The 144,179-nt window shown below is 42.3% G+C and overlaps 2 protein-coding genes across 2 annotated transcripts; one reads left to right on the top strand and one right to left on the bottom strand.

Moving 5' to 3' along the window:
• Nucleotides 1-10,687: 10,687 nt before the first annotated feature.
• Nucleotides 10,688-65,137, bottom strand: htr7c (5-hydroxytryptamine (serotonin) receptor 7c). Its single transcript, XM_036599043.1, has 3 exons — nt 64,788-65,137; nt 12,513-12,851; nt 10,688-11,111 (listed from the first exon to the last, which is right to left on the bottom strand). Exons 1-3 carry the CDS (start codon nt 65,135-65,137, stop codon nt 10,688-10,690), a joined length of 1,113 nt encoding a protein of 370 aa, XP_036454936.1.
• A 16,836-nt stretch (nt 65,138-81,973) lies between these two features.
• Nucleotides 81,974-142,789, top strand: piwil2 (piwi-like RNA-mediated gene silencing 2). The gene is made up of 24 exons (XM_036599059.1): nt 81,974-82,201; nt 82,903-83,985; nt 84,633-84,884; nt 85,043-85,139; nt 87,036-87,141; nt 93,513-93,728; nt 96,541-96,651; nt 96,932-97,049; nt 100,636-100,760; nt 109,671-109,751; nt 111,635-111,748; nt 112,989-113,177; nt 115,836-115,920; nt 118,522-118,614; nt 120,478-120,618; nt 122,063-122,176; nt 124,261-124,449; nt 125,729-125,830; nt 132,544-132,660; nt 134,283-134,371; nt 136,346-136,451; nt 138,422-138,675; nt 140,877-140,984; nt 142,633-142,789. Exons 1-24 carry the CDS (start codon nt 81,974-81,976, stop codon nt 142,787-142,789), a joined length of 4,275 nt encoding a protein of 1,424 aa, XP_036454952.1.
• The last annotated feature ends 1,390 nt before the right edge of the window (nt 142,790-144,179 follow it).

Here is a 144,179-nt window from a genome sequence, read left to right as displayed (position 1 = left end):
TCTCTAAGTGCCCATCAACCCGCAGCCCGCGCGCCGGGAGAAGCCATTTCTGCCTCATAACTTCTGAATAAAATATCTCTCTGTGAGCCGAGAGAGGAATAAAAAAGACTTTTTGGGTCACGCTCCTCGTTCCTCGCCTCTGAGACGCGCAGATCTTCTCCTCTCTCTTACCGTCCCGCTCATTGTTATTAGCGTTTAAATCTCCCACTCATGAATTGTTAATTGATGAAGGAGCTGAAATTTTTTTGCATTTACTTTCTAGATCTTCTTTGTAGTTGAGGCCGACCGGAGAGACTAAAATCCTCCTTCCTCATTTATTCATCACACATCCGGTTCATGATAGCATCACTTCATTCACCCAGAGCAGGGGGTGCAACCCAAATGTTAAGAAGAGCCATTTTGTCCTTTCAACAAAAATCAAACCACCTTAAGAGCCTCAACATTTCATGTCCATTTTACCATCTTGGCTGTAAATCTGTCTCAGTGTGTTCTGATGAACTAGAATGGGTTAAAAATATAACATAAACTGAAGCTCAGACTCACTTTACTCTGCTTTAAGCTTCAGCTCAGCTACAGCTTTTCTCGCATCTCCAGCAGGAAACTTTTCCTCAAAAGTAGAACAGTTTCTTGTAAAACGTCTCTCAACGTTCGACTTTTTACGAGGCTGAAGTCGCTTCTCATTCACCAGATTCAATTTCCTGCTCCACCTTAAATGGGAGAATTCGAATGAGAGGCTGGTGAATGAGAAGCTAATTTCTTATAAAATGTCTCTCAGTGTTCGACATTTTGCAAAGCTGAAGTCGCTTCTCGTTCTGCAGCTTCTTGTTCAAAGTCACGAAGATGAAGATGAAGGTCAAGTCAGGTTCTTGTTTGAATTTTTCTGTTCCACCATAAATGGTGACACAGTTGGATTCTGGTGCCTCAGGCACCATTTAAGGTGGAACGGGACAATTCGAACTGACATCATCTTCGTCTTCAGCTTTGTGACTTTTCAGTGTTTTGTCAGTTTCTCACTGCAGATTAAACGTATCAGGAAACCAGCTGGAGTGATTATAAACACAAATAAGTCCATCGTCTCTAAATTATCGATGTTCATCTTAAATCTCTCTCTTTGCCATTTCGTTAGCTACTAGCTGGGCGAGACTGTGGTCTGTGTTGCTATGGTGACCAGCAGTCTGCGCTGATCTTCAGGGTTAAAGGGTGAATTAGCAGTTCTACATTAACTCCAGAGTTTAAGACCATTTACTGTTAAACTGTGTTGAACGATCAGCAGAGCTTTATTTTACTGTAAAGGAGGATTATTTTATTTGTAGCTACTAATCTATTTCTGATTCTGGGCGAGTGAGTAAGCGAGACTTTGCTTGATGGCTTTATAACAGGTGCATAAACATTGAATAGCTTATTTAAAGGCCCAGCACTGTATTCCTCCTACTTCCAAAAAATGATATATTAGCAGAAAGTGTGTGATTTATCTTCATATTTCTGCTCCTGTCCAACATTCACTGGGCACTGTAGAGCACATAAAATTACCTCTACCTGTTTATTTGTTTGTATACTGCCCCCTAGCCGCTGTTTAGGAATTACACTTTATTTGTCATGATCTTAGAAGTCACAGACGACAGTAACTGATTGTAGCCAATCATAAGCCACCTTATGTTGCATATTGATGAACTGTGAAGTCAGCTGACCCTCCCAGTCTTCACACACTGCATCGCTGGATTGGAGTAACGTTATAGCTACACTAAAGAATGTGCTGTAGATGGTTCTATATAGAACCTTTTCGAAAAGGGTTCTATATAGCACATAAGTGTTCTTCTGTTGTTACAGTGTCAAGCTTGCAACAATAGAAGAACCCTTTTTGGTGCTATATAGAACCATTTTTTTTAAAAAATCGTCTACAGCACATTCTTAAGAAACCTTTAATCATGCAAAAGGTTTTTTGAGTGTTCGTGGTTTTTACAGAACCATTTACTTCACTAAAGAACCCTTGAAGAACCATCTTTTTTAGGAACGCCTTGCCCAGATTTTCCCATTTTACCTTAAATGGTGCAGCAGTTACATTCTGATACTGCACCGTTTAAGGTGGAACGAGAAAATTCAAACGAGAAGCTGGTGAGTAAGAAGAACTTCAGCTTTGTGTCAGCAACACAGTTGAACTGCAAAACCTTTAATTAGCTAACAAACAGAAATCTGGCCGTAAACAGCCCCACTGAGGAGCTGCTCTGAGGATTTTCAGGGTCTTGTTCTAATTTTGTGAGGCCGAGGTGATGTGAGCCTGTGTCAGACTGAATAACCAGGGAGTTACATTTGACGCAGATGTCGTCGATTAATCCGCTGGGATCCACGCCCACACAGCAAAATGGTAAAAGGCAAAAGAGAAAGAAGGAAATAATTTGTCATTTTTGAGGAAAATTTGTAAATAAAATTGTTTGTGGAAATATATTTTTTTCACAAATTCTAGGGCACAACTGTGCAGGACCTTTAGCCTGTTAACTGTGGCCCCATTTTCTCCTGAAGTTACACACCCAAATTAAAAGGGGGCGCTGTTCTCACATACTTTGGGCTTCAGTCATGATTTTGGTCTTATTTGAATGGAAACACTGAAGTTTTTCCCTGGTGGTTGCTAGGGTGTTGCTAGGTGATGTCCCATGTGGTTGCTAGGGTGTTGCTAAGTGATTACTATGGTGTCTTTTGTGGTTGCTAGGAGGTCAGTGTGGTATCCCAAATGGTTGCTAGGGTGTTGTAAGATGGTTGCTGTGGTATCCCGGATGGTTCCTAAGGTTTTGATTGGTGTGTGGTTGCAAGGTGGTTGCTATTGTATTCCAGTTATAAACTCAGACTGACTGTTTTATTGCTGTTACTGTTTTAATGATATAATCATTAAGATTTTGAATTGAGGTCAGATTGGGCAGGAGAATTCCTCAGGCTGAAGGACAGGAGAAGGAGAGGATGAGGTCAGAGGTTGTGTGTTATCCAGGTACCGTATGCGCAGAGATGTTTGAACAGCAGATGGTTGAACAGGTTCTGGTGGATAATGAAGAACCGCTCGAACTGAAAGTAGCAGTTCAGTAAAAAAGCAGCAGTGATTTTCTGATGATATTGTGGATGTCGTCAGTACCTAAAGGGCCCATACGCTGCATTATTCATGCGTTTTACTGTTTTCTCTGAGGGTCACTTATCAAGGTTTGGGTGGTTTTATGAACCAAAAACCATCATAATTCACTTTTACCTGATCATTTTCCAGCCTCTCTTTATTCCTCACAAGAACAGGCTGTTTTTGTTACTGCGCCTTTAAAACTGACATATGTAAATGAGCTCTGTTCTGATTGGCTGCTCTGTATTGTGTCTTATTTAAAAAAGCAGCCTGTGCTAAAACACTCCTTATAACTTCAGTGTGAATGGACCAAATTTGGACCAATAGAAATGGATTAAAATGACTTGGAATTAAATCATTAAAGTTAACGTGAAAGTTAAAGTAAAGGGGGCGCTGTTCCCACACACTCTGTTCTACAGTGATGATGCTGGTCTCATTTAAACACTCTCAGTTTATCAGAATAACTGTCTGAGTTAGTGACTCAGAGTAACAGAGTCTAGAACGGAGGAGTTCATTTCCTCCTGACTCAGATCTCTAAACTGATCTCTGACTCTTGCCGTGTTATCAGACCTCATGTTTTGGATGATGGTGTCTCTGTGGAGGCGGAGAGGCTCTGAAGGTGACGACACTCAGGTCTGATAGTGTTTGATCGTTCAGTGCTGATGATGTGAAGGAGACGATCGTCACTGCTGTGAGTAACGGATCATAGAACGGTTTGTGGGAATTGAATCCTGAGATCCTTTCTAGCGCTGTATTACAGCGACGCACTGCCGGACGATCTGACACATAAAAGCTAAAGTATTGTTAGGATGTTGCTATGGCATACCAGGTGGTTGCTAAGGCGTTGCTATGGCATCCCAGGTGGTTGCTAAGCTGTTGCTGTGGTTGCTAAGGCGTTGCTATGGCATCTCAGGTGGTTGCTAGGCTGTTGCTATGGCATCCCAGGTGGTCATTAAGGTGTTGCTCGGCTGTTGTCAGAGTATCCCAGGTGGTTGCTAGTCTGTTGCTATGGTGTCCCAGGTGGTTGCTAAGGTGTCACTATGTTACTCCAGGTGTTACTAGGCCATTACTGTGGAATCTCAGGTGGCCGCTAGGCTGTTGCTTTGGTATCCCAGGGGGTTGCTATGGTGTTGCTCTGACATCGCAGGTGGTTGCTAGGCTGTTGCTATAGTATCGCAGGTGGTTGCTAAGGTGTTGCTTGGACAGTGGTATAACTTGGATCACAAAAAGCAGAAAATACTGAACCAACTTCTAAGACCGAACTTTGGAGGTGAGTCTGCAGATTTTTTGAGGAACTGAAAGTGAGTCTCCTGATAAGAATGGAAGCTGGAGTAAAAGTAAAAATTGACTCACTGACTCTCTGACTCTGAGATTGGATTTAGTTGTTCCGTAATTTTCTTACTTAAAATCGGTTTTGATCTGAAATTAAATGAAGGGGAGTCTGTAACATTTGCACAATAGTGTGTGTGTATTAAAAATTAAAATAACATTAAAAATGTAGGATATGGGCTCTTTAATATCCTATTGAATACCCATATAGAGTTTTCATCCATCGGCGTCCTTTTACTGCAGTACCCAGCATGCACTGTGCAAATGCATCATACTAGCTAATATACAGCTGTGATATTCAACTTCGTAAGAGTAATGTTAGCCAGATAGTGGGGACATCTGCACTTTCATATCTGCTCTAAAGCGCTTTTAGTTTTTTAAAAGCCCCTCCCACCTTCAAGTTACATCATCAGAAGGGAGTTTTCTGGAAAATCTCACTCTAGAGACACAGCAGCGCCTCCCTATTACAGAAGGAGATGTTTACCACAGATGTAGTTAAGAGAAGGGTACATTTTTAAAATTTTGACCAAATTGTTCCCACGACCCAGAAGGATAAGCGGATAAAGTGTGTGAGTGTGTGTGTGTGTGTGTGTGTGTGTGTGTGACCAAATTATTCCTTTAAGCTGGCCTTATAACCTCCCTTACGTAGAAAAAATGCCTTATAACAGTGTTATAAATAGAAAAGATGTCTGTAACTTTAGTATAAGGGCCTTAATGTCAATATAATGTCATTTATTTCATTAAACATCTTACATCATGTTGCAAATATGGAGATAAACTGTGTATCTACTCAAGCATTGCTTTGCTCAGTGTTTATAAATGTGTTACAAAGCCCCTATTTAGGCAGCCTTCGAATAGTTTGTTTGAGGTCATGTAGCACAAACAATGGTTAAGAAATACTCATAGTACATTTCATATGCAGTATTTTATATAAAAATAACAGAGAGAGGTAGAGAAAGCACACATTTCTTGGCTGATCAAATAAATCACAGATGTAACTGATACACAAAGAATATATACAGCAGCTCTGACACCTTTAAACACCGCAGAGTGAACTGTCTGCCCACATCCTGCTAACACAGCTTTACCTGCACCTTCACACAGTTTCCCCAACAAACACCCCTCACACCCGCACGCCAATAAAACACTCACGGCCACAAACACCCCTCACACCCGCACGCCAATAAAACACACACGGCCACAAACACCCCTCACACCCGCACGCCAATAAAACACACACGGCCACAAACACCCCTCACACCCGCACGCTAATAAAACACACACGGCCACAAACACCCCTCACACCCACACTCATAAAACACTCACGGCCACAAACACCCCTCACACCCGCACTCCATAAAACACACACGGCCACAAACACCCCTCACACCCACACTCATAAAACACTCACGGCCACAAACACCCCTCACACCCGCACTCATAAAACACTCACGGCCACAAACGCCCCTCACACCCACACTCATAAAACACTCACGGCCACAAACGCCCCTCACACCCACACTCATAAAACACTCACGGCCACAAACGCCCCTCACACCCACACTCATAAAACACTCACGGCCACAAACACCCCTCACACCCACACTCATAAAACACTCACGGCCACAAACACCCCTCACACCCGCACGCCAATAAAACACTCACGGCCACAAACGCCCCTCACACCCACACGCCAATAAAACACACACGGCCACAAACACCCCTCACACCCACACTCATAAAACACACACGGCCACAAACACCCCTCACACCCACACTCATAAAACACTCACGGCCACAAACACCCCTCACACCCACACTCATAAAACACTCACGGCCACAAACACCCCTCACACCCACACTCATAAAACACTCACGGCCACAAACACCCCTCACACACCCGCACGCCAATAAAACACTCACGGCCACAAACGCCCCTCACACCCACGTGCCAATAAAACACACACGGCCACAAACACCCCTCACACCCACACGCCAATAAAACACACACGGCCACAAACACCCCTCACACCCACACTCATAAAACACACACGGCCACAAACGCCCCTCACACCCACACGCCAATAAAACACACACGGCCACAAACGCCCCTCACACCCACACTCATAAACACTCACGGCCACAAACGCCCCTCACACCCACATGCCAATAAAACACACACGGCCACAAACGCCCCTCACACCCACACGCCAATAAAACACACACGGCCACAAACACCCCTCACACCCACACTCATAAAACACACACGGCCACAAACGCCCCTCACACCCACACGCCAATAAAACACACACGGCCACAAACGCCCCTCACACCCACACTCATAAAACACTCACGGCCACAAACGCCCCTCACACCCACATGCCAATAAAACACACACGGCCACAAACACCCCTCACACCCACACGCCAATAAAACACACACGGCCACAAACACCCCTCACACCCGCACTCATAAAACACACACGGCCACAAACACCCCTCACACCCACACGCCAATACAACACAGCGCCCTGCATGTATCCCTCCACCATGAATGGAGTTTAAGTTCTCTAAACTATCATAAAACAGTGTCTCAGTCATCAGGCAGTGAATTCATAACCATTTCATGTAGGAACTTTCTGTGAGGGAGCTTTTAGAGGTGGACGTCTGGTTCCTATCACCACCACTGTGAACAGTTCTGACTCGGTAAGTTTATCTAGAACGGAGTGTTTCACACCAAACCACTCTGAATGACTCTTTTTACAGCTTAACCAAATGATTATGCAGGAATTTTGAAAAATTAGAGGAATTCACCCTTAAATTAATTTTTAAATCTGTACCATGTTTTTTTTTTTTAATAGAAGAGGTAATATTTCATTATGATTTGAGTTTGATGGAAAGTTATTGGTGTGTTTTTGTATTTCTGTCATGATTTTGTAATTTTTGACATCAAAACAAAGAAGTGCAAAGCCACACCTGTCCTCACAGAACACTATTCAAATGTAATTCATTATGTGATGAGTGGAATAATTGTGTAATGATATTTGAACAGAACAGTAAGGCGTCAGTAATGACTCTACACTTCTGTTTGTGTGGTTCTGTAATGTGGTAAAGATGGTTTTGAGACAGTGAGTCTGGAAACTGACTGTTTAATCCTCACGATAAACATGTTGTGGTTAAATCATATCCTACTCCTCTAAATAGAAACAGCTTCTGAGAAGAAACACCCCCTTGCGCTTCCTCTAATTGGCCACTTTAACAGAAACACCCACCTTGTGTTTCCACTCACTGGCCACTTTATTAGAAACACCCACCTTGCACTTCCACTCCTGGCCACTTTACTAGAAACACCTACCTTGTGCTTCCACTAACTGGCCACTTTACTAGAAACACCTACCTTGTGCTTCCACTAACTGGCCACTTTACTAGAAACACCTACCTTGTACTTCCACTAACTGGCCACTTTACTAGAAACACCTACCTTGTACTTCCACTAACTGGCCACTTTATTAGAAACACCTACCTTGTGCTTCCACTAACTGGCCACTTTACTAGAAACACCTACCTTGTGCTTCCACTAACTGGCCACTTTACTAGAAACACCTACCTTGTGCTTCCACTAACTGGCCACTTTACTAGAAACACCTACCTTGTGCTTCCACTAACTGGCCACTTTATTAGAAACACCCACCTTGCGCTTCTACTAACTGGCCACTTTATTAGAAACACCCACCTTGTGCTTCCACTAACTGGCCACTTTATTAAAAGCTTCCACTCACTGGCCACTTTACTAGAAACACCCACCTTGTGCTTCCACTAACTGGCCACTTTATTAGAAACACCCACCTTGCGCTTCTACTAACTGGCCACTTTATTAGAAACACCCACCTTGTGCTTCCACTAACTGGCCACTTTACTAGAAACACCTACCTTGTGCTTCCACTAACTGGCCACTTTATTAAAAGCTTTCACTAACTGGCCACTTTACTAGAAACACCCACCTTGTGCTTCCACTAACTGGCCACTTTATTAGAAGCTTCCACTCACTGGCCACTTTATTAGAAACGCCCACTTTGTGCTTCCACTAACTGGCCACTTTATTAGAAACACCCACTTTGTGCTTCCACTAACTGGCCACTTTATTGGAAACACCTACCTTGTGCTTCCACTCACTGGCCACTTTATTAGAAACACCCACCTTGTGTTTCCACTAACTGGAGCACTTCTAATAAAGTAACCAGTGAGTGGACGTACAAGGGGTGTTTCCAATAAAGTGGCCAGTTAGTGGACATATGACAGTGTTTCTGATAAAGTGGCCTGTAATTGTATGAAGCTGTTCCTCAGACCTGTTTCACTACAAATGATCAGAGTTAAAAGTGGGCAAAGGCCAAAAACAAGCCAGTTTCTTTGTAAGTAATAATAATAATAAACGACTGAAAGTCCAGGTGTCTGTGATGACAGTGTGAGAGAGCTAACGGCTTCTCCAGGACGCAAGTGTGATCTTTTGGTGATGAAGGACATTAAAAAGCTCTCTGCACAGTGAAACAGAAATCCCACTGTGAGCTTCATGCACAGTTCACTGGTCACTCATGACAAAGACTTTTAACATCTTCCTCCGTCATTATCTGGCAGTTTTAATGGTGAGGAAAGTCGTCTCTGGATTCCGAAACTGGGACAATGCAGTTTTCAGTTTCTGCGGTTCTGTTAAGCTCTTTGCCTCTGTAAGCTGTTCAGACGTCTGCAGTAAGCAAATCGTAACAAAACACTTCCGTTAAATATTATACAGAAAAGCACTGAAGATACCAAAGTTTCATGAAGGTGGTTTGAAACTGTGACAGTAAACATCATGATGGTAAATTAAGTTTTGACAATTTACAGTGTGTTGCCGTCCATACGGACTGTTTCTCCTCCATAAAGTCCCATAGAAAACAGAAATATGTTGAAAATACATTACAATACATTTTGTTTTATATTGACAGTATATTCTGACTTATTCTGCAGCCAAACAAAGCCAGACTGCAGATGACAACAGGAGTCCCTTGTCATCACTCGAGGGTTCCAATTCCTCAAATTATCATTAATTAGCGCGTCTGTCATCGTCTACGGCTCAAGAACCGCACAAAGGCGTTAAGCGTGTCTTTCTCGCTTGTCAGATCTGTCCAGAAAGCAGGCGGGATCAGGGCGAAGCGTCCGCACAGAGCCTGTCGAGTTCAATACTCCATCAAAAGCCCGACGGCCGCTCCTCGCCACCAGCTCCTAAAATAGCCGGCTGAGTCACTGTAAAAGGCAAGGTGAGCGTCCCGTCTCTCTCCACGCCCCCACACTGGAGCCCCCCCAACCCCCAACCTCCCTCACCGATTTCCAATATTAGTCAGCGCAGACCACAAAGCCTTACAGCAACAATTATCCACCAGCCCTTACGGTTCCCATCTGGGGACTCAGTCAGCAGACACTCAGACACGGGCTAAACATCTGCTTTCAAGTCCAGAAAAAAACATTCCAGTTTCACCAAAAGAAGAAGAAATAAAGCCATCTGGAGTCCCAGGACGGATCTCCCTAAAGCTTTCTGAAAGAAAATAATGAAAATGTCGTTAAAAGGTGGTTAAGCATCCAAAAACAAGGCCTGCCTGAATTACAGTCACTAAAAAATAAAGCAAAACAAAAAAATTGGGGTCTAAAAACTTAAAACGTCTTAAAATGTGAGATACTGACGAAAAAGAAAACAAAAATTAATTTCACACTAAAACAGTTGGTCGTCCAAAACAGAGTTTTAGAAAAAGAAAATGAAACTTTAGGGTTCAAGTAAAAAATAAAAAAATAAAATTATAGTTACTAAAAGAAGGAAATTTACGGTCCAAAAAGGCTCATCCAAATCAGAACGGATAAAAACACCTGGGGTCCCGGAATGGCAGAATGGGTCGTCCAGTAAGACTTTCTTTAAAGCTCTTTTAGAATCCAAACATGGCTTTTCCAAATCAGAAGAAAATGGCTTGGAGCACAAAAACAGGTTTACACTCAAAATCAGATTCTAGACACAAAGAAAAAAGTGTCGAAAAATGACTTGTTCAAAACATTTCTGAAAAAAAAAAGAATTCTAAGGTCAAAAAATGGCTTTGTCCAAATCAGGTATCCAAAAAAAATTAAAAAAGGTAAAAATGAAAAGGTCACTAAGGGTCCAAAAATGGCTGGTCAGCTCAGAGCTGTCTGAAATAAAACAGAAGGCGGCTGTAAAGGTCCAAAACTGGACTCTGGACGTCCCTCGTTCCTAAACCTTCAGGGCCTCGTGCACGCCGACGGCGGAGAGGCGGCGGTTGATGTTGCGGTAGCGGCACCGCAGCAGGTCCCTGTAGGTGGAGCGAAGGTCCCGGTTGAAGAAGGCGTAAATGAAGGGGTTGACGAGCGAGTTAGCGTAGCCGAACCACAGCAGCATCCGCTCCAGCCAGATGGGGATGCAGCTGCACTCCACGCCGCAGATGAAGGGCCTGGCAGTGGACAGGATGAAGAAGGGCAGCCAGCAGATGGAGAAGACCCCCACGATCACGCCGAGGGTGGTGGCCGCCTTCTGCTCCCGCTTGAAGATGGACATGTTTTGGCGTTCGGGGCTGAGGAGCCGAGAAAGAGCCGCGCATTCCTCCGCCACTCCGGCGCCGTGGTGCTGAGGCTTCAGACCCTGCATCCTCACCGCCTCGCTAGGAAAAACGACAAAGGGACAACAGAGTCCACTGATCTTAACTCACAGCTCTTCGTCACACTTTCAATTTAGAAAAAATGTCATTATTCCCAGAGACAGTTACAGAATTCTAGCCTTGTATCTTCAGTCGTTTCTGAGATATTGAGGCTTTTTATATTAAAAAAAATAATGTTTGCAGTGGAAAAAGATAATTTTAACACATCACACATTATAACTTTTGAATGATATTAGATGCATGAAATGTTCAGGAATTATTCTTAGATTTAAGGTCTATTTAACTACCCGAAACGGAAGATCCAGAGATGCATGTTTTTGTTTTATTGCAAAATGCAGAGGAAATATATATATATATATGCTTTGGCTTTGGTGCAAATATGTCCCTCAAGATCTCCACACTATTTTTTAAAATTAGTTTAAAACTAAATTAAACAATTTCATTTTTGGTACATTTCCTCTTGAGCAAATTTGCTCTTTTTAATATTATATATTATTATATCTGACAGTGCAATATGCATCATGAATCTTAAACCTTTATTACTAAGACAAATATAATACAGTTACATATAATATAATGGGTTATATAGTAATATAAACCATTTTTACCAACATTTCAAAAATCTGAGGGCAAAATCCAGTAAATATTTTTATTTTCTGGAGCCACAAAATGTTTCATTTGTAATACGTAAACTCCCAGTTTCTTCTGCCATCACTCTGCAGTAGTCTTTAGATGGTGTGCAGTACCCTTTAGACAGTGTGTGGTAGCCTTTAGACAGTGTGTGGTAGCCTTTAGACAGTGTGCGCTAGCTTTTAGATGGCTGCAGTAGTTTTTAGATGGTGTGTGGTAGCCTTTAGACAGTGTGTGGTAGCCTTTAGACAGTGTGAGGTAGCCCTTAGACAGTGTGTGGTAGCTTTTAGATGGCTGCAGTAGTCTTTGGTTGGTGTGCGGTAGTACTTAGACAGTGTGTGGTAGCTTTTAGATGGCTGCAGTAGTCTTTGGTTGGTGTGCGGTAGTACTTAGACAGTGTGTGGTAGCTTTTAGATGGCTGCAGTAGTCTTGAAGCAGTGTGAGGCAGCCCTTAGATAGTGTGTGGTAGCTTTTAGACGGCTGCAGTAGTCTTTCTGTTGCCTTTGCTGGTCTAAACAGATTAGAACCTCTGACCCCTGAACTACACTGCCCTCTGGTGGAGGAAAGACTTCAGATAGTATGAGAATGTATTACATTAGAGAGAAGCTAAATTGTTAATTGAAAAAATTCTAATTTACTATTCAATATTTTAACTTTAATGAACATTCGAAACGTTTAATTTCTGACACACAATAAAAACATGCTTTGTTAACTTTAATTCTCCACCTTGACTTTTCCTATATTTGAATATGATTTACTTTAACCTAGTAATACTTTTTACAGTGGAGCTCGCTGGCAGGAGGGTCCAAGCTGCGAACGATGCTGGTGAAGCGGTGTTTGGCTCCGCTCTTGCGAGCAGCCTTGAAGATCTTGTAGTACATGAAGAGCATGACGAGCATGGGGATGTAGAAGGCCACGGCGGTGGAGTAGATGGTGTAGCTGAAGTCCTGGCTGATCAGACACACTCCCTCCGTGTTGATGTTCTTCGCCCAGCCGCAGAACGGAGGCAGCGTGATGGAGGCCGACACCAGCCACACCCCGAAGATCATCTTGGCCATCAGCTGCCCGTTCTGACGGGCAGGGTAGGTCAGCGGCCGCGTGATGCCGAGATACCTACAAAAAAAACAGCAGCTTGGTGAGAGATTTATTCACTGGGGGTCGGGGCTAAACTGCAGTGGAATTAATGGGCGGGGCTAAACTGCTGTAGGCTGAGTGGGCGGGGCTAAACTGCTGTAGGCTGAATAACTACAGAATTCAGATCATTCAGTCCACACTTACAGACTTTGTATCTTCTTTCTGTTCCTGTAGCTGATACTGAATTAGGAAAACAAGCTTTTATGTTTGCCGCTCCATCTGACTGAAATGAGCTTCAAACGGACTTAAAGCTTCAAGAACTTGTACTGTTGGCTTCCCTCAGGTCCACTCTACAGTTTATCTGTTTATCTGTAGTTTTAAATGTGAAAAACCAAAAACATCCCAGTTGGCTCCTCATGAAACTGCTTGAGAGAAAGCCAAGAGTAGGCAAAGCAGTAACAAGGCATAGACAGGCTACTGAAGAATGTAAGGTAGAAGATAGCATGGAGGTGTTTCTAATAAAGTGGCCAGATAGTGGAAGAACAAGGTGGGTGTTTCTAATAAAGTGGCCAGTGAGTGGAAGCACAAGGTGGGTGTTTCTAATAAAGTGGCCAGTGAGTGGAAGCACAAGACAGTGTTTCTAATAAAGTGGCCAGTTAGAGGAAGAACAAGGGGGATGTTTCTAATAAAGTGGCCAGTTTGTGGAAGCACAAGGTGGGTGTTTCTAATAAAGTGGCCAGTGAGTGGAAGCACAAGGTGTTTCTAATAAAGTGGCCAGTCAGTGTTTGGCAGCATTGGTAATATCTAATCACCATTAAAATGGGCAAAAGTTATGAATGAGTCTGTTTTTCTATACAGAAAATAATCATTAAAAAGGCTAAAAATAGAGTTAGCAGGTTTTCTCATGGCAGCAACAACAAACTGATGGCATATCCAGGACAGAGTGGTGATGGTGTCTGCTGGTGATGAATGACGTTAAAAGCTCTTTGCACAGCGAAACAGAAATGCCAGTGAGAGGCAGCTGGGTGAACGACGTGAGCGAGGATATGAAAGCGAGGTGCAGGTGGGCGAACTGGGACTGAGCGGCGTTTTCAACACATTATCTCAACAATAGAGGAAAACAACTGTGTCGGAGTTAAGATTCCAGGTTAGGACTCAGCAGAAGAGGGTACTACAGCTAGGTGTGAGATGACTAACAGCACTGCTGAAAATAGACGGACTCTGAGTGGGCTGTTCTTCACACAGTTGATCGACTACAATTTAAAAAAATAGCATTTCATTTGGAACAAATACCAGCTATATCTGCATAGAGCTTCCAAGAACGCCTTAACCCTTACAGGTTCAGAGATGAGACTGGCAATTAAATACATAATTAATCATATTCACATGTACTTTGCGTTTTGTATGGACAGTTATGAGTCTGCACTTCGTTGTATGTGTACATATATATAATGGCCAAAAGTATGGGGACACCTGACCATCACACTTATATGAGTTTGTTGGACGTCCCATTCTAAATCCAGGGGCATTAATATGGAGTTGGTCCCCTTTGCAGCTCTAACAGCTTCCACTCTTCTGGGAAGCTTCTACAAGATGTTGGAGAGTCTGTGGTAATTTTTGTCCGTTCATCCAGAAGAGCATTTGTGAGGTCAGACACTGATGTTGGACGAGAGGGCCTGGCTCACAATCTCCGTTGCAGTTCATCCCAAAGCTGTTCAGAGTGGTTGAGGTCAGAGCTCTGTGAGGGCCACTGGAGTTCCAGGAAAGGCTCTTCCCCAAACTGCTGACACAAAGCTGGAAGCAGATAACTGTGTAAAATGTCTTTGTGCTGCAGCATCAACATCACCCTTCACTGGAACTGAGAACCCAAACCCTGAAAAACAGCCCCGCCCATCATCCCTCCTCCACCAAACTTTACTGTTGGCTCTGCATTTCGATAGGTAAAGTTCTCCTGACATCCACCAAACCCAGATTCATCATCAGACTGACAGATAGAGAAGCTGATTCATCACTCCAGAGAACACGGTTCCACTGATCCAGAGTCCAGTGATGGTGCTTTACACCACTCCAGCCGACACTTGGCATTGGGCATAGTGAACTTAGGCCTGCGTGCAGCTGCTCAGAAATGGAAACCTATTTCATGAAGCTTCTGACGCTCAGTTCTTGTGCTGATGTTGCTTCTAGAGGCAGTTTGGAGCTCTGTAGTGATGATTCAACAGAGGATAGGTGCACTGTGTGCTTCAGCACTCAGGTCTACCACTTCGTGGCTGAGCTGCTTATGCTTCCATATCACAATAATAGCACTTACGGTTGTCTAGGGCAGATCTAGCCAGGCAAATTTCACCAATTGATTTGTGGCAGAGGCAGCATCCTATGACAGTGTAACAGCTTTAATGATGGGTGGAGGAAAGACGCTGGGGACAGGTGTGAAGACGGAGAGCTTTCTTTTTATTATTATTTATACACAACGCAAAACACTCAGCCTTTCAGCCCACAAAGTAAGACAAGACGCTCGCTGGGACTTCTCAGTCCTTTCTTTTCTTTTCTTTCTTTCTTTCTGGTTCAGCTCAGCTCAGCTCTCACGCCTTCATAGGTCTCCTTCTCTCTCTGGGCTCTGCCACCTACTGAAGGAAGAGATGGCTATAAGTAGGCTGGCAGAAATAAGGCACAGGTGAACAACGTCAGCTACTTAGCCCCTCTGTTTCAGCCAGACCGGCTTCTCCGTCCCACATTCAATGCTCGGCCACGCCCCCTTCTCCACAGACAGTTTAAAGCCACATTTAAAGTCACTGAGCTCTTCAGTGCCACCCATTGTTCCAGTGTGTGTCTATGGGGATTGCATGGGTATGCGCTTGATTTTGTACACCTGTTACTACTGGGTGTGGCTGAAACACCTGAACTCAATAATTAAGAGGGGTGTCCACATACTTTTGGCTATACAGTGTAAGTGTGGGCAAAGTTGGCAAATACAAAGGTGTTTATAAATGTTTATGTAGGTCAGTGTCAGTTGCTGTAACAAGACTACATGCACAACAGTAGCCAGTTTTCCATCCAGCTGTTAAGCGAATAACTGAAGCGTCATAAAAAATATGCAAATTAGACACAATTTCAATCAGAAACTCTCTGAAACCCTTCGGAGAAGTACAGGAAGAGTTTAGAGGGAAAACATTGATGTTGAGCAGCTTCTCGTCACTGTCGTGTTTAGTTTTATGGCTGTATTTCACAGCGCTGAGTGCGGAGAGAGAACACACTGGAAACGTCCATTAATCACCTGCAGCACCTTCTCTCTGTTTACCCTGTAATATCAGCGTGATGTGTTTCTCTTTGATAAGATAAAGACACGTTTTAATTTCTTCGTCAGTCGACTGGTTCCTGCTGCCTTCTGTCAGTGTTTCAGGACTACGACCACAAAAACAGAAACACCTGAGTTTATTCTATTTGCATTTCTATTATTTACTCAAGAAAATGTGTTTTCATTGTAATTTATTACATTTTTTTATTATCTGCAAAAATGTGTGTTATGCTTTTATGGAGATTTTGACAATTTTATTTGATAAACTGCAAAAAATTATGTCTTGGCAGGTGAAATTCTAATAAATCTGGTTAATATATCTAACATTTTTCATGTTGAGATTATTGTAAGCTTGTTAGAAGATTATATATTTCTATATATATTTCTGTTTTAAGTGATTCTATTAAGTCAGTTTATTCCACGACATTGGCAGATAATTTTGCTTGTAGTAAGAAATTTTGCTTAAAACAAGCCAAATTATCTGCTAACATAGTGAGATAATTTGACTTACTAAAAACACTTAACAAGTCCAAAATGTCCACAAATAAGTGAAATAATCTTAATATAAGCCTACAAGAACCTCAGTTTAAGAAATATTAGATATATCATCTAGATTTAGATTTAGTTTTTTCTTATTTGATTTGTCAGAATATGCATAAACATACATGCAGGGAAACTTACCGAGTAAATTTTACTTTCCACACAGTTTCTGTACGTGTTTCAATGAGAAATGATGAAACAATGAAAAAAGAGATGTTTCACATTGTGTATGTCATTGAGGAACAGATTTACAATGCTTTAAAGAGCAATTTTCCAAAATTCTCTGCATAATTAAACGGTTAAGATGTAAACAGAGCGGTTCAGAGCGGTTCAGAGTGGTTTGGTGTGAAACGCTCTGTTCTAGATAAACTTACTGAGTCAGAACTGTTCACAGTGGTGGTGATAGGAACCAGACGTCCACCTCTAAAAGCTCCCTCACAGAAAGTTCCTACAGTAAATGGTTATGAATTCACTGCCTGATGACTGAGACACTGTTTTATGATAGTTTAGAGAACTTAAACTCCATTCATGGTGGAGGGATACATGCAGGGCGCTGTGAGGCAAAATAGTCCCCAAAGAAAACTTATTATTCCAGATTTTCCACTATTTTCCATCATCAACATTCCATATAGACTCAGAAGACTCGTGTAGGTTCACTGGTGGTTCTGGATAGTAAATAAAATGTCTATATTTGTGTTGTAGTCATGGCGACCCCTGGTTCCCATCACCACCACTGTAAAGAAATCTGAACCATTTCACACCAAACCACTCTGAATCTCTCTGTTCAGATCTCAGCCACTCAGTTATTACTTAAGTCTTGATGTTGGTGAAATCGCTCTCTGCTGATTAAACCGTATAGAAAGAGACGGAATCCTATATAAATAAATATATATAAATCCTGCTTTTTTAAAGGCGAGTTATAGGCGCTTTTTTTTTGTGGTCCTGATGTTATGTTGTGCCATGTTGCCATGGCAACCAGCCCTGATGCTGATTGTAGGGGATATGGAACTCGATCTGTCTGCTGCAATCCTATTCTCTCTCTCTCTCTCTCTCTCTCTCTCTCTCTCTCTCTCTCTCTCTCTCTCTCTTTATTCTCTCACTTTTCTCTTTTCTCTCTTTCTCTCTCTCTCTCGCTCAGGCAGTTCACGCTACTCTTTCAGTGAAGTGCCTCTTATCCAGCACCCCCCCCCCACTCCCCCCCCCCGCCGTCTGCAGCATCTCTTTTGCACCAGTGTGTGCGACTGAAGAAGCTGTATTTATTTATTTTGTGTGTGTGTGGATGTGCTAATGCGTTTGTGTTTGTGAGAGACAGCGAGGCAGACTCAGAATTGAGTGAGAGAGAGCGTTTGTGTGGCTTGTCCTACTTTACAGCTAACCAGATTCATAAAGAGCTCGCAGTGAGAGAGAGTCCAGCTGCTTCTGCCCAGAGCTCCTCCAAACACAGCCTGAGATTAGCATGTTTTTAGAAAGTCACGCACAGATTTAGAATAAACTCGTTAATGAGGTCAATTTGTGACCATTTTACAGCCTCAGAATTGACTGTTTTTGTTACTGTGCCTTTAAAATTGATACATGCAAATAAGCTCATTCTGATTGGCAGCTCAGGCTGAAACACTCTTTATAATGTAAACTTAAACAGCTGTAGGCTGAATGGGTGGGGCTAAACTGCTGTAGGCTGAATGGGCGTGGCTAAAGTGCTGTAGTCTGAATGGGTGGGGCTGAACTGCTGTAGACTGAATGGGTGTGGCTAAAGTGCTGTAGTCTGAATGGGTGGGGCTAAACTGCTGTAGTCTGAATGGGCGTGGCTAAACTGCTGTAGTCTGAATGGGTGGGGCTAAACTGCTGTAGTCTGAATGGGCGTGGCTAAACTGCTGTAGCTGAATGGATGGAGCTAAACTGCTGTAGCTGAATGGGTGGGGCTAAACTGCTGTAGGCTGAATGGGTGGGGCTAATCTGCTGTAGCTGAATGAGTGGGGTTAAACTGCTGTAGGCTGAATGGGTGTGGCTAAACTGCTGTAGGCTGAATGGGCGGGGCTAAACCGCTGTAGAGTGAATGGGTGTGGCTAAAGTGCTGTAGACTGAATGGGTGGAGCTAAACTACCGTAAGATTTCTTATGTTCTTCAGATCTTCTCTTGGTCTAAAAGCGTGATTGGTTGACTCCTAATTATGTTGGTAGTTAATCTATGGTGTAAGGCCTTCAGTTCAGCTCCTGAAGCCCTCACCAATGGGAGAGCTCGCTTGGCTGTGTCTACTGAGGTGCTATGGAGAGAACAATCCTGATTGGATAATTTTCTGTTGGGCATTTTAAAGTTTGAACCTTTTTATTTCCAACCAAGACGTAAGAGTGAAATAAAGTATTATTACAATACAGAGTTTAAATACGTGATTCAATAAAAATGAACTACAAAGACGTTTTACAGACTCAGTATCAAAGTAAAGGCCCAGGCGTGGCTTTGATGCTCTCTCCACAGAAACTGTAGCGTAATCATTTTCCTAACACTGTGGATCAGCGGCGGGAGAGTGACTGTTTTTGACTGTAATAACTGGAAAGTGGTTATGATCTACATATTTTCTCTCGCTATCGTGTATCGTGGTTTGCCATTTTGTGAATCACCCGGCAATTCTCTTGTCGTCCTCGCTCTCGAGGCAGTGCAGAGTGCGGTTATGAAGCGTGAGTGTTTTCCTAAAGCACACGTTTCCTCATGCATGGAAAAATCCCTCTGAGCCTCTTTCCTGCCTCTCAGCCGTCCAGCCCACCGCAGCTGAACATTTGCTGAGTGAAACGCTTTGAATAAGAATTTTAGCGTTTAGTTTGTATACAGATACACAGTGGGGTGAAATAACCTTGGTCTCGGGGCAACGATACGAGTATCCAAGCTTCGCCCACAGATACGTTCTTTTGTAGCTACTGCTGTGAGGTTGGACGAGCTTTACGAAACTCTGGTAGAAAGGCTTAAAAAGATGCTTCAAATCAAAAAAGGCGCAGCTCCAAAAGTCAGTATGTACATTTACACAGTCGACCTAATATTAAATAACACTTTTCCCTGATTCTCTGATTTGTCTTTATTTATCCTGTTTCATAGTCGCTCTGCATCTGTAAAACAGCTCGTCACAAACCAATTTTCAACATTTGAGAAAACATTTTAATAAAAACAGTATTTTAAAGACGTTTAACTGAGGAATTTGTATAAAACAGATTCATGTTTACTTTTTATATCATTAACGTTATACTATATTTAAAAATATGTATTTTATTTAAAAAATTGTGGTCACTGGTGTTTTCCGGACTCTTATTTTACATTTTATCACAGTATTTTCAGCTCTATTAAACTGCTTCTTTGGGTCGAGGCTCAGAGAGGAAGCAGCTCAAGGCCTGAGAAGGCGAGTCAGACTCGCTCACTATATTCATTAATTTATTAATAATGTTGTTTATCAGGCAGCTCATAACTTCTGTGTGTCAGTGGTGTTGTGTGCTTTAAGTGCTGGGTAATTAAAATAATGCCAAATATCATTTTTATTACTGATTTTAAACACACAAGCTCACCCGACCACCAACGAGTCAGCCAGTTTATAGAATCCTCAGTTTTAACCAGAATGAACTGGAGACACCGTTACTGGAGTTACACCATATTCATACAACACCAGTGACTGTAAACTATGTTTGGAAATTAGCTCTCCTTTCTGCATGTATGATAATAGGAGATGTTAATGGACATATTAAGATTATTTAGTTTTGGGATGAAAAAGTGATTTTTAAAAAAAAATATATCCAACTGAATTCCCACTCTAAATGAGAATGACCCAGGAGTCATTCCATAACTGAGTCAGTTATTCATTCAGCTATGAGACTGTAGAACAGACTCAGTTTATATCACAATACCTACATTTAGAGTCAGTTATTCATTCAGCCTAATGAGAAACTGTAGAACAGACTCAGTTTATATCACAATACCTACATTTAGAGTCAGTTATTCATTCAGCCTAATGAGAAACTGTAGAACAGACTCAGTTTATATCACAATACCTACATTTAGAGTCAGTTATTCATTCAGCCTAATGAGAAACTGTAGAACAGACTCAGTTTATATCACAATACCTACATTTAGAGTCGGTTATTCATTCAGCCTAATGAGAAACTGTAGAACAGACTCAGTTTATATCACAATACCTACATTTAGAGTCAGTTATTCATTCAGCCTAATGAGAAACTGTAGAACAGACTCAGTTTATATCACAATACCTACATTTAGAGTCGGTTATTCATTCAGCCTAATGAGAAACTGTAGAACAGACTCAGTTTATATCATTTAGAGTCAGTAAGTCGCTCAGAGTGAGGGCTAATAAACTAGACAGATGAGCTACAGTTTAACTGTAAACCTACAGTGTGCACCTATATCGTTTCTAATAAAGTGGCCACCCAGTGTATGTATATTAATATAAGCAGTATCTGATATTGAAGCGTGGGGGTCATTTGTGTCCCTAGAGGAAGAAACAGCTCTGAAAATAGATAAACAGCTCAAGTACATGAGAGATTTCTGATACAGTGACGGAACTGAAATGACCAAAATTATTTTTGTCCAAGGAAGCTGCCCGAAGAGGTCTCTCTCTCTCTCTCTCTCTCTCCTTCCCCCCTTCTCTCTCTCCCTCCCCTTCCCCCTGTCTCTCTGTCTGTCTCTCTCTCTCTCTCCTTCCCCCTCTCTCTCTTTCCCTGCCTCCCTCTCTCTCTCTTTCTCTGCCTCCCTCTCTCTCTCTCTCTCTTTCTCTGCCTCCCTCTCTCTCTCTCTCTCTTTCTCTGCCTCCCTCTCTCTCTCTCTCTCTCTCTCTCTCCTTCCCCCTCTCTCTCTACTCTCTCTCTCTCTCTCTCTCTCTCTCTCTCTCCCCCCCCATGTTTACTCTGTGTATATACAGACTGTAGAGCTCTAATGGAGAGTGAAGTAAACTCTATTTTTGTCGGTGTAAAACGTTTTCTGTGCTATAAAATCTCCGTCCGTTGTTCTTCATGAGTCCAGGGGGAAACACACTGAAGTGCACTGGATGTTAAACATTTACACGCATCTGTCTTTATTTTGAAATGTCGCTGTTCCTGTTTAATAGGCCATTTTCACGAGAAACAGAAGTGTGTAAACGCTGGGTAAAACAATTTCGGACGGTTCCTGACCTCAGAAAGGTGTGTCACTTTATCAGAGTTGCCATGACTAAAATTCGAGGACGTGTCCAGAACTGTTGGAGAACCAAACACACAACAATGTGGGAGTCCAGACTAAATAAAGGACATAAACGATTCATGGAAAAAAAACCCTTTACAGCTATCAGAGCACAGTAACGTCAGCTACGTCTACAGAGAGATGAATCAGTGGAGGTGAAAATAACTATAACCAAAACGCCAGATTAGCCATGTTAGCTGGAGATGCTGAAACAGTTCACTAACAATAAACTAAAAGCTAAAGCGGCAAAAAATCTAAACACACATGCCAGCAGGGGGCGCTCCGGGTCATCAGGGCCACTGTAGACATTTTATTTGCATTTATAAGCAGCCAGTTCATTTCCTGATATGTTTAATCTGCATCGAGAAACTGTCAAAGACTAAGAAGTTGCAAAGCTGAGGTCAGCTTCTTGTTTGAATTTTCCCGTTCCACCTTAAATGGTGCAGCAGTTACATTCTGGGGGCTCAGGCACCATTTAAGGTGGAACCACCGGCTCCAGTGAACGATCATCTTCTCCCGCCGAGCTCTCACTCTCTCAGATACCGACAGCTTTAGAGGAGGAAATGAAAACTGTTCCTCTGAAAGCGGCTGAAGCAGCAACTTTACAGCACCAACTGCACATTAACGTCAGTCAGCAGCGCTGAAACACAGACACAGAGGGTCTTTAACTCCGTATGACAGTTTATTCCTTTATTAACTGCTCAAACTCATTTCTCCTCTGATCATCATCAGCTGACAAACCCCTGAAACTGGGATGAGTGAAATATGACTGGCGTTTATGAAGCAAACAGCCCAAAACTTTACTAAACTCAACCTGGTTCTGTGTAAACACGTTTCCTAGAACTAGATTGATCAATTAGATTTCATAGTTTATATGACAAAAATATACGAATGTGAATAACTGCAAATAGCTGTGATTAACAAAACAATATGGTTATTTGTGAATAAAAAGAATGTTATTAAATATTAAATGTTATTAAATACATGAAACAATGTGATTAACATGATTAACTTAACAAAACAGTGCAGTAAATTGTGAATAACTGCACAGATTAATGTGATTAATGGAGATAAAACAAAATATTGTGATTTATTGTGATTACACACTGTGTTTTAATAAAATACTCCGCAGTGATCTGCTGCAGACCTGGTGTTTTAGTGTGTTTTAGTGATTTCTCTCCGATTCACGTCGTGCCTAACACCCCTTAACTGTGGGGAAATCACAAAATCATCATGATGTAAAGGCGTTAATGTGATTAGTATCTAATCAGTTGCTTTAAAGAAGCTCTAAGGAGATCTGTAAAACTCAACTCTCTCTCTATCGCTCTCTCTCTCCCTCTCTCTCTCTCTCTCGCTCTCTCTCTCTCTTGCTCTCTCTCTCTCTCTCTCTCTCTCTCTCTCTCTCTCTCTCTCTCTCTCTCTCTCTCTCTCTCTCATTACTGATGGCTCACTGCAGTCTCTCTTTATTTGTTTATCTGTCCTGTAGGCAGTTTTCTCTGATCAATATCTATCTATCCCTTCGAAGCTCCATCTTTCCTCTGTGCCGTCCATCTGCTTCTCTTCTCAGTTCGCCTGTCAATTACTTCTCCATCGTTCTCCTCATCAGAGTCAGAATCAGAATCCAGCTTTATTGGCCAGGTTTGCTGACACATACAAGGAATTTGGTTTTGGTTACAGGAGCTCACAGTGCACAATATCAGACAGACATTTACATGTAGTGAATAAAATAAATATAAAATAGAATAAAATACAAAAAAAAAAATAAAACATGCATTCCTACCATCACTCGCTCACACACACACACACACACACACACACACTCTCACACACACACACACACACACACACACACACACACACACACACAGTCATACCTGTAACTCTTTTTTAAGTAATAGTTATAAGTAAAATTTAATTCATTAACTAAATGAAATGGTGAATAATCGTGATTACACAGTGTGATTATTAGAGTTAACGTCATAAAATAGGGTGATTAATCGTGATTCACTACAACAATGTTAGATTTGTGATTAACCTTTCAAAGTAATGTAGTTGTTCAAGATCAACTCAAGACAGTGAGATTAACCCAATTAATCCACAAAATAACGTGATTATTATGATTAACTGACTGGTGGAATTTTTTCACTGAATGTTCACTTTAAACATCTTTTTAAGCTTTGATGACTTACTGCCCACCACCACTGCAGGTAAGGGGTAAAAGAGGGAAAGTGTAGAAAAGACGAATTCACCTTAAACGAGTCGCGTTTCACTCTCGCGTTAACAGACCCTGCGTCATCCGAAACACCTCGAGGGTCCTGAAGTCTGACCTCCTCCAACGTTCGGCCTTTCCACCATCCCCCCATCTCTCTCCCTCTCTCTCTCTCTATAGCTCTGTCTGTCTCTCTCTCTGACATCACGGCTCTTTCAGTCCACTGAGTTTGTCCGATTATAAGTCCAGTCTGACATAAAAATACATCAATAACAGTCAAAGTGAAAATCACTGCCGGCCCTGCGGGGCTGCAGAGACCCTCACCAGCAGAAAACCCATTTAAGCGTACTTTTCAAACATGTGTTTAATATGAGAAGTACACACTTTTAATGTTTACACTTTCAACATATTAAGAGTTTTTATTTTCAGAACATGTAACAACTTAAGTTTATTTTAATCGTAATTACGCCATGACTGAGTATATATTAAATGCATTGAGTGATTTTGAATGCCTTTTTAAGAGGCTTTAAGTATTTAATTTGTAAACGTAACTCATTACACTTGGAGTATATCTTAAATAGACTACTGGATGTACTTACTGAGCTCTACTGCAACTAAAATGCGTTTAAATCCATATTTAATATTACTAAGTACACAAAGACATCAGCAAATAAAGCAATTAAGTGTACTTTTATAAAACATAAGTATACACCTTAATATATTATTAGCAATAACTAAACATGACATATATATACTTAAGTCATATTTAAGTAATGTTGGTCAACATCTTCTGTCCCTATAAACTCCGCTCTTAAATATAAACCCTTGTCTGCACTGATAACCATATTCAACCAAAATGTAGCGTAAATTCATCTAAAACATGTTAAGTTATTCCTTTAAAATATTCTTCTACATAAAGCAAACGTTGATGACGAGCATAATTTAAAACGTTACTTTAAAAATCTGTTTAGTAAAGTTTAGTATTCTCTATTTACTTCGATACTGTTGATGAACTTAAGTGAGCTTCTTTTTGCAAAAGGAGGAGAAATAATCTGCATTAAAACCAGGCAGTAGTTCAGACTCACCTGAGTTATCATGTTTCAAATCTCTAAAGACATTTTAATCTGAAGATTTTGAAATGATTCTTCCGCATTTTTCAATCTGATCTCTGTTTGCTGAGCCTGCAGTGTACGGTCAGTTTCCCTGGACAAGAATTTAAATCATTTCAGAAACATACTTAAAATAGAAAAGTGCTGAATCAGCTGCTTGTATTATAAGTGTTTTAAATTACATTTCTTTAAATGCTTGAAATTTTGTCTCTTATACACGTAATAAAAGGCTGAAGTTTCTCCATTTTTGTCATTTTTCAGTTTTGACGTAAAGTGAAAATGCCTGTTGCTCTTTACATTGTATGTAAATTTAATGATGAATGGACAAAAGAATTGTTTCAGAATGACTTGGAGAAAAGTCTGGTTCCATTGACTTACATTAAAGGTACATTAGGTTTTTCCTTTTCCTGTAAATTTGTCACTTTGAAGATACAAAGTTTTGCTCCGACAGCAGCGACATGCATTTATTACACAAACAAGTTGTTTATATAGGTAGGTAGTGAAGTGGTGTGCTGGTCATTCCTCACCTGTCTGGTCACATCATGGATCCATTTTTAAAAATCGAGCACAAATATTTATTTAATTTGTGCAACTATGCAACAGTTCAAATCTGTGTTCCAAATCGTTCTTTAGTCATTCATTTTTAAATTTCTCTCACGAGGCTCTAAATCACATCTGGAATATGTTCTGTTTCAATATTTAACAGCTTATAGAGTCACTGAGCTGAAATATGAACTGGGTTAAAAAAGCAGCACTAAGAACAAAATTTCACATTAAATCAACTGTTTTCAGCCTCAGAACAGGTTCGTTTAATCAAGGATGGACTCTTTCAGATGGTGAAATATTTCATCTTTAAATGTTTCTGAACTTTCAGTCAGTTTTTTAAAAATTGTTGATGCTAAATTTAGATTTGTAGTTCTTCTATGTTTCTGCCAAACCTATGAATTATTATTGTTCATACAGCTTTCACAGCGTGAGCCCAAAATCCATTTTATAGCATTTTCTCAAAAAGAATTACATTTATTTCAAACTTCTACTGAATAAGAATACGAAAATGTCTGATTGCAGAATAAAACAGTATAAATAGTCAAACTGTAAATATAGAAATAAAATAACCTTCATAAAGCTCCAGAAAGTCTGTATCCTTTTTTAGAGAGAAACATTCTTCTGTGTCTTGTTGCTGGAGGAACGATTACAGACTAAATCTCCTGCAGCATTTTTAAACATTATAAAGACATAAATGTTCTAATTTCATAAAGAAGTCTAAAGAGCTTTTTGAAACAATTTAGGGTCAAACATTTTGCTGGTTTATAGTGCTATAAAATGTTATAGATTCAAATATTGCATGCAGAAATAAATAAATGAATATAAATATTTGATAGGAATACTACATAAAACCTAAATTTTGAAAAATATGGCAAATTTTTGAAAACTGAATTTGATTACATTCCAAAGATAAAACATTATACAATCTAATATAGAACCTACATAAACCCATAACCTGTCAAGTGAATATATTAACATGAAACTAGTTTGTTTACAGTGAAATGTTATTTTTGTCATATTTAATTAATATTTCAGCTCAGTTCAGTCACTCTGTAAACAGCTACTCAATATAAACTCAACATTTAGGATACATTTAAAAACCTGATGGAGAAACTTTGAAAACGCATAACTTAAATATTAATTAGAGTACAGGTTTGAAATTTTGCACGGTTGCACAAATAAAATTGAGGATTTTATTTGATTTTTTTTATGACATGACCAGACAGACCCCAGTTGATTTGCCAGATTATGACCCCACAGTGGAACTGATGCCTGTGTATGAATTTATTTCCAAAACAAACATTTTAAAAATCTACATGCACTGTAAAAAGTGGCTGGTCAGATCTACCTGTCATAACGAGCAACTGAAGTAGTTTTATTCTACTTTAAAAATTACATTGAATTGTTCATTCAAAGTATTTATTTAGGTAGAATAAAACTAGTTAATCTACTTTTTAACACTAATTTCTTTAGGTAGATCTGGCGAGACTTTTACAGTGTATATGAAAGAACCTAAAATAGAAGATGGTTTGGATTTGTTTGTTTTTTTGCTCACTGTATAACTTTAAGTGTTGTTAAAGAGTTTATTGTAAAATGTGAGAAACAGTAAAATGCATAAAGTCTGTGTGTCCAGACTTCTGACTGCTGCTGTGTATGTGAGTAAAAGCAGATGTCAGCCCTGCTGTCTGTAATAAATTACAGTTCATTAAGTTGGAGTGTTGTTCTGAGCTCCACTGTGGACTCAGTGCTGGCGGGAGAGCAGCTATTATCAACCGCCGACGCTAATTGCGGAGTTGGCGCTCAGATACTCGTGTCACGCTAAAGCGGGGGTGAAGTTGTAAAAGGTTCAGGTCCAGACAGAACGGTTTAACGGAATTCAGCCAGGTTCTGCGAATAGACTTGATCATGAGGTTTGTGACACTGTACGACACACTGTTGTCTGTAAGGTACGAAATACAGGGGGTCCTAATGAACCTCTGTGGCCCCCAAAATGTCTCAATCAAAATTGTGGAGGGGAAATAAACGTATGATGATGTTATGCTGTCCATTAGAGAGAAACAGGCACTCAAATCCAGATTCAGTGAAGCTCACTGTTTTTCTGCTTCCCCCACAGTCAGCTTCTGTCTCTGGTGATCTTAACTAACTAGAGCTGCAGCACTGCTCTGCCTCAGGGTGGCGCTGTAGCAGACCGGTTCACCCAGTTGGTCCTTCATAGCCTAGAAACTGTAACTCTGCCCTGATTCCTCTGAAAAACTTTACAATGAGCTGCAGCAGATCTGTAAATCTGAAAACTCGCCCAGTTTCCCAAGAGTTTGGAGTGAAGAGTGACTGTTCCTCATTTCTCACACTGAAGACAGAAGAGGAGACGAGGAAGATCTCAGTTACTGTGAGGTAGAGCGCAGAACCGCACTAGAACAGAGACTCTACAGAAGAGGAGACGAGGAAGATCTCAGTTACTGTGAGGAAGAGCGCAGAACCGCACTAGAACAGAGACTCTACAGAAGAGGAGACGAGGAAGATCTCAGTTACTGTGAGGAGGAGCGCAGAACCGCACTAGAACAGAGACTCTACAGAAGAGGAGACGAGGAAGATCTCAGTTACTGTGAGGAGGAGCCAAAGTTTTCTGGGGGTTTTTCACACAGTTTATCTGTAAGCATGGACTAAATCACACTAGTATGGCTAAAAGTCTGAATTAGCAGTCTGAATTGTAGAGTTGGAACTTTTCATTTAAAGATTGTTTATATATGATTTAGTGATCGTTCTACGTTATTTAGGCTGTTCATTAATTTGCGGTATTTCTCTTCATGCATGCTTTGTCCCACTCCCGCCTGCAGGGGGCTGCGTACCTGCCCACTCAACACTGAAAACTGATGTGGTGGGGGAATCCAGCGAGTCACTGCCATGATGTGGGGGGCATTAGTGGGTAACCTGCACATCTGTGAAGGCACCATAAATGCCGAACACAGTTTAGAGCAACATGTCGCTGTTGTCAGAACAAAACCTCGCATCTCCATTTTTGGCGTTTTCAGTTTTTTTTAAATAATTTGAAAATGCCTGTCGCCCTTTACGTTGTGTGTAAATTTCATGATGAATGGGCTTAGGAAAATGACCCAAAATGACTTGGGAAAAGTCTGGTTCCATTGACTTACATTAAAAGTAAAGTAGGTTTTTTCCTTCTACTGTAAAGTTACCATTTTGGAGATACGAGGTTTTCTTCTGACAACAGCGACATGCTGCCTTTCAGATGACGTCTTTTTCAAGGACGTCCATGTCTATTTCAACACGACACCAAGAAACAACTGCACGTTACAGTAGCACGGCTGCGTAATCAGAGAGTGTGTGGGTGCTAGACTGACCGGCCTGCAGTCCAGAACTGTCTCCACTGAAAATGTGCGACACATTATGAAGCGCAATATACGACAGTGGAGACTCTGAACTGTTGAACAGCTTAAGTGTTACATCATCAGGCAGCATATTGACAAACTCGATCTGGTTCCTATCACCACCACTGTGAACACTTCTGACTCTAGGTTCTGATTCTGTTTTATTTTGCTATGACCTGAACTGGCCATTGTTTATTGAAAAATATACGAAAATTGCAACAGCAAAATAGGCACTGGATACTTGAACTATTCAAAGATGATTTTAAATAAAAATAAGTTGTTTTATATCAAACAATAGGCTGCATTGTCCACAGATGACTGTTAAACATGTGTAACGTCCCCAGGAGGTAGCTTTTTTAAAACCACCTTCTCGCTTGAACTGGACATCAGGCATCTTTTATTTTTGTGTAACAGCTGGACAATAGAACGGGGTCAGAGCGCACATTATGTTGCAGTACATACTGGGGGTAATTAAATCTAACGCCTGACCTGAACGGGTTCTCCAGGTTCTCCTCTGTACTGAAGGGAAATCTGGGATTCGGCTTCAGTCAGATGAACAGAGCACTATCATTCATACATCACTGACCTAATCTCAGCTTCATGAATGAATTCAGCTCACTGACGCCGCTGAGCACACGGCTGACCTCAGTGGAGGTTAGACGACTGACCGCTGATGACCTCGGCCAAAGTGTAAACATAATAAATATAAAGAATTTAAACTAATAGAAATGTTCATTTTAAATAGGGCTACATTGAAGTGCCATTATATTTGAGCACTGGTCGTGTTTGATAAGCTTGTTTTTTCAGCTCCATAGCTTTGCATGCCTGTCTTTGAACAGTTAGCATGCTAACTGGTGGGGTATAAGCTACTTGTTAGCTGCATTAGCCTCGTAGCTACAGTGCTAAAGCTAAAGAACACCAAACATGGCTTGGCTGACGGACTACTTTGGGTTAAGAGGGGTGAAATTGATTCGTCAATGAACTATCGCTTTAATGTCTTCTTACAGCAGACATACCAGTCTCTCCTCAATGGGGGGGGCAGCTCGGTCAGTGACCTTTAAATAGCCTCATCTATTAAAAAACCTCCTGACTGTGTAAAGCGCTGAAGTGGCTAATTGCTCTCTCAGATGTTCTATTGAGCTCTATTGACTCTGCTTAATAAACACATCAATAGCTCTCCATTAGCGACGGAGCCGCTAATTAAACCGGTATTCGTCATGTCTTCATTCGAGTACCAGCTGTCAGTCTCAGTTTACTGGATGATAAAAGGGCATATGGTGGACGGACCAGCTCTCAGTACAGTGACCTATTAACAGGGTCATTAAGTCCCAGAGTCTGAGTGGTTTATTATTAACGTCATCCCAGCGCCAGTCACTCAGGCAGCCCCCCCCCCAGATCTGAGTCTTTATCCCCTAACTGTGACTGTCAAAGCTAATGATTACACTACACCCATTACCAGTTACACTAAACCCATTTCCAGTTACACTAAACCCATTTCCATAATTACACTACACCATTTCCATAGTTACACTAAACCCATTTCCATGGTTACACTAAACCCATATATTTCATATTTATGCTACATCTGTGTCCGTGTTTGCACCTATTTCCACACTAGGTCAGTTCCCCTGAAACAGAAGCCATTCTTGCTGCTGACTGTAGTGAGATGCTGTAGTGGACAGTGTGATGGACACAGCAGAACAGCGATTTTGGTTGTTTATGGTTAAACTGCTTGTTCGGTCCTGGACTGACTTTACCGTCCCAGAAGCCTCTCTTTTGGTTTGTTATGATAAAGAACGGGTGATAAGCTGGACCCAGCATGACGGTCTCTGCGTTTTCCCGCTCTCACACACCTGATCCAGCTCCTGCAGGGTCTGGTCATTAGCAGGTGAGTGGAATCAGGCGTGTGTTACATCATCAAAAACACTCCACATCCCTGGAGTTTACAGCCCAAACCAACGAGCTTCTGCAAACTAACACCCGAAATAACCTCAGCTTTCAGTGGTTTAAACCAGGTTTACTTTTACTCTACAGGTTTTACTGCTTTTATTGTGTTTCTGTACATTTTAATTTAATTCTAATCAGTCAGCTTTGATCTAGTTCTGTTTGCCTTCAATTCACACGTTTTATTGCTTCTTTTGATTTATTTTTTAAATTATTTTTCAGTCAACTTCTATTCATTATCATCTTACTGGTCATCTACATTTTTTCTCGCATTGTATTTTTCCACTTATGATATTTGAGTGGTTATATGTACCAAAAAAGTCATGGTCCATTTTTATATGACTTTGTCCTTTAGAACAGTTTGTCTTTGTTGCTGCACCTTTAAAATGTAAGTATGTAAATGAGCTCTGCTCTGATTGGCTGTCCTCATTCCAAAAGCAGTCTGTTCTGAAACACTCTTTAAAGCGTAAGTGTGAATAGGGGGGCTAATCGGCTGTAGGATGACCAGGTGGGTATATGCAGAGTGTGAAATGCAGGGGCTCCTGGGGGGTTAGATGACCTCTTGGATCCCCTGAATGTGAAAAATAAAATCCAGGGGGTTCCTGAAAATAAACTCACTGTGACATAATGCTCTGTTAGAGAAAACAGACTCAAATACAGAGTCAGTGACTCACTGTTTATCTGCTTCACCCACAATCAGCTTCTGTCTTGAGGAGGATTTCACTGCAGGATGGAAAATCGGCGGGCCAAAGCTCCAAATGGGAGGGGCGTAACTCAGAGTGCTCTGCTATTGGTTGTTGAGAGGTTCGTTGTGTCACGCATCCCTTGGGCTCAGAGGCCTCTAGAGACTCCATTTCCCAGAATCCCCAGGGGGATCACATGATTTGCAGCCCTCCATCTTGCTCCAATCAGCGCTCTCTGTCTCCTGAATACTGACCTGTTACACCTGTCCTCGTATGATTAGATTAGTATAAAGCCCAGGCTTTTAGTCTAAATCAGTGTGAGGTATCGCTACTTGTTACAGGTCAAGTCAAGGGAGACAGATAGTTAGTTCAGCACCAACATTCCCAGATTACCGTAGGACAGATCTGCACCTTTTTCCAACAGGAAAACTAATTAACTAATTAACCAAAAGCTCGACTAAACAGGTAAGTTTTTAGCCTAGACTTAAAGATGGAGGCTGTGTCTGAGTCCCGAACACAGACTGGTAGGCTATTCCAAAGCTGGGGGGCTTTGTATGAAAAGGCTCCTCCCCCTGACGTAACTTTATTTATTCTGGGTACTAATAATGAGCAGCACCTTGTGATCTAAGTGGGCGTGTCGGTTGATAATAGGAAATATGGTCACTGAAGTACTGAGGAACAAGGCCATTCAGAGCTTTATACGTCAGCAGAAGAATTTCGTACTCAATGCGGAATTTAACTGGCAACCAATGTAAGGTACACAAAATTGGGCTAATGTGGTCAGATTTCCTGGTTTTGGTCAGAACTCTGGCTGCAGCGTTCTGGACTAACTGAAGCTTGTTGAGGTTTTGGCTGGAACAGCCAGAAAGCAGAGCGTTACAGTAATCTAACCTGGACGTGATGAAGGCGTGAACTAACGTTTCTGCATCCTGTAGTGACAGTGCATTTCTTAATTTAGCGATGTTACGCAGGTGGAGGAAAGCTATTCTGGTAATATTGGTAATGTGCTCATCGAAGGCCAGACTGGGATCAATCGTGACACCAAGGCTTTTTACAGATGTGCCTGGTGCAATTGAGAAACTATGGAGATTAAGAGTAAACGTAGGCAGATTATCCCTAGCAGCTTTTGGACCCAGAAGAAGAACTTCGGTTTTGTCTGAGTTTAGTAAGAGGAAGTTACTTGACATCCATTCTTTAATGTCTTTTACACAGTCCTCCATCTTATTAAGTTCAGTTTTGTCCTCTGGTTTAGCTGAAATATACAGGAGCTACTGAGCGTTATTATTCTGATTTTTGTGATTTTTCCGGTTGTGACTCTGTTTTGCTATTTTGACTTTTGCCCTTCTTGCCTCTGCTCTTTGGACATTGTTTGCCAGGTTATGTTTGTCTTTTTGTGTCTCTTGTCTTTGTTGGATTTGACCTTTGCCTGTTCTTTGACCACGTTATTGGTTTATGACTCAAACATTAAAGCCTCACTCTCTTTTCTTAACCGCGAACATCTGAGTTATTCTGCCACGTTACACGTTGTGATTTCAGTGACGCTGTTTCCTGCTGGCTGGTTTTATTATGAATATGTTGCTGATAAATATTTTTTTTTATCTTTTGTGCATTAAATAAACTCTATTATTCTAATATTTTATACTAATTTTATACTACCACTGTTTGCTCTCTGGTGTGGTCCAGAGGAGGATGGGTTCCCCTTTTGAGTCTTGGTTCCTCTCAGTGTTTCTTCCTCTTTGCTCTTAGGGAGTTTTTCATGCCACTGTCACCATTGGTGACGCTCATGGGGGCTCAGACCCGGATTTTTCTGTAAAGCTCAGATGAAACACAGTCAGTTAATTAGTACAGATGGGGGTCTGAGTGTTGTGTTTTTGGCCAATGAATGTCAGAGGTGCCAATATTTACTTATATTTCCATGTATTTATTAGAAACAAACAACTGTTTTCATATTATTTCATTAAGTTTATCATTTAGCCTCAGTCAACAAAGGGCTCATGAGATGTTCATCGTGCCACCCGACCTCTCACCCAGACGAGTTTTTAATTTTTTAACATTAAACATAAAGATCATTTTTACATCAGAAAAATGCTGCAATTTCAGGCGTGATGATGTATATAAAACTATTTATATTGCGGTTTCAGGTCACGTCTGAGTTTAGTTGAGTTATTCTGTTCTGCTCTAATTTAGCCTTTTCGTTATGGGGACTCTTTATTTTTTAGACAGTTAAATGAGCTGCTTGCTTATTTCCGGTACCGCCGTCTGTTTTCGCACATGCTCAGACTGAGAGAAATGAAAGAAATCAGAGTAAGAGTTTACAGCACTGAGAGATCTGATTACTGAGCTAAAATCCAGCCTCTTTATCAGATTTCTTAATCAGATTTCTAGACCTTACTTCGATCTAAGAAATCAGAGTGTGCTGTTTACGTGACTACTGCAGAAACACACTCAAGGAGATTTTAATAATCGCAATCAAATGGACACCTCATTTAAAGAGCTGTGCACCTCTGATCTACAATTTAATGAAAAAGAAAGAAAAATTCAGTTAAGATCATGTTATCAAGTCCCAAACTGAACTTAACCAGAAGCTGATTTCAGCTTCATATCACTGAAGAATTAGGGGCAGGTGATAATAAATAATTGCCCCCCTCTTTGAAGATCATATGATTCCCTAAATGTAACTAAAGCCCAGCAGTGAGGAGCTGAACTTTATTTTTGGAGAGCCAAGGCTGACAGTGAGAGCTAGCCTAGCCTGAGGACGGTGTTTTTTCCCTTTTCTGTGCGCTGTGCTGTTCTGAGTTTAATAAAGTCGTTACGGGTCAACATTTCGATCTCTCCGAGTTTCTCCTCCCACCCTACACCACGATATTGAAGGGTAAATGTTTCAAAGCATCGACAAGCTCTGTGTTTTAAAGTTGAACACAAAACATCATAAAGAGAGCTGGACCCGCTATATTTAACTCTGTTTGCATACATTTTACACCACTGTCTTTGGTGTTCTTAACTAGAGCCGCAGCTCTGCTCTGCCTCAGGGTGGCGCTGTAGCAGACTGGCTCACCAAGTTGGTCCTTCATAGCCTAGAAACTAACTCTGCCCGGATTCCTCTGAAAAACTTTACAATGAGCTGCAGCAGATCTGTAAATCTGAAAACTCGCCCAGTTTCCCAAGAGTTTGGAGTGAAGAGTGACTGTTCCTCATTTCTCACACTGAAGACAGAAGAGGAGACGAGGAAGATCTCAGTTACTGTGAGGAAGAGCGCAGAACCGCACTAGAACAGAGACTCTACAGAAGAGGAGACGAGGAAGATCTCAGTTACTGTGAGGAAGAGCGCAGAACCACACTAGAACAGAGACTCTACAGAAGAGGAGACGAGGAAGATCTCAGTTACTGTGAGGAAGAGCGCAGAACCGCACTAGAACAGAGACTCTACAGAAGAGGAGACGAGGAAGATCTCAGTTACTGTGAGGAAGAGCGCAGAACCACACTAGAACAGAGACTCTACAGAAGAACAGCTGATAAACAAACATTTACTGACACTGAAGCATCAGCGCCGCTATGGAGAGAGAGACAGCAGACAGACACAGGACCCCTGAATACCAGGGGGGATTTCACACTGTGTATATGTAAACGTGTTGTTAGTGACATCACAAAACAGTGAATTCAAAACGTCCTGTTTTTGCAGTTCTGTTTCTGTGTATGTGAAACTTTAACATATATAATTATATGTTTTACTCTGTGTTTGCATATAAAGCACTGTGGATTGCAAATTGTATTATTGTTGTTGTTGTTATTATTATTATTATTATTATTATTATTATTATTACTATTATTGTAGCGAGACTAATAAAATCATTTTCAGTTGGACTGTGGTCAGTCCATTAGCTCAACATGCATTATCAATGCATTTTACAGTAAACATGCTTTTTTTTTGTAAAATGATGGTCAGAAAGTCATTCTTTAAATAGACATTAGTATTTATATCACTGGTATCTTCACTGTTTATACTTACAAAAAGAACCACTTTAAAGCACCAAACATGAACATTTTCAGTTTTATTTATTAGATGTTTTTCCAGTGACGAGCGCCGCTGAAACATGGCTCAACAATATTCCCTGGAGCTTTACATGCAGCTCTAATCCTGGCAGGAAACACATGCGGATTCCAGAGCTCATATCTATGTAAATTCAAATATGTCTCTGCACTGAATCTCTCCAGCCTTGATTTACAATAATAGCACATAATGAAAGGACGCATGAACATTCTGAGCTACCATCAACTCACACTGCTGCTCTCTGAACAGAAACCGTATGGATTCTGACAGGATGGAAAAAAAAATATATATATATATATATATATATAATATAATATATATATATATATATCTGAAACGCTTACGTGAGCTACGAGCTCTCGGTCTCCCTGAGTGGAATATCAACAGTATTATTAGAAAAAATGCTGAACAAATGAAATGTCATTTATGCTCCATAGGGTGATGGATAGATTTAATGGATTTCAGGCTTTTCAGTGCCCCGAAGATCCATCACCTTTATCAAGTAGGGGTATTATTTAAAGCAGCCTGTGTCTTGGAAAACTGAATTTTTCTCACATTTTAGAAATGAAAGAGACATTTTAAAACTCTGCCCAGTCCATATTGTTTTTGTGATGTCACAGAAACCAACTCATTTACATATATCCCATAGCCTACAGCAGTTTAGCCCCGCCCATTCACAGGAGGGTTTCAGCCTAGGCTGCTTTCTGAACAAGAGCAGCCATCAGTCTTAGTCCTCGTTCACATGTATCCAAATATTTTTCAAAACATAGAAATCTACGTCCACTTCAACGGCATTTTTCAAAATCTGTCAGTCCACATGAGAACGCAGAAACAACTCGACATACAGCCAGCCCAGCAGGGGGCACTAATAGATAATGTCTCAGAATGCTTGATGGTGAATAAAGTGCAAAGCTGAAGCGGGGAGTGAAGCTGACTGGCAGACCTCTGTATTTTAGCACCTCAAACAGATTCAAAGTTCGATTCCTACCAGAAAATAAAAGCTCATAGAAGCAAAAACAAGCTATTATAAATATAAGCGTAAGAGTTTACATACACTGATAAATCTGATTACTGAGCTAAAATCCAGCCTCTTTATCAGATTTTAATTTTTACCCGATTTTCTCCCCAATTTAGTCGTCTCCAATTCCACCCGCTAGTTAGGACTCCCCCAATCACACGATGCTATCAGCGCTAGGAGGGTGAAGGCTAACACAGGCTTCCTCCGAGACCTGTGAAACCAACCACCGCTTCTTTTCGAGCTGCCGCTCACGCAACGTCATTGGACAGCCGAACGCACTCGGAGGAAAGCGCCAACCGCCAGATCTGTTACGTCAGCTAACAGACGCCTGCGCTGACTAGCATCGCGCTGAGTGATGGGGGGAGAAGGAGGGGCCATCCTACCCACCCAGAGAGAGCGAGGCCAATTGTGCTCTCTCGGACTCCCGGCTACGGACGGCTGTAGCATCACCAGGGATCAAACTCGCGATGATAGGGCCAACGCTTAGACGGTTGCGCCACTCGGGAGCCCCTTTATCAGATTTCTTAATCAGATTTCTAGACCTTACTTCAATCTAAGAAATCAGAGTGTGTTGTGTACATGACTACTGCAGAAATCCGATTATGATCAGATTACTGAGTGCATGTAAACACACTCAAGGAGATTTTAATAATCGCAATCAAATGGACACCTCATTTAAAGAGCTGTGCACCTCTGTACTACAATTTAATGAAAGAAAGAAAAATTCAGTTGAGATCATGTTATCAAGTCCCAAACTGAACACAACCAGAAGCTGATTTCAGCTTCATATCACTGAAGAATTAGGGGTGGGTGATGATAAATACTGCCCTGCGATGGACTGGCGACCTGTCCTGGGTGTATCCTGCCTTCCGCCCGATGACAGCTGGGATAGGCTTCAGCACCCCACCGTGACCCAGAAGGATAAGCGGTTTAGATGATGTGTGATAATAAATAATTGCCCCCCTCTTTGAAGATCATATGATGCCCTAAATGTAACTAAAGCCCAGCAGTGAGGAGCTGAACTTTACCCACCTCTGCTGGGGCCACGTGCTGAACTCCACACTTCATGAAGAAGGAGAGAGAGTCGAGAAACAGCCAAAGAGGAGAAGATCTGAAGAACCAAGATTGAGAAAGAAGTTCCTAGATCAGATGAGGGAGTTTCAGCGGTGGAGAGACCCCGAGAGCTGACGAGGCTGAACGTGGTTTCCAAACCACATTTTCCAGCTCCACCTTAAATCGTGTTGTTCACCTTGGCAATGCACACTCATTATTTTGGGAACCGGAGCTTCTGAAGAAGCACTGAAGGAAGGGTGTGTTTGTTTTGCTGTTGAGTTCAAATATCAGCAATCGTTCTGCAGAATCATATACTGCACCTTTAATAAATAAAAGCTTTTAGTGTCCGGGTGGACGAAAGGCCAACTCACAGAAAAATAATGACGTGTTGAAAACTGTCCACTGTAAAAAATATTTGGTGTCTTAACTCAAAATAGTAAATAACCATGCTGCCTTAAAATGATGAGTTCATGAAATGTAAAACAGATTATTGTTCTGTTAAATTCTATTAGGAATTCAGTGAATTCAACATGGGCGGCTCTCCCAGCTGCTCCACGCTGAGAAGTCTTAATCTACAGCTGAGCGTCTGAGCTGAGAGAGTCTTTGTGCCTGATTTCCTGTCTTCCCTGGTTTTTGGCTCTGAGCTGCCTCTCTTTGTTTTTATCCTGTCTGCCTCGTGTTTTGGCTTTAATGCTGTGTGTTGGATTTGTCCCTGTGGTCGTTAAAGCCGTTCTGCATCTGCGTCCAGTCTCGATCTCAGAGCTGACAGAGTTTGGAAAATCAATTATGGCCCAAAAAGACAAACCACTGTAAACAAATGTTAGGATAAAAAAATGATGGACACTTTAATATAGTAAAAAAGAATATTCCCCCAGATATCTCTCCTTCAGCACACTCTGAAAACAAGATGGTTCTTGAATGGTTCTGTAGTAAAGAAAATAGTTCTATATAGAACCATGAACACCCAAAAACCATTTGCATGCTTAAATAGTTCTTTAGATTGATGGAGAATGTGTTGTATATGATTCTATATAGCACCGAAAAGGGAACCATATACAACACACTCTCCAACGATCTGAGAAACCATGCAGAGAACCATTTAAGGACACAAATGGCTCTTTGAGTGTTTATGGTTCTATATAGAACCACTGGGCCTCGTTCACCAACCGTTCTTATAAGGAAATTTCTTCTTACGCAGTTTTGATGAAGACTCTGACTCACCAGTTCTCAGGTAAGAACAGAATCTACACTCAAGAGCACAAAGGGGAGAACAGTTCTGTTCTTTCGCTTTAAGAACCCGTCATGAATCTGTCGTAGACTTTTTTTTAGGATCTTTCTAAAGAAAAAAACTTAAGCCTGGATAATTGGGCCAATTTTAGGGGCCGATTTGTTTCTCCTGACAATCGCAAAAGGTCTCTCGATATCAGGGTGACCTTAAACGATGATGTTCCCAGATGATCCTGTGTTGTAGAGCGTCTATAATCCACTCTTTACTCCTCTGATCTGCTCCCAGTCCAGCTGGGGCCCAGATTGTGAATCATTAATATCAAATATGATCAATATTCACGACTCCTGTAGTTTGGGATGGATGCTGATTCTCTGGTGTGAAACGCGATGTTTACCTCATGTATGCATGTATATATATACGTATTCACCTCAGGCTCGCAGTGCAGTATGTTTGAGCCCTGCTGACCCCTTATTTTCAGCCATGCCTTCATCCACATTTTCCACTTTTCATGGCTTTTTTCCATGAACACACACCACCAGCACAGCAACAGCCTCACTGTCATCCACCATATTTGTTTTGTAAGTTTGTACTGTGCCTTCAACATGGTGGTGGTAGTATGAGGGAAGACTCTGGGGGGACTATGAGGGGGAGAACTCTGAGAACTTGGGCTTCTGCCTGTAGCTAGAAGGCCGGACCCCCTCATAGCTGTAGTAGGACTGATGCAGGACTGTTACTGTTACTGCGCAGACAGTTACTGTACAAGTTTACTCTGCATACTTTTACATATGCTGCTCTCACAGTACAAACAACCTACATTTACATTCTCTCTACTCACTCTGTATATATTATATTTATACTGTATATATTTATATATGTATATGTATACTCTCCCATGACCCTGAAGGATAAGCGGGTTAGAAAATGTGTATTTATACTCACATATCCATATTTTTTACCACTCTACCGTCCCTCTGCACTTCATACAAATACAACTGTATTTTGCATTTAGATGCTAACTGCATGTCATTGGCTGTGTACCTGAACTCTGTACCTGAACTCTGTACCTGAACTCTGCACAACGACAAAGTTAAATCTTATCTAATCTAATTAGTACAACAGCGTTTTAGGGCCACTGTTAATAAAAATTAAAATAGTAGACTTCGAGAATAAAGTTATAATATTTCAATATGACATAATTCGAATAAAGTTGTAATATTTTGAGATTAAAAAGTTATTTTAAAAATAGTCATAATATTTCGATAATAAAGTCGTAGAATTACGACATTGAAGTGTGATATTACCAGGAAAAGCCACAGTATAGTGGCCAAAGCGTTTGCGAAAGGAAAGTAGCACCTCCCCATGCTAAAATGAGGGACGTTGAGGAGTTGGTAGATTTATGTTTGTATCGATTCACCCATAAAGAAACACTCAGTCTCCCTGTCTCTCTGCACATCAGCACCAGCCTGTTATTAGTATAAGAACCGGCTGAAACTGCTGAGCAGGAAACTGTGTTTATCTAGAATAAAGAGCCCGACGGACTCGGAGGAAACTGTCTGTCTGTGTTGTTGAAGGAGAATCTCAGGCAGGGTCGTCTACACGGCTATCGGGGCTCCATCTCCCCCCATTCAAAGAGGGCATGAAGTTCTTGAAGGAGCGGAACTCCGGCGTGCTCGGTGTCTTTGTCCTCGCCAGTACAGCAACCGAGACCCCAGCGTGTTCTGGCAGCCCCCCTACAGTTAGCCCACTTTATCCTCCAAATATCGCGAGTTTATTCCTGTAACTTTACGACTACTTTATCCTACAAAATATGACTTTTTCTCTGAATATCATGACTTCATTCTCAAAGTCTGTTATTTTTTATCTTTTTTAACAGTGGCCCTAAAATGCCATTGTAAACTAGTGACTAACATCAGGAAAACATTGGTGAATGAGGCCCATGTTTACCAAAGATTCCTTTTTTAAGAGTGTAGCTGTTTTTAAGAGTGTAACTAAATGAAGGAATATGTCACACATCCCACTCACACACTTAAACACTCGCTTAAAGCACATCTTCCTCTGCTCTCTCTCTCTCTCTGTCTTTCTGTGTCTCTCTCTCTCTCAGCTGTTCACTCAGGATGCACTACTCCACATATGTGTGATATGTCAGCGCTGCGAGCTGTAATTGAGAGAGAGACAGAAACGCTGGCTGCAGCACACACTTCACTACTTCACTCAGGCTGCGTCCTGAACCACATTAGCACAGATCTGTCACACTTGTCCGATTAGCTTCTCCAGCCTTTCGGCTCCAATCTTAACACGGCTCGACAAATTAGAAGCAGTCGTAATTTGGCAGCTTGCTTTAGTGGAGCTTTCACAGATAAATCCTCATAATCATGTAAAACCTTTCACTTCTCCTGCTGCTAACAAGCTGCTGCAGGATCAACACAGCAGCTCAGTTTGGAAATGTAGGACCACAAAAACTCACCTTAAATACCGATTATTGGTTTAATAGCAGGTTAAAATCATGACCTTCATTATGTAGCTTCAACAAGCTAAATCACTTAAGCTTATGTTATACTGGTAGCATTGCTAACATCACTAGCACTCATCCTGTTACTGCCGCTAGTTTCATTTTCCTAGCCGGCAGCTGTTGGAACAGAATTCCTCCAAATCCGGAAGCGGCAGATTGGAAATATCACTCCTGTCCTTTTTGCCAGCATGAAGCTGACTTTCCAGAAAGCCTTTTTGCGAATACCTTCGCTCACACGTTTCTAAATACCAAAGAACACTTTGAAATCATATTAATCTGCCTGTGTTTGCAAAGTAATCGCATTCTTTTTAAATATCACTCCAAATTATTTATATATTTTTATATGTTAAGGTTCAGCCAATTTTTGGCTGCAGTCGGGTTCAGACTGGATTTTGTGGGCTACAGTCGGTTCAGACGGAATTTTGTGGGCTACAGTCGATTCAGACGGAATTTTGTGGGCTACAGTCGGCTCAGACGGAATTTTGTGGGCTACAGTCGGCTCAGACGGAATTTTGTGGGCTACAGTCGGCTCAGACGGAATTTTGTGGGGCTACAGTCGGCTCAGACGGAATTTTGTGGGGCCACAGTCGGTTCAGACGGAATTTTGTGGGGCCACAGTCGGCTCAGACGGAATTTTGTGGGGCCACAGTCGGCTCAGACGGAATTTTGTGGGGCTACAGTCGGTTCAGACGGAATTTTGTGGGGCTACAGTCGGTTCAGACGGGATTTTGTGAGCTACAGTCGGTTCAGACGGGATTTTGTGAGCTACAGTCGGTTCAGACGGAATTTTGTGGGCTACAGTCGGTTCAGACGGAATTTTGTGGGGCTACAGTCGGTTCAGACGGAATTTTGTGGGGCTACATTTGGTTCAGACGGAATTTTGTGGGCTACAGTCGGGTTCAGACTGGATTTTGTGGGCTACAGTCGGTTCAGACTGGATTTTGTGGGGCTACATTTGGTTCAGACGGAATTTTGTGGGCTACAGTCGGGTTCAGACGGAATTTTGTGGGCTACAGTCGGTTCAGGCTGAATTTTGTGGGACTACAGTCGGTTCAGACGGAATTTTGTGGGCTACAGTCGGTTCAGACGGAATTTTGTGGGACTACAGTCGGTTCAGACGGAATTTTGTGGGCTACAGTCGGTTCAGATTGAATTTTGTGGGCTACAGTCTGATTCGGACAGTGCCCACCCTGGCCCACCCTCTTCAATCTAGTCCTGCTTTGTTCTGTGGTGGTGTTTCAGTTGTGACTTATTTCCGACTACATTACATCAAATCCTGAACGTAAACAGCGCCGCATTACCCATCAGTGGAGAGTGAAGTGTGTAACTCTGCTTTTACACTCTGCTTGTTTCATACTTGCATGTCTTTTCATTTGGTCTGATGAAATGTTTGGCTTGTTTATCATCAAAGAGAGATCTCTTTGTATTGTCCCTTTGATCTAGGCCATTGATTGTCTCTGATGAATAACACGTTCATGATTGACACACTTTTATAATGATTTAAAAGGGAAACTAAATTTATGCATAAAAGTTTCTTATGCAGATTTTTGCAACACAGCATTTCAGGTATTGAGATTTTTTTCCGCTAAAGTTTGTTAACATTCATAAATTATATTTTTTTAATTTTTCGATTCTGGATGGAAATTCAAGACTTTACTCAAATTCCTTGTTGATTTTCTAGGAGTAAATTAATAAACATCCTCTACAGACACATTCCTGCACAGTTTAATACACACTTACTGCTTATTTACTGAATTTAACACACAGGAAAAAATGTATTGAGGGTTTTTTTTTATGTAACCTTCAGAAAATAAAAACAAAAACCTTTGAAAACTGTGAACGAACATGCAGACCACCAGTATAAAGGGTCCTTATACGTTATACGCCTATCAATCCTCCACTCAGGAGGTCCTTGAAGCGCCACATTTTAATCTAAAGGGCCACATGTGGTGACCCCCAAGTCACGGATGAGCACCACCGCCCGGGTCACGAACATCTCCACAGAACAAATGAGGAAAATCTCATACGCGCTTTTGCCCCCATACAAGGACAACGAGCTGCACCGCAGAACCGTTATACGTTCTCTCAGGATGCGCAGACAGACGCTTCAGGGATAAAAGCGGTGGGAGCGCCAGGAGAGACGCGTCCGTCTCATAACACACACAATTACGCCTGTCTGTTCAGGTCAAGAGGAACCACAGCGCTAAAGAATCCGGCAGCAAGAGCAGACCTTTAATGAGGAGAGAGAGACAGAGGGAGAGGGAGACAGAGAGAGGAAGATGGGGAGAGAAGAGAGAGGAAGATGGGGGAGAGAGAGGGGGGAAAGATAGAAGAGAGAGAGAAAGAGTGAAAGAGAGAGGAGAGAAGAGAGAGGAAGATGGGGAGAGACTGAGGGAGGAAAAGAGATGGGGAGAGAGGGGTGAGAAGAGAGGGGGGGATAGAGGAAGAGAGATAGGAAGTAGAGAGGAAGACAGGGAGAGGGGGAGAGAGAGGGGTGAGAAAAGAGATGGGGGAGAGAGAGAGGAAGAGAGATAGGAAGTAGAGAGGGAGAGAGGGGGTGAGGAGAGAGAGGGGGAAAGATAGAGAATGAGAGAGAGAGAGAGAGAGAGAGAGGGGAGAGAGACAAAGAGAGATAGGAAGTAGAGAGGGAGAGAGAGTAAGATGGGGAGAGAGGGGGAAAGATAGAGAGGGAGAGAGAGGAAGATGGGGAGAGAGAGAGAGGTGGGGGGAGAGATAGAGGAAGAGAGATGGGAAGAGAAGAGAGAGAGGTGGGGAGAGAGATAGAGGAAGAGAGATAGGAAGTAGAGAGGGAGAGAGAGTAAGATGGGGAGAGAGGGGGAAAGATAGAGAACGAGAGAGAGGAAGATGGGGAGAGAGAGAGAGGTGGGGGGAGAGATAGAGGAAGAGAGATGGGAAGAGAAGAGAGAGAGGGGAAGATAGAGAAAGAGAAATAGGAGAGAGAGAGAGGAGACATAGAGGAAGAGAGAGAGGAAGATGGGGAGAGAGAGGTGGGGGAGAGGGAAGAGAGAGAGGGGGAAGATAGAGAAAGAGAGACAGGAGAGAGAGGAAGACAGCATGAGTGGGCGGGGCTAAACTGCTGCAAATGTAAATGTGTTGGTTTTGACATCACAAAAACAATGGATTGAAAGCAGGCGGTCTGGTTTGTGTATACGGACCGTACGGCCCGGGAGTGAGCTGTGCGCTTTGAGCATTTTTAAGCCCTGTTACTTTAAATATCGGGAACACTTTGTTCCTTTCCGTGTTACGGCCCTGTAGGATAACATATTTGTGTGCCTGTCCTATAAAAAGGGCTTTCACACCGGGACGGACCCCCTGAAGGATGCACACGTGCAGCAGCAGCTCCACGTCTCACCGCTGCATTCATTTATTTATAAACAAAAGGAGAGGACGAGAGAGGAGGTGGAAAAGAGCTGATGAAATGTTTTTCAGGTGAGTAACACAGTGAGAGTAATGCAGGTGCAGGTTAGGCTGCATTTCTGCACGCGTGTGCAGACCAACACCGTCCCCACAGACCTTACAGGCCTGAAATGATGAGTGTGCAGGAGAGAGAACATTATTAAACCCTTTACTGTACTGGTACAGCTCCATTTTATTATACGGCATGTTTGTGCATCAGATCGTCCGGCAGTGCGTCGCTGTAATACAGCGCTAGAAAGGATCTCAGGATTCGATTCCCACAAACCGTTCTATGATCCGTTACTCACAGCAGTGACGATCGTCTCCTTCACATCATCAGCACTGAACGATCAAACACTATCAGACCTGAGTGTCGTCACCTTCAGAGCCTCTCCGCCTCCACAGAGACACCATCATCCAAAACATGAGGTCTGATAACACGGCAAGAGTCAGAGATCAGTCTAGAGATCTGAGTCAGGAGGAAATGAACTCCGTTCTAGACTCTGTTACTCTGAGTCACTAACTCAGACAGTTATTCTGATAAACTGAGAGTCCTTTTAAATGAGACCAGCATCATCACTGTAGAACAGAGTATGTGGGAACAGCGCCCCCTTTACTTTAACTTTCACGTTAACTTTAATGATTTAATTCCAAGTCATTTTAATCCATTTCTATTGGTCCAAATTTGGTCCATTCACACTGAAGTTATAAGGATTGTTTTAGCACAGCCTGCTTTTTTAAATAAGACACAATACAGGGCAGCCAATCAGAACACAGCTCATTTACATATGTCAGTTTTAAAGGCGCAGTAACAAAAACAGCCTGTTTTATTGTGAGGAATAAAGAGAGGCTGGAAAATGATCAGGTAAAAGTGAATTATGATGGTTTTTGGTTCATAAAACCACCCAAACCTTGATAAGTGACCCTCAGAGAAAACAGTAAAACGCATGAATAATGCAGCGTATGGGCCCTTTAGGTACTGACGACATCCATAATATCGTCAGAAAATCTTTTCATCATGGAATTTATAACGATAACAGTAAAATATGGTCATATTTGGAGACGTTCTGTCCTTTTTTACAGTTTATAAGGTTTATATTCAGTGAACTGTAAAGTGTGTTTAGGTCAGAATTCACTGTTCCTTTTGTACTGAACTGCAACTTTCAGGTCGAGCGATTCTTCATTATCCACCAGAACCTGTTCATACATCTGCTGTTCAAACATCTCTGTGCATACGGTACCTGGATAACACACGACCTCTGACCTCATTCTCTCCTCCTCCTGTCCTTCAGCCTGAGGAATTCTCCTGCCCAATCTGACCTCAATTCAAAATCTCAATGATTATATCATTAAAACAGTAACAGCAATAAAACTGTCACTCGCATACTAAAGCAACCACACAGCAACATCCTAGCAACCACCTGGAATACGAAAGCAACTACCTAGCAACACCACAGCAACCATCTGTAATACCATACCAACCTTATAGCAACATCTTAGCAACCACTGGGAACACTGTAGTGACTATCAGAGATATCACAGCAACCACCTAGCAACACCCTAGTAACCATCTTGAAAGCTATAGCAACCATCTAGTGACACCTTAGCAATCACCCTGTAACACCCTAGCAAACATCTGGTATACCATAGCAACCACTTAGCAACACCAAAGCAACCACCTGGGATACCAAAGCAATCACATAGCAACAACCTAGCAACCACCTGGAATGCTATAGCAACCACTTAGCAACCATCTGGGATACCACAGCAACCATCTAGTGACAGACACTTTAGTAACCCCCTAGAACACCAAAGCAACCACCTGGGATACGATAGCAATCACATAGCAACACTCTAGCAACCACCAAGAATACCACAGCAACCACCTAGCAAAACCCTAATAACCATCTGGGAACCCATAGCAACCATCTAGTGACACCTTAGCAATGACCTGGAACACCATAGAAACCACCTAGTAACACCCTGGCAATTATCTGGAATACTGTAGCAACCGTCTAGCATCCAACTGGGATAACACAGTAACTATCTACCGACACTTTAGCAACCACCTGGAACACCAAAGAAACCGCCTAGCAACACCCTGGGATTCCATACCAACCATCTAGTGACACCATAGCAACCACTTAGCAACACCCTAGCAACCATCTGGCATACCACAGCAACCATCTAGTGACACCTTAGCAAACCCCTGGAACACCATAGCAACCACCTAGTAACATCCTAGCAATCATCTGGCATGCCATAGCAACCATCTAGCAACACCCAAGCAACTACCTGGAATACCATAGCAACCACCTAACAACCACCTGGAACACCATAGAAACCACCTGGCAGCTATGTGGGATACCATATCCACCATCTAGCAACACTTTAGCAACCACCTCGCAACACCCTAGTAACCATCTGGGAAGCCATAGCAACCATCTAGTGACACCTAAGCAACCACCTGGGACACTATAGCAATCATCTGGAAAGCCACAGCAACCATCTTGTGACACCAAAGCAACTACCTAGGATACCACAGCAATCTCATAGCAACCACCTAGCAATCATCTGGGATACCACAGTAACTATCTAGTGACACCCTAGCAAACACCTGGAACATCCTCGCAACCATGTGGAGTACCGTAGCAACCATGTGGGATATCATAGCAACCATCTAGTGACACCCTAGCAACCACCCAGCCACAGGAATCAGCAGCTGGTGTAAAACTCATTTTCAGCAGTTCACCCTGTGTGCAGTGGGTCACTTTCCTGCTAAATGAGCTTCACTAAAATTCTGATCCCCTGAAAAGTCTCCAGTCATAAATCATAATCATAATAAAACATCTCTCCTCCTTACAGGCAGCGATGCGGCGTCTACTGGACGTTCAGAATCTGCACTTTCCACACAGTTTCCCCCGTTTCAGTCAGAGATAATAAACACAGCGTAAGAGGGGGCGGCCGGCCGGACCCCGCGGGGTTAAACCGTTAATATTGCTGTGACCGCTTCCATTAGCGGCTCTGCTCGCTGCGTTGCCGGACAGCCGTGCGTTCGGTCAGACAAATCATTCTTAATCATCGCTCCCCCACCTGGAGATGACCTCCGGGGACCCCCGGGATGGTTGCCGCATCCTCTGGGGCATCTTAAAGGGAGCTCGTTTGCATGCGGCCGCATTTTTAATGGCAGGCAAAACCACACTTACGATGAAAACGCGCTCCTCATGCAGCTCGCAGTTTATTAGCAGGTGTTAAAAAAGAGGCAGTTTTTGGTCAGTTTCGAATTATTCATGCCATCATCATAAATAATTCATGCCAGAACCTGAGAGGTGGAGGAGATTATAGAGTTATGGAGCTCCTGCGCCGTAAAATAAATAAATAAATATATAAACTCAGTTTTTTTGCATGCAGTGTTGGAGACAGGAAGAGACAGATCCGCATTAAAATTGCAAATGAAACGAGCACATGGTCCTGGAATTTACGGGTGAGGACAGACCGAGGAAGCCTGTGGCTAAAGCAGGACGCCTCCGGATTTCGGCTGCTTTTCTCCAGACTCTGCTAATGTACCGGCCCCCATCAGCGCTCAGAACCGGGTCAGAACTGAGCTCCAGTACCTTTATGCCTTTATACTCATCATCCAACATCAGCACCTCACCTCACTAATGCTCCTGTGGCTGAATGCAGTCAAATCTTCACAGCAATGTTCCAACACTTTCGTTTACAGTGCATGAAGTTCTAGATATTAAAGCAGAACTTTGTACTATTTGCTGTTAAAACTGAAATTAGTGTCATTACTGAGTGAGGAGAATATAAACAGGCTGAAATATGCTGATCTGCTGCTCTGAGTCGCCTGTAAAGCCTGAAATAATCATTTAAAGTCAGAGGTGTCGAGTTTTTCACGCCACGTCGTACGTCTTTAAGTATCAACGTCACACAGACTCTAAAAGAAGGTCCGGCTCGATGTTTCGGCCTCAAATGACCTCAGATTCAACATCATACTGATAAGAATCTGATGACTATAGTAGATAATTCACCCACATCCTCAGAGACGCTCCTTCACCAAGTTTAGACCGAGTTCTCTCTGAATTCTCTTTCAGCCTCGCAAAAGTCAGATTCTTCCGCTTTTGGGGGTCCGAAGCTCAACCAACATTACAAAATGTTTGTCTGCTTGTTGCGTGCAATTACACATTCTCACCAGAGAGGGCTCCAAATCCCCAAATCCTACATAGTGTTGCTTTATTTGTGTGGAACAAACTGTAAAGTACTTGCTAATTATTCTGGGTAACATGATGGTGAGCTTCAAGACTAAATCACGCTGACACGCCCAACACGTTCTAGATATTAACTAAGTGTGTGGAACTTTACAGGACTAGATAATTATTCTGGGTGAAATGATGGTAGGCTCCAAGGTAGGTTAACTAAGTTACACTGAAATGCCCAACGGGTTCTAGATCTAGAACTTCTTAACTCTGAAATCTGATCTGGTTTAGTCTCCATGACGACTTCTGTTAGGACTGAATTAACCACAGCAACCATCTATTAACACCACAGCAACCACCTGAGATATCGTAGCAATCATGTAGCAACACCCGAGCAACCACCTGAAATACCAAAGCAACCACCTAGCAATCATCTGTGATACCATAGCAACCATTTTGCTACACCCCAGCAACCACCTGGAAAACCATAGCAACCACCTCCAACCACCCTAACCTGGAGTTATTTCCACTGTACATTTTGTAACATGTGATTAATATAACCTGGGATTATTTCTACGGTTTGTTTTAAAGCACATGATTAATGTAACCTGGGATTATTCCTATGGTTTGCTTTTTTAGCACGGGATTAATGTAACCTGGGATTATTCCTACGGTTTGTTTCTACAGGTTTATGGCACAAGATTAACCTGAGCTACATCAGCCTCGTAGCTCCAGTTCTAAAGCTGTCAGAGCCCAGACGTGTGCTGGCTGATGGACTCAGTTTTGGGGTGGGGGGTCAAACAGGGGGATTAGATTGATCATGTTAACGTGAGCAGTGTGTGGGTGAAGGAGGGGTCATCATCACACAGACGTCAGTCATGCTGTAGTTGCGGTGCTGACAGCGCTGATGTGTGTGTGTTTTGTCAGTGTATCTGAGCGTTTGCTGCCCGGAGCGGCGCTGACCTCCAGCTGACTTTGACCCGTCAGTCTTCGGGCCGAGTCTGACGGCGGAGTCGAGCGAGACGCTCCGACATCACAGCTCAGCTCGGCCTTAAACACGCTTTAATTCCCCACCGCGCTGGAGACGGAGAATTCCCTCTCCTCACATCTGCTCAGCGTTCCCTCCTGAGAGCTAATCCCAAACAATGTAGCCCACCGCCGGAATACGGCCGCGTCCGTCTGTCTGTCAGCACACATATAAATAATTCAGCAGATAGATTAATTTATCAAAACAGCTTTGATTAACACAGAGAGGCCCAGATCAGCTTTCACTCAGGAGCCCTTCATCAGACAGAGAGAGAGAGAGAGAGAGCAGAGATAGAGCGACAGAGAGAGAGAACAGAGAGAGAGAATAGAGAGAAGAGAGAGAGAGAGAACAGAGACAGAGAATAGAGAGAAGAGAGAGAGAGAACAGAGAGAGAGAATAGAGAGAGAGAGGGAGGAAGGGAGAGAGATCAATGAAAAGAAAACTGATTGTGAGGAGAAAGAAAGAAAGAAAGAAACAAAGAAAGAAAGACAAAATGGAGAAGAGGGTGGCGGAAACAGTGGGGAAAAAAGAAAGGGAAAGAGAGAGAGAGAGGAGAGAAAAAGATAAAGAGTGGAGATAGAAATAAGAAACTAAACAAGACAGATAAAAAGAAAGAAAGAAATGTAAAAGAGAAAAAGAGATTCAACAGAGTGGTGCAGATCAAGACAAAGAGAAAAGGGAGAGAGAGAGTAAAGGATAGAGAGGGAATAAAAGATAGAGGGAATAAAGGAGAGAGAGAGAGAATAAAGGAGAGAGGGAATAAGGGATAGAGAGGGAATAAAGGATAGAGAGAATAAAGGAGAGAGAGAGAGAGAATAAAGGAGAGAAAGGGAATAGAGGAGAGAGAGAGAGAATAAAGGATAGGGAATAAAGGAGAGAGAGAATAAAGGAGGAAGGGAATAAAGGAAAGAGAGAGAGAATAAAGTAGAGAGAGAGGGAATAAAAGAGAGGGATTAAAGGAGAGAGAGGGAATAAAGGAGAGAGAGAGAGAGAATAAAGGAGAGAGAGGGAATAAAGGAGAGAGAGAGAATAAAAGGAGAGAAAGAGAATAAAGGATAGAGAGGGAATAAAGGAGAGAAGGAATAAAAGAGAGAGAGAGAGAATAAAGGAGAGAGGGAATAAAGGAGAGAGAGAGGGAATAAAGGAGAGTGAGAATAAAGGAGAGAGAGGGAATACAGGAGAGAGAGGGAATAAAGGAGAGAGAATAAAGGAGAGAGAGAATAAAGGAGAGAGGGAATAAAGGAGAGAGAATAAAGGAGAGAGGGAATAAAGGAGAGTGAGAATAAAGGAGAGAGAGGGAATAAAGGAGAGAGAATAAAGGAGAGAGAGAATAAAGGAGAGAGGGAATAAAGGAGAGAGAGGGAATAAAGGAGAGAGAGGGAATAAAGGAGAGAGAGAATAAAGGAGAGAGAGGGAATAAAGGAGAGAGAGGGAATAAAGGAGAGAGAGAATAAAGGAGAGAGAGGGAATAAAGTAGAGAGAGAATAAAGGAGAGAGAGAATAAAGGAGAGAGGGAATAAAGGAGAGAGAGAATAAAGGAGAGAGAGGGAATAAAGGAGAGAGAGAATAAAGGAGAGAGAGGGAATAAAGTAGAGAGAGAATAAAGGAGAGAGAGAATAAAGGAGAGAGAGGGAATAAAGTAGAGAGAGAATAAAGGAGAGAGAGAATAAAGGAGAGAGGGAATAAAGGAGAGAGAGAGGAAATAAGGTAGAGAGAGAATAAAGGAGAGAGGGAATAAAGGAGAGAGAGAATAAAGGAGAGAGGGAATAAAGGAGAGAGAGAATAAAGGAGAGAGAGGGAATAAAGGAGAGAGGGAATAAAGGAGAGAGGAATAAGGAGAGAGAATAAAGGAGAGAGAGGGAATAAAGGAGAGAGAGAATAAAGGAGAGAGGGAATAAAGGAGAGAGTAAAGTCAGCGGCGCTGTGCAGATCGATGTCTGTGCGCGAGAGTGGAAACCCTGCAGCTCTCGTTTCTCCAGTAAAGGTCGCGGATGTCACACCGACTGCGCTTTCACCTGCATTTGTTTATTTAATCACCAGAACCAGAACCTTCCCTCCGGACTCGCTCTACGCCCTCCGCTTTACAGGGGAACCCCACCCACTTTACTAAATCCCCCACAAAATTAAACGATCAAGATGACAGAGCCAATCAGAGTCGTTCAGAGTGGTTTGGTGTGAAACGCTCCGTTCTAGATAAACTTACTGAGTCAGAACTGTTCACAGTGGTGGTGATAGGAACCAGACGTCCACCTCTAAAAGCTCCCTCACAGAAAGTTCCTACATGAAATGGTTATGAATTCACTGCCTGATGACTGAGACACTGTTTTATGATAGTTTAGAGAACTTAAACTCCATTCATGGTGGAGGGATACATGCAGGGCGCTGTGAGGCAAAATAGTCCCCAAAGAAAACTTATTATTTCAGATTTTCCACTATTTTCCATCATCAACATTCATATAAACTCAGAAGACTCGTGTAGGTTCACTGGTGGTTCTGGATAGTAAATAAAATGTCTATATTTGTGTTGTAGTCATGGCGACCCCTGGTTCCTATCACCACCACTGTAAGACATCTGAACCTTTTCACACCAAACCGCTCTGAATCTCTCTGATTTGTTTGATTTTGAACATTTTGGTGGAGTTCCCCTTTTATGTCTGATTTTGTTGCTGTCAGTACGCTCTTAGAAAAGATGGTTCTTCCAGGATTCTATAGTAAAGACGATAGCTCTATATAGAACCATGAACACTCAAAGAACCATTTGCATGCGTAAAGGGTTCTCTGCAGTCTGAATCGGTTCATCAGATTGATGCAGAATATGTTGGTTCTACATAGCACCAAAAAGGGTTCTGCAATTGTGACAATAGAAGAACCCTTTTTGGTGCTATGTAGAACCAACACATTCTCCATCACTCTGAAGAACGAATGCACCATGCAAAGAACCCTTTAATCATGCAGACGGCTCTTTGAGTGAAAGATGGTTCTTTAAGAGTTCTTTAGTAAAAATGATGGTTGTATATAGAACCGTGAACACTTGAACCATTTGCATGAATAAAGGGTTCTCTGCATGGTGAAATGGTTCTTCAGACTGATGGAGAATGTGTTGGTTCTATATAGCACCAAAAAGGGCTCTGCTATTGTTACAAGCTTGACATCATAACAATAGCAGAAACCTTTTTGCATGCAAAGGGTTCTTTGAGTGTTCATGGTTCTATGTAGAACCTCTGTCTTTACTAAAGAACCCTTGAAGAACCATCATTTTTAAGTTTTATATGTTCTGTGTTTTGGTGCTGGACGTCACAGCAGCGACCAGCAGCCTCTCAGTGGTGTTTGTGATTCAGAAGCTTTAAATATTTGAATTCAGTAGTTTTTCTGGCCTGTTTCTCGCTTGATTGCACCGAAATCCAGAGTGGACCGGGCGGTTCTGCCGCCTGTACGTGCTTTTCTCCTTTTTCCTTTGTTGCCTTCTGAAGCGAAGGCTTTTACAGCGCCGCGATCACGACCCACAAGTCGTGATATTTCAAGTGTTACGCACTTTTTTTCTTTCTCAGCTTTTTTGTGCTTCCGTCTTTTTTCCTTGCTTTTAATGTCATTCCTCTATAAAAAACAGCACGACTGCATAATGACTCGGCACGGCCTTGTTTCAGACCTGAAGGCTCCCACTCGGCACCAGCGTTTGAGGAGCGCTGAACGACTGTCACCTGTTTTTACCTGCTTCTGTTTTTATGCTTTGCCTTTTATGCAGTCGGACAAAGGAAACGAATAAGAGAGAAGTGCTGAACATGATCTGCTTTATAATAACGGGCTCAAACAGGAGCCCTGCGTCTTTAATCAGGCCTGATTTTTTGGTCCAAACCTGAGAACTTTGTTTTTCAAAAACAGCCCAAACCACACCAGCAAGGAGAATTCCACCAATTTAAAAAAAACTCTGGGCTATTTGAGAGAGGTTTGACATGAAATGGAATTTAAAAACATGTTTTAGGCCAAAATCTTCTCTAAACTATCATAAAACAGTGTCTCAGTCATCAGGCAGTGAATTCATAACCATTTCATGTAGGAACTTTCTGTGAGGGAGCTTTTAGAGGTGGACGTCTGGTTCCTATCACCACCACTGTGAACAGTTCTGACTCAGTAAGTTTATCTAGAACGGAGAGTTTCACACCAAACCACTCTGAATGACTCTGATTACATCTTAACCACTTAATTATGCAGAAAATTTTTAATTTTCACTTTAACCTCTTTCTGCAGTGCCCCCTAGTGGCCGTTCTGCTGGCGACTCCATTTACATAATGAAATTAAATATGTTGTTCCCCGTAACTCTGTTATGAGATGAACTAGGAAACTGCTGCCTCTGTGTGTGAAATCTTGTGGAGCTGCTAGTGAGCAATGACGAGTTAAACGGGAGGGGTGAGACCCCTGTGAAAAACTATTCACACCTCTCCACAAAGACGGCCGTGCTGAGATAAAACAGACAACTGCAGCTTTATTCATATCAAACAATCCTCTTACAACTCGCACAGTAAAAAACAGCTTTAAACACAAAAAATGACACTTTTACAAATGTTGAAAACATATAAATTTCCATCAAAGCACCTTCCGTCAACATTAAAAAAATCGAAATATTAAAAATGTAAAAGAAGTGGTTTATCTCTTTGGTCCAGTTCTTGAGCATCTTTTGACTGGTACTGTATGTAAACAGGGTGCGCTTTGAAGGAATAAATAACAGTTCATTTGTCCTTATGCCAGCGATGCCCACTGCCACTTTCTTCATTGATTCAATACATTTGTATTCACAGTTGTGAAACCCACTGGTGTTCAGATAAAGAGCTGCTGCCCCGAGGCTTTAAGAAATCAAGCCTTCGGGATGATTAAAAACACATTTAGCTTCACAAGAACAAATTCACTGATTACAAGTGTGACCTCTGGTTCATTTTTCCTCTTTTTTTGGGGGATTTTTCCCCAATTTAGTCATTTTTAATTCCACCCACTAGTTAGGACCCCCCATCCCCTGACCCCCAACAAAAAAACACACACGATACCACCAGCTCTAGGAGGGCGAAGGCCAACACAGGTTTCCTCTGAGTTCTGTGAAGCTCCACCACATCTGTTCAAACTGTTTCTAATGCAGCTGAATGCATACTAACAGACGCCTGCGCTGACTATCATCGCACTGAGTGATGGGGGGAGATGGGGGGCCATCCTGCCCACCCAGAGACAGCGAGGACAACTGTGCTCTCTTGGACTCCTGGACAGGGGAGGCTGTAGCATCACCAGGGATCGAACGCGCGATCTCCTGATGACAGAGACAACACTTAGACGGTTCCACCAATCGGGAGCCCCATTTTTCCTCTTAAGGTCAGTTTATCTGTGTTGAATCTTCACTGTAGGTGTAAGTATCTACCTACACCATAGCCTAACGTGCACCTCCACAGAAAGGAACATGGATCAAGTTGAGGAGAGATTAACCGACTAACTGCTCTGCTTTCACAAGTATACACAATAAAAACTTATTTCAGCAAGAGCAAAGTGGGCCGATGGTGTTGGAGACAGCCGAAATTAAACCTGTTGTAGTGTTTTAAGCTGTGGCCTGCTAGGCTAAGCTAACCCGAGTGTACCTGGCTTCCCACCGCAGTACAGGCTCAGTTTGAGCGAACTGATGCTTAAGAAACACCCGTTTAGAGGATAAAGACTCAAAAACTTACATGTTGAATGGCGCTGACGTGACGATGCAGAGCGATGCAGACACACCAAAGCGCAGGTATAAACACTCACAACGACGAGGCTTCAGCGTAGCCTTCGACGCAGAAACACAAATCGGCCTATAGACCCAGTCAGCAGGAATGACCACACTGGGGCTGCCTCTTATACTCTATAATGAGCCATGCTAATGCTAATGCTAATCCCAGGTGCCCTGAGAGAGACTCCATGCTTACTGAACACCTCAATTAATCAAAAGAAGAATCTGCAGAGCTCAAAATCCCCAAAGGTGAGGAGCACATTTGATGTTCTATATCTAAATTTCACAGATCATTCGCTATGAAATGGAATCGGGCTGCAGCTGAGACAACCCCCCCAAACCCCAACCCCCCCAACCAAAAACCAACAGCAGCTTCTTTTATAAGATTCTGAGACGAAAATCTCGTTAAACTTGCTGGAATTTGGTCAGGTTCATAAGGCGGCTGATGCAGTGCTGCCTGAAAAATATAGTCTTCTTTTGGAGCCTTAATGCATCAATTATGTTCTGATGATTGAATTAAATGGCTGTAAACAGACTGTAATCAGACTTCTATCCTAAAATTCATTCATCATATAATTCATATGCAGGAAAAAATGATGTGAGGCAAAAACACAGATTTCCCACTATTTTCCATCATCAACATTCCATATAAGCTCAGAAGACTCGTGTAGGTTCTCTGGTGGTTCTGGATAGTAAATAAAATGTCTATATCTGTGTTGTAGTCATGGCGACCCCTGGTTCCTATCACCACCACTGTAAAGACATCTGAACCATTTCACACCAAATCGCTCTGAATCTCTCTGATTACACCTCACACACTGAATTATGGGGGGATTTTGAGAAATTTGTGGAATTCCCTTTAAAAAAACACGAAGTACTCTATATAAACCATATGACAGTGTAAACGTTTTAAATTCCCTATTAAAGATGAACAGAAAATCACTCTGTAGAACTGAAAGGCTGTGCTTGCGCTTTTATTTATTCGGTATCAGCCGCTCATCCTCACTAATTTAAATCCAAGTCATGAATGGTGGTGTTTTTAATTCAGACAGGACGCGTCTGAAGAGGCTCTTAAAGACGTGGAAGAGCTCTAGAAATCAAAGCATTTATTGTGTTAGTTAAACACGATTGAGACTGAGGAGCAGCGGAGTGGCAGCAGTGATGAGGATAAGAGTACGAGCAGCAGTGGACGCAGATGAAGCAGTGACAGAAGGAGGAGAAGAAGAAAAGTAAAAGAAAGGTAAAGGGTAAAACAGCGGGGAAGGGGTAAGAGTGACGGGCAAAACAGTTAAAGGGGTAAAAGCAGGTGAAAAGAATGAAAGGGGTAAAAGAAGTGGCAGCAACATCCAACTGTAGCCCACGAAATTCAGCCTGAACCGACTGTAGCCCACAAATTCAGTCTGAACCGACTGTAGCCCACAAAATTCAGTCTGAACCGACTGTAGCCCACAAAATTCAGCCTGAACCGACTGTAGCCCACAAAATTCAGTCTGAACCGACTGTAGCCCACAAAATTCAGCCTGAACCGACTGTAGCCCACAAAATTCAGTCTGAACCGACTGTAGCCCCACAAAATTCAGTCTGAACTCGACTGTAGCCCACAAAATTCAGCCTGAACCGACTGTAGCCCACAAAATTCAGTCTGAACCGACTGTAGCCCCACAAAATTCCGTCTGAACCGACTGTAGCCCACAAAATTCAGCCTGAACCGACTGTAGCCCACAAAATTCAGTCTGAACCGACTGTAGCCCCACAAAATTCCGTCTGAACCGACTGTAGCCCACAAAATTCAGTCTGAACTCGACTGTAGCCCACAAAATTCAGTCTGAACCGACTGTAGCCCACAAAATTCAGTCTGAACTCGACTGTAGCCCACAAAATTCAGCCTGAACCGACTGTAGCCCACAAAATTCTGTCTGAACCGACTGTAGCCCACAAAATTCAGTCTGAACCGACTGTAGCCCACAAAATTCAGTCTGAACCGACTGTAGCCCACAAAATTCAGTCTGAACCGACTGTAGCCCCACAAAATTCCGTCTGAACCGACTGTAGCCCACAAAACTCAGTCTGAACCGACTGTAGCCCACAAAATTCTGTCTGAACCGACTGTAGCCCCACAAAATTCAGTCTGAACCGACTGTAGCCCCACAAAATTCAGTCTGAACTCGACTGTAGCCCACAAAATTCAGCCTGAACCGACTGTAGCCCACAAAATTCTGTCTGAACCGACTGTAGCCCACAAAACTCAGTCTGAACCGACTGTAGCCCACAAAATTCAGTCTGAACCGACTGTAGCCCCACAAAATTCAGTCTGAACCGACTGTAGCCCCACAAAATTCAGTCTGAACCGACTGTAGCCCACAAAATTCAGTCTGAACCGACTGTAGCCCACAAAATTCAGTCTGAACCGACTGTAGCCCACAAAACTCAGTCTGAACCGACTGTAGCCCACAAAATTCAGTCTGAACCGACTGTAGCCCACAAAATTCCGTCTGAATCGACTGTAGCCCCACAAAATTCAGTCTGAACCGACTGTAGCCCACAAAACTCAGTCTGAACCGACTGTAGCCCACAAAATTCAGCCTGAACCGACTGTAGCCCACAAAATTCTGTCTGAACCGACTGTAGCCCACAAAACTCAGTCTGAACCGACTGTAGCCCACAAAATTCAGTCTGAACCGACTGTAGCCCACAAAACTCAGTCTGAACCGACTGTAGCCCCACAAAATTCAGTCTGAACTCGACTGTAGCCCACAAAATTCAGCCTGAACCGACTGTAGCCCACAAAATTCAGTCTGAACCGACTGTAGCCCACAAAATTCTGTCTGAACCGACTGTAGCCCACAAAACTCAGTCTGAACCGACTGTAGCCCACAAAACTCAGTCTGAACCGACTGTAGCCCACAAAACTCAGTCTGAACCGACTGTAGCCCACAAAACAATGCCCAACCTGACAGCCCATGTTGCATCTGCAAATTAGTTTATTCAGTACATTCAATTTTTAAGTTTATAAGTACATTCAATGCCTCAGATGTTCGTGAGGTCACTGTAAACAGATTGTATTGTGCAGTGGTGCTTGTGCTGGATGTCTGCCAGTGATGGGAAAGTGAAGCAAGCCCTGCCAGCAGGTATATTTATTATCATGGATATACGTAGATGGTTGTGTGCATCCCCATCTGTTTCTAATGCTCCCTCAGTGATTTAGATCTGGAACCGGGCCCAGACGCAGACTCCAGTGCTCCGCCGCTGGTGTATCAAAGGGCAATCCGTTTGTCAACGGTGCTCGAGCTGGATGGGTTATTGTATTGACTCTGCAGTCGCCTCAGTTCCTCTTAGAAAGGTTACGCTTACGTCGCTGGCTTCCTTCCGTAAAGGCAGCTCCGCGTCAGATTTGAGAGGGTCAGTTGATAAAGAGCTGATTTATGCTCCACCGCTTCAGTTCACAGCGTGAGTGTAGTTTGCATCTGGTGGTTTTACGTATCAACTACACAGCTTCCAGTCCAGTTCTCGGGACCTCGATGCACTGCGGGTTTCAGTGTTTTTCCTACAGTAACACACCTGGCTCGGCTCATTAGGGGCCTGATAATTAATTACCCTCCCTCAGTAGTTCCTTAGGGTCCCTAGGGTTTTCCACGTGATTGCTCCCACCCAACTAGCAACACAGGGATGAAGGAAAAAGGTGGACTGTCTGGGGACCAAGCTGGGAACACTGCAGATTGTTCTGTACTTGCCAAGCTTAAAATTAATTAATTCATTCATTCATTCATTCATTCATTCTCAGAGGTGAGTAGAGTAGTTTAATCAATACTTAAGTAAAACTAAAAAGTAAAAGTAAAAGTACCTTCAGATAAAACAACTTGAGTAAAAGTACAAAAGTATCGGGTCAAAAACTACTGAAGTACTGAGTAACGTATAGAAATGAGGAGTACATCCAGCATCTGTCAGCACAGGAGCTGAAGTCTGTACAGCTTTATTTTTCTTTTTTGGGATTACTTTGGTCTAAAATAAAATGCTAAAGCTCCAAACTCTCAGATGTGACCAATCACAGAGCAGCACAGACGTTGTCACTAAAACGAAACACAAAAAAGTAATTAATTATGAAATATGAACGGCTAAAATGCAGTAGATTATTTTACTCACTAATATACTTGAGAAGTAAAAGAATTTTACTTTTTTTGAAAATACTTTTAAAAAAAAATTAAAACTAACTACATTTTTTAAATTAAAAATTTTAAATGTAGGTGCTGGATGTGCTCCTCATTTCTACACATTACTCAGTACTTTGGTAGTTAATTTTATTTACAAATCCATTAATATTTTACTGAAGTACATGTTCTTGAGTAGTTTTTTAGTGTTCAGTGAGTCTCTCTCTCCCTTTATTCCATCCTCCATTCTTTATAGGAGACTCACTTTCAGTTCCTCAAAGAATCTGCAGCCACACCTCCAAAGTTCAGTCTTAGAAGCTGGTTTAGATTTTCTGCTTCTCACCATCCAAACATTCCTAAGTGCAGTCAATGAAAGCTTCGCCTCAGATGTCCAGTTTCAGGGTTCTAGTCTATGTTCTATTTTGTCTGCTTGTCCTCCTCGGTATTGTGAACTGTGGTACACAGTGAATTTTGACCGGTTTATTGTGAAATTTCCATTCAAACGCTGAAGGTCAGGAAATGAACTCGACCTCACTGTAGTTTTAAAACCACACGCAGGGCTGGTACTTTCAGCCCAACCGCAGTTTCCGTCTCTCAGCCTGACTGAACAGGCCTGCCTTCCACTTTTAGAAACGTGAGTGATGATAAATTACCGGCTTTTAGCAACACGCTGCTTTAACACCACGCCTCACTTTTATCACCTTTTTCACATGCAGACCAAATCCGGCCTTCAGCAGCTCCGCACTTCACACACCACAGCAGAGATATATATATGTATACACCATATATCCAAAAAAGGTAACTTTACAGGAGAAGGAAAAATCTTTATTTTTAATGGAAGTTAATAGAGAAATTATTTAGTCCAAGTAATTCTGATCAGCAGGGAATGTTAACACAATGAGCTCGTGATTTCACATTATAGCAAATGAGCACAACGGCAGTTTAGCCCCACCCACTCAGTCGACAGCAGTTTAGCCCCACCCACTCAGTCGACAGCAGTTTAGCCCCACCATTCAGCTACAGCAGTTCAGCTCCACCATTCAGCTACAGCAGTTTAGCTCCACCCATTCAGCTACAGCAGTTTAGCTCCACCATTCAGTCTACAGCAGTTTAGCTCCACCATTCAGCTACAGCAGTTTAGCCCCACCATTCAGCTACAGCAGTTTAGCCCCACCATTCAGTCTACAGCAGTTTAGCTCCACCATTCAGCTACAGCAGTTTAGCTCCACCATTCAGCTACAGCAGTTTAGCTCCACCATTCAGTCTACAGCAGTTTAGCTCCACCATTCAGCTACAGCAGTTTAGCTCCACCATTCAGCTACAGCAGTTTAGCTCCACCATTCAGCTACAGCAGTTTAGCTCCACCCATTCAGCTACAGCAGTTTAGCTCCACCATTCAGCTACAGCAGTTTAGCCCCACCCATTCAGCTACAGCAGTTTAGCTCCCCCCATTCAGCTACAGCAGTTTAGCTCCACCATTCAGTCTACAGCAGTTTAGCTCCACCATTCAGCTACAGCAGTTTAGCTCCACCATTCAGCTACAGCAGTTTAGCTCCACCATTCAGCTACAGCAGTTTAGCTCCACCATTCAGCTACAGCAGTTTAGCTCCACCATTCAGTCTACAGCAGTTTAGCTCCACCATTCAGCTACAGCAGTTTAGCTCCACCATTCAGCTACAGCAGTTTAGCTCCACCATTCAGCTACAGCAGTTTAGCTCCACCCATTCAGCTACAGCAGTTTAGCTCCACCATTCAGCTACAGCAGTTTAGCTCCACCATTCAGCTACAGCAGTTTAGCTCCACCATTCAGCTACAGCAGTTTAGCCCCACCATTCAGCTACAGCAGTTTAGCTCCACCATTCAGCTACAGCAGTTTAGCTCCACCATTCAGCTACAGCAGTTTAGCTCCACCATTCAGCCTACAGCAGTTTAGCTCCACCATTCAGCTACAGCAGTTTAGCTCCACCATTCAGCTACAGCAGTTTAGCTCCACCATTCAGCTACAGCAGTTTAGCTCCACCATTCAGTCTACAGCAGTTTAGCTCCACCATTCAGTCTACAGCAGTTCAGCTCCACCATTCAGCCTACAGCAGTTTAGCTCCACCATTCAGCTACAGCAGTTTAGCTCCACCATTCAGCTACAGCAGTTTAGCTCCACCATTCAGTCTACAGCAGTTTAGCCCCACCCATTCAGCTACAGCAGTTTAGCTCCACCATTCAGCTACAGCAGTTTAGCTCCACCATTCAGCTACAGCAGTTTAGCTCCACCCATTCAGCCTACAGCAGTTTAGCTCCACCCATTCAGCTACAGCAGTTTAGCCCACCCACTCAGCCTACAGCAGTTTAGCTCCACCATTCAGCTACAGCAGTTTAGCCCCGCCCATTCAGCCTACAGCAGTTTAGCTCCACCCATTCAGCCTACAGCAGTTTAGCTCCACCCATTCAGCCTACAGCAGTTTAGCTCCACCATTCAGCTACAGCAGTTTAGCTCCACCATTCAGCCTACAGCAGTTTAGCTCCACCCATTCAGCTACAGCAGTTTAGCTCCACCATTCAGCCTACAGCAGTTTAGCTCCACCCATTCAGCCTACAGCAGTTTAGCTCCACCATTCAGCCTACAGCAGTTTAGCCCCGCCCATTTAGCCTACAGCAGTTTAGCCCCACCATTCAGCCTACAGCAGTTTAGCTCCACCCATTCAGCCTACAGCAGTTTAGCTCCACCATTCAGCCTACAGCAGTTTAGCCCCGCCCATTTAGCCTACAGCAGTTTAGCTCCACCCATTCAGCTACAGCAGTTTAGCTCCACCATTCAGCTACAGCAGTTTAGCTCCACCCATTCAGCTACAGCAGTTTAGCTCCACCCATTCAGCTACAGCAGTTTAGCTCCACCATTCAGCTACAGCAGTTTAGCTCCACCATTCAGCTACAGCAGTTTAGCTCCACCCATTTAGCCTACAGCAGTTTAGCCCCACCATTCAGCCTACAGCAGTTTAGCTCCGCCCATTCAGCCTACAGCAGTTTAGCTCCACCCATTCAGCCTACAGCAGTTTAGCCCCCCCATTCAGCCTACAGCAGTTTAGCCCCGCCCATTCAGCCTACAGCAGTTTAGCTCCACCCATTCAGCCTACAGCAGTTTAGCCCCGCCCATTCAGCTACAGCAGTTTAGCTCCACCATTCAGCTACAGCAGTTAAGCTCCACCATTCAGCTACAGCAGTTTAGCTCCACCCATTCAGCTACAGCAGTTTAGCCCCGCCCATTCAGCTACAGCAGTTTAGCTCCACCATTCAGCCTACAGCAGTTTAGCCCCACCATTCAGCTACAGCAGTTTAGTTTGTGTGAGAATTGATTCCTGTAAAGAAACATCATGATCAGAAGTATCGATACTTCTGTATTGATCAGCCCATCTGTACAGGACGGTGCGTTAATAACTACAGGATAAACTCTGATCTACATGATGTAACACTATTAATTACCTCTGCAGTGTAATTAGTCTGTTAACAGTGTGTTTCACTGAGCTCTGTTGTAAGTAACACCCCAGTGAGCATCAGCTGAAACCGCAGTAATCAGCTGTTCACAGTTTAATGTACTGATTTACTCCATTAATTTCTGATAAGAAACAAAATAACAGAAACACCACATGACACACACTAATTGGCCACTTTATCAGAAACACATACCTCATATCAGCATAAATAAGAGACCCCCATACAGACCACCGCTGACCAGACTTCAGCGCAGCAGAGATAAACGAGCTCCCGCACAGGCGCGCTTAATTACGCATTATGGACAGAAACCAGTACATGAAGCAGACAGGCCCCATGTGAATAAATAAGTGCACCCACTGAGCTGAAACGGGGATGAAACGAGCATCCAGATGTTGAGCAGCAGCCCAGGTGTTGTCTGGAGGTCACCTTTCCACACCGATGATGCATGAATCTCACCATCATTACGAATGTGTGAGTGAACGCGCATTGATTTCGCCTGATTTAAATGTGGACATAATATATAATATATTACTAATCTATGACAGATTGCGGAAGGTAAATAAACAAAAAGAGTACTCGGCCCAGGTGTGTCCTGCATCTCACCTGTCCACCTTCACCTGTCCGCCCAAATTCCACCTACAGCATTATCATGAATAAATACATGAAGCCCAAATCTGTGACAAACTCACACACGCAGGTGAGAGCTGGAGTTAACCTGCATCCAGGTGTGCCGCAGCATCCAGCCAGGTACTGCAGCTCACCTGTTCGTACTAATGACCCAGAAGCTCATTATGAATAAGTGACCCTCACAGCTACACACAGTATAAAACAGTGCTAAACCTTTGCCCAGGTGTGCAGCAGCAGAGGTTACCTGTCCACAGTGATAACGCAGAAGGTCATTGTGAATAAATAAGTGAGCCTCACAGCCACATACAGCATCAAACAGGACAAGACCTGTATCCAGGTGTGGAGTTCACCACTGAATACCACCCCCCTAATTATGATAACCACCCAGGATAAAACAGGACTAAACCTGTATCCAGGCGTGCAGCAGCAGTGGCTCAGGTGAGTAGAGGAGCTCACCTGTTCACAGTGATGATCCAGAAGGTCACTGTGAATAAACAAGTGACCCTCACAGCCACGCATAGTATAAAATAGCACTAAAGCTGTATCCAGGTGTGCAGCAGAAGCAGCGCTCACCTGTCCACGCTGATGACGCAGAGGGTCATGATGGACGCGGTGCAGCACATGACGTCCATGGCGATGAAGATGTTGCAGAAGACCTGTCCGAAGAGCCACTGTCCGCCGGTCAGGTCGGTCACTATGGCGAAGGGCATGACCACCGTGGCCACGCTCAGGTCCGCCGCCGCGAGCGACACGAGCAGGTAGTTGGAGGGCTGCCGGAGCTTCTTCACCACGCACACCGCGATCACCACGAGCGCGTTCCCCATCACCGTCAGCGCCGACACGCAGCCCAGACACACGCCGATCACCACGCGCTCCAGCGCGCCGAAAACCAGCGGCTCCTCCGCGCACGAGGCGTTCCGCATGGCTGCGCGCGCGCTCTCCTCTCCCGCTCAGCTCCGCTCTGCACTGTGCGCGCGCTCCGAGAGGAAGGATAACAAAACTCTCTCTCTCTCTCTCTCTCTCTCTCTCTCACTTTTACTCATACATACATACGCGCGCGCAGAGAAGCACGAGAAGAGGAGAGAGAGGGAGGGAGGGAGAGAGAGAGAGAGAGAGAGAGAGAGAGACAGAGAGCGAGCGAGCGCGAGGGCGCGAGACTCTCCCGTTACGCGCGCGCGTCGTTTAGTCCATGGAGAACGGGGTAAAACAAAGAGGAGCGCGCAGAGGAACAGGACCAGAGAGACTGACAGACAGACTGACAGACTGACAGACAGACAGTGCAGGATGGTGTAAATGTGTGTATCTCTGTTATTCAGGGTGGTGAATGTAAACAGGCGTCAGTTTAAAGGCGTAAACAGCTGTTTACTATAAACATAAACAAAAATAAAGTTAGTTTATAGTAATCACAGATTTATATTTATACATTTATAAATTATATATTTATAAAGTGGGAAAGAAAAGTGAGAAGTATTAATATTGATCACTAAAAATAGATCTAATACACTAAACTCTCTCTCCCTCCCTCTCTTTCTCTCTCTCTCTGTCTCTCTCTCTATCTTTATCTCTCCCATCATCTCTCGCTCTCCCTCTCTCTCTCTGTCTCTCTCTCTCTCTCTCTTTGTCTCTCCCTTCATCTCTCTCTCTCTATCTTTATCTCTCCCTTCATCTCTCTCTCCCTCTCTCTATCCTTTCATCTCTCCCTCTCTCTCTCTCTCCCTCTCACTCTTTCTCTCTCTCTCTGTCTCTCTCTCTCTCTCTCTCTATCTTTATCGCTCCCTTCATCTCTCTCTCTCTCTCTCTCTCTCTCTCTCGCTCTCTATCTTTCTCTCTCTCTTCATCTCTCTCTCTCTTTACTTCTCTCTCTCTCTCTCTCTCTCTCTCTCTCTCTGACTGTACACACTCTGGTGGTGTTCTAATGCCCTGGCTGTGCTTTAGCGCCTCCTGTTGTTGGGTTTTGGAGCAGCATGTGTCTGCTGCCCTACTCTCTTAAAAAGGGCAGTTTTTAAGGGTTCTTTATTAAAGGCAGTGGTTCTATTTAGAACCTTGAACACTCAAGTAACCCTTTGTATGATTAAATGGATCTTTGCTAGTGAAATGGTTCTTTAGATTGATGGAGAATGTGCAGTAGATGGTTCTATGCAGAACCTTTTTGAAAATGGTTCTATGTTGTCACAGCAGCAGAACCCTTTTTGATACTATGTAGAACCAGCACATTCTGTATAAATCTGAAGAACAGTTTCACCACAGAAAGATCCATTAAAGCATGCAAAGTGTGTTTACTAAGAACGCCTGAAGAACCAGCTACACGAATCACAATAAATACAGACTTAGAACCGCTATAAAGAACCTGTAAACAACAACAACAACAACCAGTATACAGCAACTGAATAAACTACAATAACAAGTAGCTGATTGGTTGGCAGCCTGTGATGACATCATCTAATTTTATTAATTTCTTTCCTCGCTTTCTGTGTTATCTTTGTAACGACTCTTCATAGCTCTTTTTTAATGTATCATAATTTAAAAATTAAATATGGTTATAAATGTTGTGTATTGTGATGTGTGTATTGTGGAAGTGACACTTTGTGAAGTATCGCGATGTTATTTGATTACTGCCACATCGCACAGCCTTAGTCAGAGGTACTCTTATATGTGCTGCTACACAAAAGAGACAGTTTAATTAGTTTCTCAGCACTTTAACTTTACTTCTCTCACTCGTCTCCCCTCTTTATGACACATTAACATTCTCAGAGAGGAGCTAATCACAGTCTGGAGCCAATAAATTAAACTGTCAGCGCTGATCCTCCCCTAAAAAAAGCCCTTTGATCTGAAACTGAGAATAAACCGCCGTCTGGATTCCATAACCCCGCCCACGCTGCTCAGACGACTGGTTAATGTCCAAATTTAATCAATTATCAGCTTTAATAACTCATTTACTCCTGTTTACAAATCTACACATTTGATTATTCGTATTATTCAGATTACTCATTAGCATACGGACTCACCTGAATATGTATATGTAAATGTGGTCACTGGTCATTTATTGTTGTTATTGTTTTGTGATGTGTTCTCTTAAAACTTTCCACATATAATTCTCTTCTAAGTAATGTTTTATAATGTTCCATAATCAATAATCACATATTTCTTATCACAACATGTAGACAATTGTGTTTTTCAGATAAAATGATCTGTACAGCTGCTTATTTGGGAAATATGCACATATTTGTTAAAAAATATTAACATTAAAATAAATATAAATACACAAATAAAGGATATTTTGATTTGATGGATGTGACTGAGCTTCCAAACACCTCCTCGAGGAGGTCCAGTATTTATAGTTACCATCCAGTATCTGCTTTATCTAATCAATACTTCATTAAATTAAATCAGCTGATGGAAGTGAACAGATCCATGTGATGCTGAACTCCAGTGAGAAGCCAGGAACCAAACCTGTTCTTCTAACCTACATCCTCCTAACTTTACTCACAACACCACATTCTGACTACTGACTGCTGTATTTATGATTATAGCATCAGAATGAACAAAAATATAGTGTTTTTATGATAAATATAAATTTTAAAGCTGTACTATGTAAGGTTTGGGGATTTGGAGACCTTTGTACATATGAGCAGCCCCCTTACTGGGGCTGAAATGTTCCCACAACCTGGGCTGAAGTGTCCCCCCCTACCTTGGATAAGAAGCCCCCCTGTACCTGAGGTGAAATGTACCCCCTTCTCTGGGATGAAATGTCCACCCGACTTGGGATAAGAAGCCCTACAACCTAAGGTGAACCCCCCCCCACCACCTAGGGTGAAATATCCCCCTACCTGGAGTAAGAAGCCCCACAGCCTGGGGTGAAATGTCCTCCCTACGTGGGTCAAGAAGCCCCCCTACCTGGGGTAAAATGTCCTCCCACCTGGAGTAAGAAGCCCCACTACCTGGGGTGGTGTCCCCCCTTCCTGGGGTAAAAAGATACCCTACATGGGCTGAGAAGACCCCTACATGGAGCAGCAGAGGTGCATATTAGTGAAGAGTGGTTGGATTATAATATGATGTGATTGTTATATTGGATTTATTTGTAAGTTGAATAATTTATCATAAATTAGAGGTTAAACTCTTGTGCTTTAATGTCTCTCAGCGCTGTGCAGCCACGGTGACGGTGCGCTGACGGAGTGTAATGAGAGGAGCTGAAACGTGTCGCTCTACAGTGCAGTAATGATGATGGAGGAGAAGTGAAGGATGTGAAGGATGTGAAGTGAAGGGCCTGCAGGGCAGAGAGGACAGCGTGTTCCCAGACTGCTGTAGGTCAGTCCTGTAACACAGCAGCTGGGCCAGATCACCCAATCTAAACCCACACATACCACTCCGCTGACGCTCGGCCGAGCTCCTCTGATCCGGGTTTTGGTTCAGGCCTGTGGGCGGACCAGGGTGAGCGGTTTGCTTTATGCAAATTTGAACAGTATTTGCAACTGATGTGAGCTTTTACAGCACAAAAGAGCCAAAACTGTTGGCAACAACTGTTTATCTGAGCAGTGAGTGTGTTTCGCCAGTAAAGACACAATATAACACTGGAATAAACACAAACAGAAATACAGTAGTCATAGTGTGCCGTTATCTGTAAAGGTATGAATATGTAGGTCAGAAGAACATCGTTAGAAGAACCCAGGTGTGGTACCTGACTTCTCACTGCTCCCCTGCATCATATGGAACTGCTCAGTTCCATCAGCTGATTTAATTTAATGGAGTATTGATTAGATAAAGCAGGTATTGGATGGTAACTGTAAATACTGGACTTGTACTATAGACCTAATTTACAGTGAAATTTAACTGAACCACATGTACATTTAATGCATTTGTCTATTTTCTTTGAGCATGTTAATTTGCCTTTAGGTCAAAACAGCACAATATATCTAACACAGACTGTATAAACACAATATGACTGATTATAACTGTGTGTAAATAAAGTCTCATGTTCACTCATGTTCCTTAATTCACATTCATTTTAAACATGTTTATTTACTCCTCAAAGACACTGGAACAGAAGACAAAACTGACACTGGGACAGAAGTCAGGACTAAGACTGGGACAGGAGACAGGACTGACACTGGGACAGAAGACAGAACTAAGACTGGGACAGGAGACAGGACTGACAGTGGGACAGAAGACAGGACTAAGACCGGGACAGGAGACAGGACTGACACCGGGACAGGAGACGACTGACACTGGGATGGGAGACAGGACTGAGACTGGAATAGAAGACCGGACTGACACTGGGACAGGAGACAAGAATGACACTGGGACAGAAGATGACTGACCTTGGCATGGGAGATGGCACTGACACTGGGACAGAAGACAGGACTGACTCTGAGACATGAGATAGGACTGACCCTGGGACAGGAGACAGGACTTACACTGGGGCAGAAGACGACTGACACTGGGATAGGAGATGGGACCGACAGTGGGACAAAAGACAGGACTGACACTGGGATAAGAAATGGGACTGACACTGGGACAGAAGATGACTGACACTGAGATGGGAGATGGACTGACACTGGAATAGAAGACAGGACTGACACTGGGACAGGAGACGGGACTGACACTGGGACAGAAGATGACTAACACTGGGATGGGAGATGGGACTGACACTGGGACAGAAGACAACACTGACACTGAGATAAGAGATGGGACTGACACTGAGCTAGGAAATGGGACTGACACTGAGACAGAAGACAGGACTGACACTGGGACAGAAGACGGGACTGACACTGAGATAGGAGACGGGACTGACACTGGGACAGAAGACGGGACTGACACTGAGCTAGGAAATGGGACTGACACTGAGACAGAAGACAGGACTGACACTGGGACAGAAGACGGGACTGACACTGAGATAGGAGACGGGACTGACACTGAGCTAGGAAATGGGACTGACACTGAGACAGAAGACGGGACTGACACTAGGACAGAAAACGGGACTGACACTGAGCTAGGAGACGGGACTGACACTGAGCTAGGAGACGGGACTGACACTGGGACAGAAGACAGGACTGACACTGAGACAGAAGACAGGACTGACACTGAGCTAGGAGACGGGACTGACACTGAGACAGAAGACAGGACTGACACTGGGACAGAAGACAACTGACACTGGGATAGGAGACAGGACTGACACTGGGACAGAAGACAGAACTAAGACTGGGACAGGAGACAGGACTGACAGTGGGACAGAAGACAGGACTAAGACCGGGACAGGAGACAGGACTGACACCGGGACAGGAGACGACTGACACTGGGATGGGAGACAGGACTGAGACTGGAATAGAAGACCGGACTGACACTGGGACAGGAGACAAGAATGACACTGGGACAGAAGATGACTGACCTTGGCATGGGAGATGGCACTGACACTGGGACAGAAGACAGGACTGACTCTGAGACATGAGATAGGACTGACCCTGGGACAGGAGACAGGACTTACACTGGGGCAGAAGACGACTGACACTGGGATAGGAGATGGGACCGACAGTGGGACAAAAGACAGGACTGACACTGGGATAAGAAATGGGACTGACACTGGGACAGAAGATGACTGACACTGAGATGGGAGATGGGACTGACACTGGAATAGAAGACAGGACTGACACTGGGACAGGAGACGGGACTGACACTGGGACAGAAGATGACTAACACTGGGATGGGAGATGGGACTGACACTGGGACAGAAGACAACACTGACACTGAGATAAGAGATGGGACTGACACTGAGCTAGGAAATGGGACTGACACTGAGACAGAAGACAGGACTGACACTGGGACAGAAGACGGGACTGACACTGAGATAGGAGACGGGACTGACACTGGGACAGAAGACGGGACTGACACTGAGCTAGGAAATGGGACTGACACTGAGACAGAAGACAGGACTGACACTGGGACAGAAGACGGGACTGACACTGAGATAGGAGACGGGACTGACACTGAGCTAGGAAATGGGACTGACACTGAGACAGAAGACGGGACTGACACTAGGACAGAAAACGGGACTGACACTGAGCTAGGAGACGGGACTGACACTGAGCTAGGAGACGGGACTGACACTGGGACAGAAGACAGGACTGACACTGAGACAGAAGACAGGACTGACACTGAGCTAGGAGACGGGACTGACACTGAGACAGAAGACAGGACTGACACTGGGACAGAAGACAACTGACACTGGGATAGGAGACAGGACTGACACTGAGCTAGGAGACGGGACTGACACTGAGACAGAAGACAGGACTGACACTGAGCTAGGAGACGGGACTGACACTGGGACAGAAGACAGGACTGACACTGAGACAGAAGACAGGACTGACACTGAACTAGGAGACGGGACTGACACTGAGACAGAAGACAGGACTGACACTGAGACAGAAGACAGGACTGACACTGGGATAGGAGACAGGACTGACACTGTCCCGTCTCCTGTCCCAGATTCCACCCTATCCCTGTCGCAGTGTCAGTCCAACTTGCCACATTTTTTCTGGTGTCAGTCAGCCGAGACGATGAGTGTCTGAAATCTGCCTTTTTAGCTTTAGCACTGCCTCTATGAGGCCAACATGGAAATGTGACAAAAGCTTATACTCCCACCAATTAGCAGGACTATCTGCATCCCTAAATCACCACACTTGCTTCTCAAACCACATGCACTTCTTCTGAAATCTCTAATGGACTTATGTGGCTCCTGAGACTGAAAGACACTGTTATCTTTAAAATTTCATTAAAAAGGAAAACAATAGGGCTGATAATGTATCTTTAATGGCTCTGATTAACGTGTAGCATGTTGTCAGTGCTGATCTCTATAGGAGGAAAGCAATTTTTTCCCTGATGAAGGATAACAGATGAAAACCTGTTCAGCCAGCACCCTCTAATTAGTCTCATCCTCCTTTCTGATTATTGGTCGGAACATCCTGTGAGCTGTCACTGTCATTTTGTATCTCTGAACATTATGCAGAAAAGGAAAGGCCTAATCCAGAGGATATCTCCATTAATAAGGACAGTTTCTGAAATAATACAGGCTGTTCTCCTTTACATAATGTGCTTTTTGACTTTTCAGTTCTCCAACACTTAGAAATAATGGGTTTTATAAAGGTGAGTACTTGTGGAAATTGGATATGCATAAAATATAATGCAAATCACTTCATTATTATGTGATTGCACAATATTTACAGAAGGATTTTGGAAGCTATTTCTTGTTAGGAATGATTGGCAGTGAGCTGAAGCTGCCAATGCTTATGTAAATTGCTGTGTCTACGGCATTGTAATAAAGGCCTGACAGATCTTGAGCATGCAGGACACATTTTTGTTATTCTTTTCATCTTTTTTTTGCTGTGTTTATGGTCACTTCTGAAGGAAACGCTGGGGCGGAACTTACTGAGCAATCAGTCCGGAAGAATGAGTCATTAGATTAGCTGCTCCTGGAGAAATCAGCTGGACAGACAAGTCTACGAAAACAAAACAACCTCAGGGGAACAAGCTATGTTCAAGATACGCAGGATAATGATACCTTTAATTCCAAACCGACCATAATGGAAGGTTTTAAACAGCACAATCAGATGGCATTGTGGGCCCCCCGTGGGCTATCGGAGGAAAACAAGCTAATATTGAGCATTCTGCAGGAGCAATAGCCACAGCAAAGTCTTCCTCTTTACTAAAATAAGGCGCACTCTGTCCATACACTGTAAAAAGTGTTACCAGGTTGAAGTACATTAGACTTAAAGGGCCAGTATCACACAGTATTCCTATATTGTTTATTTTCTGAAGACATCTGTGTACATTTATGCACCAAAAACAGTCATAATTCATTCTTAAATGACCATTTTCAGCCTCTCTTTATCCAGGCTGTTATTGTTACTGTGCCTATAAGACTGATGTATGTAAATTAGCTCTGTTCTGATTGGCTGTGCTGCATTGCAACTCATTCAAGAAGCAGGCTTAAACACTGTAACCCTATATACCTGAATAACTATAAACAGGGTGAGTAGGCAGTGTTAACTTCTGTAGGCTAAATATGCAAATATATGTAAATGCACTGCTTTTTGTGACATCATAAAAATAATAAATTCCAAGCGAGCTATTTTGGCAGGTTAGCTTCCATATATGGACTGGGGATGTGAATGGTACTTCAAGCCCCACCCATTCAGCCTACAGCAGTTTAGCTCCACCCATTCAGCCTACAGCAAATTAGCTCCACCCATTCAGCCTACAGCAGTTGAGCCCCACCCATTCAGCCTACAGCAGTTAAGCCCCACCCATTCAGCCTACAGCAGTTAAGCCCCACCCATTCAGCTACAGCAGTTAAGCCCCACCCATTCAGCCTACAGCAGTTTAGCCCCACCCATTCAGCCTACAGCAGTTAAGCCCCACCCATTCAGCTATAGCAGTTAAGCCCCACCCATTCAGCCTACAGCAGTTTAGCTCCACCCATTCAGCCTACAGCAGTTTAGCCCCGCCCATTCAGCCTACAGCAGTTAAGCCCCACCATTCAGCTACAGCAGTTAAGCCCCACCCATTCAGCCTACAGCAGTTTAGCCCCACCCATTCAGCCTACAGCAGTTAAGCCCCACCCATTCAGCTACAGCAGTTAAGCCCCACCCATTCAGCTACAGCAGTTTAGCTCCACCATTCAGCTACAGCAGTTTAGCCCCACCATTCAGCCTCTATTTCACAATAATAGCACTTACAGTTGTCTAGGGCAGATCTAGCAGGGCAGAAATTTTAGAAACTGACTTGTGGCAGAGGCAGCATCCTATGAAACGACCCATTCTACTGCCAGTGTTTGTCTTTGCAAGGCCATGTGCTTGATTTTATAAACCTGTTAGCAATGAGTGTGGCTGAAACACCTGAACTCACTAATTAGGAGGTGTGTCCCAATACTTTTGGCCATATAGTGTAGGTGTTGGCTCTATCTGTTATTTTAACAGATATTATTGCTGTTAAAATAAATTCACTTTACAGGAAAATTTAACTCTGTTGTGCGATAATTTATAGAGACTTTATTATGACCATCTCTGGTGGAGCGTTCATCATGAAGCGTTCACACAGTGTAAAGAGCAGCTGGCATGTAAACAATATAATAATATATGATAATATTTTAAAAAGTGTTGAGGTTTTGATATAACAGTGACGTGTGAAATGAAATAATGACTGAGGTTAAAGTGCCGAATGTTCAGCTTCAGTTTGAGGGTATTTAAATCTACTCTGTGAGATCAGTAATCACAGCCTATTTTTATACACAATCTCCTCGTTTAAATGGACCATAAGTAATCAGACAATTAGCTGCTCAGCTGTTTCGTGTCCAGCTGTGCGCTGCTGCATGATGAGTTCATGAACAAGAGAGTTAATGAAAGTCTGGAGCTCATTCTAGATGTGTTATTAGCATCTTGGCCTCTGGAATGTGATCGTTACTGTTGTGTTGTAATATGATATATAATATGATATATATTTTTTCTGATTGGCTGCTGTGTATTGTGCCTCAGTGTGCCTTTGTCTGTGTCATGAGTCATTTATGAATGAGCCTGAATTGCGAGTCATTTAAGGGCCAGTCTGGGCTGGGTGTCATTTTAGGGCGAATACGAGTCATTTAAAGGTGAGTATGAGTCATTTAAGGGCAAGTACGATGCACAAGTTATTTAAGTTTGAGTCTGAGTCATTTACAAATGACTGCGAGCCAATTAAGGTTGAGTGCAAGTTGTGAGTGCAAGTTGCAAGTAATTTCAGGGCAAGAACGAGTTACGAGTCATTCAAGGCTGAGAATGAGTTGTGAGATATTTAAAGCTGAGAAAAAGTCGTGAGTCATTTAAGGCTGAGTATGAGTCGCGAGTCATTTAAGGGCAAGTATGGGTCATTTAATGCTGAGTATGAGTCATTTAAGGGTGAGTATGAGACATTGATGGGTGAGTACGAGTTGTGAGTCATTTAAGAGTAAGTCGGAGTTGAGAGTCATCTAAGGGCAAGTACAAGTTGCGAGTCATTTAAGGCTGAGTATGAGTCGCGAGTCATTTAAGGGCAAGTATGAGTCATTTAATGCTGAGTATGAGTCATTTAAGGGTGAGTATGAGTTGCGAGTCATTTAAGGCGAGTTGGAGTCGAGAGACATCTAAGGGCGAGTACGAGTTGCGAGTCATTTAAGGGTGAGTATGAGTCATTTAAGGCTGAGTATGAGACATTTAAGGATGAGTATGAGGCATTGAAGGGTGAGTATGAGTCACGAGTCATTTAAGAGTAAGTCGGGGTTCAGAGTCATCTAAGAGTCATAAGTCATTTAAGAGTGAGTATGAGTCATTTAAAGGCAAGTATGAATCATTTAGGTGCGAGCATGAGTCGCAAGTCATTTAAAGGCGAGTGCGAGTCATTTAAGGGTGAGTTTGAATCGCGGGTCATTTAAGGGCGAGTCCGAGTCAGGCGTCTGGTCATTATGCAACTCGAATCCCCATCTTTGGTCTATACATTCCTGCTATAGAAAAATATCTAACATCATTAAGAATTAAACACTTATGATGGCACAGAATTGAATTGAAGCTGAAGATAAATATCCAAAAATCCTCCCAGAACAGGATCAGAAGGTCCAGCAGACGCAGATCACAGCACAGAGATATGAAGTCTATTAATAATATGTACATTTTTCATGCAGTGTTGATGCAAATAGTCTAAATTTAAAGGCACTTTAACATCATAGTCATGGCTCCATTTTCAGAACAGTAAAAACTGAGTCAGAGTCCAGATTCTTGAGTGCGGCTGAAGCGCAAGAAAAACAACGGTTATTCACCTTGGCAACCGCACCAGGATCAGAGTTTAGGCCTTTACCCGGAGCATATGTTAGAACAAGAGACGTTATAATACAAAGCAGCAGGGAGGGAAAAAGGGCAAACAGCCTAAATATTTTAGCAGGATGAACATCGTGCCCTGCGAATATCAAAGTCTTTGCATGTTTAAATTGTTTGTACATGTTTTTTTTATCATTTTTTTTCTGCGTAGCACGGTCAACATGATTTGAATACCAACCAGACTCGCTTTCCTATTCACTCCGTGGCAGCAGAACATTTCTGCATGTGTTAAAATAAAGGGGGCTTCAGTGCGTCGCCGCCTTTGTGTACGAGTCATGACATTACTGCCCTTGTTGGCCAGGGGCAGCGGTGACTCACCTGGCCTGATGGAGGTGTTCTTCAGGTTAGAGCGATGTGCGCAGCATGCTTAATTAAAGCGTTAGGCCTGGGCTTCTTTAAAGCACTGCAGCCTATATAATTCAATAGAGAAAAGAAATCCAATTATAATGCAAACTATGCAGCCGTCGCCATCAAGGGCAGGTGACCCCGCGGATGATGTAAACCTGAGTCACACTGTAATAGACGACCTAAAGCCTGCGGGCACAGCTGCCACAGCTGGCTTTGAGTCCGGCACGTGGGTCTAGCCCTCCTGTATCGACTCATAATTGTGCAAAATTAATCACCCCGTTAACCATCTTACAGTCTGAATGATATTTAGTGCTGAAATGTTAATTGGCTCATTTCCCAAATAGCCGGACGGAGACAAAAAAGGAGACTTTTTGCAGCACAGCTGTTTAATTTGATTGAAATCTGGTTGATATCTGAGGATAATACTGATTATTAATGCTGCGTGTGGCTGTCAGTGAGTCTAAACAGCAACGTAGGCTAATCATTCTGAAACTACAGCGCTGATAATAATGAAATTAATGAGGAGAAGAGCAGTAAGCTGAATAATCTATCTCACTAGGTGCCTCTGCAACGGTATTAAAGCTGTATTAGCACTTATTTTAATTAAAGGGCCCATATCATCGAGAACGGATGTAAACAATGTTAAAGTCACCATTCACCACCCAGTCCATACAGTGCATATGTGGAAACTAACGAGCAAAAACTTCATTAAGAATTAAACTTAAAATTAGGAGGACACAGAATTATAATTCTAAGAATATCATAAAATGTATCTCCCAAAATCTTCCCAGAGCAGGATCAGAAGGTCCAGCGGACGCAGATCACAGCACAGAGATATGAAGTCTATTAGAAACGTGTATATTTTTCATGCAGTGTTGATGCAAATAGTCTAGATTCTTGCGTGAGACTGAAGCGCAAGAAAAACAACGTTAATTCACCTTGGCAACTGTCAGGACCAAGAGCTATTTTCTTCCTTGCCCAAAGCCCCGACATATGATGGTTTTTAAAATCTAAACCATTCTGTGCTGTGGTTCTGTTCGAATTATTGTCTTAATCACTTACAAAAATAAACAAAAATAAAATAAACAAAAATAAAAAGGTTATTCAACCAAAAATAAGAGAAAGTAGAATAAAAGACTTCAGCTGCTGAGTTCTTGTGGAAGGGAGAAAAAGGGCTTCTTTATTTCAGCATCAGGTGGCACAGGGTCTCGAGAGACCCCAACTGCGCAAATGCAGTGTTCCAAACAACAGTTTACACCATTTATCAGGGGTGGTTTGATATCCCCCCTGCCTTACTTCTCAAATTTTATATTAGCTCATTCTCTAATAGGTGCATCTCTTCGTCCATCGCATGATGAGCTCACTCCTCAAAAGTGGCTTCAACAGGTTTTTACCAGCCTGCTCGACCTTTCAAGGTCAACTTGCCCCTCTCTTCACTGGGTCAGTAGGTACACACAGGCCTGTCTGTGAACCCAGGGCATTTCCAGTGTCTAGAATCTCCTATGCAGACAGACTAAGGCCGACCCTCTGTGAGAGAGTTAATATTCTCTGTTAGGCAATACTTCCTATTTGGTTATTGATTACAACATCTAATCTATTTGATTACTGATTAAGGGAATATTTATTCAAAATCTTCGTCACAACCGCACGAGGATCTGAGTTTAGGCCTTTACCCAGAGCATATGTTAGAACAAGAGACGGTTTAATACAAAGCAGCAGGGAGGGAAAAAGGGCAGACGTGAGGTCATAAGAAGTGTTTCGTCTCCGAGTGCTTTAATAAAGCACAACACAGGGCAGCCAATCAGAACAAAGCTCATTTACATACATCTGTCTTAAAGGTACAGTACCAAAAACAGCTTGTTTAAGTCAGGAGAGGTTGGAAAAGGGTCATGTAGAAATGAATTATGACCATTTTTCATACATAAAAAACACAAATGTTATAAGTGGGCCTCAAGGAAAAGAATAAACACAAGAAAAATGTAGTATATGGGTCCTTTAACACACTGGGGCTCCACTGCACCTGATCCAGCTCATCTGCTGATTATCCAGCCCTGCACAGTGCCCAGCCCCCCAGCATTGGGCTGTGAAGCAGTGGAGCTGGGTTCTCTGGAGTGATGGAGCTCCATCCAGTACCTCTGGGATGAGTTAGTGATCCAGAACTGACCATCCAACATCAGTACCTGACCTCAATCAAATCCTCACAGCAATGTTCAACATCTACTCTAAAGCCTTCCCAGAAGAGTAGAGGCTGTTACTGCAGCACAGACTCAGTTTTAACACCTTCATTACAGAAGAAACTCCTGACGAAATGATGAATATTCAACCAAAGCCGGGCTCGACCTGCCTGCATCAGCCTTCACTGATTCCGGTAATCACTGCATTCACTGTGCACTGATTCTATTGATTAAAGAGTTTATAGTCGTGAGCGCAGAGAAGCAGAGAGTCGCTCTGCACAGTGAAACACTCACTCTGCACTGCCTCCCGCGCTGCAATACAAACACTACAGAAATACTCAGTACTGCTGAAGAGAAAGTACAGAGCCCTGACGGTGACATGCTGATTCATTTTTAATAAGGCATGGCCATGAATTAATAGATTGAGGCCAGAATTTAGGTTTCTCTTAACACGTGGCCTCAATATAGCAATTTATGACCTCAATATAGTAATTTGTGGGCTTGTTACATTAACTGGTAACTTCAACATATTAATTTGTGGACTCAATATAGCAGTTCATGTCCTTAATAGAACAATTTGTGGCCTTAATATAGTAATTTGTGGCCACACCATAGCAATTTGTGGCCTCAGTATAGTAATGTGTTGCCTCAATATCGTAATAATTTGCCTCAATGTTGTAATTAGTGGCCTTTATATATTAATTTGTGGCCTTAATATATTAAATTGTGGCCCCAATATACTAGCTTGTGGTTTCAACATAGTAATTAGTTGCCTCAAAATAGTAATTTGTGGCCTCTATATAGTAAATTGTGGCCTCAGTTTAGAAATTTAGGGCCTTAATATATTATTTATGGCCTCAATGTAGTAATTCAATCTGAAGGACCATTTCACCATGCAAAGAACCATTTAAGCATGAAACGGTTCTTGGTTCTGTATAGAACCATTTCATTTTTAAGAGTGCAGTGCATTGTGGAGCTCGTATTGATGGTGACTTTATTTTCACCTGGAAGAGTAAAGAATACGCTAAATTATCGTTAGCTTCAGCTACGAGTGTTCTCAGAGACAGGGGAGAACACCCTCGAGTACCATTAGGTCCATAGAACCATTTCTTGCTTAAATGGTTCTTTGCATGATGAAATCGTTCTTCAGATTGTGGCTCTGTATAAAAAGAAGGGTTCTACTGTTACAAGCTTGATACCCGAACAATACCAGAGCCCTTTTTGGTGCTATATAGAACCAACACATTCTCCGTCAATCTGAAGAACCATTCGACCATTTTGAACCATTTAAGCATGCAGATAGGTATATAGAACTAATGGTTCTAAACGGAACCACTGCCTTCACTAAAGAACCTTTGAAGGCAGGCCTGAATTTAAATTATTGCCGTTCTGCGTGCAAAAGGCTATAGTTTATAATCACGTGGGCTTCACGCTCGAAGTCTCGCGGATTCACACTTGAACTTGTGATCCGGATTGAGGCGGTTACCGCAGCCAGTGATGCACGAGTTCTGGAGTCGACTCCGACTCGCTGCCGCTGGAATCGACTCCTCGACTCCACTTCTTTTTAACAGGTTCAGCTCCGGATCCGGAGATGAAGCGACACAGCAGAGACTAAACCAGCCTAACATTTACCGGCTTTGAGTGGCCGCAGCTCACAGGTGTGTCGAAAATGAAGCTGAAGGGCTTCGTGTTCGCCAGCCTCTTATTCGACTCTTCCGGTCCACCTTAAGTATGTAGCAGTTACCTGGGTGGCCGCATCACCATTTAAGGTGGAACGGAAACCTAAAAAATTAGAAAAAACGAAGCAAATCTGATCTACGCTTTGTGAAAAACATAGCTAGTTTTTGCTTTTCTTTCCTACTGTTTCGAGTGATTGTTTACTACGATCCTGACCCTAGGAAAGGGAAGATCGAAAACGTTTCTGTGAGCAGAGTTTAGCATTGTTTATAGCTGCTAACTAAACAAACACGAATCAAACTCAGACTTCGATTTATATTCGCCTCAGTCAAAATGTCGATTACGATGAAAAAAAACAGTCGAAGTGTCGACTCCAAGCATTTCGACTCTTAGAATCATTGGCCTTGAGTCGCCCCTGACTAACAGACGTGCTGGAGTCGAAGAATCGACTCCTTCGGAATCGACTCCCCATCACTAGATTGAGGCGGGAACTACAGGTGAGCGGCTAACGGAGACAGCGCAAGCAAACTGACGTTAAAATAACAACTCAGGGCTTCATAATTAGTTTTCATCGACTAACAGAATTTGAAACTTAGTATAAGTTACCTAACTAGTAATCTAAACACAAAACTGCGAGAAAAGTTCGACGGTTTGTCCGTTTTTTAAGTTTATTTGTGTAGCTAACGTGAGGGTGAGCTTCGTTAGCTAACGTTAACCTGGCTGGGTTTCCTGTCAGGGTTGGACTCACAAAGCCCCCAGTTTTGGGTTGCTGTTGTGCATTAAGCGCTTTTAAGCGCGTTTCATCCAGTATTTTCGGGTTGTTGTGATGCTAAACGTGTTGGACGTGTTGGACTTGTAAAGAGTGGTTTAGTGTGAAAGGGTTGACTGTAGAGACTCATATCAACATAAGTACAGGGTGTCCCAAACAAACTGACCACATTTGAGTATCTGAGTAACTACATGTCCTGGCAAACGAAATTAAACAGGCTTCATGTTGAACAACACAAGATTTATTTATCAACATTCAGAGGGATGTAGATTTGATAATCAATTCCACAGCTTCACACATGTACTATCTTCCGATACTGGTGGTCGTCCAGACCCCTTTGTCCTGCACAGACAGCCTTCCTCTTTGAACTGTTTGTGCCATGTCCAAATCTGCTTTCCAGTTGGTGCATTTGTACTGAATTTTCTGGAAAATCCACGCTGTGCTCTCGTTTGACTGTGTTCGAGCAGATTCTAACACACTAAACGCCTTTTCATTTCTAGTGAACGCCGTTCTTCACCCTGAAAAACAAATTTGAGATCATTTGAGGGAGAATTGGCTGTTATTAGACTATGAAATGATGTCAGCCCTGTATGTATACAATGGACCATTTCACAGCAAACCACTCTGAATGACTCAGACACTGAATTATGGGGAAAGTGTGGAATTTCCCTGTAATGTGTGTTAAAATTAGATTAACTTTTATAATCAATCAATTTAGGACCATTCTTGTTCATCCGTTCATCATGAGATGTTCGCACAGAGTAAAGGGCAGCTACACTCACAAGTGAATAAAATGATAGATAGAATAAACCTAACTAGTGAACAGATAAACAGGCTGGTATCTGGTCTATGGAATGGGATCTCTTGGATCTCCTCTTTTGTTTATTCTAGCAGGTTCTGGATTGAAGAGTACAATAAGAGGAGATGGATCCAAACAGACCACCTGGGGCCGCGCGGATGCCCTGGCTCCAGCCGGCCGGAGGTCGCGGTTTTCCTGCGGATCAGCCTCCTGTGGGTCGAGCCCGAGGTTTGGCCGTGGCTGCGGAAGAGCTGGATGCTGGGAGAGGTCGAGGTAGAGCTTCTGCTGCGGCTCCTGAAACCCCAGCGTCACCGTTCGGGAGAGGGGTTCAGCTTCCAGTCACTGAGACTCAGGTAGGGTTGATCATTGTCGTGATCCCATTGTGTAACAGTGCAGTGTGAGATTTAGGAGAACGATTGTTGATATTTTAAATGACCAGATCTGCCGCAGTTCATCAGCATAATCAGTGATGCTGACGCTGAAAATGCATCGACATGAATATTTTAAATGGAGTCATTATGTTTAATTATCTGTTCTGCCTTTTTGAAATGCTTTAATTGAAATAACAGACTTTTCCTTGATGCCGCTGTGTAACTGCTGCGTGCTCCATTAGTCTTCAGAGGAATGGAGAATGTGCTGTATGTGGTTCTGAATAGCACCAAAAAAGGGTTCTTCTTTTATTACAAGCTCGAGGGCTTAACAATAGCAGACCTCTTTTTGATGCTATATAGAACCATTTTCAAAATCATTCTATATGGAACCATGTAATGCACATTCACCGGCAATCTGAAGAACCATTTCACTAACTATTTAACTAAAGAACCCTGAAGAACCGTCTTTTTTAAGAGTGTGTTTTGACAGGATATGCAAAATGTCAAAACCAAGATTATGAATTAAAATATTGGTTCCGCACGCTTCAGTGTTCCGCACGCTTCAGTGTTCCGCACGCTTCAGTGTTCCGCACGCTGTAGTGTTCCATACGCTTCGGTGTTCCGTACTCGAGTGTTCCACATGCTTCAGTGTTCCGCACGCTTCAGTGTTCCGCACGCTGTAGTGTTCCATACGCTTCGGTGTTCCGTACTCGAGTGTTCCGCACGCTTCAGTGTTCCACATGCTTCAGTGTTCCATACGCTTCGGTGTTCCGTACGCTTCAGTGTTCGATACGCTTCGGTGTTCCGTACTTGAGTGTTCCGTACGCTTCCGTGTTCCGTACTCGAGTGTTCCGCACACTTCAGTGTTCCATACTCTAGTGTTCCGTATGCTTCAGTGTTCCGCGGAAGAGTCTTTAGTGTTCCGCACGCTTCAGTGTTCCGTACTCGAGTGTTCCGTACTCGAGTGTTCCGCACGCTTCAGTGTTCCGCACGCTTCAGTGTTCCGCACGCTTCAGTGTTCCATACGCTTCGGTGTTCCTTACTTGAGTGTTCCGCACGCTTCAGTGTTCTGTACGCTTCAGTGTTCCGTACTCGAGTGTTCCGCACGCTTCAGTGTTCCATACTCTAGTGTTCCGTATGCTTCAGTGTTCCGCGGAACAGTCTTTAGTGTTCCGCACGCTTCAGTGTTCCATACTCTAGTGTTCCATATGCTTCAGTGTTCTGCGGAACAGTCTTCAGTGTTCCGTACGCTTCAGTGTTCCGCACGCTTCAGTGTTCCATACGCTTCGGTGTTCCGTACTTCAGTGTTCCGCACGCTTCAGTGTTCCGCACGCTTCAGTGTTCCGTACTCGAGTGTTCCGCACGCTTCAGTGTTCCATACTCTAGTGTTCCGTATGCTTCAGTGTTCCGCGGAACAGTCTTTAGTGTTCCGCACGCTTCAGTGTTCCGTACTCGAGTGTTCCGCACGCTTCAGTGTTCCACACGCTTCAGTGTTCCGCACGCTTCAGTGTTCCGCACTCGAGTGTTCCGCACGCTTCAGTGTTCCATACTCTAGTGTTCCGTATGCTTCAGTGTTCCGCGGAACAGTCTTTAGTGTTCCGCACGCTTCAGTGTTCCGTACTCGAGTGTTCCGCACGCTTCAGTGTTCCGCACGCTTCGGTGTTCCGTATGCTTCAGTGTTCCGCACGCTTCAGTGTTCCATACGCTTCGGTGTTCCGTACTTCAGTGTTCCGCACGCTTCAGTGTTCCATACGCTTCGGTGTTCCGTACTTCAGTGTTCCGCACGCTTCAGTGTTCCGTACTCGAGTGTTCCGCACGCTTCAGTGTTCCATACTCTAGTGTTACATATGCTTCAGTGTTCCGCGGAACAGTCTTCAGTGTTCCGCACGCTTCAGTGTTCCGCACGCTTCAGTGTTCCGCACGCTTCAGTGTTCCGTACTCTAGAGTGTTCCGTACTCTAGAGTGTTCCGCATGCTTCAGTGTTCCGCACGCTTCAGTGTTCCGCGGAACAGTCTAAAACCTAAAATAAACTGCAGGAAAACACTGAAGGGAAAACCGATCCATCCGGGGAAGCTGGAGTTTGGAATACTGACGGTTCAAACTGATGACATTTTTTCTTATTTCTTTAAACTTATTGGCCCAAATATGACCAAAGAAAATGCATTTTGGTTGCTAGGCAGATTTTGCTGAGTCAAACCAACCATCACATCCTATATGACTGAGTATTTCAGCAGTAACTGCTGAAACGCAGGAAGTGCTGAAGTTCTGTGTGGAACGCCGCACTCGTACGTTACAGATAAATACTTGTAAACAGTTTGAGTTATGTGTCCTGTTTTAGTTGGATTAAGTGAAGCCTAAGAGATTATATGTGTGTATATGTTTTTATAAATGATGTGTTTGCTTTATTGCCCAGTCCCAGCCTCAGGTGGGCTTCGCGAGGGGGATGCCGGCGCCGGTGGAAGAACAGAGGCTGGGAAGAGCGAGAGGGTTTCTGCTGTCTTCTCTTCTGCCTCAGGTTGGAATAGGCAGAGGGATGTCTCTGTTTGTGGAGCCTCCTGCAGAGCCTGCACCTCCCGTTAAGAGTGAAACGGAGCCATTACCTGTACCTGAGGCCACGCCCGGTCTACAGGAAGAGAAGAAGGAAGAAACCCCGCTGCCAGTTCAGGTGAGTGTGATTGTGATAGTGGGCTCCTGTAAACGTGCACTACAGAACAAGGGTTTATTTGTGTGTGTGTGTGTGTGTGTGCGTGTGTGTGTGTGTGTGTGTGTGTGTGTGCGTGTGTGTGTGCGTGTGTGTGTGTGTGTGTGTGTGTGTGTGTGTAGGCTGATGTCCCCGGTCCAGGATCGTCATTGGTGTCCATGATGAGAGGAATGGGCATTGAACCGGCCACAACATGGGGCAGAGGAGCAGTTTCTGTTGGTGAGCTGGCCTGAAAGTCCAAAGTTAAAACCCCAAATTAAATATATTATCAAGTGTGCAGGTTACGGCCACCTGTTATGACGGACGGGCGATATATACGGGCGAACATATTGTACCGTGATACTTTAAGACAGTTTTGACCATACACATGATACGCATCACGATATTTAGTTTTTCCAAGATTTAATAAATTGGAACCGACAAAACAGAACCTTTATTGCCACATATAAAATTACTATAACAATAATACAACTAATAATAAACAAAATAGTAATAATAATAAACTACAGTGATTTTTATTCACTGTTCTATTAATTGCTCTGCACTAAATCCAATTAATCAGTCCTAATTATGCTGACCTTGTAAAGAAACTATTCTTTAACCGACTGTACCCATGATTTGCGCACGTCTGTGTGTGTGTGTGTGTGTCTGTGTGTGTGTCTGTGTGTGTGTGTGTGTGTGTGTGTGTGTGTCTGTGTGTGTGTGTGTGTGTGTGTGTGTGTGTGTATACATATAAATATTTGTACATATGTGAATGTGTGTGTTTGCATTAATGTAGGTCATATATATTCATGTTTTCAGTAACTGATTTATTGAAAGTCTTTAATGAACATCACATTTAAATAATCTAACATTGAGTACTTAATTAAACATTTCTAAAAACTATTTCTTGTTTTGAAAGTTATTATTGCAAACATGTACATTTGTGGCTGTTCCTTCTCTTTAAATGACGCACACACAAAAGCTTATACTTATGAGCTTATGAGCTAATAGCGCCCCCTGCTGGAGAAACGTCAGACTGTTAGATGTTCTGTGATTGATAGAATCTTGTCTGCATGATTTATATTGTAAAAAATCGAGGTTTTCTGTTGCTCTGCAGTTCAGCTGTAAATACCAGTGTGAAAGCATGAAGTTTTATATTTTCGTAATTTTACAGCTCATTTGAGCCATCAGGACACTTCAGGCTTTTTCACACCAAGAAAGTAGCCCAAAAAAAAATCGATTTTTAACGTAGTGGGACCGTCGCACCAAGTCCGAGCTTTTTTTTGTCTTGTCTAAACAGTCTGAAAACGCAGGAAGAAGGCGGAAGAGGAAGAAGAGAGGCATTGCTTGAGTAGCAGCAATAATGATTAATTTATTTTGCTTTTAAGCCCTGCAACCAAACGCTCACAGCTCATACAAGACCGCCTCCTACAGGAGCCGAGGCAGCGTCAACGTATATGTACGTATGTGTGGCATTTAACTCTCTATTTTATCGAAATATCGTGATGCATATAAAATATTTTGGAGTATTGCGATACAGTATTTTTGCCACATTGCCCATGTCTAGTCATTAGCAACAGAACCTAATAGTTTGCAGTTCCAGATTTGGCTCTGCTACAGTTACAGTAAAGTACTGACCATCATTCAGAGCCTTTCAGCTGTGGTCCGCCACGTTTTCTTTAACCTCTGCATTTTTATGCATTTATTACATTTCTTTGTCATATGTGCTGTTGTGCTCTGCTACACGCCACAGTGGGGTCCTGATGCATATTTGACATGACAGCGGAGCTCTGATTGGTCAGCCTGACTTTTAACGCATCTGTACAACGAAGAAAATCGAAAGAGGTCTGCTTAATAATTCTGCGCAGCGTCGCAGTCCGTCAGTTTTGTACTCAGTGTGAAAGAAGACAGTAATATGTGTGTGTTCGTCTGACAACTTGTTTTTTTCGTCCATAAAAATCTGTCTTGGCTTTTAAGTTGAATAGGAAATTCTGAGAGTCACATCCTGGGACCCCCAGCATGGTTTTTAATTGTATGTGTGTAACTGACTTTGATTTGTGAATCAGTTTAAAAGCTATCAGGAGAGAATCGTGATGTGTGAAGTCTAAGTGTGTGTTTTACTCTCTATTAAAGGACGCGGGTCAGTAGGTGAATTTGCGCCCCCTGTGCCCGGTGTTGGGTCTCCATCAATAGGTGGAGAAGAAACTGCCCCCGAGGGTGTGATGCTGCGTGGCACCAGGTAAAGTCTAGTTACTGTTGATTATTGTAGAAATTGACAAAGCAAAGTTTTTTTTTAAACGTTGTGATGTGAAAGGGTTGGATTTCTTTACAGTGGTGGTGATAGGAACCAGGGGTCACCATGACTACAACACTAATATAGGCATTTTATTTACTATCCAGAACCATGGAAAATAGTGGAATATCTGAAAGAATACTTGTGAATATTAAAAAAACTTACTTGTCACTTAAACATTTCTGAGGCTTTATGTACCAAAAACAGCCATAATTTTATTTTTACATGTTCGTTTTTCAGCTTTCCTTTATCCCTCAGGATTAAACAGACTCTTATTACCGTACCTGAGATATGTAAATGAGCTCTGTTTTCATTTGCTGTCCTGTATTGTGCCTTGTTAAAAAAAGCTGTTCTGGCTGAAACACTCCTTTTAGCTCCAGAAGGACTGGGCAGGGCTGAACCGCTGTAGGCTACATAGGCGGATACATGTAAATATGATGGTTTTTATGATGTCACAAAAGCATGAATGCCAAGCAGGCGGTTTTGTAGCTGAGTTTTATGTACGGTCTGTATAGACTGCAGTGGGTGGTATGTTTGAAACTCAAACTGCATTTACAAATAAATTGTAAAGGCATTTTTTATGGCGTGTCCTTTAAAGTAAATGTGGCATCAGTGCATATAAATGCGTACAGTGTCAGTTTGGGAATTTAAATAGCTGATTAATTGGGAAGATTTAATCAGTGATATTTGTAACAACCGGGAGTTTAGAGTGAAAGCTGCGGTGCCGCAGACAAGCCTTTTACATTAGAGAACAGCTGCAGTACACGATCAGCTTCTTTACAGCTTTGATGATTTTGAATCCTTCTGGAATTGCCTGCGATTCTTTGGATTTAACGCACTCCAGATGCATAAACTACCCGTCAAAAGTTAAAAGGGGAGACCTAGTTTTTCACAATAGGGCACAACACAGCTATTCTGTGTAGTTAAACAGATTTAAAGGGGAGCGCCACCAGTTTTTCTAAATTTCTGCATAATTAAATGGTTGAGACGTAAACAGTCGTTCAGAGTGGTTTGGTGTGAAACGCTCTGTTCTAGATAAACTTACCGAGTCAGAACTGTTCACAGTGGTGGTGATAGGAACCAGACGTCCACCTCTAAAAGCTCCCTCACAGAAAGTTCCTACATGAAATGGTTATGAATTCACTGCCTGACGTCTGAGACACTGGATGTTTTTACATGCAAAGATTTCTGCCAATCCGATTGAATACAATCTGAATACAGATTCAGACTGAGGTGTTTATATGCTCACTCTATTCAACAATGTGATGGAAAATCTTCGTTTACATGCTCACTACAACTAATCTGATGCAAAATGACACGCATGCGTGGAGTAGCGCTTAGAGTAAACGTTACCATGACAGCGATCATCACGTGAGTCCAGTCAGAGTGAGATGAGCAGCAGTGAGCAGCGCTTGTGTTTTTAATTGCTTTAAAATGATGTCAGACTCAGGAAAACGTCCTTCACATGTCCTTATTAAAGAAGGCCGAGAGGAAGACGTCGTGTTCTGAGACACATAAGCTGGACGTCCGTCCCACCGCCGCCTTTTAAAGATCAGAGCAGAAACTTCGTCTCCTCTGCAGACCAGTTTCTGCTCCGCCATGTTGAACGGTATAAACTCTCACTATGACGGGACGAACATGATCAGAACGGACTTAAACTTTCCGATAGGGAATGTAATCAGATACAGACGTTTACACGGATATTATTCTTCTATTTAACAGCCTCAATCGGGCTAGACTATTCCGATTGAGGTGTTTACATGGACGTATTCTATTCCGATTGAGCTATTAGTCGGATTATTAACGGATTATCAGGCTGCATGTAAACGTGGCTAGTGAGTGCGTTTACATGCACTCAATAATCTGATAACTGCAGAAGATCTGATTTTGTCAGTAATCCGATCAACACCTTTATATGCAGTTGAGTAATCAGATAATGGGGAAACTCCGGGTCTGCATGAGTCAGACAGTAATCAGATTTCTGCTTTGCAACCAGCCAATAAACTCACAGAAGAAGACGCGACGTAAACGTAACGTAAAACTCAAACTTCATGTTGTGGCTTTTTTTTTTAAACATTGCGCGACTTCAGCTGAAAATATGAACAAACATCATCTAGAAAATCAAGAATATTTAAATCCTTTATTTCCTGTTTGGGTTCTCGCTTATTTCTGGTACCACCGTCTGATCTCGTGCATGCGCAGACTGAGAAATCCGAAAGAAATCAGAGTAAGAGTTTACAGCACTGAGAAATCTGATTACTGAGCTAAAATCCAGCCTCTTTATCAGATTTCTTAATCGGATTTCTAGATCGGATTATGGTGTTTACCGCTTGAATAATCGGATAAGTGCAGAGATCTGATCATGATTGGTGCGTCTCAACGCACTCGTTGTTTTACGATAGTTCTGAGATGAGGTGCGGTTATGTTGGAAAGCTTGTCTGGTTCAACCAGCAGTTTTTGCATCAGAGGTTTTGCCAGAGCTTTTACCAAATATTACCTCGTTACATGTCAGAACCAGCCCCCCCAGTCTGAGCTTATGGGGTACATGGTAATGCTATGTTCACATGTGTGTGGCAAATCGGACACACAGCGTTCGGCAGAGTGGAGCGGTGAGCGGAATGATCCGCGGAGGGGTGTTTTATTTCTTTTTATTTATTTATTTATTTATTTATTTATTTATTGGGAGCCACAGATGCCAAATGTCTCGTTGTTGACATTCAGACGGACCCAGTCCCAGCATTACACAGCACAATATACGAGTGCAGAGATGAGAAAAGGCAAAACCAGAAAAAAAAATCTTTAAAGGGCCCATATCTTACGTTTTTCTCACGTTAGTCATGTTTACAAGCAGTCTGATAATCTGTTAATAATCCGACTAATCGGAATAGAATACATCAATGTAAACACCATTCAGAATACAGTGTCTATCTGACTGATCGAGGTGGGTAATCCTGTAAATAATCCGTTAAATAGAAGAATAATATCCGTGTAAACGCCTGTATCTGATTACATTCCCTATCGGAAAGTTTAAGTCCGTTCTGATCATGTTCGTCGCGTCATAGTGAAAGTTTATACCGTTCAACATGGCGGAGCAGAAACTGGTCTGCAGAGGAGACGAAGTTTATGCTCTGATCTTTAAAAGACGGCGGTGGGACGGACGTCCAGCTTATGTGTCTCAGAACACGACGTCTTCCTCTCGGCCTCCTTTAATAAGGACATGTGAAGGACGTTTTCCTGAGTCTGACATCATTTTAAAGCAATTAAAAACACAAGCACTGCTCACTGCTGCTCATCTCACTCTGACTGGACTCACGCGATGCTGGTTGTCATGGTAGATTACTTGTGTTGAGCATGTAATCAGAGATTTTCATCAGATTGTTGAGTAGAGTGAGAATAAACACCTCAGTATTGATCTGTAATCGCAATGTATTCAATCAGACTGGCAAAAATCTTTTTATGTAAACACTGTCGTTTTACTGGAGGGTCACTGATGACATTTGTGTACTTTAATATACCAAAAATAGTCATAATTAATTTCTATGTGTCTCTCTTTATCCTTTTAGTAAACCTGCTGTGTTGTGTAAGGCTGACATATGTTAATGAGCTCTGTTCTGATTGGCTGTCCTGAGTGTTTCAGCCTCTCCTCTAGGTTGAAACACTCCTTATAACAGTGTAAATGGGTGGGGCTAAACAGCTGTGAGCTGAATAGGCGAATACACTCACTGTCCATTTTATCAGCTCCACTGACCGTATAGTCTCACTTTGTAGTTCTACAGTTACAGACTGTAGTCCATCTGTTTCTCTGATACTTTGTTAGCCCCCTTTTACCCTGTTCTTCAGTGGTCAGGACCCCATGGACCCTCACAGAGCAGGTACTATTTGGGTGGTGGATCATTCTCAGCACTGCAGTAACACTGACGTGGTGGTGGTGTGTTAGTGTGTGTTGTGCTGGTCTGAGTGGATCAGACACAGCAGTGCTGCTGGAGTTTTTAAACACCTCAGTGTCACTGCTGGACTGAGAATAGTCCACCAACCAAAAATATCCAGCCAACAGCGTCCTGTGGGCAGCGTCCTGTGACCACTGATGAAGTACTGGAGGATGACCAACACAAACTGTGCAGCAGCAGATGAGCTATCGTCTCTGACTTTACATCTACAAGGTGGACCGACAAGGTAGGAGTGTCTAATAGAGTGGACAGTGAGTGGACACAGTGTTTAAAAACTCCAGCAGCACTGCTGTGTCTGATCCACTCAGACCAGCACAACACACACTAACACACCACCACCACGTCAGTGTTACTGCAGTGCTGAGAATGACCCACCACCCAAATAGTACCTGCTCTGTGAGGGTCCATGGGGGTCCTGACCACTGAAGAACAGGCTAACGGAGTATGCAGAGAAACAGATGGACTACAGTCTGTAGATCTACAGAGTGGAACTGTGTGGTCAGTGGAGCTGAGGCACGTTGCTGACGGACTGTGCGATTACGTTTTTTTTTTTTTTGTTGTTTGTTTACTTGTAAATTATACAAGGAGACCCGGCTCAGACTGTCGTCTTCCTAACTGGAGGCTGTGCTTTGTTTTCTGTCTGTTATGTTTGTTCTGTTCCTCGTTAGACAGCGAGCTGTAGTGAACAGCGTTGCATGAATATGTCTGTGGTTTGCAGCCTCCAAATTTGAATCCATAAACAGCGTTTATGTTCCTTTTATCTCAAATCCGCTTCATCTGTTTGTAGCTTTAGCGTTTTCATTAGTCAGACCAAGCATATATCAGAGTTAGGAAGAGCCAAGAAGAGCAGGACTCTGTCGTTTGTTATTTGTTTTTTTGTCTAATTGCAAGTGCACAATATAAACAACATAACATTGATCAAAGATGCACCTTGTAAAAGTGCCAGTTTGCACCACTGTTCACACTTTGGAATCACTTGTCACCTCTTATTCTACAGAGTATATTTTGGTTTGTCCATCTGAATTTCCATGACCAAATCGTAAGGCAAATTATTCAGTAACTGCATGAAATAAATGTAGTTTTTATTTTATTTATTTATTTATTTTTTGTAAAAGTTCCTCTCAGATTAACAGAACATGTGTTTTATGATACACATATTGCTATAAGCTTACAATTTACTGCCGAAAGCCAAAAATCTTTTGTATTATTTTATAAAAGTAATGTTTACAGATCAGATCACTGAAGAGACGCCATCTGTTTATAGTTTATAGCCCAGATTTGTGGAAAAATGGGTCGACTTTCAGTAGAACAAAAAATTGTGAGTTCAGCTTCTTTTATTATAAGGGTTTAAAATTACATCACCATCTATTTGACTGGACAGAAGACAGTTACAGCCTCATACGACCCCCACCTTTAGAATGTAGCTTATGAAATATGAAAGTTATGAAGAATATGACGAGGTGCGTTTTGGAACCACCGGTGGTCTCAAGGAGTTGAAGAGGTTAATAAATGTTAAGTGTAAATGTAAACTGCAAAGATAGAAGGGGGCAGGTGATGTCTCAGACTCCTCCTCTGTTTGGTGAGGGCCACGCCTCTTTGACATGTTTTGGCACACCTTTACAACTGATGATGGTGTTTGGATGAACGCCAAACAGTCCTGTTTTAACTTTAATAGTCCAGTAATTTTATTTAACACTTTTTAAGCGTTTAGTCTGTGTTCAGACTGCAGGCAGTTCAGATTTCTCAAGTCAGATCTTTTGAGTCGCCTGTCCGCTCTGTTATCTGTAAGTTATCAGATCAGATTTGTGTGTCCAGACATCACCAGTCTATCTGCATGGGTTGCCGTGGTAACGACGTATGCGTCAGTATCTACGTAGCTACGCTGGTGATGCGAATTTCAAACATGGATGCAGGAGAGATGGAGGAGCATCATCTCCCCTCCAAACTCTTCAGAACTCTTCATAATCATGAATCTTTGGAGCTCTTCTTGAATCCCAGCACTGCATCACTCTGGATTCGACATCGTCGCTGTTTGTCGTGTTGCGAGTGACGAAAAAGACGCTTTGAAATCTGATTTGAGCGTCCAGACTGAGACGCATCTGTAAAAATCGGACTGGAGTCACATTTCAAACCACCTCCAATCCTGGATTCAATGTGTTTTTTTGCTGTCCAGAATATCAAAAATCAGTCCAGATGCAATCTGGATATGTCAAAAATCGGCTTTGGGCTGGCCGTCTGAACAAACCTGTGTTACCTGGATGTAAACAAAATATACATCATTGGAGGTATATTATAGATGTGGTCGTTTAATAGTTTAATTATAGCTGCACAGCTGATTGTATTTTTGCTGATATCCATACTCTGTTTCAGTTTTGTGGGCCGTGGACTGATTGGTGTTGGACGAGCTGCGATGCCTCCTGTTGGTTTCGGTAGAGGTCCGACAGTCTCACCTGCGCTTCCTCCTGGACCTGACGCCCCCTCCGCTATCCCAGTCACCCCTAAAGATGCATCTCCCGTCTCTGTGGACGTCTCGGTGACCCCAGGGAGCTGCCAGGCTAAAGCAGAGCTGAAGATGGAAGCTGCACGGTGAGCACACCTGTAGACACCTGTAGATTACGTTCAGTGCAGCTTGGCATCACAGTGCATTGTGGAGAATAGGCGTTCTGTTAATTATGCTGTCTAATGGAACTGGAAATTATGGTCTGTTCCCTCAGTATTTCTATTTACTGAATTAGGAAAACAAGCGTTTAGTTATGCTGCACTGTCTGACTGGAACTTGTTACAGAAAGACTTTAAGGGGAACTCCACCAGTTTTTCACAAGTTACCACCTAATTAAGTGGTTAAGATGTAAACGGAGCAGCTCAGAGCGGTTCGGTTTCTACAGGAACTTACCGAGTCAGAACTGTTCACAGTGGTGGTGATGGGAACCAGACGTCCACCTCTAAAAGCTCCCTCACAGAAAGTTCCTACAGTAAATGGTTATGAATTCACTGCCTGATGACTGAGACACTGTTTTATGATAGTTTAGAGAACTTAAACTCCATTCATGGTGGAGGGATACATGCAGGGCGCTGTGAGGCAAAATAGTCCCCAAAGAAAACTTATTATTTCAGATTCTCCACTATTTTCCACCATCAACATTCCATATAAAGTCAGAAGTAACTGTCAGTGTATTAAATGATTAATTATGGGTTGCTGGCTAATTAATTTATTGTTTTATGTATGTAATGTGTTGTTTGTCGCTGTCTATCGTGGTCAGGACTCTCCTACAAAAGAGATTTTAAAATCTCTGAGATTTTTTTTTTTTTCCTGGTTATATAAAGATAAAAAACATAATCCTGCTTTTGGATGTTGATGGTGGATAGTGGTCTTGGCGTTACTCCTTTTAAAGTTTCAAGTGTGGAATATAAAATATTAATTAGTTTTCCAGTGTGACTGGAAGGAGGGAAATGAAGTGAAACTCTGTGAAAGTTAGAATTTAGACATTTCTGTGTCCTTATTACCTTAAAATGGTGTCTGACTTTCAGAGAGAATAATTAGGTTCCCCACACTGAGAGAAGGATACTAGAGGTGTTATTTATTTAAAATATGCTGAAAAATCCCCTGGGATTAATAGTGTCTCCTATTTTTTGCATATTTACTTGTGAACATTTAACATCTGCAGATGTTTGTCTTTCTCTGGTATCAGTGTCAGTGTTCACTTCTATTAATCTTGCGCTGATCATGTTGATTAAAAGAAATCAGTTTGTCCTTCCAGGTGAACGAGCGAGTGAAAGTGACCTCAAGGCTCATTTATGCTCAACGTTAGATACGGATATGGATGCGGGTGGAGCTTCTGTCTGACTCTGCCTTCGTATCGTCCGTATTTGTGCACCGTCTCTGAAAGCCTAAGCCTTAGGGACGCTACACGGCGTCGTAGCAGACTATAGAAGGACTGGGCTTCTCGCACTATCCGACTGGTTTTTACAGATTTTTTGTGTGGCTGAAATATTGGGGATCACATTACTCAACTTTCGAAGCTGCTGCTGAACCAAACAGTACTTGCTGAACTCGGCGAACTCGCCCGAACCCTCGCGGTCTCCTCTTACTAGGAGACGCAAATAAACGAACGTGGAGCTGCTGTTTTTTCTGCTGTTTGCACTGACGGAGTAAAGAAGCAGCAGGTAAACATGTTTAGTGAGGATTATGGATTAAAAAATGTGATCAGTTGGTATTTTTAGAGTTTTCAAGTCAAGAGTCAAGTCAAGTCCAGAGGCTCAGTCCCTTGTGAGTTTAAAAACCTGATTGCCTGAGGGACAAAGCTGTTGCAGAGTCTGGCAGTGATGGATGCTCTGGTACCTTCTGCCAGACGGCAGCTGTGAGAAAAGTCTGTGTGAGGGATGGATGGGGTCGTCCACGATGCTGGTGGCTTTGCTGGATGCAGCGTGTGGTGTAGATGTCCATGATGGAGGGGAGAGAGACCCCGATGATCCTCTCAGCTGTCCTCACTATGCGCTGTAGGGTCTTGCGATCAGAGGCGGTGCAATTCCCAAACCAGGCGATGATGCAGCTGCTCAGAATGCTCTCCACAGTCCCCCTGTAGAACATGGTGAGGATGGGAGGGGGAGATGAGCTTCTTCAGTCTCTGCGGGAAGTAGAGGCGCTGCTGGGCTCTCTTGGCTATGGAGTTGGTGTTGAGGGACCAGGTGAGGTTCTCTTTGATGTGGACACAGAGAACCTAAACTCGGTTGTGCCTTAAACTCAGCTCATTAAAAAGCTTCACTCCACATGAGAGGGACTTCAACATTTTTCTTTGTTTACTTGCTGTATTTTCTTCTTTCGCACTCATTTCTCATTGGCTGTTGGAGGAGTCTGTTCAGATTGAGTCGTTCATCAGTTTAAACTAGATTTCACTCAGAGTCGGGTTGAAAAATTAAAAGTCTGATAAACTCTGATTGGTCTGAAAGGCGATCGGGAGGCAGTAAATCTGAGTCTGTGCCCCTCAGACACGACTCGACTCTCTCTCCAACTGGCGACTCCGAGTGACCCAAAAATCTGAGCCGACCAGCTCAGACTCAGACTGAGAATCAGGGCTAAAATCGGTGTAGAAGTCGTGTAGTTGAACCCCGGTTTTACAGCTACAGCACTACTGTAAGCCATCGGTAGACACCACAGTCTACAGCTCTTTCGTACTTGGTACTAGTGATACTAGTGGATGAATTGCTTAACATCCCTGCCGACGTAAAGGACTCATGGAAGTACGCGAGCAGTGACGATTACATCATTTGAAACGGACGTGTTCTTTTCATACGTAAAGGGAGCATAAATGAGCCATAAAGCGAGAGAAAGTTTCTGAGTGACGTTAATTGATTTGTTGCCTGTTCGCCTGAACGACTCTGTTCCTCTGCTTTTGTGCAGTGAACCGCTGAGGAAGGCGGGAACGAAGGGGAACCCCGTCATCATCGGCTCCAACTACATCCCGATCCACTGCAAAAACGAAGCCGTGTTCCAGTATCACGTCACTTTCACGTAGGCTTGATTTGAGTTTGCGTGTGAGAGTCTGTGGCAGCTGCCAGAAGGGAGTTAGTCTGTTTTTGGTTTGATCCTCCCATTAGGAGTGTCCTGGTAAAGTGATTTATCATGGTCTAAAAAATAACAGCTCATTAAATCAGTATTTAAATCTCAGTGGTCTAACATTAGTCAAGCCAGCCAGATGCTAATGATATCGATTGTTTGATTGATGTTAATCGTTATCTACTCATTTTGCATATGTACTCTCTGATGGTATTGATCGTGCGATGCGGGTCAGTCCGAATGTGGAGTCGCTCAGCATGCGGTTTGGTATGATGAGGGACCATCGCTCAGCTACAGGAGAAGTGGTGGCCTTCGACGGCTCCATCCTTTACCTGCCAAAACGACTCGATGAGGTAAAGTCTGGGGGTGGGCTTTTTTCTGTGTTTCAGAGAGATTCAGAGTGGTTCGGTGTGAAATGGTTCAGATGTCTTTACAGTGGTGGTGATGGGAACCAGGGGTCGCCATGACTACAACACAGATATAGACATTTTATTTACTATCCAGAACCACCAGTGAACCTACACGAGTCTTCTGAGCTTATATGGAATGTTGATGATGAAAATAGTGGAAAATCTGAAATAATAAGTTTTCTTTGGGGACTATTTTGCCTCACAGCGCCCTGCATGTATCCCTCCACCATGAATGGAGTTTAAGTTCTCTAAACTATCATAAAACAGTGTCTCAGTCATCAGGCAGTGAATTCATAACCATTTCATGTAGGAACTTTCTGTGAGGGAGCTTTTAGAGGTGGACGTCTGGTTCCTATCACCACCACTGTGAACAGTTCTGACTCTGTAGAATGGAGTGTTTCCCACCAAACCACTCTGAACGACTCTGTTTACATCTTAAACATTTATGTAGAAAAATCTGTGAAATTCCCCTTTGAGAGTTGTTGATGATGATGATGATGATGATGATCATATTCATTTATGTATCGCTTTTCATTTTAGTGAAGAGCTTTACACAGGAAAGTAAGTGAAACATTGAAGAGAAAATATTTTGATCTAATTAAAATAACAGCACAGTTATAACCAGCAGGAGTCCCAGTACTTCAGGCCAGTGGTCTCAGTTTCAGATTACTTTGGGGGGGCACTAACCAGATTGTGTTCTCCAAGGGGAGCTGGTTTCTAAACATTTTTATCCAACATTTACCCAACTTTTGTTAACATATGAGATAAAAATGTCCCATATTTTTAACTACATAACAGATACATATATATTTTAGTGCATCATAGTCAAAGATTACTCAAAGTTCTTCTGTCACCACAAACCACACCTGCTCTTTCTAACCATTAGGCCTGTCACAGTTCCTACATTAGTTATTTAAGCTGACAGTAATTACATCTCATAGTAATTTTAAGCTGCAACAAACAGTGTGAATTGGGAGAGTTGAGGCAAATACATGCAAACAAAAGAAAGCAGTAAATACGTTAATTGAGACGCATAATTGGACTTACAAAACAGCTAATTTGGCGCTCTGCTGTTTAGAGGGCAGCACTGAGTAGTGTTTTTTTTTGTATGTTAGCTTTCAAACCTTTATACCATGTAGGTTAGCAGAATGGAGCTTATTCTGCTTATATCTTTACTCGACTCTACACTGAATTCTGTCTAACTGTAGACGTTTGTGTCAGTCTGCAGACGGTACAGCCCGTGTTAGCTACCATTAACAAAGCTGATAAATAAGCCAGTCAGCCAGTTTGGCTACTTTAGGCTTGTACTTTAATAGCCACAATTATTTATGACAATTAAGTCATCTAAAATTTCATGATTGTGACAGCCCTGCCAACAGTAGTTTGAATTTTCCATTCCACCTTAAATGGTGCAGCAGTCACATCATGCTGGGATCAGACTACATGATATTTTTATCTTAGGGGTGCGGGAAAAAATCGATTCTTAGATGCATCGCGATGCGGACGTGAACGATTCTGAATCGATTCACAAAGTGTCAAATCGATTTTCTGAATATTTAATTTACAACGTAATGTTGACGGAACGCAAATAGCGGAACTTGGAAGTGGGTAAGTGCGGCACCCGGACAGTCTGTGGCGGCACATAACAAAAACACTACTGGATGAGTGAGAAATCCGACCGGCTCCCTCTGCATTAAAGCCAGGTTAGATCAGGAGTCACAACACAAATGATAAGAAGAGACATTTTGTCCTTTCAACAAAAATCAAACCACCTTGGGAGCCACAACATTTAATGTCCAGTATGTCTCAGTGTGTGCTGATGTCCTAGTTTAGGCTAAACAATATAAACGAGAGCGCAGATTTACTCCGCTCTGCTTTAAGCTTTAATAGCCGCTTTTCTCCACCAGAAAACTTTACTCAAAACTAGATCAGCTTATTGTAAAAGGCCTCTCAGTGTTCGACTGTTTTCTGAGGCTGAAGTTGCTTCTCATTCTCCAGCTTCTTGTTCAAATTTTTCCGTTCCACCTTAAATTCTGATTGAGGTGCTGAATGTAAATGTAAAAAGGTGGACTGGGAGAATTCGAAAGAGAAGCGACTTCATCTTCACAGCTGTTTAGTGTTTGACAGTCTCTCATTGCAGATTTAACGTACCAGGAAACCAACTGCGCTGCTTATAAATGCGAATAACGCATCGCTGCTATGTGACCTGCAGTCTGCACAGTTGTGGCGAAACAGGGCTTTCGCACTATGCTGCACACATCCCGTCTCGAAGATACTTTACTGACACAGCGACGCATCATCAGTAAAAAAAAAGATGCATTGAAATGCATTGATAATCGTTTTATAATCGCATCGCAGCCCTCTGCATCGCAATCGAATCGTGAGGTGCCTAGAGATTCCCACCCCTATTTGTGATGGTCAGTGTCGGATTAGGCAATCATAGTGCCAGAAATCCGTGCCGTCTCTTGGTCGAGAGACCGTCAACACTACGACTTTAACGACGTTTAATGATCTATCATCATTCGTGTCCTTCCACGAGGTTGTCGTTGAGGATAAACTGTCAGAAGCGCTGTGTGCGATGCTGGAGGTTTTGTGTTCTGAAAAGAAAGAAAGCGATTGTGGAGCCGTTCCTGGGCGTCAGGACAGTGTGGGCTGACTGTCTTTCAAAGAGAACTTGAGGTAACAAATGTGTTAACATATCAAGAACATTTTATAAGTGTAGCTACTAGGTTCTCTGTATGTAACCAGTTGCTATAAACGCTTTTTCTCATCAACATTTATTTTTTATGGACTCCCTCGAGGGGGTCTGCTGCCTCAGCTCAGAAAACGTTTTCTCTATTTCGTTGTTCCACCTGACACCTGCAACTCCCTCTTTTCCCTGAGACGTCATACTAGGCAGAAAAATACAAAGATTTCTATAATCGTAGACTTTCCGTCGGGGTGTCGTGGGATGTCCCAGACAGCGTCTGTGTACATACAGAGGACCTGGTAGCTACGTTTGTATAATGTTCTTAGTATGTTAACTTTGGTGGCATTCAATTATGTCGTCTTGTACCTGACGCTCTGGTTTGGGCCCAACGCTGGAAATTTGTCGGCTGAAACAAAATCCTGCGCAAATCGGGAGTTTGTGTAGTCTGATCTGGGCATTGTGGCAGCCGTACAAGCGCCTGAAGGGAACTGCTGCCCCATTTAAGGCAAAACAGGTTTTCAAATAAGCCGCCAACTTCAGCTTCTTGAGTAATTCGTCTCATACGCGCGCCCCGTACACTTACGGCCCCCAACCGAATTTGAAAAATATTGGTCGTTTGTGCTTCAGTGCCACCTGCTCCACAGCTTGTTCCGAGGCCGCGGCGTCACCTGGTGCAGCTGAGCGAATCAGACGCTCCTCAGGCACTATGAGGGGAAACCGAAGCTCTGCGGTGTCCATGTTTTTTTAACCACAAAATATGGTGCTGTTGATTTCACCCTGACCTGCTCAGCGCTCGAGTGAAACGCTCAGTGTGTGTTTTGTGTGTTTGCTTTGTTCCAGGTTGTTCACCTGAAATCAGAGAGGAAGACGGATAATCAGGAAATCGACATAAAAATCCAGATGACCAAAATTCTGCCCCCACACTCTGACCTCTGTATTCCCTTCTACAATGTGGTCCTGCGGAGGTTTGTGTTTATTTATTTATCACCAAGATAAACTGAACATAAACGCTTACGATCTGTGCTGTACAGCTGTATGTTCCCAGTGACCATATTGTGCCGTGGAGAACTCATGAGAGCGATTGTGGTTTAGATTTCTACCAGAGCTGAGCAGTATGACCGCATTTATCGTTATCGTGATAAATAACATCACAATACACCGGTCAGGCATTACATCATGACCACCTCCTTGTTTCTACACTCATTGTCCATTTTATCAGCTCCACTTACTATATAGGTGCACTCTGTAGTTCTACAGTTACAGACTGTAGTCCATCTGTTTCTCTGATACTTTGTTAGCCCCCTTTTACCCTGTTCTTCAGTGGTCAGGACCCCCATGGACCCTCACAGAGCAGGTACTGTTTGGGTGGTGGGTCATTCTCAGCACTGCAGTAACACTGATGTGGTGGTGGTGTGTTAGTGTGTGTTGTGCTGGTCTGAGTGGATCAGACACAGCAGTGCTGCTGGAGTTTTAAACACCTCAGTGTCACTGCTGGACTGAGAATAGTCCACCAACCAAAAATATCCAGCCAACAGCGTCCTGTGACCACTGATGAAGGACTAGAGGATGACCAACACAAACTGTGCAGCAGCAGATGAGCTATCGTCTCTGACTTTACATCTACAAGGTGGACCGACAAGGTAGGAGTGTCTAATAGAGTGGACAGTGAGTGGACACTCCAGCAGCACTGCTGTGTCTGATCCACTCAGACCAGCGCAACACACACTAATACACCGCCACCCCGTCAGTGTTACTGCACTGCTGAGAATGACCCACCACCCAAATAGTACCTGCTCTGTGAGGGTCCATGGGGGTCCTGACCACTGAAGAACAGGGTAACAAAGTATCAGAGAAACAGATGGACTACAGTCTGTAACTGTAGAACTACAAAGTGCACCTATATAGTAAGTGGAGCTGATAAAATGGACAATGAGCGTAGAAACAAGGAGGTGGTCATAATGTTATGCCTGACCGGTGTCACTATGCTTTTATGATCCATTAGCCAGATTTGTGATTGAAATAGCTGCGTCATTAATCCGTCCCGCCAGAACGGTTCTGCGACCCTGAGCAGGGTAACCACTGGAGCGGTGCTCAGAGCTGTCTGCCCTGCTTATTTTTGTTAAAATGATGTAGAACTTCAACCAGGTTACATTATTTATTCTCCAGTATAAAAACCAGTCACCCTTGCAGCACATCCCAGTATAATCACAGTACGGCTCGTTTGTTCGTATTATATGTTCTGATTTGTTTATTGTTTGGCGTGTTTGCAGAAGCTGCAGCATAAACTAGAAATTGTTCACATTTTTTTCTCCTCTCATTTCCAATGAGAGATGTACAGCTCTGTTTTGTTATGATCTGCTGGATTGCCATGGTAACAGCATTAGGACAGCAGATCTCTGGGAATAAAATGATAACGTGCTTTCAGGACCCTCAGCTGTTCCAGACAGTGTTCGAGTTCTGGCCCAGTTTCAGCTGAAGCTGCTCCGCCATCAAATGGCTTCGTGCTTCTGTGATTCTCTTTATTTATCTATCTATCTGTCTGTCTGTCCGTCTATCAATCTAGCTATCTATCTGTCTATCTGTCTATATATCTGTCTATGTATGTATCTGTCTGTCTACCCGTTTATCTATCTGTCTATTTATTTGTCTATGCTTCTTTGATTCTCTTTATTTATCTGTTTGTCTGTCTGTCTATCCATGTATCTGTCTATCTGTGCTTTTTTGATTCTCTTTATTTATTTATCTGTTTGTCTGTCTATCTGTTTATCTGTCTGTCTATCTGTCTATCTATCTATCTATCTATCTGTCTGTCTATGTATCTATCAGTTAGGGTTGTTAACAGTATATCATTGGCAAAAAGTGACTAAGAATTTATTAATATACTATTAAATGTGCTTTAGATCTTCTGTTAGGCTAATTTAAATAGTGCTGATTTATACTAAATGTATTTTCATTGTGACTCAAAGATGGTGTTTATACTGTGTATCAGGCGAGCGCTGATTGGCTCTTCGTTAACATGAACCCGAACTAGTGCAGAATTAAACTGAACCGTCTGAGGATTTCGGCTGCAGAACAGGAGCGACGTTACAAACCTTTAAATGTCCCTTCAGAATATTACAAGAACAGTGGAGTGAGTGTTCGTTCTTGGGCGTAGTGTGCGCTCACAGTACATTATGTGCAGGTATGATGACCTTTCCCCTATTTTTTTTAAATTCCCCCATAATTCAGTGTGTGAGATGTAGTCAGAGTGATTCAGAGAGGTTTGGTGTGAAATGGTTCAGATGTCTTTACAGTGGTGGTGATGGGAACCAGGGGTCGCCATGACTACAACACAAATATAGACATTTTATTTACTATCCAGAACCACCAGTGAACCTACACGAGTCTTCTGAGTTTATATGGAATGTTGATGATGGAAAATAGTGGAAAATCTGAAATAATAAGTTTTCTTTGGGGACTATTTTGCCTCACAGCGCCCTGCATGTATCCCTCCACCATGAATGGAGTTTAAGTTCTCTAAACTATCATAAAACAGTGTCTCAGTCATCAGGCAGTGAATTCATAACCATTTCCTGTAGGAACTTTCTGTGAGGGAGCTTTTAGAGGTGGACGTCTGGTTCCTATCACCACCACTGTGAACAGTTCTGACTCTAAGTTTATCTAGAACAGAGCGTTTCACACCAAACCACTCTGAACGACTCTGTTTACATCTTAACCACTTAATTATGCAGAATTGTTAAAAATCAGATCCCTTTTTAAAATTTTTCATAATTTTAAATTCTACACAAGGGGGCTCTGTGTACGCAATGCAGTGAGACGCGAAGCTGCGAAACAGTCCTAGCATTTTATAGTAAACAGTCTCCCCCAGTATTTCCACCACGTGTCCGTTAATATGTTGTCTAAATAAACAGAACTCAGTCGTGTTGCCAGGGGTGACGCATCACAGCCAAACATCACTATGGCAACTGCAGAGAGAACCTGCAGGATGACTGGAAAAAACATGATGCTAATCAAGAGTGAGGGGTTTCAGGAGCTCATTAACGTATTCTAGCTTTAAGAGTGTGGAGGCTTCAGGGGAGAAGAACGGTAAATAAAGCACAGCTTTGGTCAGTCCTGTAGCTCTCGCAACTGCCTGCTGGACTGTGCTGACCACAGAGACCTGTATCATGGTTACATGACCCTACAGTGAGTGAAACTAGCAAATGAATCCCACATCCAGCTCTCAGACAGCTCGCGCAGTTAGACACCTGGCTGAAAGAAAGTTCTGTTTGAGGGGAAAAATGATGTGTATTTTGTGTTTTATGCCTTGACTGAGTAAATGATGAATGTGGCAGCACATTCAAGGCTTTATTCACATTCAGCTGCAGCTTTGAAAGTGCAGATTCAGTTGTGTATTAGAGATGAAACAGTGTGAAAATTGAGTATCACGATTATACTTGGCAAGGTTATCGGTTATCAGTATTATCGTGGTATTGTTAAAAAGTGCTGAAAATGTTTATAGATACATAGATAGATAGATAAATAGATGGATAAAAAATCACTTTATTAATCCCATAGGGAAACTTGTCTGTTACAGCAGCGCGAAGTACAGTAAAGAGCAAAACGAGCAAAACAGGAGCAAAAGTATTGCCGTAGGCTATTTACAGACAGATAAATAGAATTATGCAACAGTCAGTTCCGGCCACGCAAGCTGATTGGTTGAGAAGCGTTCTAACTGCTGTTATTTCACCATAATATCACGGGTTTTTCACGAACACTGTATCACACGTAGATGCTGTTGCTAAGCAACGACTTTGACAGCTGTAGGAGACGCTCAAGACATTTGAACGTTTTTACTTCTTACTTTGCCACAAACAGAAAACGGACACTTCTAAGATCACATTTGACCGACAGCCGATTTGATCAGACTCTGAAGATGAGACGACACTAAATTCCCAAACTGTCATCACCACTGAGCAGCTTTTCAGTCGGCAGCTGTGACAGAAGAACAGCTGAACAACCTGGAATCAGCCAGAAATGAACCCAATACCATTCGCCAAACGTGTAGTCTGATCTTCAGAGTCTGACCAAATCAGACTGAGCCATAAAACTGCCGCAATATCAGGTTCAGCTCAGTTTTGTCAGTTTTTGCCAGATCAGTATTAATGTTGTTTTGTTCCAGCCAGTCTGTAAAGCATCTTACAGCCCATTTAGTTTGGCGAATGGTGTTGGGTTCATTTCTGGCTGATTCCAGGTTGTTTAGCTGTTCTTCTGTCACAGCTGCCGACTGAAAAGCTGCTCAGTGGTGATGACAGTTTGGGAATTTAGTGTAAGGAGCTGGAGAACGAACTGCCGGCTGTGCAGTGAGTGGGCGGAGCTCGTTACTCTGACGTAGCAACGAGCTGCTCGTTAAGGAACTATAATTTGGTGAAGGAACTGCGAACATTAAAACATATTAAACGCCCCGTTCACGGCCCAGTTTATTAATTTATTACTGTATTTATTTAACTGTTGTATTAAAGCAATAGAACACTCGAGGAGTGTGTTATCGCCAATAACATCACGGCTGTGATGATCTACGGCGACCAAATCACAGCTGTGATGTTATTTCACAATAACACACTCCCTCTGTGTTCTACTGCTGAAGTAAAGATAGATAAAATATACTGAAACGACAATAGCTATATGATGTGCAATACAAAAATGAGTAGTAGAATCACATAAATACTGTGACAGTGCAGTGGCGCATGTCTCCTCCAGTGAGTGAGCCGAGTGACTATGCAGTGTAAACTATAACCCATGTTAACAGTTGTAATATGAAATATTTATGGATGTATAAACAAAGTGACAGTGCAATATGCGTTGATTGATACACAAACTGAAATCTTTTCACCAGTTTTTACAATGAAAACCACACAAAATTAGCAGCTGTGTGTGTTTTGTTTGCATAAACATTAATATAATGATATATTAATATAATGGTATAGTCAATACCTTATATAAACGTGAAAACCACATCAAATATGTACTAACATTAAAGGTGGCATCATGTGGCTTGGAGAGGTTCAAGCAGTTTAAACATGAGGGTTTATTATGTTTTTAGTGTTAATTCAGTTCAGACTCAGCTACTAGTTCCCCCTCTGATTAGCTGGTTTAGGCTGTCCTAATTATTTTCATTATGCTGGTAATAATTTCTGATAAGGACATTTAGACTATCGGACTATCCTGCAGTTTCAGAACGAGGCTGAAGTCGGCTTCCTGTCCGCCGGGTTCTTGGTCATATTTTCCCGTTCCACCTTAAATGGTGCAGCAGTTACATTCTGGTTCTTGAGGCATTATAATAACTGCTGCCTCATTTAAGGTGGAACGGGAAAATTCGAACAAGAAGCTGGTGAACGAGGAGCCGACTTCAGCTTGACAGTTTTAAAATCTGGTAGGCTGTTTTGATTAAGGTGGTGGCGCCATTCGTCAGAACACAGCCGCTATAAAGTGGAGGTGGAGGTCACGAAGATGACTGTTAAGATTTGAAGTGTTGCCCCCTTTCTGCATGCTCTGCAGACCATCTTCACTCAGGTTTCCCTCTGCACTCATGTAAAAACCAAAATATGAATGCAGTTTAAACTCAGTCCTGGGTCGTTCTCCATTTGGAGTGGGAATTCAGGTGGAAACGTTTTGAAAATAAATGATTTCTTTCATCCCAAAATTAAATAATCTTAATATGTCTATTAACATCTCCTATTATCGTACATGCAGAAAGAAGCTGAATTCCATACATAGTTTACAGTCACTGGTGTTGTATGAGTATGGTGTAACTCCAGTGACGGCGACCCCAGTGACGGCGACCCCAGTGACGGTGATTCCAGTGACATTCTGTTTAAAACTGAGGATTCTGTAAATTGGCTGAGTCATTGGCCATCAGGTGACCTTGTGTATTTAAAGCCAGTAATAGAAATTACATGTGGCATTATTTTAATTACCCAGCCATTAAAGCACAAACCCTGCAACATATAGAAGTTATGAGCTGCCTGATAAACAAAATTATTAATAAATTAATGAAATATAGTGAGCGAGTCTGACTCGCCTTCTCAGGCCTTGAGCTGCTTCCTCTCTGAGCCTCGACCCAAAGAAGCAGTTTAATAGAGCTGAAAATACTGTGACAAAATCTAAAATAAGAGTCCTGATAACACCAGTGACCACAATCTGTGACAAACTAATTTTTTCAATAAAATACGTTTTTAAATATAGTATAACGCTAATGATGTAAAACAGATTCATGTTTACTTTTTATACCAGTTCCTCAGTTAAACCTCTTTAAAATATTGTTTTATATTAAAAATGTTTTCTCAAATGTTGAAAATTGGTTTGTGACGAGCTGTTTTACAGATGCAGAGCGACTATGAAACAGGATTAAAAGAGAAAAATCAGAGAATCCCGAGGGAAAAGTGTCATTTAACCTCAGGTCGACTGTGTAAATGTACATACTGACTTTTGGAGCTGTGACTGATATTTTAAGCATCGTTTAAGCGCTGTGACCTTTCGCACTCCAAATGGAGGATGACCCTCCTCTGAGGAGGCTGAAATATTTCCAAAGGGTTCCACCATGTTTACACTCGAACAGACCCACGCTGCGTGCTGGTACTAATTTGGTTGATGCTGGAATGTATTTAACAGTTTTTCAAAGCGCAGTGATCGACTACGGCATTGCTAACCAACTGGAATTGTACTGTTTTATACCAAGAAACTGGTCACCATTTCATCACTACTGTGTGTTTACAGTTGCATCTCCAGTGTGGATTAACGCAGAATTCATCTTCAGGTGGAGGTGTGTGCGTTTCTGTTTAAGCGTCAGTAGTGCCGGTTGCTGTATTTTAACAACCACCTTCCCAAAGTTTAGACTCGTCACTTCCTCCTAAAACACGCCCAGCGGTAAAAAGTCCCCCCTGACGTCCCACCCACAACCTTTGATTGATTGACAGGAGTGCTGTGACATTTGGGCAGAGCTGGAGCGCAACGCAGGAAATGAATCTGCAAATCAGGGATCGTTTTTCCTTTTTTAATGTCAGTCAGACCATCAAGACAATGAAAATGAAATGTGAGAAGCTCTTTGCTTTTCATATTAACTTTAACAGCTGCTGTGCACAGAAATGCAAATGCAGAAACACATTTTGCGTTTGAATTAAGTCTCTTTATTAACGCCCATATCGGAAATGCAGTTGAATCAGCATTTTCAATGCTTGAGTTTGAATAAAGTCTGAAATCAGCTGCTTTAGATATTTATTTAATGTTAAAAATCAATCAAGGAAAATCCTTAAATCTTACAACTGTTACAACTCTAAGATCTCTTATCTTTTTACTGAAATCTTTAGACTCCGTTTTTATTTCTTTCACCTAATTTTTCTTGTTCACGCTTTTTTTATTATTTATTTAAACTTCTTCCTCCGTCATTCATTTTTATTTCTGTTACTTTTGTATCTGATTCTGTTTTTCTCTAACTCATCTGTCTTTCTTCCTCCATTTCCTACTATTTTCTCTTTCACCTTATTTCTCTTCTTTCTCACTCATAATCCCAAGCTTTCCTCTTTCTCTGTTCCTGCTCTCTTTTCTTATTCTTTCTTTCTTTGTGCGCTTTTCTTGGTCTCGTTTGTGCTCGCCCTCTCTTCTTTCTGTTCTTTCTTCGTCTTTTATCTGTCATTCTCTCTCTCTCTCTTGTGCCCCCCCCCCAATGTTCTCTTTCTTTTTGAATACAATACTGAACAGCTTTACTCTTCAGCAGTGTTGTTTCTGCAGAACAGGCTCTAAATTTGGCTCCAGTTTTGTTCTCCTGCGTTCTCTCGGCCCCCCTGATGGAGGGTCACTGCTGCCTGGAGTCGACCGTGTCTGCAGAGTTCTTCATCTAATCTGCCCTTTGTTCTCTGCCGGAAGCGCTCGCTCTCTTTTAGCCCGGAGAGAGAATCACGCTCTCCTGGGCGGCTCAGCTGTTTGGGAGGTGAGATGGAGAGATGCTCAGTGTCCTCCGACGCCGTGGAGAGAGCAGTCGAGGAAACGGCGAGACGTCATGAGTCGCATCATTATGGCTGAACGATATGGCAGAAATATCACGATACACAATGTGTATCACAATATTTTGCTTATGAGATTTGCTGAGCAATAACAGAACATATTGCTTCACAACCACCTGGAAGAGCTGGTCGACCCCAAAACTGCCCCCATCAGATAAACAGCACTTAAAGCTTTCATCTCTGAGAGAGAGGAGAAAATCAAGCTGATCAGATCTGAAAACATCCACAGGTGTTTCTGTCCATCCTTCCACTGTGAGAAGACGACTCAGCGCTGTGGGTCTGAAAGGATGTGTAGCTGATCAAGAAGAACCTCACTGAGAAAAGGAGACGGACACATCAAACAAAGAAGCTGAACGATGGACTGACCACCCCAGAGACGGTGGCGCTGGGCTGCTGTCTATTCTGGAAAAGTGAAAGTAACATGATCTTCATCACTTCCTTCAGAAGCTGAAACTCTGAGTTCTTCCACATTTAACTCTGTTTGTAGCTCAGTTTGAGCTGCTTTCGGAGATTCTGGTCCTTTTAGCGTTTGCAAAATCTTCTGTTTGCTGAAGCACAGCTGCTACGTCATGTTGGCTGTCGTCATGCCAACAGCAGAAGTGACCGTGATTGGTTAGTGAGTTCATGTCACCACCAGTTTGCAAAAAATCAACAGAAAGTGAAATAAATCACACGTTGAGAGCGTAAAGGCCTTAAGACTGAACGACGGAGGGTCGTCTTTAATGATCCCTGCAGTTGGTCAGTGCTTCTGAGGTACTGACCGTATGAATAGCCCTGATATGAGAGGACATTAACACCACCCTTTTTTCTGTCTGGCTTTTTCTCCCTCTTCTGTAGAGTGATGAGGATTTTGGGGCTGAAGCTGGTGGGAAGGAATCATTATGATCCAAACAGTGCTGTTGTTCTTGGAAAGCACAGGTATTTATCACTTACTAAGCAAATTATAAATAAGAAAATTTGGTACGATATGTTCACACAGGGCGGTCACTGTCTCTTATATCAGTAATCCACGAACAATTTGCTGGGTTTGTTACTCAAATGCAGCTGAAAAATTAAATGTTACGTCACTAACTTTATTATTTTTTTTTAAATGTTCGTTTTTTGACAAAAGGCCAAACATAAACTGAAGAATTATTAACCGTGAACTATGTAGAGCCTTTCAAAGACCCCAGAATACTTCACCCCGGAGAGGATTAACTTTTAAATTTAGATTAATTTAAACTGTATTATTGCAGTGAATGAGATGCGTCTGCACTAGCTGTGCATTGGTGTCAGTGGTATAAAACAAAAGTATGTAAAATGACTACAACCACTTTCACACTGGATTGCCAGTAATATTGTTATTTTCTGTTTTTATTCTTATTTTTGGTATTAATAGGTGGAATTGATAGTAGTTTTGGTTCGTTAACCAGCAACTTAAGTATTTTTCCAGGTTGTTAAACTATTACGCTCAAATTGATACGCGATCCTACCAAACATGAGTTTGATCATTTAGACGCCTAGGATGAAAAGTAATATTGTTATTGTCTATTTTATCTTTATTATTTGGTATTATAGATGATAATAAGAGTTTTGATTAGTTAACCGCAAATCAGTCATTTGTTTCGGGTCGTTAAACGTTTGTACTCAAATTTACCCGCCAGGCTTGAGTTAACCACGTATAAAGAAACTTAGTGTGCGCTCGCTAATTATACTCAGCATACTTTGCTGGGTTTCTGTCACTCAGACAGCTGTAACAATTAGATTTGTTCCTTCACTAATAACTGGATTATTTATTAAATGTTGTTAGTTTTTAAAAGAGGCTAAATAATAAACTGAATAATTTCAAACTGTAAACGGTCAAACTTTGGACGTGTCCAAAGTCAGTCTTCTCTTCTCTGCCCTTCGGACCCTCCAGCCAGTTGGCTGCAGTTCTTCCTCTCACCTGATGGTGGCAGCAGTGCTGTAAGATTCCAGTGTAACAATGCACTGCGGTAATGAAGTAGCTAAAGTTTAAGAGCCTTATTAACCCTTTAAGGAGGAATAATAACGGCTGCTTTTTAATCTGATCCTCTCCTTTAATAAATGAATTCTGAATGATGTCGCTGCACTAATTTGATATGTAAATAACATTAATAAAACCAAAGATTTACAGATTTTGGTTTAGTTTATGTTGTAAATTATATTTTTGAAAAAGGAAATACTGGAATACAATTAATAGATTATTCATATTTTGTTGTTACTCTTAAATAAATTACTTAATTGTTTTAAACACTTACTAACTGCTCCAAACTGATCCAAACTGCTCTGAGCCACAGTAAAAGAGGCCTTGTGCATCTTTTATTCAGTGATGGGAAACGGCAGCTCACAAGCTCTGATTCTGTACTCGGATACTTTGAAAGCTTATTATTTTGAATCACTTGTGAATAATATTTTGGCCCTCAGGTATTTTGAGCTGGTGTTTGGACACCCCTGGTGTAGAGCCTTTCAGAGTACTCTACTGGAGAAAGATAAACTGGGAAGCCTTTTAAAAAGACTTCATTAAATATATATATTTATACTGTGTGGTTAAGAAGTGCATATAAATGTCTGTCTCCATCCTTGCTGTAAGAGAGACAGAGGGAGAATTTAAAATAGGGATTATCATCATAATCACTGCCTGTTCATCGAGGAGATACATTCCAACAGTTGATTTTTTAGTTGGTTAATCGTAGCAGCGCTAATGCTCACGGAATCTGAACGCAGAATCCACTTAATTTCATAAAAGTCTCTAATCTCTTTGTAAAACATGTATTAAATGTGTGCATTGTGTTCTGTTTCAGGCTGCAGGTGTGGCCAGGCTACGCCACCTGTATTAAACACACAGATGGTGGACTGTACCTCGGCGTGGACGTGTCGCACAAAGTGCTGCGGAATGACTCGGTTCTAGACGTCATGTAAGTGTCTCTGAGTCTTTCTGCCTTTGTTCAGTCTGCAGGTAAAAGTGGCCCATTCCTAAATCTGATCGTCGTTTGGTCGTTCACGATGGTCCTTCATCAAGTAAAAAAGTGCTTGATGGAGGCAGGAGAAACGTTTTCAGCAGCCATTTAACTTTATTATTTATTATTATTTTATGTTTAACAACTCAAAACCAAAGTTTAACCAAAAGTAGACTTTTCAGTCCTTTTCTCTAACACTAAGCTTTTCAGGTCTTTTCCTTTGCTGCTGCTGCTCGTCTCTCTCTCTGTGCCCAGATCAGCATCAGCTGGTTCTCATTAAGGGGAGCGTGAGCTTCTGAGCCGAGAGGGACAGAGAGCTCGGCCGCTGGGATCGAACGTGCGTCAAATTAAAGTGGCCTCGCCGCGGGACCGAAGGCGGGGCCCAAGAGGCGGGGCTCGGGACTCGCGTGCCTTCACTTTCACAGATTTCATCCTCTCCCTGCTGTCTTCACAGGGTTTCATCTGGGCTTGGAGCTCTCACAGCCGTCATCGGGGCCCAAGGGACGGGCGCATGCCACCCTATATTTTGCTGTTGTCAGAACAAAACCTTGTATCTCCAAAATGGTAACTTTACAGGAGAAGGAAAAAACACACTGTACTTTTAATGTAAGTCAATGGAACCAGAATTTTGTTCAAGTCATTTTGGGTCGTTTATTTTGGTCCATTCATCATGAAATTTACACACAATGTAAAGGGTAATAGGTGTTATCAAATTATGTCCAAAACTCAAAAAACATCAAAAACGGAGATACGAGGTTTTCTTCTGACAGCAGCGACACACACACACACACACACACACACACACACACACACACGCACACACACACACACATACATTTCATTCCTCAAAGAAGCCCAGCATAATTTGTAATCGTCATCTAAGACCTATTTTAACTAGTGTTTTAGTATATTCAATCAAATGTGCTGGATTTCAACAAATCCTTGTCATGTTTGAAGGCGTCCAGGAGAATCTGGAACTTTGTTCTGTAGACTGTCTCACCAGATATCGACCACATTACTACATACGCTAAAATAATTTTTTCTCTTTCTGTGTTTGTTTTTATTTGCATGCCTTTTTAAAATAGCATTATGTGGCACAAACTGCCCAGATAATGGCTTTAATCAATGTGCCTCAGAGATTTGCTCGGTGCTGTGTGTGTGTGTGTGTGTGTGTGTGTGTGTGTGTGTGTGTGTGTAGGAACGTGATCTACCAGCAGAGCCGAGAGAGCTTTCAGGACGAGTGCACCAAGGAGTTCACCGGCGCCATCGTCATCACGCGCTACAACAACCGCACCTACCGCGTCGACGACATCGAGTGGTCCAAATCCCCCAAAGACACCTTCACCATGGCAGACGGCTCCAAGATGACCTTCATCGACTACTACAGGTTCATCTGCTGCTCCTTTACCCACAGTCCCGTTGGGCTGATGGTGCTTTGTAAGATGGGATATTCTGGAAAAACACTTCCCATGTGGTCACCAGGAGTCAGAATCGACTTGGTGTTTAATAAATAACTAGAATAGTGCATTTCTAAGGAAAATGCGGAGAGATTTTCGCAGCTGAAGCTGATTTCTGTGGTAACGTGTTTCAGGGTAGTTGCTATGCTAGGGGTGTGAACTGAGTGGTTGTTAGGCGGTTGCCAAGTGGTTGTTAGTTGTTCTCAAAAATGAATGGGAGTCTATGGGAGGAGCAAGGAATGCAACAGTGACACAGATGAGTGCGGGTCAGTGTGGCTGTAGTTTAGAGCTTGAGGACCTGCCCTGAGTGAACGCGCTGTTTGGTAGCTGTCGGGCAAAGAAATAATTGGCTTATTTGGGGGCAAAAATGAATGGGAGTCTATGGGAGAAACGAGGGATGGGGGGGGGAAATGACAAACAGATGAGTGCGGGTCAGAACAACATTGAATTCATGCTCGGAGCCCCGCCCTGAGATAGTCAGAGAGTGCGAAATGGTGTCTTTATGTTGAACAGAAATACAGTAGATGGATGTACAGTTTTTACCCCGTTCATTCCTTTGGGAAAAGATCGTACGAAAACAGCAAAAAACAAACATTGTGAAGTTGGAACGTGCCGGTATCTCGAAAACTGAGGGAGGAGATGTCGGACAACGATCCTTGAGAAAAATAAGAAAAAAAAGTAGTAGAAATTATATTAGAAGTATATAAATCTGATAACAGTGCAGCTAGAGATGAAACGGTTACCGGTTTCACGGTAAACCGCGGTAAAATTAATGACGGTTAGTAGTACCGTTTGAACTTTACAGTATCGTTAAAACCGCGGTCGATTACCGCGGTGTGAAAAACTCGGAGATTCAGAGATATTTCAGCCTTCTAAGAAGACCAAGTCTGACGTTTGGTCATGTTTTGGGTTTTATAAGGATGCAGAAGGAAAGTTAATTGAAGATGACCACCCTGTCTGCAGATGACCACCCTGTCTGCAGATGACCACCCTGTCTGCAGATGACCACCCTGTCTGCAGAACAGGCCGAAAGAAAATAGCGGCGAAAGGGGGCAACACATCAAACCTTACGAGTCATCTTCGCGACCACCACCCGCTACCTGCAGGAATCCAAGGTTAACTAACGGAAAAGTCTGTGGGGATTTCGAAATAGAAGAAATGTCACGGTTTGTGTGGTTTAAACTTGTGTTTATGGTTCGTTAATCATATAAAATGAAGTTTTTAGCGTCAAAAAAAGAAAAACAGTCGGTGAATCAGCTGTGAATCGAAACTAAAGCTTTTAACACATTTCTGTGGAGCAGCGTCTCCAAAATGAGCTCTGGAACGAGACGCTGCAAAGTTCAATCTGCACAGCTCGTCTCGCTTTCAGTGTTTACTGTCTGAGAAGAGAATAACACCGTCTCAAATCACTCAGTGTCCCCTACAGAGGGCGCTACTGTTCAAACGAGCACGATCATCATTAACAAGCAGCTGAGTTTTAAATAGTAGTAATTTTCCATTAAGACGCACCTCAGAGTTGGTCGCGATTTAAATCTCTATGCAGGGAAATCCCTAGTTATTGTAATTAATAATAATAATAATAATAATAATATTATTATTATTATTATTATTATTATAACAGTAATAATAATAACAGTAATTATAATACATTTGCTATTATTTTGTTTACAGAGTATTACAAGTATTGTAAGTAATACAAAAGTAATACTAAAAATGTATTGACCTTATTTTTTAATGTTTATGCAAACAAAAAGTGCATATTGCTGCCAATTCTATTTGTGTTAATATAAAAGTTGGTGAAACGAGTTTCAGTTTGTGTATCAGTATTTATTTTTTTATTTATTTTACTTTTCAACACATTTGAACAATATCGCGATAATACCGATAATCGTGATAATTTTGGTCATGATAATCGTGATATGAAATTTTAATATCGTTTCATCTCTAAGTGCAGCGCACAATCACTAATAATAATAATGGAGCTGGTCATTCCGTAAGGCAAGGCGAGTTTCTTTATATAGCACCTTTAATACACGGCTGTCATTCAAAGTGCTTTACAGAAGAGAAAACATGATTGAGAACATGTAAAATCATGGGGCTCCTGAGTGGCGCAGCCATCTGAGTGTTGTCGCTGTGACGAGCGCGAGCGGCAGCTCGAAAAGATGTGGTGGAGCTTCACAGGTCTCAGAGAAAGCCTGTGTTAGCCTTCACCCTCCTAGTGTTGGTAGTATCGTGTGACTGGGGGAGTCCTAAGTGGGTGGAATTAGAGACGACTAAATTGGGGGAAAAAATTGAGGAAAAATCCCCCAAAAAAGAGAAAATCATTAAATTAGAAAATCAAATAAGAAATTAGTGAAATTTAGTAAAACAAAAATCAGTGAGAGGCCGGATCATCCAGCATCAGTACCTGACCTCACTGATGCTCTTGTGGCTGAATGCAGTCAAATCCTCACAGCATAGAAGATAGTAGTAGTAGTAGAGTAGAGTCTATTGATCTGCTTTCTGATCACAGTATTTTGTCAGTGAGTTTGGTCCATTATACGATTAAAACACTGCAGTACAGATTCAGCGTCTTCTGTTCTTTACAGGAAGAACTACGGCATCACGATAAAAGAAGTGGACCAGCCCATGCTGGTCCATCGCCCGAAGGAAAGGTCCAGACCTGGAGGAAAGGTGAGCTGCTGCTTCAGGCCGGTCTCCTCTGTCTGTGTGGGCGTTATCTAATGCCCTGTTCACTCTGAGTTAAAATTACCGTGGTGATAATTATTAATCACATTGTTAGATTCACACTCCATCAGCAGAGCCTGCTGGGTTTGTGTAACTCGAACACGAGCAGCTGTAAGAATAGAAGCCCCTCCGTCGCTGATAACTCAGTGTCAGTAATAATTACAGATGTTGGTAATAATAATCCTGTGGATGTGAAAGATGTGGATATTATATGTGAGAGGTTTGTGACAGAATGTGTTACAGAACATTTTGAAGAAGTTTCACTTTTTCTTTTCCACATTAAACACCGGTCAGGCGTAACATTCTGACCACCTCCTTGTTTCTGCGCTCATTGTCCATTTTATCAGCTCCACTTACTATATAGGTGCACTTTGTAGTTCTACAGTTACAGACTGTAGTCCATCTGTTTCTCTGATACTTTGTTAGCCCCCTTTTACCCTGTTCTTCAGTGGTCAGGACCCCCATGGACCCTCACAGAGCAGGTACTATTTGGGTGGTGGATCATTCTCAGCACTGCAGTAACACTGACGTGGTGGTGGTGTGTTAGTGTGTGTTGTGCTGGTACGAGTGGATCAGACACAGCAGTGCTGCTGGAGTTTTTAAACACTGTGTCCACTCACTGTCCACTCTATTAGACACTCCTACCTCGTCAGTCCACCTTGTAGATGTACAGTCAGAGACGATAGCTCATCTGCTGCTGCACAGTTTGTGTTGGTCGTCCTCTAGTCCTTCATCAGTGGTCACAGGATGCTGCCCACAGGACGCTGTTGGCTGGATATCTTTGGTTGGTGGACGATTCTCAGTCCAGCAGCGACACTGAGGTGTTTAAAACTCCAGCAGCACTGCTGTGTCTGATCCACTCAGACCAGCACAACACACACTAACACACCACCACCATGTCAGTGTCGCTGCAGTTACTGCAGGAGCTGATAAAATGGACAATGAGCATAGAAACAAGGAGGTGGTCAGAATGAGTGAGTGTTAGACATACAAGAATTTTCAATACTATATTATGATTTTTAATACCAGTGTTGTTACAGATTTTACAGTCTGAACATCACAAGGCAGCTTTTAGTTACAGCGCTCAATCTGCGTGGAACGTGAAGTTGGAGCAAAAAAAAGAGGTTAATTATGTCTCAGTCAAAATTCTGGGGGCCCCTGAAAAAAACAGGATGTTCTGCTGTTCATTAGGGAAAAACAGACGCTTAAGTCCAGATTGAGTGAAGCTGATTGTTTATCTGCTTCTCCCACAATCAGCTTCTGTCTCTGGTGATCTTAACTAACTAGAGCTGCAGCTCTGCTCTGCCTCAGGGTGGCGCTGTAGCAGACTGGTTCACCCAGTTGGTCCTTCATAGCCTAGAAACTGTAACTCTGCCTGGATTCCTCTGAAACACTTTACAATGAGCTGCAGCAGATCTGTAAATCTGAAAACTCGCCCAGTTTCCCAAGAGTTTGGAGTGAAGAGTGACTGTTCCTCATTTCTCACACTGAAGACAGAAGAGGAGACGAGGAAGATCTCAGTTACTGTGAGGAAGAGCGCAGAACCGCACTAGAACAGAGACTTTACAGAAGAGGAGACGAGGAAGATCTCAGTTACTGTGAGGAAGAGCGCAGAACCGCACTAGAACAGAGACTCTACAGAAGAGGAGACGAGGAAGATCTCAGTTACTGTGAGGAAGAGCGCAGAACCGCACTAGAACAGAGACTCTACAGAAGAGGAGACGAGGAAGATCTCAGTTAATGTGAGGAAGAGCGCAGAACCGCACTAGAACAGAGACTCTACAGAAGAACAGCTGATAAAACAAACATTTACTGACACTGAAGCATCAGTGCCGCTATGGAGAGAGAGTCAGCAGACAGACACGGGACCCCCGAATGGGACCCCCAAACCTCAAAAATGGTTTTCCAAGCAGTTTTGGATCTTTTCTGTTTTGTTCATCATGAAATTTTCTCACAATGTAGAAATGCAGAAGAACAAAAAAGTAAATAGATAAAAATGAGATTTTTGTCTCAGCAGCAACTTTATTTACGTATTAATTCATTTTTTTACTTATTTCTTAACGTATTTACTTATTTATTTCTGCTGAGTAACCCTATTCAGGATTAGACTAAATTATATCCAGAAAACAAAATGTACTACACAGAAGGGAAGAAGCCTCAGGATCTAGATGTACGCTCCACTGCCTTGTCTGTACATGTAGTTACTCTCTTCTAGGCTCTGATTAAACGATTTAAAATTAGAAGGAGTGAATTGAGGAGCTGCTCTAAGGCCTGTCGGTCAGAACAGAAAGGAAACTGATTCTTACCACATGCTGCCCCCTGATGGACACATTTGGAATTGTGAACTGATTGCATAAACCAAAGCTAAACACTTGCTTTGTATTGGTACTAAATTACGCCCAATATTGACCATTTAAAAAGCGCCTTCTTACATAAATGATTCCTACAGCTGTATAGAAGTAAACACATCCAGTTTTAATGGCAGTATAATATACCTGTCAGGTCGAGTGGACTCTAATGCCTCTGGTATTTTGATGTTTTCCACAGCAGGTAATAACAGGAGAGATTCTGCTGCTGCCTGAGCTCTCCTTCATGACCGGCATCCCTGTGAAAATGAGAAAGGACTTCAGAGCCATGAAGGTAGTGAGCGCCGTTTGTGTGGTTTAACTGAAAAGGGCCCATATCCTCGTTTTGAAGTCAGTGTGATGTCGGTTCTTATATGCACTTAAAAAAAAACACTCATAATCGAATTTCTGCAGTTGTCTGATTATTTAAATGGTCGTGTAAACAGCACACTCTGATTTCTTAGACCAGGATAAAGTCTAGGGCCCAGTCCCATTTCACCCCTCGCCCCTACCACTCAGCCATACCCCTCTGTTCTGCGTGTTCGTGTCTAGGGGTAGGGGGTCCCGATTCTTGTTGAGATAGAGGGGTAGGCAAAGTGTTGGGGCTGCATGACCCTCCAAACTGAGAGTTAGGAGGAAAAAAAGAAAATAACAGCGACACGGCTGCACAAGAGACTAAATAAACCCACAAATGTGAGAATTTTCTCTGTTAATAAATTACGATAACCACTGTATTATCTTAGTTTAATGTGGTTTCAGTGTAATATGGTCCTTTTCTTCATAACAAGAATAAAAAATCAGTAGTAGCTGATGTCTTGGCAGCTCGCTAAATTAAAAAAAAAATTGATCTAGAATCTGGTGAATATCTGGCTTCAGCTTCATATCACTGAAGAATTAGGGGTGGGTGATAATAAATAATTGCCCCCCTCTTTAAAGATCATATGATGCCCTAAATGTAACTAAAGCCCAGCAGTGAGGAGCTGAACTTTACCCTCCTCTGCTGTCACTGCAGACTGGCAGGGTCGCCTACAGAGCAGCGCTGGTAGCTGTTAATGAAGTGATGTTTTTCCCCATTTCAGAGGAAGATCTCAGCCACTACCCTGTAACTCAGTTCCAAGGGGCAACACTCGAAAACAAGGGGTAGGGGTAAAAAGAACAAATGGGACTGGGCCTAAAAATCCGATTAAGAAATCTGATAGAGACTTGTATTTTAGATCTGTAATCAGACTGCTCAGCACGAGTTTTACGTAACGTTTACGTCACGTCTTCTGTGAGTTTTTTGGCTGGATGTAAAGCAGAAATCCGATTACTGTCTGATTCATGTACACCCAGAGTTTCCCCATTATCTGATTACTCGAGCATGAAAACACACTGAACCAGTTACTGACACAGTCTGCATGTTCAGATGCAGCAGTTCAGCCACGCCCACTCACGCTGAGCTTGTAAGAGGTGTTTCAGCCCAGCAGCCAGTCAGAACAGAGCTCATTTACATGTATCAGCCTTCAAGCCACAGTGCTGTTTAATTGTAAGGTGATGGTCATGCGCAGATTAATTATGACTGTATTATGAGTGTATTAGTGGGCTTCTTTGTAAGATATACACTGCCTGTTTTTAGCGAAGCCTCACCTTCATTCAAATGTTTTGTTTTATGTTTTCTGTTATTTTTCAATAAAGTAAGAAAAAAATCTCTTTAAATGTTTATTTTATCATAAAGCAGCTCTTCATTAATGCTTTGTGGATATTTATCTTCAGCACTCAGTATCCTGCTCATCACAGTGTCTTTTTGATGTAAAGAGCTTTTGTCTAAATAATGATTGGACAGTTTTCTTGCCCAAACCACTGTTAAAAGCACATATTAAAACTCTTTTCAACCAATAAATGCTGATGAACACTGACATCACAACACAGGGAGAAAACGTATGACCTCTGGCTTTAAAGTGGAACTTTTATCAGCTGTCGCTTCAGTTTTGGAAAGACCTGAACAGATTTCTGTTCATGTTAATAAAAACCAAGAAAAGCATCCTCATTCATTAAGCACAGTTTGAAAAGATTAATATCAGGTACATTTAGGATTTTAGTTGTTAAGTTACTTAATTGATTAAAAATATAGATTGATTGATTGGAATGGTGACTCTTCGATTGTTTTGTTCCCTCTCAGGATCTGACGATGCACATTAACGTGAGTGCGGAGCAGCACACGCACTCCATAAAGCAGCTCCTGCAGAACATCAGCACCAACCCGGAGGCTCTCCATGAGCTCTCGCGCTGGGGCCTGGAGATCAGCCCTGAGATACTGGTGGTGAGGACGGGCACACATACATATTCGTACGTCGCAGGGTCTATAGCAGGGTCTATAGCAGGGGTCTTTAATTACAATTCAGTAAGGTCCAGTTAGAGAAAATATCCTCAAGCGAAGGTCCGGAGCATCATGTCTAACTTACATCATGACTCAGTGCCATAGTCTGTTTACTGAAGGAGCCTAGTAGGTATATCAACATCTTATCAGTCAACAACTGAGTATCAAATCAAATAAAGTCCAGTTCAGTCAGATTTCAACATTTCATTTACTGTCAGTTTCCTCTTTTCAGAGCACGTCATGTGAAATAACGTCTCTCTGACTCACTTTCTTCTCTGACTGCTGTGTCTCGCCTCGCCCTGTGTGTGCGTCACTCACTCGAGTCTCAGTGCTCATCGTAATGAACAGATCTGATTGGCTGAGTAGCGTCACGTGTGATATTTACAATGCATGTGATTGGTCTGTGAGCCTCCAGGGCCTCTAAAGCTACCGTAATGACTAGAAAAGTTACGCCGATTAAAACAGGACCACCCCATTGAATTTAAATAATTATCCATAGTTTATTGGTTATAGGTCCAGGTCTGCATAGGACAGACGTCTATAGGAATATATGTATATAGTTCTGATAAGTTACTTTGTAAATAATATTGTGAGACATGATGTATAAAAGTATTGTGATATTACATTTGGTCATATCACCCAGTTCAAGGGCTGTGTAATATTCATAATCTTATATATCTCAATATTTTCCAAGCGTATCACAGTATCAGGGTACCAGAAGATGTTTATTATTAATGCAGTTAATTGGCCTGCGCTTTATTTTAAATAAGTGTGCCTTGAGTTTATAAATTAGTTTATAGAAGTGCTGAAAGATGAATCATTTTCATATTGAAATCGCGAGAGCTGCAGTTTTAATTATGGCCTCCATTATCATCAGCATGGTCTTAACAAAGTTGAGGTGGAGACATTTAACCTGATAACTCCCAGCTGTAACCCACCTGTGTGTTTATGAACTGTGTGGCGGGGCTGAAATATTAATTGTTGTTAATATCGAAATCACAATTTGAAAGAGTGCAATTTTTCAGATCGCAAGAGCTGCAGTTTTAATTATAATCTTACAGTTTATCAACAATGTTGATATATTGTGGAAATTTAACCCTTGTGAACTGCTTCTAGATGAATTTAACTAATCAGAAGCAACCAAACATGTGTGTGCCGTGATATCACACCCACAAATAACTGGCAGGCTGGCCTGTTGAGCCTTTAAGCCTTAACCAGAAAAAGTACACACTGGTGGTCTCAGCCGAAGAAAGACCTCAATAGAAAACTATCGCAATTTAAATCATAATCGCAGTATCGGTCAGAAAAATCGCAATTAGATTTTTTTTAAAAATCATTCAGCCCTACTGTGTGTGGGGTGTGTGTGTGTGTGTGTGTGTGTGTGCAGACCCAGGGCAGGACTCTGCCCATGGAGACCATCTGTCTGCAGTCGGCTTCTTTCGTCACGTCCCCGTCCGTGGACTGGTCCCGAGAGGTGGTCAGAGACTCCTCCATCAGCACTGTGAGTGGGAGCAGAATGCTGTTTGTCGTACAGTGAAGTTTTTAAGGTGCAGTGTGAGAGATTTTGGGGGATCTATTAGCAGAAATGGAGTATAATAAATAAAACCATGTGTTGATTCGTGTATAATCAGCTGTAACTACGAATCGTTGTGTTCTCGTAAGTTTAAAATGAGCCCTTCATATCTACATAGGGAGCGGCTCGTCTTCCAGCAGAGGCCGCCATGTTTCTACAGTAGCCCAGAGCAGACAAACCAAACACTGACTCTAGAGGGCGCCTTTCACGCTTTTACACTGAAGCGCCAGCTTAATTTTTGTGACGCTTCCTTAAGAATTTCACACTGACAAACACTGATTTGGTCTAAATGGATAAATTATATACAACCCCGGCAACTTTATGTAGGTTCTTTATGACCTCCGTTATTCTCTTTGTCTTCTTTCTATTTAAGCTCTTATTCTCCAGAGTATATTTTGGTTTGTCCATCTGAATTCATATGACCAAATTGTAAGGCAAATTATTCAGTAACTGCATGAAATAAATGTAAATTTTTAATTAATTTATTTATTTATTTTTGGTAAAAGTTCCCCTCAGATTAACAGAACATGTGTTTTATGATGCACATATCACTATATGCTTACAATTTACTGCTGAAAGCCAAAAATCTGAGACGCTCTTTGTATTATTTTATAATAATAATGTTTACAGATCAGATCACTGAAGAGACGCCATCTGTTTATAGTTTATAGCCCAGATTTGTGAAAAACGGGTCGACTTTCAGTAGAAAAAAAAATTGTGAGTTCAGCTTCTTTTATTATAAGGGTTTAAAATGACATCACCATCTATTTGACTGGAGAGAAGACAGTTACAGCCTCATACGACCCCCACCTTTAGAATGTAGCTTATGAAATATGAAAGTTATGGAGAATATGACGAGGTGCGTTTTGGAAGCACCGGTGGTCTGAAGGAGTTGAAGAGTACTCTACCTCATTTCTATTGTATATAGTTCTGAGATAGAAATTGGGAACCTAATTTTGAGAGAAAGTCAAGACAATTTTGTTGTTTTAGTTCATAAATAATATTTTTTTAGTTTTGTATTCAGTTTGTAATGGCAGTTATATTTATTTACAGTAGTAGGTTGTCACCTTACCCCTTTTTTTAGTAATTTAATTTATGTTAATTTTTTCATAATGTATTATTTTAGATATGGACGTTACTGTTATCTTATGACATCTATGGTTGTAAGAAAAGCATGGATTATAAAAGGAGGATTAGTGAAGCAGCCGAATAGGACAGTGACACAACCGAGTGATACAATGTGAATTTTGTGATCCTTTTTCTTTTCAAAAGTCTTTTCATAATAAAAAGAAAATAACAAAAAATAAGAATTTGGTGGCGCTGTAGCTCCGGTTGGAGGAAGTAGAAAGAGGAAGAATCAGTGGATGCTCCTGGTGCTGCTGACCGTCTCCGTTTTCCATTTCATGGAAAACCAATTAATCCTCGGTTTTATTAAATAGAATTTAATGATGCCTGTATGCCAGATGCCAGTTTAGCCCCGCCCATGCAGTCTACAGCTGCTTAGCTCCCCATTCAGCCAAGTTTTGTTTTTATTACTCTTCTATTACTGTTTTTATTTTCTTTATAATCCTTTTACTCGACTGTTTTCATTGTTAGTTTATCTTTACGTTGAAATCTCATGAATTGGTTTATTATCTTGGTTTTATTTTACTTTTCTTCTTTTTAATCAAAGCTTTGTTTTCTTAATTCTTTTGCCATTTATCTCTTGATTTTTCTGTTAATTTGTCATAGTTATGTTCATTTTAGTTTAAACTATTAAATTCCGTTTTAATTTATTCATAATTTGTTATTGATATGGACATTACTATTATATACATAAATGAAATATTATTTTTGATTTTGTTTATTTTTTTATGTATTTATAATGAGGGTGTGAGATATACCAGTTTGCTCGTGTAGCTTCGGTGTTATAAACGCAGCCAAAGCAGTGATGTTTTAATACTGATTCATATTTTAATCAACAATCTGCAACCTTGGTTTCTTTTACCTTTTTTGTCTCTGTTCCCCCTCAGATCCCTCTGTACTGCTGGGCTGTTTTCTACCCGCGCAGGGCTGCGGAACAGGCCGAGGAGCTGGTGGCCATGTTCGGGAAAGTGGCGGGACCCTTGGGAATCAAACTGGACCGGCCAATCCGCGTGGAGCTCCGTGACGACCGAACGGAGACCTACGTCAAGAGCATCCACTCCCAGCTAACCAGCGAGGTGCGTGAGCTGGATTTAAAGCAGTGGTTTTGAATGTACGCTTTTCCCCTCATTCCAGATGTCTGATAGAGCCTGTTCACTCCTCACATTAACACGTTTCACATCTGGATCTACTTTGGCCGGATTCCATTTACACTTTTCACTGATGTGACCCAGTTTGAGCAGATAATCAGATTTGCATGAAAACAGCACAACCATTTCTGATCCACAACCAGCCAATAAACTCCCAGAATAAGACGTGGCGTAAACGTAACATAAAACTGGAACATCATGAGCGGCTTTTTTAAAAACATCGAGTTACTTTACCTGAAAATATGAACAAACATCTGGAAGATGAAGAATATTTCAGCGTTGTGTTTCAGTGTCACTCCAAAAGTGCTGTGTTGGTCCCACGGATTCTGCGTTAGACGCTGTGTTAGACGCTGCGTTAGACGCTGCGTTAGACGCCGCTCGCTGTTTCCGGGACGGTGCTCTGTTTTCACACAAGCTCAGACTGAGAGAAACGAAAGAAATCAGAGTGAGAGTTTACAGCACTGAGAAACCCCATTACTGACTCAGATCAGCCTCTTTATCAGACTTACTAATCAGATTTATAGACCTTAATCTGACCTAGGAAATCAGAGTGTGTTAACACGACCACTTAATAATCAGATAACTACAGAAATCAGATAATGATCAGATTATTAAGTGCATGTAAACACACTCAGTGTCGGAAACAACATAATCAAGTCTATTAGAGACACTGAACAACTCCACACAGTTTAAAGTCTAATTCTAATGAGTGAATTCAGTATCTTTAAGGTTCCCCATCGCTGGCACAGCTTGTATAATCTCCACATAAAAGCACTGACCAATAGAATGTGATGCTTTGGATCAGCTGCACATGATCCTAAGGTCACCATGTCCAGTGCCCAGCGTGGGCTAGAGGGGTATAAAGCCCCCCAGCATTGGGCTGTGGATCAGTGGAACTGGGTTCTCTGGAGTGATGGAGCTCCATCCAATACCTTTGGGATGAGTTAGTGATCCAGAACTGACCATCCAACATCAGTACCTGACCTCACTAACGCTCAATCAAATCCTCACAGCAGTGTTCAACATCTAGAAGCCTTCCAGAGGAGTAGAGGCTGATACTGCAGCACAGACTCACTATTAACACCTTCATTTCAGAAGAAACGCTGAAGTCCACAGACTGTTGTTGTGTGGCTGGATAGAAATATGTGAAAGTGCATTAGTGGTGCTGTGATGTGTGACCAGTCGTGTCCTCTCTGCTCTGTTTCAGCCCAACGTGCAGCTGGTGGTGTGCATAATCACGGGAAACAGAGACGACCTGTACAGCGCCATTAAGAAGCTCTGCTGTGTCCAGAGTCCGTGTCCCTCACAGGTCTCTTCATGCTTCATTACTGAGCTCTGAAACATTTAAGATCATCTTAACTCTGAGACGGAGTGAATTTAAAGTCGTCAGTGTCGTCTGCTGTAGCGCTGCTTACACAGACATGCATCCTGTATCCTTTAACTCGTTCAGCTAGCTATCGAAAAGAAATCCTGAAGTCTGGAGTTCACTACACGACTTTTAAAGTCTTAGCAGATTATAAAAGACGGGGCATCTCACACTACCAGACGGGTTTCTGCAGAAACATTGCAGAAATATTGGGGACCCACACTAAACGATTAGGCATCACAAGACAGATTTTGTGCGAACCCTGGCGTTCTCCTGTTACTAGGAGACCCAAATAAACAAATGTGGAGCTGCTGCTGTTTTCTCTGCTGTTTGCACTGAGACAGTAAAGAAGCAGCAGGTAAACATGTTTGAATTTAAAATGTGATCAGTTTGGTATTTTTTAGAGTTTTAAATGCGAATAAACTCGACTGTGCCTTAAACTCAGCTCATTAAAAAGCTTTTCTCCACATTGGCTATGGGAGAAGTCCAGTCTCTGACCAGTTTACACTAGATCAGGGTTTCTCAACCTGTGGGTGGTGGACCGCCAGTGGGCCATGAAGCATCCTCTAGCGGTCCGTGGGTCTGTACGTAGAGGGAGGCAGTAAGTCGTCGTGGGCCGGTAACGTCACTGTCATAAAAAATAAAAACAGAAGTGGAAAATAGACTAACTTAGTAATTAAAAATCTAAGAATTAAATGTTTTCATGTTATAGCCAATATAAAAATGAATAGAGCTGTACGAGTAAATAAAATCTCAGCAGTAGCTAATTAAATGTCATCTGTCTGAGGCGATGCAGCCACCGGCATGCAGTGCAGACAGCTGGCCAGAGATGGAGAAGTTTCTCAGGGTGCTTTTGTTTGGTGAGGATTTATCACACCTTTTTCTTTAGTTTGATCTGCTTTGACGTGTGCGAACACTCCACCTGTATTCAGGTCTGCAACAAACAGATGAAACAGCAAAAAAAAACACAGGGTCTCTGTCTGCTTCAGACCGAACCCTGGCTCAGTGCACTGCTGATGGAAACGCGCTACGTAATGAAACGAGGGAATTCATCAGGAGAGCTAGCTTTCCTTCTCTTTTAGAGGCACGTCGGCGCCATATAGTCAGCATAACGACTGACTCTCTTTACAGACACCCGGCGCAAGAGGCTGTTAAAAACAGTAGACTAGGGGCTCCCGAGTGGCGCAGCCGCCTAAGCGTTGGCCCTCGTCAGGAGATCGCGAGTTCGATCCCTGGTGATGCTACAGCCGTCCGTAGCCGGGAGTCCGAGAGAGCACAACTGGCCTCGCTCTCTCTGGGTGGGTGGGATGGCCCCTCCTTCTCCCCCCATCACTCAGCGCGATGCTAGTCAGCGCAGGCGTCTGTTAGCTGACGTAACAGATCTGGCGGTTGGCGCTTTCCTCCGAGCGCGTTCGGCTGTCCAGTGACGTTGCGTGAGCGGCAGTTCGAAAAGAAGCGGTGGTTGGTTTCACAGGTCTCGGAGGAAGCCTGTGTTAGCCTTCACCCTCCTAGCGTTGGTAGCATCGTGTGATTGGGGGAGTCCTAACTAGCGGGTGGAATTGGCTACGACTAAATTGGGGAGAAAAATCGGGTAAAAATTAAAACAGACGATTTTACTTCACGTTTGTTTGCTCAAGTCATGAAGTTACTAGCAGTGAAACATCACATGTCCAGCGCTCATCACCCCGAGTCTCAGGGCACACTAGAAAGATCACATCAAACATTTAAATCTGTGCCTCGTGCCTGCTGTGTGGTTTTAGGAAAAGAACGGGATGAGGGAATTAATTCCTTTTCTGCTGTTTACTGTTAGAGAAACGGAACTGGAATCTCTTGGCTTCAGTCCTTTACTGTTAATTTTTGGTCATACAGTTTTAGATTAGATTAGAGTCAGCTTTGTCATTGTGCAGAGTTATAGCTACAGAGTTCAGGTACAGAGTTCAGGTACAGAGCCAGTGAAATGCAGTTACCAGAAGTGCATATAAACATATTTACATATAAAGTGCAAGAAATTAACCAACAATTGACAGTTACAATATGTACAAATAAGGACGGTAGAGTGGTAAAAAAGAACAGAACAGATGTTGCAAATATAAATATGATATGCATATATTCAGAGTGAGCGGAGAGAATGCAAATGTGGGTTGTATGTACAGTCAGAGGAGCATTTCACTGCTGTTGGAACAAAAGCTCATGTCTCCACAATAATAACTTTACAGGAGAAAGAAAAAACATATCTTACTTTCAGTTTAAGTCAATGGAACCAGACTTTTTTCCCCATGTTATTTTTGGCCATTTCCAATTTGGGCATTTTGAAATTATGTCAAAACAACGAAAATGGAGATGCGAGGTTTTGCTCTGACAGCAGCGATCTGTAAAATGATCTGTAGGCAGAGTAAAGAGTGTGCTGCCCATTAGAGTTACTGCGAGAGAAGCTGGTTTCAGACGAGAGTCCGAGTACAGATGTGTTAGGTTTTGTCAGTTCTTTCCTTCGCTGCTTGTTTCAAGTCTGTGAAGTTGGAAAAGCTACCAGCTTCTGCTCAGACCCAAACGAAAACACACTTTGACAGAAAGTCAGCGCAGCGCGAATTTAACAGCGACACATTTAAACCACAAATTACAGGATCACAAAAAATGTAAAATCCTTTTTTGTAACCAGACACCTGTGATGGGACAGCAAACTTTCAGTGGTGAAATCGGTGAGGAGGATGTCGTGCCTCAAGACAGCGTTAATTTAATCTCACACTCTCACAGTTTACCTGCACCTAGTAATTATTCTGTTTCGGATCTGCAAAAAAGGCGTCAGACGCTGGGTTTGTCGAAAGAGAAGAAAGGCCTGTCTTTATTCAGGCTCAGCACGAGGCATTGCTTGGACGTAAGGTCTGTGGAAACCAAATGCAAATACGGTGTACAAAGTTCCATGGTTGTATACACTTTTCAGAGATAACGTAATCCCCTCTCTCTTTTGATGTGCCATAATCTGTTTTGCCCATCATTTAATCAAAGATTTATCACTTCTTGGACCCAGATAAATTTCACCCATTAAAAAGGTCTTTTTGGTATCTAATCATTAAAAAGGTCAATCTGCATCTCCCAGCAGCTCCCTAGGTGCTTATCAACCACCTCTTTATACAACAGCCTACTTGTGGCTTAAGGTTCACAGGGTTCACTTGAAGGCCTCTGCTTTGTTGTCTGCACAGACAAAGTCTCAGGGACTTTACTCTCTTATGTATTCTTTCCAATGTCCTGTGTACAGTCATGAAAAAAATTAGGACACCCCATTAAATATTCAGTTCTTTATTAAGAAATGTTCACATATCGCCGTCTAAGCTTGTTTTTATTTATCTTGGAAAAAGAAAGTGATTTAATTGCAGGTAAGCAACAAAAATTAACCTTGTTTTACTCATTAAACAAAAAATATTAACAAAAATGTGTATTCTGAGGAAAAAGTTAGGACACCCTACGCCCTAATAGCTACTGTTACCCCCATTTGGCTGAAATAACTTCAGTGAGACGCTTCTTGTAGCCGTCTACCACTCTGACAAGTTTGCCCCACTCCTCAACGCCGAAATCTTTCAGCTGTGAGATGTTTGAGGGGTTTCTTGCATGTACAGCCCATTTCACGTCACCCCACAGCATCTCAGTGGGATTAAGATCTGGGCTTTGACTCGACCGTTCCAGGACTCTCCGTTTCTTAGTTCTCAGCCAGTCCTTGGTGGATTTACTGGTATGTTTTGGGTCATTGCCATGTTGCAGTGTCCAGTTTTGCTTTTTTTAAAAATGGTCTCACATGTTTCTCAAGCAGCCTCTGATACACGGTAGAATTCATGGTGGATTCTGTGATGGTGAGCTGGCCAGGTCCTGCTGCAGCAAAGCATCCCCAAACCATGACACTTCCACCTCCATGTTTCACAGTTGGTATGAGGTTCTTTTCCTGGAATGCTGTATTTGGTTTACGCCAAACATGCCTTCTGTTAAGGTGTCAGAATAATTCAGTATTAGACTCATCTGTCCACAGAACATTATTCCAGAAGTCCTGGTCTTTGTCTACGTTCTCTCTGGCAAACTTCAGTCTGGCCTTCATGTTTCTCTTAGAGAGCAAAGGTTTCCTGCCTGCACACCTCCCATGAAAGTTAAGCTTGTGCAGTGTCTTTCTGATTGTACAGGCATGCACTTTCACATCAACAGCAGCCAAGCCTGCTGTAGGTCCCGTGATGACCTTCTATGGTTTTTGAGACTTCTTTTAGCATCTTGCAGTCTGCTCTCGGGGTGAACTTGCTTGGCCAGACCTGGGCATGTTGGCAGTTGTTTTGAATGTTCTCCACTTGTAGAGTACTTTCACAGTGAAGGCTGATTTCAGATTCTTCTGAGATCTTTTTAAATCCATGACTAGACTCACAAGCTGCTACAATCTTCTTTCTGATCTCACCATGGTGTTCACTCCCACTTCAACGGTCAGGAGCACAACAGACTAAATGTCTGAGGTTTAAATAAGGCGAGCTTCCTTCAGAATGCTGAGTAACGATGTTGTAATCATGCGCGCCTGATGTGATACAGCTGTGTGAGATTTTAGCCATTGTAAGTGGGAATAAATGTGAGGGTGTCCTAATTTATTCCTCACCAGAAATTGCATTTTTTTTCAATTACACTTTACAGAAAGTTTTCAAAGTCTTTTCCTCAGTTTTAATTGTTTAGTTATATTACTTGAATCTCTCAGTATTGTTAAAATTGATATTTTATTTCCACATGTCCAAATATGTTTAAAAAAAACACGCTTTGATAGGGTGTCCTAATTTTTTCACATGACTGTATGTACCTCTTATTGGTGATGTTCTCTTTAATCATCATATTTGATTTCGTATGTTAGAATTTTTCGTTTTATTCCGTCAGGGAGCAGGTAAGGAAAGCAGTGAAGTTTTCCTTTATTTTGTGTAAGAATGGGCCTTATTCCTTTTTAAATCTGTGCATTAATGCCCCCTGGTGGACAACAGGACGCACAGCATCTCTCCTGGGGTGCTGCAGCAGGGCTGAAACATGTTATGTCCGAAACAGAAAAGGAAATGAGTAATGATGTCTTTGATGGTGTCACATAATTCTGATTTTGCTTTGATTGTATGGGTGAAGTCACGATGTTCATTTTTTAGAAATGTGATCAGTTGGAAAAGATAAAAAACAAGATCCTACCTTTTAAAAATGCTGTCAGAAACTGTGAACAGAGTGATTTTTATTCAGTATTTGGCATTAAATCCAGTTAAACGGATAAATTTGCTCTGTTTGTGATGAGTTGGTCAGTGTCTACAAGCACTGACGATGTACACGATATGTTCAGAATAGCATTCTGTACTGCGCTAATCTATCACACTAACGATAAATCGTCTCCTTAGAATTATACGGTTCTGTCTGCGTTCTGAGCAGTTTTGAGATACTGATAAAGATCTCGCATTCCAAATAGCAGAACTGATATGTGGAACGCGTCTATGTAATACATGAAAATGACAGACACCCTGAATTTATTCCAAATGTACAAAATCAAATCCTATCAGATTTATCAGCGAGTTTTTTGGAACAGGTCAAAAGCAGATAGAACCTTCTAACCCTGAGAACCCACTTTCTGCTTGGAGTTATAAGGTTCTATCTGGCAAAACACGAAAGAAGCAACTTTCGAACGAGTTTTCAAGAATGTTTTAAAACGTAAGTTAAATTTAATGCTTTATTACATTTTATGACATTTATTTTTATTATTTATGACATTAATTTCTTGTTTTATGACAAACCATCTTTTTTTTATTCAAAAAGCTCTGCAGATTGAGTATAAAGGTCAGTGCTAAATATTCTGTCCAGTGCAGAGGTCAGTTTTAGGAACCAGTAGTTTCCTTTAGTCAGACAGAAACAGCTGCTGTAATAAACCGTCCCAGCAGGTCAGTGTAGCCGGTCAGTCTAAAGGCCGTGTGAGGTTTAGTTAATATCACAGATGAGACTCTAATGAGCCAAAGTGTCTTATTTTGGGAGAAAGAATAAAAAAAAAGATGGATGAATTAATTAAATAAATGTTTATGTTGTAATTAAGAGCCCATCAATTCAAATGTTCACTATTTAACGACCTTTAAGGCTCAATATTTATAAAATTTAAGACAATAAGAGTTTTTAAAGAGCTGTAAGGAGACAGGCAGAGTTTCAGCAACATGTTTTCATATTTCATAAAGTTTTATAACCTTTTCCCGCCGTCACTGAGCAGAGCGGCGACATGACAGAGAAGCAGAACCTGATTGGTCCTCCTGTGTGTGTTCGAAGTGCTGATTGGCTCACAGAGAGAACCTTATAGAACGAATAGAGTTTGAGTTTGGAGACAGAAACTTTTAGTTTTCTAGATAAAGAGTCTAAAAATGCACACAACTTAAAATTATAATTCTTTGTCTCTACTGTGTTTATCTTGTCTGTGATTTATTGTCTTGCATTATTATAAATTAATGCTCAGTTTCTTCTATTACTGTTGAGCTTTATCACCATCTGTGAAGCACTTTGAGCTGCCATCAGCACCAAAAGTGCTCTATAAATAAAGATTATTATTATACTGATTTCATGTAGTGTGTATTTAACACTTTATGGGAATATGAATACTATAAAACACGTTTGTCTTTCTCTTCTGCGTCTGTCTGCAGGCCATCAACGTCAGGACCATCTCTCAGCCTCAGAAGCTTCGCAGCATTGCTCAGAAAATCCTCCTGCAGATCAACTGCAAGGTGGGAGGAGAGCTGTGGACCGTCAGTGTTCCCCTGGTGAGAATAATCGCTCTAACTTTAGTATAGAGAGGATTAAACTGAAATTACAGGATTACTTTATCAAGCTGGATAGCACAAAAGTAGTGCAGTGAAAAATATACATATTTGGTTCCTCAAAATATTCATTCAGTAGGATTTCTAAGTAAACAATTAAATAATTATTTAAGTTACCTAAGCTAAAAATTTTTAACTGCCCTGAAGGAATGTCTCAGTGGCTGTACTTGGTGAAATACGCCCCCTTGTGTCCTGTCGGGGTGTTATGTATGTATGTATTAGGGGTGCCGGAAAAAATCGATTCTTAGATGCATCGCGATGCAGACGTGGACGATTCTGAATCGATTCATAAATGTCAAAAATCAATTTTCCAAATATTAATTGATAACGTAATGTTGACGGAACGCAAAAGGCGGAACTGGAAGTGTGGAAGTGCAGCGCCCGGACAGTCTGTGGCGGCACATAACAAAAACACCACTGGAGGAGTGAGAAATCCGACCGGCTCCCTCTGCATTAAAGCCAGGTTAGATCAGGAGTCACAACACAAATGATAAGAAGAGACATTTTGACCTTTCAACCAAAGTCAAACCACCTTGGGAGACACAACATTTAATGTCCAGTATGTGATAATGTGCTAGTTTAGGCTAAACAATATAAACGAAAACGCAGACTCACTCTGCTCTGCTTTAAGCTTTAGCTACAGCCGCTTTTCTTCCAACTCCGCCAGAAAACATTTCCTCAAAAGTTGAATAGTTTCTTGTAAAATGTCTCTCAGCTTTCCGCTGTTTTACGAGGCTGAAGTCGCTTCTCATTCTCCAGCTTCTTGCTGAACTTTCCCATTCCACCTTAAATTTAAGGTGGAACGGGAAAATTAGAGAAGCGACTTCATCTTCGCAGCTTCGCATCTTTTAGTTAGTGTTTGAGTCTCTCGTTGCAGATTTAACGTACCAGGAAACTGCACTGCTTATAAATGCGAATAAGTCCTTTCATCTCCAAATGTTCGTCTGTCTTTCTCTTTTCCTTTTTCGTTCGCTACTGGCCAGGCGAAACCTCGTTGCTAGGTGACCTGCAGTCTTTCGTGCCCCCCCCCTCTATCACGAAACCAAACCGAAGTAATGAAATCCCTAAAGAATATATAACGCGCTCCGTGGTCATCCATCACCACTTATCTTATTTCACCGTAACAGAGCATTTTATCTCAGATGAGTGGCAGCAGCGTCTCCAAACAAGAACAGTGAATGAGAGCCTTCCAGTTCACTGACCACATCACTTCCATTTGTTTTATTAATAAAAGATATTGGACGTAAATGCATTATGGATCATCACAGATACTTTGCTTTAAAACTACCAAGTCCTCAGACAGTAAGAAAATAGAAATCATGTATAGAAAAAAAAGATGCATCGATAATCATTTTATAATCGCATCGCAGCCTCTGAATCGTAATCGAATCGTGAGGGGCCTGAGATTCCCACCCCTAGTATGTATGTATGTATGTATTTATTTATTGGGTTGAGTTTAAGGCAGGTTACTCCACTTAATCCAACCAAGCACTGACAGCATCTTACTGACCAAGTCAGATGAATTATTTTTATTAATATTTCATTATTATTTATTATTTGAACAGAAACACCTGATGGTGATCGGCGTGGACGTCCATCACGACACCAGCAAGAAGAGCCGATCTGTGATGGGATTCGTGGCGAGTCTGAACAGGTTATATACTGTTTATCTCCTCCTGGAGATCCACTTTAGTGCAGCCAGCATGCTGCACAATAAACTTATCGAGCTGCAAATATGAATACAGTCAAGGACTTCTGAAGAAGTTCATTAGCTGGAGCAGGAGTGGCAGATTGGTAGACAGGAAGGTAGATCTCCATGACCAGGGCTGGACACTCAGCAGCAGTGTTAGCAGAGCCCCCCAGTGGCCGTATTACAGAAACTTCCGCTCATTTAGTCCAAAGTTCAGATCCGACGGGTCAAGATCAGATTTTTCACTAATTCATATTACAGAACAAAATCTGATCTTAATTTAGGAATCTTATCTTACAGCATCTTATCTCCAGTTAGGAAATCTCATTGCAAGATAAGAATAACAGCCATTTGCAGCTGATTATACACAAATGAAAGCATGTTCTTGTTTATTATATTCCATTTCTGCTAATAGATCCCCCTAAATCTCCCACACTGCACCTTAAATGAGGAGAGATTTATAAACCCTGAACTGAAATCTATATTTTCTGAAACAGATTTGAAATCACCGTTAAAAGCTGCGTAATAGTTTCTGGTGTTTGGCTCAAATAACAAATCAAATAATGTATTTTTTTTAGGTTATTTCAGCTTCTACCCATACACAACCACAAGGGGCGCTTTTCCCCACTTGTGCCTTCCCCAGTTAGCAGCTGATTGGCTCTTTTCATTGAAGTATGATGGAGCCGCAGTGTTGAACGCTACGAGCCCTGTCCCACTCGGTTTGTGTACCTTTGGTCGTTAGACTTTCATTTCAAAACCCAGTATTGAAAAACAAGAAAAAAGGGACGATTCTTGTTTCTTGGCTCTGTTATTGTCTGTGGAAAAATAAAAAAAAATAGCTTAAAGCTTTTGAGGGAAATAACAAGAAACAAAAGTGGAATAAAGGGTTGTATTTTATTTATTCGACTTTCACTTAACCCAGAAATAAACGCACAGAACACATGCAGAAGCAAAGAAAACAAGTTTTATTTGATTTGTTGCTGTAGGGATAATAAATGAAATGAAATCTAAACGGCTGAGATTTTCCAGCTGTTACTAGCGCCCCGTCCCAAACCGCATACTAGCTCACTTAATAGTGTGTAAAAATATGTGGTTTGGGACGCGGCGTTAGATCAGCCAGCTGCTCTGCTGTGCTGCTCGTTAGCTGCTCATTAAACATGATTAAGGAGCATTTATTGAGGTAAATCAATGCATTTCTTAAGCTAAGCTGATGTTGCTTCATATTCGCCAGCTTTCGTAATTCCTTCTGCATTTAAGGCGCCTCAGTGTAACTGCAGCTCCATTTAAGGTGGAATGGAAAATTCAGATGAGAATCTGGTGAATAAGAAGCTTCATCTTCATATCTCTGTTCATAAACTCTGTGAGTTTATTATTTAAGCTTTTATTATTTTATTATTAGTTTAATAAAATCTCACACTGGAATGTTCTGAACTCTGGAGATGTGCAGGTCATACGGATCCACCAATCAGCTGATCGTCTCGGTGTTTCTGGAGACGCATCTAAAGTGTCCTCATATCTGTTCGTGTGTTTGTGGTCATTCTGGTCAGTGTTGTTGGTGTTTATCCTCCTGCAGGGCTGTGTCTGCAGTAACGGTGATGAGACCAGCTCCATCAGAGCTACAGCTCGCCTACCAGCGTGGTCTTAATGATGTAATCCAGTACTATGAATGTGGTTTTGAAATGAAAACTGAATGACCAAAGTCACACAGACTCCAGTAAAACATCTCCTCCTCCTCCTTCTGTGTACAAACACTGATGTGATGCTCTGAAAGTTCAGAATCTGCACTGTCCACGGTTTCTGTTCCAGCGAGCTACGAGTCAGAAATAATTAAGCTGAATGTAAGACGTGGAGAGTTAATACGGGGAAAAGAAATTAAGAAACGTCAATCATTGCGTGTCTGACAGTGAATTTTCCGTCATGTCTCTGCACGTTTGTCAGTCTGCTGACGAGGTGGTACTCCAGAGTCACGTTCCAGATGCCCAACGAGGAGATTATTAACGGCTTCAGAGTGTGTCTGCTGGCCGCCCTGCAGAAGTATTACGAGGTAAAAGATTCATGCGCCGTGGTGAACGTGCGTCTCACCACCTGCCTACATTCCACTGTCTGTTTTCCTGGAAGTGAGACTGAAAAGTGCAAATGAATCGCTTTTCTCACAAAGCAGAACATCTTTTAAATACTCAGTGTCTTATTATTCCTCTGGTGTTTCAGATTGTTTTTAAAGTAGAAACTGTACTGTAGATTATGGAGGGGAATTTGTGCCAGATTGAAAGGCAGTCACTATAAAAATGTGAAAAAACATCCAGAATAATATGACATTGTTAATCTACTAAAAAGGTTTACTTAAGCCTCCAAAATGGCTTTATTTGGTGGGGGGGTGGGGTGCTATACAGTCATATATACTGAAACAGTCAGTAATCTTATTTATACCAAATAAATTTGAATACAAATTTGTAAAAACATGGCCTTACTTTTCCATAGTGACATGCAGAATACGTGAAAACCAATGTTGCTCTGTTTTCATGTTGCTTGACCTCTTTACTGAAAAGCCATACATGAAGATTTGCATTTAAACAAAATGCTGAATTTGTGTCAGAATTGAAAACAGGTTATCTGTACTGATTTCCACTGTGCAGCACTTAAAGCTGGTTTTCCTCATTGAAATGCTGTCAGAGTGAAGTTCAGTGTTACTTTTCTGTAGTGACGTTTGGAGTAGAAGCCAGACTGAGAAGCAAAAATTCTGTCAGGTTTTTCACTTCATTTCACTTCAGTCAAGCTGGATTGTGTTCAATTCAAATTTACTTACATTTTAATTTGTTGTTTTTTAGTAAAGAGGTCGAGACACGAAAACAGGTTTTGTTTTTCATTTTGGCTCATATTTTCACATTTTTCCAAATTTGTATTAAAGTTTATATCACGTTATAATTGAGATTACCAACAGTCTGTATATATCACAGTGAAGTGTATTTATATGCCCCCCACCCCCCACCCCCCAGCAGCACTGCTGTATCTGATCCACTCGCACCAGCACAACACACACTAACACACCACCACCACCACATCAGTGTTACTGCAGTGCTGAGAATGACCCACCACCCAAATAGTACCTGCTCTGTGAGGGTCCATGGGGGTCCTGACCACTGAAGAACAGGGTAAAAGGGGGCTAACAAAGTATCAGAGAAACAGATGGACTACAGTCTGTAACTGTAGAACTACAAAGTGCACCTATATAGTAAGTGGAGCTGATCAAATGGACAATGAGCGCAGAAACAAGGAGGTGGTCAGAATGTTATGCCTGACCGGTGTATAATTGTATCCCAGAATGCAGTATTTTTGAAATAGTGTAATTGTGGGCAGTCCCTTTCTTTAACTGCCGCTTTGTAGGGGTACTGAATGCAGTCGGGCAGAAATGTTGACCGCCCCAAAGCAGCGGCGCCATTGACGTGCCTGACTGAACCCAGCATGGTATCTGTGGGTGTGACGGTAATGACTAAACTGACACCTTTAAAGGGAACCTCAGCTCCACTGGATGAGCTGATTGAATATTGCTGTGGTGATTGGTTTTCAATTTGGAACAAACTCTCCTCCACAGTAGAACATCTTTAGGAACGTAGTACTGCACGTGTTCTAACCCCAGTGATGTGCACTGTTGATGCAACAGAGTTGAGAGTTTATTTTACCTACCTTGGACCTACACTCATTGGCCTTTTTATCAGAAACGCCTGCCATATAGATGCCCTTTAGGTAAAGAACCATCTCCATCAATCTGAAGAAGCCGTTCATTATGCAGAGAACGTGTTCAGATGTAAAGAGTGTTTATGGTTCTTTAAAATACCATTTTCTTCACTAAAGAACCCTTGAGGAACCATCTTTTTTAGAGTAGAACACAGCACAGTTTCTGGGGTCCATTTCTGACCACAGAGCTGCCCGTGTGGCCCATCTCTGAAAGCTACCAGGAGAGACTGCTTTTCTCACACATTCATTATTATTAGTGTTATTATTGTTGTTATTCACCAGGTGAACCACAGCTTCCCAGAGAAGATCGTGATCTACCGGGACGGAGTATCGGACGGTCAGCTGAAAACCGTGGAGCTTTACGAGATCCCTCAGATCCTCAAATGTTTCGAGACGTTTCCGAACTACGAGCCGAAGCTGACCTTCATCGTGGTGCAGAAGAGAATCAATACGACGCTGTACTCATGCGAAGGAGATCGATTCGGAACGCCTCCACCAGGAACGGTGCTCGACCACACAGTCACGAACAGAGACTGGTGAGTGCTCTGCTCTCCTAGAACCTGGAGCCCAATTACAGGAACATCCTAACTCTGACAGTTTAGGACAGCAGCTATTCCAGAATAACAGCTCCTAACTTCATGATCTCATCATGAACTCCGGATAAGAAAACAGCATTCCACAAACATCCTAACTAGACTAAACCTCCTAAATCCTGTCCTAACTTTAGGATGAACCCCAACAGGGTCCTCACTTCTGTTTAAGGTCCGTTTCTATGGTTTTTAGGCAGCTGAGTCAGCAGCATAGTTCACTACCAGCATAATGAGCTCCATTTATTCCTACTGTAAAACGCTGCTTTCACTGTGAGATGATTTTCTTTTCTAACTCTGCGTTTTAAAGATCTCAGACGCTGCAGACTCGATCTCCACCGCCCCTCTGATCACCTTCGTGTGTTAATGTTGATGATGAAATATTACAGTGATGGTGGTGAATAATGAGGAGACGGAGCTGAACGTGTGTCTGTTTATTAGGAGGAGTAACGTTAGCGCGCTCGGCTAAAACGTTTGGGAAATGGAGACTGAAACTGGGGAGCGGCAACGCTCTGATAAACAGCAGGGGGCGCTCTAACAGTATTCACACCTCACAATTTGTCACACTTTAGTTCTGTTTGACCTTTTTTACATCAGTAACAGCAGCTTAACTCACATTTTAACATTATTTTGATGGGTTTATGTTTCAGCTGTGTGTTTATGGTCGGTTGCTAGGCAACAAGCATGACGGCTGATTATGGACTTCGATTGAGTAGGTTAAGATTTCCTAACTGGAGATAAGATGCTGTCAGATATTTGGTGTATAAGAATTCAGTTCTGGAACCTGCTGGGAATTTTGCCGGTGAAGGCAGTTTTTGGTGTTAAGCTCAGTTCACTCGTGTCCAACCAGACGTGACTGTTTTAGTGTTTTTAAAAAGCAGTTTTGATCAGGGAGAAAATTGCCGGGATAATTTCAGTTTTTCCACTCCAAACTCCACCTTTTCCTTAGTTCTTTTAGGTTTTTTTAAGGTGCCTAAGAAGGAAAGTAGTAAGAAAGTTTCCTCAACCTCGTCTATACTGAAACACTCAGAGGAGAGGAATGAACTGAAAGGGTAAAAACGGAACCAAAATATTTGAAAAGTTTTTAAAATTTGGAAATTATAATTTGGAAGACAAAATATTGAGTTTAGACAAAATATTTCAAACAAATATTTAAGTTTTGGAAATTTTTACAATTAGGCTTTGCCTGGTGATGATAAAACAATTAATCATTTGTTGTTTTATTTCACACAAACTGAATTTGGCCACCAAAAATATCCGGGTTGAGGGGGCATTTGGGATTATTTATTTATTTATTTATTTATTTATTCATTCATTCATTCATTCATTTATTTATTTATTTTTAATGCCAAAATGTTGAACAGGTCTACAGTGAAATGTTATCATTAGATAATTTTAATGATAATGAAAAATGAGAAACGTCGATTAAACGCTGTTTGTTTTCCTCGCTCTCCTGCGCTGGTCAGCACAGACGTGTTCAGTTTGATCAGCTGATCGACACTGAAACAGTCCTGCAGGTGCACTTTATACCCTCTCTGAAAGGGGAACTCCACCAATTTTTCTAAATTTCTGCATAATTAGGTGGTTAAGATGTAAACAGTCGTTCAGAGTGGTTTGGTGTGAAACGCTCTATCAGATCCCACTGTTTATTTTCCTCTACTTCAGTGATGCACACCAAAGGTACATGAGTGCTAATAGCTCCCCCTTGTGGGGAAATTGTTAACCCTCAGTGAGTGACTTATAATACAGTCCTAAGTTTGTTTCATTTTATAAGAGGGTTATAGTTTCACAGAGAGAGAGGTTTTCTGTTCTGCAGAAAGCACAAATGTTTTAAACACATTTTGAAATTGGAAGTTTAAATTTAATCCCTGAATGAATTAAAGTTTAAAGTAACTTTGCAACATTTAATTCCAGTTTAAGCTTAATGTTGGTGCAGCACACCCTTAAAGTTTCAAGCTCTGCCATATTGAATGTTGATGCAAACACACGCAGAACGCACTCCAACTTTCCAATTGGGAATGTATTCCGATTACCCTCCTCACTCAATCTGACAGAAACTGTGTTCGGAATGGCCTCAATCTGAGTGGTCTGTTCATGTGTACATGGACTTCAGTAAGTCTGGATTAAACTGTCCTGCTGCTGATCCTCAGGGTGGATTTCTACCTCATGGCTCACTCGATTCGCCAAGGCTGCGGGTTCCCCACCCACTACATCTCCATCTACAACACGGCTAACCTCACTCCGGACCACCTGCAGAGGTACTGCACACACATTCAGTCAGGGAGGCTCACATCGACGTCTGTTTACAGGGTGAGGCTCCTGCTAATTAGTCCATTACATCAGACAGAGAAGAGTCTGTCCACAAAGAATCCATAACTTCTGATGCTGTGTATACAAAAAAGTGTCAAGCTTACATGCACTAAAATCAGAGTTCATTATTTATAGATAAATTTGCAGAGAACACAAGTTTTTAAACACGTTTTATGAAGGTTAATTTTCAGAAGTGTAAATTTAGGGGTTTGGGTTTGGAACAGACTCCTCCCACAGAAAGAACCCCGTAAATGATGAATGTATATATTTAGATTATTACTGTCTCTATTCATGCCTTGACTTTAAATAGATCAGAGCATAATCCTTGTAAGCATTAGCATGCTTGAATGTATGGCTGCACGATATTGGAATAAACGTGCAATATTTTTTCCCCCGATGTGTGTGTATGTATATGTATGTATGTATGTATGTATGTATGTATAAAATACACACACAGTGAATAGCTCTGTTTGGAAAGAATTAATCATTCTGCGGTGATTGGGGCGATTTTGTAGGGGGCTGCATCTACATAGAAGATAAAAATATTTTTTTAAAGAGATGAAAAATGTTTTTTTACTCTAAACTTTTTTTGAGTGCAGTGCTATACAATTTGGTTTCAGTGCACCAAACAGGTGAGAGCTGTGACAAGTTTTCAGTGAATCCAGAAGCCCTTAAAGCAACACTGTGTAACAGTTTTACTTTACAATAACAGCCTCAAAGTCATTTTGATGATATGCTGATTTGTAACAGTGAGAACGGCGTCTCTGTCGTTGCACTCCGGGCCGGAACGCCTGCTATAGCACTATGTAACTTTGGAGGAGCACAAGAACCTCTCGCCAGAACTGTGTAACACTTCACGGCTCCACATCACACCAACTACCATCACATTAGCTGTAGTGATCCGTCTCACGGAGTTTTGTAGTTTTTCCAGATGCCAAAAGTCGTCTAACCTCAGTCCTGTTTCAGGCTAAATTAGCATGCAAGGAAATAAATTCATCTCATGCCAAAACGTTTGGTCGTCTGTCAATCCGACGCCAAATGAGCCTTGAAAGTTGACATGGTTCTTTCTCTTCTCATGTTTTTGTCGGTGTTGTGCTGAATTCCGACTCCCATTCGCCTCACGCAGCCATATGGGCGCTACAGATAACACACGATTTACACACAAACATCCGAAATGGGGAGAGGGGAGTCGGATTCTGTTTCCTTCAGCTTCTTAACAAATGCATGTGCACACCTGTCCATTAGGGGGCGCTCAAAGTGAGATTTAATTTTACGACAGTGCTGTGAAAGTCCACTCCACAACAGTAGGGGGAGCAAAGGTGCAACAAATGCCAATTTTCACATAATGCTGCTTTAAATTGGAGTAAAATACATCAGACTTCTCTTGTAGTTATGGAAAAGGAGAATCGTGCGAGTTTTCTTTTGTATCAAGCAACAAAAAAACTGTAGCATGACGTGTCTGATTGCGAAGCGACTGTAGTTCAGGTACAGTTTGATGACGATGCTGAAACGATGTATTGTGCAGCCCTATCTCAGTGTCCAGCAGGGTCAGTGTGTCCGTCTGTAACGGTGTGTAATATTTATGTTCACATGTAGGTTGACGTTCAAAATGTGCCACCTCTACTGGAACTGGCCCGGAACGGTCCGCGTCCCGGCGCCGTGCAAATACGCCCACAAGCTGGCCTTCCTGTCGGGCCAGTACCTGCATTCAGAACCCGCCATCCAGCTCTCGGAAAAACTGTTCTTTCTGTGAAGCAAGACGACCAGAGTTTCTACGTTCGGTTAGGCCCTAAAAAAAGCAGCCGGGCCTTCAACTGTAATTAAGCCCAGTTTGTACTGTCAGCAGTACCAGAGTGTTCTGAAGATTTTGTGTTTGTTTCAGTTCAGCAGGTTTTCTGAAGACACAATAAGGTTTGTGTGGTACATTTACAGTGTTTGTTAATAAATCTTTAAAAGAGGTTTGCTTGTGTTTTTTCATTGTGCTCAGCAGCCCAGCGGTGTCCGATACAGCTGCATCGATTTGGTTTATAAGCCTGGATTCAAATCAAAAACGAAAACGACTAAAAAAATCAATACAGCCGTTAGAAATCGATTCACATGACAGTCTGCTGGAGTGAGAGTGAGTTTACACTTAATAATCTGATAACTACAGAATATCGGATTGTGTCAGTAACTGGTTCAGTGTGTTTACATGCACTTAATAATCTGATAACTGCAGAAAATCTGATTGTGTCAGGGGATGTCAATACTGAATTTTAACTGACCTGAATCAAACCATATCGGCTCAGTAATGAGTCGAAGTGTATCGAATCGTTACCTGTTTTGTTTTTGTATTGTATCGTAAACTGTGTCGAGATGCGTAGCGTATCGTATCGTATCGTATCGTCTGAAAAGGATTCTCGCCTACTTGGCACTGAGAATGTAACACTAACCAGTTGATGTGTTCACGGTTTGTGAGTGTTCAGTGCTTCTGTTATACGAGTGTTAAATAAGACGACTTTAAATATCGTTCCGCCGTTTTCCTCTGTTTGGTATCATCAGTCCTCGTAGCGTGGCCGAGCGCCGGTCTCTTGGTGATCAGGTACACTCTTAAAAAAACGATGCAAAGAAACCCTTTAATCATGCAAAGGGTTCTCTGAGTGATCATGGTTCTATATAGAACCAGTTTCTTTACTAAAAACCCTTGAACCATATTTAAATGTATACTCAGGTCTTTTATAACTTGTAATATTGTAGCTTTTGTATCGATATTTTGTTTCCTGTCTGATTTGTAAATATGTGTGAAATGTAAATATAAATGCGCGTTGTGGTTCTTACACACTGACCGAGTTCTTCAATCGGGTGCATCTGATAGACTCAGGCCAGGTGAACCGAACCAGGTAACGCAATACCTGCTGAGGAATCCTTGTGTAAGTCATCTCTAGCTCTCCGGCTGCCGCTGGTTAATGAAAAGCCCTCTGTGCGCTGCTCGCCCTGCTGACCGGGCCTGAATGGAAAAACGGTTTACTAGTGCTGTCAATCTTCACTAGAACCCACTGTGGGAAGGAGATCCAAAACACAGATAAACAAAAGGAAGGTAAGTGTTTGTATACAAACACAGTGGCCCCATGAAGCGCTTGGACGTTTGTGCTGTAACTGTAACA

Source organism: Colossoma macropomum, unplaced genomic scaffold (genome assembly GCF_904425465.1).
Source record: "Colossoma macropomum unplaced genomic scaffold, Colossoma_macropomum, whole genome shotgun sequence".
NCBI classification, from domain to species: Eukaryota; Metazoa; Chordata; class Actinopteri; order Characiformes; family Serrasalmidae; genus Colossoma; species Colossoma macropomum.
The sequence above is the reverse complement of the archived record's forward strand: the minus strand, read 5'-3'. Positions and strand labels throughout refer to the sequence as shown.

What these genes read in the sequence shown, in the direction of transcription:
- htr7c (XM_036599043.1), bottom strand. Translation starts at nt 65,137, where the DNA reads ATGCGGAACGCCTCGTGCGCGGAGGAGCCGCTGGTTTTCGGCGCGCTG. An exon ending in TGCGTCATCAGCGTGGACAG is followed by an intron (nt 12,852 to 64,787) that starts GTGAGCGCTGCT and finishes TTTTTTTTGTAG; the next exon opens with GTATCTCGGCATCACGCGGC. An exon ending in AGCGAGCTCCACTGTAAAAA is followed by an intron (nt 11,112 to 12,512) that starts GTATTACTAGGT and finishes CGTTTTTCCTAG; the next exon opens with CGAGGCGGTGAGGATGCAGG.
- piwil2 (XM_036599059.1), top strand. Translation starts at nt 81,974, where the DNA reads ATGGATCCAAACAGACCACCTGGGGCCGCGCGGATGCCCTGGCTCCAG. An exon ending in TCAGCCCTGAGATACTGGTG is followed by an intron (nt 120,619 to 122,062) that starts GTGAGGACGGGC and finishes GTGTGTGTGCAG; the next exon opens with ACCCAGGGCAGGACTCTGCC. An exon ending in AGAGTCCGTGTCCCTCACAG is followed by an intron (nt 125,831 to 132,543) that starts GTCTCTTCATGC and finishes GTCTGTCTGCAG; the next exon opens with GCCATCAACGTCAGGACCAT.